This window comes from Rhinoraja longicauda, chromosome 16 (genome assembly GCF_053455715.1).
Source record: "Rhinoraja longicauda isolate Sanriku21f chromosome 16, sRhiLon1.1, whole genome shotgun sequence".
In the NCBI taxonomy this organism is placed as follows: Eukaryota; Metazoa; Chordata; class Chondrichthyes; order Rajiformes; family Arhynchobatidae; genus Rhinoraja; species Rhinoraja longicauda.
In genome coordinates this window covers 43,977,414-44,121,592 of record NC_135968.1, presented here as the reverse complement: position 1 = coordinate 44,121,592, position 144,179 = coordinate 43,977,414, and the positions used below count along the sequence as shown (strand labels likewise).

Sequence of the window (144,179 nt, the reverse complement as noted above, 5' to 3'; positions counted from 1 at the left end):
AGACCTTCCTTCAGACTCTCTGAAGAAGGGTCTTGACCCAAAACGCCACCAATCCTTTTCTCCAGACATGCTGTCTGACCCGCTGAGTTGCTCCAGAATTATATGTCCATCTTCGAACTGCCTATGTTAACCGATTCAGAATGTGAAGCAATGTTGAAAAGCTGGCCTGAGTGGAGCAGAGTTCAACTGTTTGTAGATGTCTTTATAGATAAGTAGAGCAGTATCTGAACCCTGTTACATATTAATACAAATGCTAATTTCAGTGTTTCATTCGTTTTGTTAACCCTGAAACAGGAATGTTTAAATAATTTGTAGCATTTGGCCTTCATTAGATATAAACTGCTGAAATACAATTCATTTGTTTCCACAAAGGACCTATCTGTTCTCATTTCAGGGTTTATTTTATTCGAAACTGCGTGCAGCCACTCTAGAGACAATGATGATGTTCCTGCTTGTGAATGTATTCATTAGACAAATTTATTCCATTTTATTTACTGGATTTTATGGATCAGAATAGGGAATTTTGAGAAGCGGAGTTTTACTTCGGGGGGAAAAAATAGTCACCTTATTCTTTAAATATTGTGTACACTATTTGTATTCCAGTTGCGACCAGCCACAAGAAGGGGCTATATTTTGGAGAAAAAAATATATGAATGATATTTTACAAATGCTAGAGCATTTGACTCCAGAATATCTGTGGGTACAAAATTTAGATGAAATCTTTCAGACACCATTTTAATTTTGAATGCTCTAGGGTTGTGAATTTGTGGAATTCTCTGCCACAGAAGGCAGTGGAAGCCAATTCACTGGATAATTTAAAAGAAAGTTAGATAGAGCTCGAGGGGTTAGTGGAATCAAGGGATATGGGGAAGAAGGCAGGTACGGGTTACTGATTGTGAATGATCAGCCATGATCACAATGAATAATATCTCCACATAATTATGGTGCAACTTGTGAAAAATGCAAGTGTCACTGAAAATAATAATTAGGCTCGAAGGGCCAAATGGCCTCCTACTGCACCTATTTTCTATGTTTCTATGTTTTAGTGACAGATTGCTGTTTGTCCCTTAACAGGGATGAAGTGGAAGAAGATAATTTTGCGAACAGTGGGGGAAAGGAAAGATGGCAGGGAAATGATAAAAGTTAAACTACTGCGTGTTCAATAATGTTTTAGCCCTGTTTTTTTTAATTAAAAAGTCAAAAATGCAAAATTACGTTTTTACTTTATAAATTATTAATAGGGCATTATATCGAGATATACAGCATGGAAACGGATAATTTGGCCCATCTGGTTTATGCCAACAGTCAAACTCCCTTGACTGATAACATGTCATTTATCTTCACTATGAGAATCTAGGAACACGTATTGCCACCAGTGAGCACTTCGTATCGGTACTTTGCTTGTTGAGCACAAACCAAGAGTATTGTCATTGCAGTTGCTGGAAGAGGGAAGATTAGGGTAGAGTGAAATGCTGGGATTCCCAGTATCCGTTCCTGAGCGGAAAACAATGAAATGTTGATCGCACCCACTCCCACTTCTGCAGTCAATGCCATGTGGGCAGATGGGTTTCTTCATGAAGTCATTAACAATAGTATCCATCTGGATGGACTCCAAATTTGCTCTACAGAGAAATAATGACTGCTGTAGACTGAATGTTTATAGATCCAATAAACTGCACATCTTGCTATTTGTAACAGTGATTTAAATGTGCACACAGGTTAAAAAAACCATAATTGATTTGTAGGAGAAAGGCATCCTCTTGTAAACAAGTTATTTATAATGATTCACATCACATCATTGTTTTTTTCCATTCTCAGCAAAGTAACCCTGATATGTCCCCAATGCGTTGGTTTAATCAATTAGTAAATGTAATGCTCATTTTAGAAATATGGTTGCAAATGTATACAGGAAAATACAGAGTACATTTAATATAATGTACTAGCATATGCTGACATATAACATTTGCATATGACTCGTTTAATGGTCTTTATAATAGATTTATATTTTTCTCCATATACTGAATTATCAAAGCATTGCATGCATGTGCGTACACATACTTTCAACTTGATTTGAATAATATCTCCACATAATTATGGTGCAACTTGTGAAAAATGCAAGTGTCATTGAAAATAATAATCAGGGTTATTAAATATTTTTTCCTTTCCCACTGACCTTAATTTCTCAGAACATTAAATAGCAGCATTTATGTGTCGTATTCATTTGGGAAACCCACAAAGTCTGAAGAAGGGTCTCTACCCGAAACGTCACCCATTCCTTCTCTCCAGAGATGCTGCCTGTCCCGCTGAGTTACTCCAGCTTTTGTCTATTTGCTGATAGCTCCATCAGTTTTTTGTTATATTGATACTGATCCATTTTTTTCGGATACTTGTTTGGACAGTAGGTAATGGTTTCCCACCAAATATTTTTCCATTCCCTACTTTCTTTCCATAGACCCAGCTGAAATTGTGTCCTAAGGGAAGGCAAATGCACAGAATAAACAAGGCCGCAAATTGGACTTTGAGACTTTTGTTGATGATGATTTTGTTTGCATTAACTGCAGAGTGCTGCAGTTAAGGCCTGACCAACCTTCCCAAATTGAGATGGGAAACCCTCAGCCTCGAGTTTGAGTTGAGTTGAGCCAATTATGATGAAGCTATTTAGGGGAACACAAATATATATTTTTAAATAATATAATTATTTTGATGGAACGTTCTGTTAAAATGTACGCCAGAATGAATCTGAAAATGTGATGCACGATTGTAATCAACCAATATTATATTGTTAAATAAAAGAGAGAACATTAATTGTATAAATGTATTTGTTGGTCCATCTCAATTGGAAGAACAGCATTATTAAGTAAGGTTTTTGGATTTGGGAGAAAGTGATCTTCTGAGCACAGGCTTTTGTTTTGCTTCTTGCAGTGGAGTTGGCTATGATTATGGACCGGCTATATGGAGGAGTCTGCTATGCAGGCATTGATACAGATCCCGAGCTGAAGTATCCAAAAGGTGCTGGAAGAGTGGCTTTCTCCAATCAGCAGAGCTACATTGCTGCTATTAGTGCTCGCTTTGTTCAGCTGCAGCACGGGGACATTGACAAACGGGTGAGTGAAATGCTGCATGGTCGGCTGAATTGTCATCATCATTATGGACATGTTTATCTATCTGCTGCAATCAATATCAATGTGGGAGAGACCTCGAAGCAGAGATTTAAGGATGTCTAACCTTGCAGAAATATTGTAATTGTGCTCCACTCTCTGGAAGAACTGCTAATCTCCAACCTTGGAGCTCAAACTCTTTTGTGCTTGTCAGCAAACGTATAGTAATTCAGAAAATGCCGTATGTTATGAATGCCTGAACATGAACAGTGGTCCACTTAGCTCCCTGCTTCTTTGTAGCTGCTGAATAAAAAAAGACACGTCTGTGAACCAACTCTACATGCTTGTTACTCCACAGCATCCTTAATCATTTGGCTTGATGTTAATCTCAGACCTCAAACAAACAGTTGACTTAACATCAAGGTTTCAAGGTTAGTTTATTGTCACATGTACCAGTTAAGGTACAGTGAAATTTGAGTTACCGTACAGCCATACTAAGTGAAAAGCAACAAGACACACAGCCACATAAAAGTTAACATAAATATCCATCACAGTGGATTCCACATTCCTCACTGTGATGGAAGGCAATAAAGTTCAAGCTTCTTCCTCTTGTTCTCTCGCGGTCGGGGCAGTTAACCATCCGCAGTCGGGGCGATCAAAGGCGATCAAAGCAGCCAACGATCGAAGCCCCCGTCGGGGCGATCGAAACTCCCGCGTCGGAGTGGTTGAAACTCTCTCCGCGGCATGGAGCTCAGCTCGGGGTCAGCCTCTTCTTACCAGAGACCATGGGCTTCATGGTGTTAAAGTCTACAGGCACCGCGGTTGGAGCTTCGATCCCCGGCAAAGGGATCGCAAACTCCGCGATGTTAATGTCCCGCAGACTCCCGCAGCTTGGAGCGCTGGGTCGGTCTCCAGGAAAGACCGCCAACTCCATGATGTTAGGCTGCAGTGGGGACGGAGATACGATATGGAAAAAAAAAAAATTTGCAAATCCGTCGAGGTAAGAGATTGAAAATAAGTTTCCCCCAACCCCCACATAAAACAAACCAAGGAACACTAAAACATACCTTTTAACACATACTAAAAATAACAAAATGAAGAAAGGACAGACAGACTGTCGGCGAGGCAGCCACGCAGGTGGCGCCACCTGGTGTTTGTGCTTGCAGAAGAAAGTTCCAAATCTCTACCACTATGCAGGAAAAAAACCTGGATTTTACTCCTATAAGGCCCTTTGATTATTTTTGTGCAATGCTCCTTTGTCCTGGAATTTCTCAGTCAGTGGACAGAGTTTATTGCTGTCCAGCCGGTGAGATGCATTTATCATCTTGAAATCTTCAGTTAAATAATTGTTAACCCTAGTATATGTAATCTCTCCTCAAATTAATCATTAATCCTGGGAACCTAGCTCCATCGTAGCACATGAACAGAATTTACTGTAAAAAAAGATATAACACTGGTGCACAATATGCAAATATGAAGGCCTAGCTCTGGCAATGATAATTAGACAAGTTTGGAATTTGCCTCTTCTCAGATGCTACTCATAGATTGCATGCAATCTAATCCCCAGCTCAAGTTCACTGAAGAGTTTGAGGTTCCTTTACTTAGAGTCATGGAGTCTTAGTGTGGAAACAGGCCCCTCGGCCCAACTTGCCCACACCAGCCAACGTCCCATCTACACTAGTCCCACATGTCTGCATTTGGCCCATTTCTATCTATCCATGTACCTGTCTAAATGTTTCTTAAACATTGCGATTGTACCTGCCCCAACTACCTCCTCTGGCAGCTCCTCCAGACACCCACTACCCTTTGTGTGAAAAAGCTACCCTTCAGCTTCCTATTAAATCTTTCCCCCTCACCTTAAAACTATGTCCTCTGGTTCTCGATTCCCCTACTCTGGGCAAGAGTCTCTTTGCGCCCACCCGATCTATTCCTTTCATGATTTTGTACATCTCTATATGATCACCCCTCATTCTCCTGTGCTCCAAGGAATAATGTCCAAGCCTGCTCATCTTTTCCCTGTAGCTCAGGTCCTGGAGTCCTAGCAACATCCTCGTAAATCTTCTCTGCACCCTTTCCAGCTTGACAACATCTTATCCACAGTGCATTCAGAAAGTATTCAGACCCCTTCACGTTTTCCACATTTTGTTACGTTACAGCCTTATTTTAAAATTGATTAAATTCTTTTTTTTATCATCAATCTACATATAATACCCCAGAATAAAAAGGTGAAAACAGGTGTTTAGAAATTTTTGCAAAGTAATTAAAAAAAACCAACTGAAATATCACATTTACATAAGTATTCAGACCCTTAACTCAGTACTTTGTTGAGGCACTTTTGGCAGCGATTACAACCTCAAGTCTTCTTGGGTATGACGCTACAAGCTTGGCACACCTGTATTTGGATTATTTCTCCCATTCTTCTCTGCTGATCCTCTCAAGCTCTGTTAGGTTGGATGGGGAGCGTTGATGCACAGCTATTTTCAGGTCCCTCGAGATGTTCGATCGGGTTCAAGTCTGGGCTCTGGCTGGGCCACTCAAGGACATTCACATACTTGTCAGGAAGCCACTCCTGCGTTGTCTTGGCTGTGTGCTTAGGGTCATTGTCCCATTGGAAGTTGAACCTCTGCCCCAGTCTGAGGTCCAGAACGCTCTGGAGCAGGTTTTCAATCAAGGATCTCTCTGTACTTTGCTTGGTTCATCTTTTCCTCGATCCGGACTAGTCTCCCTGTTCCTGCTTCTGAAAAACATACCCACAGCATGATGCTGCCACCACCATGGAAAATAAACATTTTGAATTGATGAACTTTCACCTGGATTGAACTGCGTTAAGGATCCAACCACTTTTCAACAGGAGTTGGGGAAGGCAGTAAGAGGAATGTAGAAAATAGGTGCAGGTGTAGGCCATTCGGCCCTTCGAGCCAACACCGCCATTCAATATGATTATGGCTGATCATCCAAAATCAGTACCCCGTTCCTGCTTTCTCCCCATATCCCTTGATTCTGTTAGCCCCAAGAGCTACATCTAACTCTCTCTTGAAAACATCCAGTGAATTGGCCTTCACTGCCTTCCGTGGTAGAGAATTCCACAGATTCACAACTCTCTGGGTGAAAAAGCTTTTCCTCATCTCAGTCCCAAATGGCCTTATTCTTAAACTCTGGACCCTGGTTCTGGACTCCCGGAAGAAAGAGCAAAAAAGGAAGATGTGTAGGATGGTGGAAGGCAGGTGAGATTAGACGATGCAAAAAGTAATCAGATGAAGGCAGAATATAATGGCGATGGGCCATGTTTGCATGGGGCAAAATCTAGAGGTTATGTGCGGGGCAAGTTTTTACACAGATGGTGGTTGGTGCTTGCAACATACTGCCAGAGATGATGGTAGAGGCAGATACGATAGTGGTTTTAGTTGGGAACATGGATATGCAGGGAATGGAGGGGTATTGGTAATGTGCAGGCAGATGAGATTAGTTTAGCTTGGCATCATGTTTGACACACACGTCCTAGGCGGAAAGGCCTGTTCCTGTGCTGTACTGTTTCTATGTCCAATGACCAAATATAGTCTGGAGGTGATGTAATTGGAAGGAGCTGAATCATTATCTGAAATTGCTGTAGTTGAGCAACCTTGAATCCAGGAATAGAAACCAGCAGATGCTGGTTTACAAAATCCAGAAGTAAGTATCTAAATAAGACTAGCCACCTGGCCCCACGCTCTTCCTGTTTTCAACAAAACTCAATCTGACTAATCTGGTGGTAATTTGTGATATTTGTCCCAAATAAGCTGCTCACCAAATTGGTCACCAATCTCTCCCAGGGTCAGGCCAGCTCCATGTTAGAATATTTGCAAACACAAGCAATAATGTGTTGAATGATGAAGCATAGAAAATTTCTGACTTGGCTGGCCATTATGTTTATGACAATTAATAAGGACCAAATGATGTCTTCCAGTATTAAGGCCGTAGCCCAGCAGTTAGATAGAGCTCTAGGGGCTAGTGGAATCAAGGGAGATGGGGAGAAGGCAGGCACAGGTTACTGATTGTGGACGATCAGCCATGATCACAATGAATGGCGGTGCTGGCTCTAAGGGCCAAATGGCCTCCTCGTGCACCTATTTTCTATGTTTCTATGTCTCTGCTTTTCGACTACACATACAGTACTGTTTAAATGTGAACACATGGTTTCTGTTGCTTCAACACTTTTAGGCACTGAATCCAATCTCTGACTTTCTCTGGTTGAAAAAATGTTTCTTCATCAGCCCTCAGATTCTTCTGCCATTTACTCTTAATCCAGGGCCCCTGAATTTTGATCCAAATTCAGAATCTATTGGCCTGTCTTTCTTGCATGGGGACCTACAATCTTTTCCCCTGATTCCCATGTACAGGGTAATTTTAAAACTTGCCTGCCTTCTGATATTAGAGTGTAACGTTCAATGAAAAGGAACTGCAGATGCTGAATTTTACCAAAGATAGACAAAATGTTGGAGTAACTCAGCAGGTCAGGCAGCATGTCTGGAGAAAATGATTGACGTTTCGGGCTGGAAGGATCCCAACCTGAAATGTCACCTATACATTTCCTCACTCTGAGTTACTCCAGCATTCTGTGTCTATTTCTGATATTAGAGCTTTTTCTGTACTGCATACAGTTTCTCCACTTGGCATAGTTTTAATTACTCTGTGCATGAACACATTCCTCTTCGCAATAGTCCCAGTTTTACCCCCCATTTCATACCCATTTCTGTAATTGCACTTAATAATTTGACTCATGGCAGGAATTAACTTTTCCTATTTCAGCTGATACCGCACATTTCTCCAAGATTGTTTTTAATCAGACATCGAAGTTTTGCTGACCTTTCCTCGCAGCTTGCAACACATTGCATGATGGATCACTGTAGTGAGTCTTTCTGTGATGCTGCCCAATATTTCCCTTCAATTTCAATGTTCAGGGATGTAATATCTAAGCTGTGACCACTTCACCGGCCATTACATCATTTTGGTTAATGTCCTTAGATTTGATATGGAGTTATAGCTCAATATTTTATTTGCTTTACAGATCCTTGTTCTCGGATCCCTAATTAGTTCAGCAAACGTTGTTTATAAAAATATCTAAACTTTTGCGTGAAGAATTCTAAAGTCAGTGCATCTTCATTTTGAAGATGAGAATGAGAGGCATTTTAATATCCATCTGATTATTGGAACAGACACATTAGCCAAACAATTCTAGTGCACCCAGGGAGGGTAAAAGCAGTCCTGGCACTTGATCATCGTCTGAACCTTGGATGGGGACATGGAGAGTGATTGGTATCTGAGCCTTGAGTAGGCAATTGGACACTGTGCTGGGATTGGGAGAGGAATCGGTCTCTGCTTTGGTTGGGTAGGATCAAAGTTGGGAAGAAGAATCAGGGCCAGTGTTGAATCACTGGGCTGGAAAGGAGAGATTCTCCTTGATCGTTGTGGTTGTTGTGGAGCGGGGGAAGAATTGGGACAGAATATTGGGGGATGCTGGTGAGAAGTGTCTGACCATGTTTGGAGGTAAATATCGGCAACAATTTGTCCTCGTCATAACGCACCATTCTCCTTATGACCAAAGAAGCACACCGGTTCTCAGAAGGCCAAGGAAATTCAGCAGGTCTCTCACATCTCTTACCAATTTCTACCGATGTCCAATCTGAATGCATTGCAACTTGGCAACTGCCATGCCCATGACCGCCAGAAATTGCAGAATGTTATGAATGTATCCCAGTCCATCATGCAAACCAGCTTCTTTCTCTCCCAGCCCCCCCCCTCCCCCCCATCCATCAAGTTAATCTATACTTCACATTGCCTTGGGTGAGCAGACAATATCATCAAGGACCATTGGTCATACTCTTTCCTGTTTGCAGAAGATAGATAGAAGATAAATGGACCTCATTTGCTAAGGGTGAATTCCTCATTTTCCAATGTACCTCATTGCAGCCCATGCTCTTTTCTTAATCTGCACTTCTCTTTAGACAAAATGCTGGAGTAACTCAGCAGGCCAGGCAGCATCTCAGGAGAGAAGGAATGGGTGACGTTTCGGGTCGAGACCCTTCTTTAGACTTGACCCGAAACGTCACCCATTCCTTCTCTCCTGAGATCCTGCCTGACCTGCTGAATTACTCCAGCATTTTGTGAATAAATACCTTCGATTTGACCAGCATCTGCAGTTATTTTCCTACATTCTCTTTAGACAATAGACAATCCTGAGGACAATCCAGGATTGTGTGTAAAGATATGGGATGGCAGAGAACAAATGAGTGGAGGTGTGGTGCTGGTGACTGAGGACTCCAATGAGGGTCTTGATGGATTAATGGGGTTGAGGAGTTGGGAGCAACATCAGTGGATGATGCACGAGGTATCAAGAATTATGTTTCATGATGGGGATCCAGATTCGGTGTGATTTTGAAAGACCATGTTGACCTGGGAATAGGGTTGCCAACTATCTCTCTCCTAAATACGGGACAAGGTGACATCACCCAGCCAGCGGCCACGTGCTCCCGCTCCACCAATGGCGGCCGCCCGGGCCGGGAGGCGGGCTGCTATGCAACCTCCGTTAGGCGAACACACTCGGCCCTGCTCCCCGAACGCACTCCGTTAGATTTTTTTTTTTTTAGATTTAGATGTAGAGATACACCGGGTCCGCGCCGCCCAGCGATCCCCGCACATTAACACTATCCTACACCCACTAGGGACAATTTTTACATTTGCCCAGCCAATTAACCTACAGACCTGTATGTCTTTGGAGTGTGGGAGGAAACCAAAGATCTCGGAGAAAACCCACGGAGGTCACGGGGAGAACGTACAAACTCCATACAGACGGCGCCCGTAGTCGGGATCGAACCTGGGTCTCCGGCGCTGCATTCGCTGTAAGGCAGCAACTCTACCGCTGCGCCACCGTGCCGTTAGCCTACACTGTCCCAGCCTACAGCGGCCCGCGGGCCTAATACGGGACAAGGGCGGTCCCGTACGGGACAAAAACCAATTTAGTCCAAAATATGGGATGTCCCGTCTATTATGGGATAGTTGGCAACCCTACCTGGGAATAGGTATTGATGGATAAACCTGAGGCATCTTGGCATTACCTACTGTTGTGCTCTGAAAGGTGCATTGTATGGAGAATGACGATATCTTGTGTGCTGCTCCTGTCAGCTAAAGGGTGACTCGTGCCTGGAACTATCTGGTCAAATTTTCAGTGTGACTGTAAACCACTGGAAATGGTCATTATCGTGTTTCACACCCTGGGCTGAGGAGTGCAGGGAAATTAATTTTCAATTGCATGGTGCTTCAAAAAGAGTCTGCATTATGTGATTGAATTTCAGGGCGCTCTGCGGTAAATTATGCAGTGAGTTGTACTGCAGCTAACAGTGCTGGGAATACAGAGAATTCCAGGTTGTTGTGCCTTTGTTTAAAAAAAAATCCTCTGGCCAGTTTATTAAATGTGACATCCCTTTGTTTCCATTTAATCCAAATATAAAACTAATCAAAGCCCATTTATTGAGAACGGTCATATGACTGCCTTTTGGTAGTTAATTAGGACATTCTGGAAGTATCAATCTAATTTTGTTTGTATGTTTGATCCTGATTAACAGCCCTTGTTCAGAGAAAACGGGTGAGGTGTTAAAGGCTGAGAGAGAACAGTCTGTTTGCTTTTTATGTATAGGTGGAGCAAGGCTTTCTATGTATAGGTGGAGCAAGGCTTTTGAGAAATTACTTCCATTTGAAATGAATTTATGATTAAAAAATAAATAGTCAGGACTCTGAATTCTTAACAATTGTTCCTGATGTGGATGTTCCAGCCAATTGCAACTAATTAATTTGCAGATTTGGAGCATCGTGCAGATTGTAGAAATGTGTGTGGCTTTGGAAATGCGGTTTCCAAATGGCTGCTTTCATTTTCAGAGCATCTGCTCTCTGTTCTTTGAAGAGCAGGACTCCATCGGTGGCTGTTGTGCAAACATCCCACAGCAGTCGGATTCCACAAATTGTTTTCTAGCTCTTGTTCTGCGATAAACGAGGGCAATATTTTAATGTCCACCGCTAAATAAATGTTAGTCACGCATATTCTTAAAAATGAACAAAGAGTTATTCTTTCTACACAATCGATAGTGCAAACATATCTTCAGGCATTGAATGTATGTGATATTCAAATGTATTTTATGGAATCCTTTGCAGTGATATACAAGAACATTTGATGTGTCTTTCCATTTATTCTGATATAATTAATAACTTGGTGGAATCTGTACAAGTCAAAATGGTTACTTTTTTGAACAATACTTGATATTAACATCTCTCTTAACAAATAGTATCTTGTAATCATTTGATTTCTGTGAAACATTTTTTTATTTTAACTCCTCGTTTGTTTAATTGTGTGTTATTCTTCTTATCTTTCAAAAAAACTTAAAGTATATCTCGAATGAATGGAAGTGTTAAGAGTTTAAGTGCGCTGCATAAAGTGTATCCCTGCAGATTAATATTGAACATTATTACTACGTCATTCAACATCACTCTGCTTAGAGGAATGCACAAATCCTGTGACTGATAAGCCTGTTAAAAAATGTAGGGGGTATAACTAAGGTACCAGATGGGTCTTTCACCCATTCACCTTAACTGCTCATCAGAGAAGGCATCTGGAGACTTGCTGTTCACATCTAATGTTTATTGAAAGCCATAAATGTACTGCATTTCAGTTGCTTTACATCTACCTCCCAAGCTGCAGTAACAGTTGAGCTAATCATTTTACGATGAACTATAAATATTGTATGACTGAAACAGTCTCGTTTGCCAAGTTGTCAAAGAGGAAATTGGAAAATGCAATTATGAACTATCATGGCTAAAATAACATAAACAAAATAATATTTAACAATGAAAAATGCTTTGGAGTTGAGCTGTTATTATAAACTGATGGTCAATACTCCTGTGGTGTGACCTTGCCAATGATTTCCACAGAAGCTCTTTCCCCATTTGATACATTTAATAAAGTATTCCATCAACAGGATAAACCTTGGCCTTTATAAAGCCATTGGACACTTTATGTAACAAGAGATGGAAATATGTCACCCTACTCCCAGATTATTTTCTATAGATAGATTGGTTGATCTCCTATTGTCTTCCCTGTTTGGTGGGCTGTTGCTTTCTCGTGATGATCAAATGGGCTGGATCAAATGATAAATTCCTGATAGCTAGCTTTTGCTGCTGCTCGCCCTAATGCCCGCTACAACATTTAATAAAAGAATGTCGGATTTTTTTTACTACAGCACAACTTTCCTAGACCAATCGCTATCCCTGGATTCCATTATTATCCCATCTCTGCCGGGCATCTGCTTGAGGATTAAGCCCCTCCCCCAACCTTCCTGCGTAGAAAATTCCACGGATTCACGGCCCTCTGGATGAGGAGATGTCTTCAGTACTGAATAGTTGACCTTACTTGAAGACTGTGATCCCTGACTTTGCACGCTACAGCCATAGGAGACATTATCTCTGCATCTCAAATTACACCATCATATCTTCATGCTTGTGTTCAAATCCTCTCACAGTAAAGGCCAACATATTATTTTCCTGTATGATTGTTTGCTTGCCTCCATGCTAACCTTCAGGATTAATATACAAAGGCTCCCAGATGCCTGTGAACAACTAAATCCTTTCCTGTATCACTGGGTGAAAAATACTTTACTTTTCCGGCTTTATTACAGAATGGATGACCTGGTCTCTCCAATTACATTTCCATGACCTCTCCCATTTCGGTAGCTTGTCCAAACCCCTGAAGCCTCTTTGCATGGCTACTTGATTTTGTATCTTCAGAAAACTGCATTTGTTTTTAGTTTTAGTTTTAGTTTTAGAGATACAGTGCGGAAACAGGCCCTTGAAGATGAAGACAAAACAATTTCTCTGCCATTCCCTTGTTCTCTAATATAATTTCTTCTGTCTCTGTCGGAAAGGGCCAACATTAGCTTTTGCTAATGTTATTGTGCCTCATGTCAAAATGCTAAATGACAAACTTTTAATTTGTGTTTTATAATAATTACTTTCCCACTTTTTTCTTTCCTTATTAATTTCTTGATTTGCTGAACTGAAAATTTTCCAACCATCACAGAGGTTGGTGGGTATATTGGAATGAGCTGCCAGAGGAGATAGTTTAGGCAGGTCCTATATCAACATTTAAATGGTATTTGAACAGGTACAAGGATGGCAAAGGGCAGGTGGGACTGAGTTTTAAAATGCATGTACTGTTCCCCTAAAATGTCATATCTATGGAAGTTGAGCCATCACTTTATTCTATTTTACTAATTAAAAGACACATCTTAATATTAATACAGTAATAGCAGTTATCTTTAACAAGCCATTCCAATTTTACTCAGAGGTTTCAAAGTTTCAAAGGTCTTTTATTGTCACGTGTACCAATTAAGGTACGAATTACCATACAGCCATACCAAAAAAAGCCTATACCCAAATAATTTGCAAATGGCAGCAGATTATTGGGCTGTGTCAGGTTGTTGCATGCCATTAAGCCAGCAGATAGTCACCCCAGCTGCTGAAGTTGCAGTCAATACAGTAGTGGGTGTCAACACTACCTTTGTATAGACCACTATCGTTTCTCAATTGCTTGGCTAAAATACAGGATCCTATCTAACATATCACCTCTCGCAATGTCAGCTGAATTTTATTTCAGTTTGATCCTTAAAATGGACTGATTTTGAAATTAGACCTATAATCATTTAATTAATTGCATTGCTTACATTCAAATAATTCAAATTTAACGGGCTAAATATCCAGATTGCAGGTGAGTGTGTGTTTTAATGGCTTGAGCCATTGAGTAATCTGTGATTTGAATGCAAAGCAATGGGTTATGGTAGAATACAAGCTGAGTATTTAGTAGTTCGCCCTCTGGGCATTAAGCACATTGGATCTTTGCATTACCTGGGTTTCTCTTTCGTGAAAAAAAAAACGTATTCTGTATGAAAGTTATGAGATGTAAAAATCTGAATTGGAATGCGCATCAAATGATTAGCATTCTTGTCATGAAAACTATAGAAACCCAATGAGGCATCCCTTATGCATTGATCAATTTAATATTTATTTGAGGTCATAATATAATTTGTAGTTGTGCTGCAAGTCTAAACATTTGTTTGCATTTTCCTGGTTTTGATAAACTTTCAACCTCAACTCTGGCATAACTGAAGGGACAACACACGAATCTCAGCGCTACAACACACGAATCTCAGCGCTACAACACACGAATCTCAGCGCTACAACACACGAATCTCAGCGCTACAGTTATCCTTGGTAATATTTGGAGGCCTGTTGCTAAGATTGGCTGAGCTGCTCTATGGAATAGTCAAGGAATAACTGGCCAGCGATGTGAAGTTGCATCTATTGTCTATTTCTCTTCTTTCAGCATGTCTGCCTTTTCATCTCATTGCCAGAGTAGACTAACAAAAATCATTAACGGCAATAGTGCAAATCTTTCCTGGGACAAATCAGTTTTCTATTTCATTAAACTCTGCCTGAACGAAGCCAGGACAGGAACTAACATAGATGGCAGAGTTTAACGTCTGTCTAACAAACAAGGGAGATTATTTTCCTTTGCCCCTGCTCAGCGTTGAGTCCAGAGTTGCCTGTTTGTTGCGTTAAAACAGAAAATGGCAGATGTGGCAAACAGTGCTCATTTAGATATCATGTGATGTGGCACAACATGGAACACGAGATTCAACAAAGAATTGGAGGAGGAGAAACTTCTTTTAATTATTGTACAAAGCCAAACTGATCTGTGAGGTTGTGGGGAAAATGTGTTGTCGTAAATATTCAAGGACCTGCACTTTTATTTTCTTATTGAAGATTCGAAATGTACATGGTTTCAGCCACGTGTAATATACTTTCCTTCAATTTGTTCAAGTTTCGACTTAGTAAGTGAAATAATTCTCTGTGTTCTTCCGGTCCAGGTGGAAGTCAAGCCATATGTCCTGGATGATCAGATGTGTGATGAATGCCAGGGCGCCCGTTGTGGAGGAAAGTTTGCTCCTTTCTTCTGTGCCAATGTTACCTGTTTGCAGTATTACTGTGAATACTGCTGGGCAAGCATACATTCACGTGCTGGCAGGGAATTTCACAAGCCTCTTGTGAAGGAGGGAGGCGATCGCCCACGTCACGTCCCATTCCGCTGGAGCTGAAGCGTCTTAAAGTCTACGAACACGTACTGCAGAGGAGAACGCTGCCTCAGGGCTGAGAGGCTTCTGGAAATTGGTGCATTCTTCCTCGGATAAAGAATGTTTGTTTTTTGTTTTGTTTTTGAAGTCACATTACTGAACTTGTCCAAGATTGTCTGGTATATAAAAAAAATAATTCAGAGTATCTGTACTGAATCTGCACTTTGGCTCTCAAACATTAGCTTGGTACTTTTTTTTGTTTTGTATTGAACTTTGCATTGTGATTTAGGAGTTGTAGCTGATATGACATCAGCCACTGCCAGATTGACGCTCACATAACTGTTTCCCATGACAGGAGCATGCACTTATTTTCAGAAACTTAGACTTGCCCCTAGAAGACTTACCAAAGGTAATACACTGTAGGTGGCATATGTAGCAATGCATTCTTCTCAAATATTCAACAATTATACATTTTGGATAATTTAGTATACTAGTTCCCCTCAAACAAGCCTTTTTTTGCTCTCCATTTTGACTTGCAAGAATAATACCTCATAAGCTCAATTTGATTTTGCTGGGGGTTTTTGGTTAGGTCTTTCTTAGTGTTATGTAAATGTATGCTGCAATAGCTTTTGCTGCTAAATAAATGGTATTGCAGATATCATAGTACTTTATCAGGCTAGGGTAATAAATAATTGTGGAGCATAATGCTGTCAGGAAAAAATGCAGTATAGCATGGAGAAAGCTCCAGAGGAAGGTCAGTAGTTTTGACTGCATGTTTACTTAACCAGGTTGCTGCATGCAATAAATTTTGTGTATCATGTCTGTTATATCTGCTGACAACCTGCCCACCAGTGCACAAATTAATAATGTAGGCCACAAAGAAAGAAATTGCGATATGAGAGAATTGGCTAATAACTGGAAGAAGGCATGCCTCAATGTAAATGCTTTTATGGAGTTTGAATCTGTGTCCATTAAAGCATAAAAGGATATCACAATTACTTATAGATGTAGGATATCTTGAAGTTATGTTGATGGTAGGTGAAGTACTCTGCGGTGATCACTTATAGTGCAATTTTTATATAGTAAGGTAATTATGTATAGTACTGTGATTTAAAAGTAACCGTTGTAATGTCTGACATAGAAGTAAGTGATGCTTCATAACCAGCGTATAAACAAAGTGAGCTCAGTTTAAAAAACAATCTGCTGCTTGCACCATTTACATAGCTTCAGACCTTGTCCAGAAAACCAAAGAGCTCATACACTACCAATATATTTGACAGACTGACAAATAGGCACATTAGGAAAGGAAACTAATGCTAAAGAATTGTCTGCACAAAAGTCAAAATGGAGATGTCTGCTTTCTGGTCCAGAATAAACTCCCCCAAACCCCTGAGTATATCCTGCAAAGCTTGAATTCTAATAAGATCTGCTAATTAGTGGACATTTTTTAGCATGTACAGTGGGGCTGCAGATTTCAACCAAACACAGGCTAAGTGTACTAATAGTGGGGCTTTGTACACAGTGACCAGCAGCGCTGGGGACAATCTGACTGGATATGACACCGCAGAGTAGATTTGATACTAATTGTTGAGTCATTTGTGTGTTGTGATGTCTGTTTGTGTCCAGTAAGTCTTTCTTTTCTTTTTTTAGTTTATTTTTTCAGTGTTTAGTTGCAAGTATTGGCATTCAAATTGATTTTTTTTTCAAAAAAGAAGAAATTACTTTTTTACTGGTAAATTGCTTATTATCCCTTTGGAGGTTAACTTCTGGGCTTTTTGTGATATTGCTTTCTTGCCCAGGTATGTTTTTCTATATGTTTTTTCATTATCTGTATAAGACATTTGTTATGCACTACTTTTTGTATCTGGACAGTTTTCAACAGTCAGCTGATTTTTTATTGCGTGCTTTCTGACTGACATGATCTTTTGCAATACCTCAATTTTGAAATATAGGAAAGAAATTGATATTTTCTAAGTAAGTTTATTCTAAAAATATATATTAATTTAATTCTGCAAGGAAATGATTTAACAGATGGGTAATTTTATTTTTTTCATGCTTATTTGCTTTTTTGGAAACTGAAGGAGCTAGAGCTTTATAACTTTAATATGGAGAATTGTAGTTAGCTACAGTACAAGACTTTAAAGAAAATCTACCTAAATGTGGAAAAGTGAACATTTATAAACCGTTTTCCCCTTCTTAATATAATTTAATGTATGAATTTGAAAGCTGGAATGTAAAGAAATAGTTTAAAAACAAGATGGCTTAGAATAGACACATTTCCATGGGTGCTGGAAGCTGTTAGAAGAAAGTGAAATAATAAAAAAAAAATCACTTAATTTGTATATTTATCATTAACCCTTTAAGTACGACTGACCAGAATTGTGAAAGAATTCTTCTGTTCGTGTTATTTTTGTACAAATATCTTTTTATGTTAAGTTATAACATGCCCCAATTTGTTTACTTGTTAATGAATATAAATGAGGTCCTTCATATTGAGAATGTTATTTCTAAGGTAATTGTAACTTGATTAAGAGCCCCTTGGTGCAACAGGCCCATATGGGGCCTTCTCTTGATATTGGAGACTTGAATTAGTCCATTTTGAAGGCTAACTTAACCTCAACTCTTTGTTGTAATGTGCAATACTGTTTGTAATGTTTGTAAAAAAAATCAAAAGCATAAATCTTTATTGAAGATTTATTTTCATTGCAAACTTTAGACATTGCGATTCACAAAATCATTTTTCTACTGTCAAATGTGTAACTTTTCTTCATGCTAGTATTTTTTCAATAGTAATGTAGCCTTTGTACTGATACAAATATTCATTGTTATTTTTAGAGAGATTTTTGCTAAAAGCAGAGGATTTAAACATATTTACATATTTTTCATTTTTATTTTAGTTATTTTTCTTTACAGACTGCTTTTCTCACCATAATAGTCATTTCTGGGAGAAACTTTCATATCTGGTCAATGTCCAATATTATTTTGTATTTTTACTTGGAATAAATTAATTTTATGATGCTAATTCTTTAAAGTTTTATTTTCAGTTTTGTTATTTTTTTGGAGCTGAAACATTTGTAATATTGTTACTAAAGTGTCTAGTTTTGAAATGCAAAGCTTCATGTATTAACTTGCTGAAGTGGTTTACAGTAGTGTGGTAATGACAAACGGCTGACAATGTAGAGTGATTGATGTAATTGAATGAATGGGCAATAAAACGATCAGAATGGATCAGACAAGATGTTGTGCTATTGTCGAAGGCGGCCGGGACAGGGATGGGGAGGGCGGACATTGATGGTAGAGTGCAAAACCTTAATTGTATGTGGGGAGTCTATCTGTCTTGCTGAGTGATAAGGCATGGATTTTTGAAGATGGGAATTGCCCTTTTATTTTGTGAAGGCTGGATTGTTTACAGCAATCACTTTTTGTACTGCTTTGTACATCTACTTGATCTTTCTTTCTGTTACTAACCAATTTTTTTCTCTCAGTCTCACTTAGTTGCTACAGTGTTGAAAATATGCCACCAAGTATTTATAAATGCAAGCGATTACTATATACCCCAACTGGGTAGCTAGCTGGAAATTGTAGGTAAATGTGAAAATTCTGCAAATTTTCTTTTGCACAAAATTCATAACTAATGCACCATTTTGGTATTGAGTACATTCATTTAATATTAAGGTGCTACTACTAAAAATATAATCTAGCCAAACTTTTCTGGATGTAGTTGTATTGGGGTATACAGTATAAGTATTTGTAACTTTGCTGTTAAATAATGGAAAACATTTTTAGAGTGTTCAAAGCTAGGATGTCTGTTTGTTTCTAAACAAACTACTAATTTTAAATGTATCTTTTACTGTTCTCCTAGATTGTTTAGCTAGTACTCTTTAACACAGCATATACATTTTGGCTTGGACTAATGCTTGTACGGAACTGCAGTACTGTGACTAAACATGGAGCTCAATCAATGCTGCTACTGCTTACCAATGCTTAAGTTTGTAGTTTGGACTTTAATTTTTCTGTACTAACAAGTAAACTTATTAAACTTAGTTGTATGAAGCAGTAACATTTGTCATGATTTTGCATGATCATTGACGAGTGTTGGAATGATCTGCAGCTGCTATTAAAACCACAGAAGCCGCTTGTAATCTTTTTGGGTGAAAGCACTTGAGTGCAAAACATCTTGGGTCCATGAACCTTGAACTTGCAAAGCAGCACCATCTGCAGGCAGTACTCATCTATTGAAATATTGGCAACTGATGAAGTTCTGCTGTGCCAAATGTCTGGAATTTACTCAGAACACCCAAATTTAACATTTTACCAGTTCAACAGATTAATAAACCATTTGACTAAGCACAAATGACAACATTCTAATTTCTAGTATGAATATATTGCTGGAGAAACTTTTGTTTTCACTTCCAGTTAATGCTGATGGTTTAATTGGCTCTACACAAATAATCATTCTTCCCTTATGGAAGATTTTTGTTCAAGTTCACCAACTCCCTAAAGACCATAAAATTGTGAATTTTGAACAAACTTCCACAATATCTAGTCCTTGAATGAAAGTAGATGTCTTGCTATCTTTATATACATTTCAATGTAGTTAAGAACGGTCATGTAGCAGTCACTCTAAGAATTCGCACAATGAAGTTTGTACATTAAGTAATGGAAGCTGATAATTGTTTTCTAAATGACACAGCAACTGTGTATTTCTGCTGTACTGTATTGTTAGAATTATGCCCAAAAGGCACTTGGTCTACTGAGCAATAAGGAGTAGAAAGCAAAGAAACTTCAGTATCCTCAGAGCACAATGCTTTTATTAATCAATCACTTTCAAACTGGAAGGGCACATTTAATCCATAATATGAATTAGTTAGAGGTAGTCTACTGGAGTGAAGTTGTGTTATAGAGACCATACACAGAATCTAATCGAAGCTTGTTGGATCAGATTACTTCCTTCACTTTGCTGCTTTCATTTCTTTGCCCCTACCTCAAATAAAACCATTTAACTGTGAGCATCGGTCCAAAATGCTTCCATCTGAGGCTGGCACTTTTGAGTAAGCAATTCCAACAGCAAGTGAAAAATACGAATGTTAAAAGTTGATTATGTCTGCGTGGTATTGAATAGCACAAATGTACTTTGTCTGTACTGAACTGTACTGTACTTAGACATTCATAATAAAAGTCCAACTTAAGGACTTGAGCTGTGGTCATTTCCTTCAATCAATAACTCACTGTAAATCCCCTTTGCTATTTGAACAGTTGAACCTCTACTAAAGCATATTCAATGCAATTCAAGATGAATATTAAATTCCTAGTACCTGTTCCTTTCATAATTATTTTACTTTTTTCATCTTCTGTTTGTGAGCTTTGGTGATTGATAAATATGGTGCTGCAAAAGGTTTCTTCTACACGTGTGAAGTATCAAACAAACTGATAGTGCCGTAATTGGGAAATAACAGCTTAACAATATCAATGATAACAATGGCAAACTGCTCTACAGTAACTCCTGAACAACTGCGACAGCCCAAAATATTTATTGTTTAAAATAAAATACAATTTAATCTCATTCCTTCACAAAATTGTTTTTTAACTCATGCTCATGTTCCCAATTCTCCCACCACTGTATTTCTACTTTGTTTTTGAACTTCAACTCCCTCAATCTATTCTGTGATCAAATACCTGAGTGATGGACATGTCACCACTTAGAACACAATCACACTTGCACATTTGGGCTTCAATGTTGTACTACCATTTGAGGAACTTCTACTCACTAAATAATGACTTTGACATAAATTGGTAAGCAAACTACCCACACAATTTCAGAAATTTTCTAGATAACCTTGAAGATGAATAAAAGAGATGAAAGTGTGTGGCCTCAATAGCATAGGAATAGGCTCTCCTGCAAGGATCTGCAACCATGCAGCTGAATATGAATGCATGCATTCCTGCACGGCAACCTGCCAGCATGAAGGTAAGAGTGGTGAATATTGTACGTTTTCCAAAAGATTCCAGTTGCCCATAATTTTTGTTTTTAGTTGCATGTAAATTGAATTCTGTAACCGAGAAAGACATTTGTCATACAATGGAATCCTCCTGATAATCTTGGTGGCAGAAATCAGATCCGCTTTCACGAGGGCAAGCTCCCAGCGCAGATGAATCCCTGCATTGGTTCGGAAATTGACCTGTCTCTATAACTACCGCCCAGTAGCTCTAACATTGACCAGAACAAAGTGCTTTGAATGACTGGTAATGGCCCATATCAATAGACAATAGACAATAGGTGCAGGAGTAGGCCATTCAGCCCTTCGAGCCAGCACCGCCATTCAATGCGATCATGGCTGATCACTCTCAATCAGTACCCCGTTCCTGCCTTCTCCCCATACCCCCTCACTCCGCTATCCTTAAGAGCTCTATCCAGCTCTCTCTTGAAAGCATCCAACGAACTGGCCTCCACTGCCTTCTGAGGCAGAGAATTCCACACCTTCACCACTCTCTGACTGAAAAAGTTCTTCCTCATCTCCGTTCTAAATGGCCTACCCCTTATTCTTAAACTGTGGCCCCTTGTTCTGGACTCCCCCAACATTGGGAACATGTTTCCTGCCTCTAATGTGTCCAATCCCCTAATTATCTTATATGTTTCAATAAGATCCCCCCTCATCCTTCTAAATTCCAGTGTATACAAGCCCAATCGCTCCTGCCTTTCAACATACGACAGTCCGGCCATTCCGGGAATTAACCTAGTGAACCTACGCTACACGCCCTCCATAGCAAGAATATCCTTCCTCAAATTTGGAGACCAAAACTGCACACAGTACCCCAGGTGCGGTCTCACCAGGGCCCGGTACAACTGTAGAAGGACCTCTTTGCTCCTATACTCAACTCCTCTTGTTATGAAGGCCAACATTCCATTGGCTTTCTTCACTGCCTGCTGTACCTGCATGCTTCCTTTCATTGACTGATGCACTAGGACACCCAGATCTCGTTGAACTCCCCCTCCTCCTAACTTGACACCATTCAGATAATAATCTGCCTTTCTATTCTTACTTCCAAAGTGAATAACCTCACACTTATCTACATTAAACTGCATCTGCCATGTATCCGCCCACTCACACAACCTGTCCAAGTCACCCTGCAGCCTTATTGCATCTTCCTCACAATTCACACTACCCCCCAGCTTAGTATCATCTTGATACAGGCAGGCAGTCCAGATCTCTTGCAAGATGGGTCCAGGGTTTAGCTTTGGATCAGTTTGACAATAACACAGTAATATCAAATGATCTTATTCTGGGACATTGACATCTGCAACTGGCTGCTGGAGATTCTGACCGCCAGACCTCAATCAGTTAGAATTGGTGAAAACATTTCCTCCACCCTGACATTGCTCCTTCTCAGGAGTGTGTGCTTAGTCCCCTGCACACCCATGACTTTGTGGCCAAGTGTAGCACCAACTTGATCTTTAAAATTTCCATTACCACCACTGAAGGCTGCATCAACAATGATGAGAAAGAATAGAGATTGGGACTCATGCCATAGTGTCAGCACAATAAACTAGCCCTTAATTGTCAGCAAGACAGAAGAGCTTGTTGTTGACCTAAAGTAGTGATGGAGTGAATGCAACCATGTCCTTGTCAATGAAGCTGCGGTGGAGATGATCAATAGTTTTAAGTTCTCAGGCATCCATGTTACAAGCAACCGAACCTGGTCCCATTACTCTGATCATGATGGCACATTTATTTTCTTAGACAGCTGAGAAGATTTTGCATGTCCACAAGGATTCTCTTGAACTACCTCAAATTTTCTAGATAACCTTGATGAATGAAAGAGTGTGGCATTTTGACACAATGCATGCCAGCCTGGTATGGCAACGTTTCTGTTCTTGACTGCCTGAATCTGAATCATGATGAACACAGCCAGTCCTTCGCAGGCTTGTCACTTTCTTTCATCTTGTCCATGTTGCATCAGGAATGTTAGAGGCATCGCCAAGGACAGTTACCCTATTTGCTTTTTCTCTCTTCTACCTTTTGGGAGGAGATACAGCACCTTGAAAGCCTGGTTATATAGATTTAAGGGCAACTTCTTCGTCACTGCTGTCAGACACCTGAACCAATCCTCTTTCTCACCCCCCCGTCATGGAGCCACTGCCACATACTCTAACCTTTAACTCTATTCCCGTCAGTTATTGTTATTGCCCTTTGGCATTGTTTTACTCAACTCTGATTTTGCAATACAATCTGCTCTTTTGCACTCATCATTGTAGTCAGTATCTCTACTGTGTCAATAGACAATAGGTGCAGGAGTAGGCCATTCAGCCCTTCGAGCCAGCACCGCCATTCAATGCAATCATGGCTGATCACTCAATCAGTACCCCGTTCCTGCCTTCTCCCCATACCCCCTCACTCCGCTATCCTTAAGAGCTCTATCCAGCTCTCTCTTGAAAGCATCCAACGAACTGGCCTCCACTGCCTTCTGAGGCAGAGAATTCCACACCTTCACCACTCTCTGACTGAAAAAGTTCTTCCTCATCTCCGTTCTAAATGGCCTACTGTATGTACGCTGAAGTTTATGCTGCAATCTTCACATGAGCAGGAATTTTATTGCACATGTATATTACACAAAAATCTAATTTATTCTTACATTTGCTTGGTTATTAAATTTTTGCATTTTAGTACTTTCGTTGCACTACTTCAGACCGCGTTACAATCTGCACAGTTCTGCTGTTCTGCATTGTTTTATTTTTCATCATCATGTATACTGTTTGCAGACAAGGAATTTCATAGCATCCTTATATAAATGACAAAATAATTCTTCATAAGATCCTCTTGATGCTCAGTGCTTCTCTCAACGAAGTTGTCCAATCTTATATTTCCAATGTTTTTATTTTGCATTTCCAGCATTTGCTTTATTTTGGTTTTCTACCTTAAGACAGGGTCATAATATTCCTCAATTAATGATCAGTTATATCAAGTTTATTTTTCCTCACAGCCCAACTCAAAGCAATAAAATGTCAATTTTACTTCCCCCTCGACTCCATCCAAGGACCCCAACAGTCTTTTCAGGTGAGGCAGAGGCTCTTGCACCTCCTCCAACCTCATCTATTGTATCCACAGTTCCAGGTGTCAACTCCTGTATATCTGCGAGACCAAACACAGGCTCGGCGATGGTTTCACTGAACACCTCCGTTCAGTCCGCCTTAACCTACCTGATCTCCCGATTGCTCAGCAATTTAACTCCCATTCCCAATCTGACTTTTCTGTCCTGGGCCGCCTCCATTGTCAGAGGTAGGCCCAGTGCAAATTGGAGGAACAGCACCTCATACTTCGCTTGGGTTTCTTACACCCCAGCGGTATGAACCTTGACTTCTCCAACTTCAAGTAGCCCTTGCTTTTCCTCTCTCTCTCCATCCCCTACCCCGTTCTCCCACCAGTCTTACTGTCTCCGACTACATTTTATCTCTGTACCACTCACTCCCGACGTCAGTCTGAAGAAGGGTCTCGACCTGAAACATCAACCATTCCTTCTCTCCACAGATACTGCTTGACATGCTGAGTTACTCCAGCATTTTGTGTCTACCTTCATCTGCAGTTCTTTCCTACTCAATAAATGTAAATGATTTATTTACTAAAGAGTGATCAGCACATGGAAAATTCACAGTATTAATTTTTTCAACTGAATTTTATTTTGATCAAATTTCAGAAATTTTATTTCAACTCAAGTACAAAGTTATTTCTATTGAACACCTACAATTATCATTGCTCTGCAAGTAAACTGAAAGCCATCACTAATAGGCAGCAAAAAAAAATAAAAATCAGTCAATTTCCACTATGGAAAAAGTGGAGGTGGTTTATATTTTAAATCAAATTCTGGTTCTGCACTGGTGTACAGCAATTTACTGTATTGTACTATGTCACATAATGGCATATTTCCTTAACTATACGAAAAAGTTTTCCTTAAGAACAATATTTCTGTTTCCTAAGACATTTAAAGTGTTACTTCAAGTATATCTGCACTGAATAAATGTCTAATGTAAAACTGTAAAACTGTGCAAACTAAGCTGGGGTAACTATCTGCTCTACCGATTCTGAACCTCTGGTTTCCAAAATATCCATCTTATGCTTGCTCTTTTCAACTTTGCCTGTATTTACACAGTACTCGACAGTTAATTGTCTCCAAAACGTGCTGAATATCAGCAGAAAAATCTTGTGACATGCTCGTGACTTAGCTGCAATTATCCAAGTAATTTTATTTTAGTGAATGCATGAAATTATCCAAATTATATTCTGTGTCATATTGTTGTTGATCCCAAAGGTCTCCAAGGTTTTCCAAGATTGCCTTCACAGATGACTTTGCTGCAGAACCAGATCCCATATTTTCATGGCCATCCTTAAAATGGAAAAAATGTAATCAGAAATTGAAGCATTTTGCAAAATAAAAAATTGCACATGAACTCTAACATAAACAATGACCTGTGAGTAACCCAGACCTATAATTAGGTTGCAATAGGCCATAGTTCAACCTCTGAAAAGGATAATGTAGTGTTACTTAAAAGTTTGTGACTCCAAATCGTTAGTTCCCAAAAGAACTTGAGATGGTGAGACTGTAAGCGAAAATGGTGACTGAAATTGTTTTCTGTAATACATCTTGGCAAGAGCAGAAGCATGTGCCACAAACAGTGCGATTTTGACACTTAATTACCTGCTAGCATTCATTAAGAACGCCAGCCTCCAGTCAGGTAGCTAGTATGTGCGTTATCCCCTCTCTCAGCAGCGAGCAGCTGACTACGAATATTTTTGTCACTAAAATATTTCTACATAAAAATCCACCATCTTTTGTAATTCACTGAATACCAAAAAGGACTTTTGAAACATTACCTGCTGGAAATTCTCTTGCCGACAACATTTATTCACTGGGAAACAGGTTCAAATTGTTATAAGTTTATAAACCTCCTCAGTCTCCCCTCAGCCTCCAATGCTCCAGCGAAAAGAATCCAAGTTTGTCTGATCTCTTCTTGCAGCTAAGATCTGTTAATCCAAGGAGCATTCTGGATTATCTCTTTACACCCTTCTTCACTGCCTGCAACTCCACCAACTTTTGTGTTGTCTGCACAGTTACTGACAAACCCATCCACATTTCCATTCAAGTTATTCACATGTGTCCCAAACAGAGGTCCCAGCACTGAACTGCAGAACACCACTGATCATGGATCTCCAGCCAGAATAACACCTTTCTACTCTCTGAAGAAGGGTCTCAATCCGAAACGTCACCCATTCTATCCAGAGATGCTGCCTGTCCCATTGAGTCATTTTGAGTCAATCTTCGATGTAAACCAGCATCTGCAGTTCCTTCCTACATACAACACCTTTCTACTGTCTTCTATGGGTAAACCAATTCTGAATCACTGTGGATCCCAGGCATTTTCTGGATCAGTCTATCATGAAAGACATGGTCAGATATCCATATTAACACCATTCACTGCCCCGCCCTCATCTCTCACCTCTTCAAAATAAAACGCAAACCAAGTTCATAAAAAGGCACGCTGACTCTTCCTAATAAGCCAAATCTCTTCCATGTGCAATAACCCAGTACCTAAAGATTCTCTACAATAGCTTCCCTACTATGATGCAAGTTTCATTGGCCTAATATTTCCTGGATTATCCCCATTTCCTCTCCCAAAAAAACACAGCACTGGGCACTCACCGGTCCTCTGACATCTCACCGGTGTCTAGACAGGATACAAAGATCATTGCCACAGCCCCAGCAACATTTTCTCTTGCCCGTCATAAATCTGGGATAGTTTGCATCAAGCTCTGGGCAATTATCCATCATAATCCAGAGAACCACCAACACCTTCTTGTTCTCAAATTGCCCTTGCACATTAGTATCTCCGACTCCATCCTCTATGAATACCAATGTGAAATATTCAGTCTGAAGAAGGGTCTCAATGCGAAACGTCACCCGTTCCTTCTCTCCCAAGATGCTGCCTGACCTGCTGAGTTACTCCAGCATTGTGAAATATTTGTTCAGTAGTTCAGTACTTTGCCTATATTCTCAGACTTCACTCCTTTATCCTTGAGTGGTCCTGTACTCTTCCTAGTTCTCCTATTTTTAATTGGGATTCTCCTTAATCTTATTTGCAAAGACATTTCTTGGCACCTTTTGGCCCTTCTAATTCCCAGCTCAAGTTCTTGTCTGCTTCCTTTACATTCCTCATCAGATTTCATCTTCCACAACCTTACATATGCTTCCGTTATCTTTCTGACCAAAAAATTCTTCCACTTTTCTTATTGACCTATTATGAATTCGGATAAAAAGTACAAGCAAAAAACAGACTTTTAAATAAGAGTGCCTCATTACAGTAGCATCTATTCAGTGCTGTTTTCATCCAATAAAAAGGCCAAAGAAATGGATTTAGTTCTGATCACTGGCTACACAAAAAACCCCTTTCATGTGCTTTATGTACTTCCACTGGATCAAATCAGATCAAAACAATGACTCCATGTAGATTCAAACCATTTTAAAAAATGAACTCAGTGGGGCATGTCATGTTTTACAAACTTGATTTGAATTTTTTTTGAAGAGGTGTTGAAGGTTATAGATGAGGGCAGGTCAATGGACATTCCCAGAAAAAACAAGCGTTAAGGCTCAATTCCCCCCTTCCCTTTTTCATTCAACCTGCAGCTAGTACACCATTTTGAAAAAATACATCACTGCAAGAATATTTCTCATCTTTGTCGTGACAAGCAGCTCCAATGCAAGGATCTTTAGTGATGTCATGAATGGGAATATTATGGATAAGAGTTGGCTCACAGCTTCAACATGCATGGTCAAGAGAGAGTTAGATTTAGCTCTTAGGGTTAAAGGAATCAAGGGATAAGGAGAAAAAGCAGGAACAGGGTACTGATTTTCGATGATCAGCCATGATGGCTCGAAGGGCCGAATGGCCTACTCCTGCACTTATTTTTCTTTGTTTCTATGTCACTGTTGCACAGAACACAATTAAGTGAATAAATCACTTAACAAAACATAAAGATTTAATGCTTGTTGCATTTGAATTCACTGAGCACACAAACACCCAAGAAAGGTGGCATTAACTAGTATGTGGGTAACTTAGTGTTCAACGGTTCATAGGATCTAAAAAAAACCCAGGCCATTTTGGGGAGGAAATTCACACTCTCAACAGTATTACTTGTTAGGATTAAGTACAAGCAAACTGTCGGCTAATATGAAGTTACAACGTGCATATCTGGAGCTGCTTCAAATGCATAACATATCTGAAGCACTGTAATGGATGCATACAGCAACTTGATTTAACATACAGTAAAATTCATTTTGATGTCAATTACAATTTTTAAATAATCGGGGACAATTGAACAATATATTTTGTACAGGTTCTGGTTCCCCTTTGCTATTATAGTCGGGGACAATTATTAATTGTGACAAAAACATATGTTTGAAGAAAGTAATTTTCTACTTTACCTTATCAAGAGTGAATAAATCCAGAAGCTGATCTGTTCCCATACTCTGTAAATTTGCATTCTCTTGACTGATAATGGTATTTGCAATACTCATTTTAAACTTCTGTAATCCCATGATTTTTTCTTCTAAGGTTCCTCTTGTTACTAATCGGTAAATATTAACAACACGTTTCTGGGGAGATCAAGAAAAATGTTTAAATAGTCAAATCAAGGACTTTTCATCATAGACTGGAATGCACCAGGTTGGCAGTCTGAAATGTTCATTTTTATTTGTTCTACCCCTTTATTTTCCCAGCTCAACCCGTCTATTCAAAACCACTGTTTTGCAGATGTTGAATTTCTGTCCTTATGCTTGCATTGTCTCATGTACATCACAAATTAAATCAACCTTTTTCATTTGTGTACTTTACAAGTCTTCTAGTGGTACATAACTTGACTTATTTCTTTCCTCCATCCCTTTGTTTTAACATTGGTCATTTGAAATATCTTTAAATATTGAAGAGACTGCATCTGAAATATTAACATGCCTCTTTACTCTTCACACATCCTGAATGACTTGAATATTTTGTTTAAAGACAATTTAAAAAAAATTACTTTATAAATCTGTCAAAACAAGTCAAAGTCAACACATTCAAATGAAAATGCAAGGCACAAAGAAAATAATTTAAGGAGCTTTAAGGTGAGCGAGGCAAATGTTATAAGGAGGTATGGAGACAGATACGACAATGGTGCTTGAGAGGCATTCAGACAGCACGAGGATAGGCAAGAAATGGAGGGATATGGATCATGTGCAGGCAGTTGCGATTAGTTTATCTTGGCATTATGTTTAGCATGAACATTGTGGGCAGTAGGGCCCGTTCCTGTGCTGTACTATACTTTTCTATGTTCTATGCAAATCAACGAAATGGAAATAGGCCATATTAATCTTTGTGCCGAAAGATTATAATCTGAAGCCAGGTCAACATAGGCCTGAAAACCGATTACTATGTTGGCTTTCCAACATAAAATATTGGTTCTGGAGTTAAGAACTTTAAAATATATGATAAATTGCAAAAAATGTGTGCACTTTAGTGATAGTTGACAATAGACCATAGACTATACATGCAGGAGTAGGCCATTCGGCCCTTCGAGCCAGCACTGCCACTCAATGTGATCATGGCTGATCATTCACAATCAGTACCTTGTTCCTGCCTTCTCCCCATACCCCCTGACTCCGCAATCTTTAAGAGCTCTATCTAGCTCTCTCTTGAAAGCATCCAGAGAATTGGCCCCCATTGCCTTCTGAGGCAGAGAATTCCACAGATTCACAACTCTCTGACTGAAAAAGTTTTTCCTCATCTCCGTTCTAAATGGTCTACCCCTTATTGTTAAACTGTGGCCCCTTGTTCTGGACTCCCCCAACATTGGGAACATGTTTCCTGCCTCTAACGTGTCCAATCCCTTAACAGTCTTAATAGTCTTCAATAAGATCCCCTCTCATCCGTCTAAATTCCAGTGTATACAAGCAAACCTAGTCGCTCCAGTCTTTCAACATACGACAGTCCCGCCATTCTGGGAATTAACCTAGTAAACCTACGCTGCACGCCCTCAATAGCAAGAATATCCTTCCTCAAATTTGGAGACCAAAACTGCACACAGTACTCTAGGTGCGGTCTCACTAGGGCCCTGTACAACTGCAGAAGAACCTCTTTGCTCCTATACTCAACTCCTCTTGTTATGAAGGCCATCTTTATGTTACCTGCCCCACCAGAGGGGAGAGGACACTTACTTAATCACTGCTACACTTCAATCAATATCGCTCTGTTCCTCGGGCAGCTCTGGGTCTCTCTGATCATTGTTTAGTTCACCTTATTCCGACCTACAGGCAGAATCTAAAATCTGCTAAACCTGTGGTCAGAACAACGAAAAGGTGGACAAGCGAGGGCAATGAAAAACTACAGTCCTGCTTTGACTGCACTGATTGAAATGTGTTCAGGGAAGCAACCACAAGCCTCGATGAGTACACAGACACTGTGACATCCTGTCAGCTTTTGCGAGGACAGTTGCATTCCCACGATGACCGGATCTGGTTCAACAAGCCCTGGTTCACAGCAGAACTCAGACAGCTCCGCCAGTCAAACGATGAGGCGTACAGGAGCGGGGATACAGACCTCTACAGGCAGGCCAAGTACAAGCTGAGAAGAGGAATCAGAGCTGCAAAGGGAAGGTACTCTGAGAGGCAAGTTCTCAGCTAATGACTCTTCAGTTTGGAAGGGCTTGCAAGAAATCACCAGCTACAAGAGGAAAACCCCACACTCCTTGGACAATCATCAGCTGACCAACGACCTGAACGAGTTTTACTGCAGGTTCGAGAAACAGAAACATAAACCTAGGACCCCCCCCCCAGTCAACCTAGGCCTGCACTTCATCCTCCTGCACCTAGACCGCAAGGAGACCTATGCCAGGATTCTGTTTGTGGACTTTAGCTTTGCGTTTAACACCATTGTGCCAGAGCTACTACACTCCAAACTCTCCCAGTTGTCTGTGCCTGACCCCCTCTGTCAGTGGATCATCAACTTCCTGACGGACAGGAAGCAGCATGTGAGGCTGGGAAAGCACATCTCGGACCCGCAGACCCTCAGCATAGGAGCACCGCAAGGCTGCGTACTCTCCCCTCTCCTTTACTCTCTCTACACCAACGACTGTACCTCCACAGACTCCTCTGTCAAGCTCCTCAAGTTTGCGGATGACACAACCCTGATTGGACTGATCCAGGATGGGGAGGAATCTGCCTACAGAGGGGAAGTGACACAGCTGGCGTCCTGGTGCCATCGCAACAACCTGGAGCTCAATGGTCCTAAGACAGTGGAACTAATTGTAGACTTTCGAAGAGATCCCCCTCCCCTCCCCCCACTCACTATCAACAACACCATAGTCACATCTGTGGAGTCATTTAAGTTCCTTGGAACCATCATCTCCAGGAACCTTAAATGGGGGGCCACCATCGACTTCACTGTCAAAAAGGCCCAACAGAGGATGTACTTCCTGCGGCAACTGAAGAAACACAATCTGCCACGGGCAATGATGGTCCAATTTTATACTGCTATCATTGAGTCCGTCCTCACCTTCTCCATCATGGTCTGGTTTGGCTCAGCCACCAAGCACGACATCCGGAGGTTGCAACGGATCGTTCGCACAGCTGAGAAGGTTGTTGGCTGCAACCTTCCCCCCCATTGACGAACTGTACACTGCAAGGGCCAGGAAGCGAGCGGGCAAGATCATATCTGACCCCTCTCACCCTGGCCACAAACTCTTTGAAGCACTTCCCTCTGGAAGGCGACTCCGGACTGTCAAAGCCGCCACAGCCAGACATAAAAACAGCTTTTTTCCACGAGTGGTAGTTCTACTCAATAACTAAAGTTTGTAGTCTCTTTTTTGTTCTGGTTTATTTTCACCCACATGTTTAGACCGTAATGGTGTATCCTTATTGTTTTGATGTGTTTATGCTTTATTCCTAATTGTTAACTGTATGTTTGTGTTGTCATTTGTGAGCGGAGCACCAAGGCACATTCCTTGTATATGCATACTTTGCCAATAAACTTATTCATTCATTCATTCCATTGGCTTTCTTCACTGCCTGCTGTACCTGCATGCTTCCATTCAGTGACTGATGCACTAGGACACCCAGATCTCTTTCTATGTCCCCTTTTCCTAACCTGACACCATTCAGATAATAATCTACCTTCCTATTCTGACCACCAAAGTGGATAACCTCACATTTATCCACATTAAACTGCATCTGCCATGCTTCTGCCCGCTCACACAACCTGTCCAAGTCACCCTGCAACCTCATAGCATCTTCCTCACAGTTCACACTGCCACCCAGCTTTGTATCATCTGCAAATTTGCTGATGTTACTTTTAATCCCTTCATCCAAGTCATTAATGTATATTGTAAATAGCTGTGGTCCCAGCACCGAGCCTTGCGGTACCCCACTAGTGACTGTCTACCATTCTGAAATGGACCCATTAATCACTACTCTTTGCTTTCTGTCTGCCAACCAATTTTCTATCCATGTCAGTACCCTACCCCCAATACCATGTGCTCTAATTTTGCCCACTAATCTCCTATGTGGGACCTTGTCGAAGGCTTTCTGAAAGTCAAGGTACACTACATCCACCGGCTCTCCCCTGTCCATTTTCCGAGTTACATCCTCAAAAAATTCCAGAAGATTCGTAAATCCATGCTGACTCAGAACGATCCTGTTACTGCTATCCAAATGCTCCGCAATTTCGTCTTTTATAATTGACTCCAGCATCTTCCCCACCACCGATGTCAGACTAATTTCTATAAATCTTCTCTATAATTTCTTGTTTTCTCTCTCCGTCCTTTCTAAAAAAGTGGGCTCCTTCCTATAAAAGTTGACTTTATACTGAGGAAGGAATTGTGATTAATTTTCATCAGAATTACTGTGTTCTGATGTACATCTTTGAATTGAGTTGGAATGTAGCCTTGACAGATAGCACAAGATTTAATATAGCCCAAAGCAGTTTTTAGTTGGTTAATTTTTTTAAAACTGAACCTTTAGTATTGTCTTGCAAAAAACTTGAGTATGTTCTTCAAATTCCTCTTGCAACTAACTTTCATGACATCAATAGAACTTCGATCTACAACAGCCTAGACTCTACCACAGCATAGTAAGATATTGATGTCAGTGCTTTCCCATTTAAAGATTAGAAGGCAAATTACAAAGCAATGCAAACAGACCAATCAATAAAACATAATACAGAACGTTGGTGCACATGCTTAAAAAATATTTTTTAAATGTGGAAGAAACTATTTTGAATTACTGAAATGTGGTGAAATCTACAAGCTAATATGTGGAGCACCATGATGTGATTCTCTCAGTTAATATTTCACACAACAGACGATAAGCAGCTAATGCAAGTGACATCATGTAATATTGGGTACTTCATTTAGGTTTAATTATGAAGAATTTTGATGACAATTAGTTAATCAACTTTGGAATGCAAATGATCTTTACTTCCAATTTAAAAAAAATAAGGTGTAGTCATTACATGACATCTTAATAAGTTTCCATAAAGTTCATCCATACTGATCAATGCTTATGTTCTATTTAGCATTTTAGTGAACAGCTCTAATCATCAGATTTGGAAGGATAGTAAATTCATAGATTGACTTGACCCCTTGTGGTTAATATATTCAGATAGAAATAAACTCTGGAGTAACAAAAGCAGATGTTTTACCTCTAATTTTATACAATTTAAAGTAATTCAGGACTTTAACCAAAAATGCTGCATGAATCACTCCTATCTTGAGATCACCTCAATTCTTCCAGTTTCAACCAACACAGTTCAAGTACATATGTACATGCACAGACACACACTATATATGTCTGTAAACTGTGAAAATGTGTCCAGCTACAGCTTGATCAAATATAACAGGATAAAGTCAATCTAGCTAATCACTAGCTTGGTCTAAACTCATTCAATAATCAGTGATGGATGATCAGTGATGGATGATCAGTGATGGATGATCAGTGATGGATTGTAAATTGAGAGTCTGTTAATTGATGACTGCAAAATTTCTTGATCTGTGGCAAATTATATTTATGCCATAAGTGCCAAGCAATGGCAATGCCAATGTCTGCAAGCATATTTCATTCAGTAATGTCATCACTACCAAATCACCACCTGGGATTACAACAAATTTGAAAGTAACTACATAAACCACATAATATCTCCCTCCATCAGGGATATTACAGTGGACACGCAGCTTGGAGAGCGATTCTCACTTGCTGGCACCGCAAAACCTGTAATTTACAAGATTCATGTCTTCACTGCAATGGAATGCATTCCACTTGTCTGAGATGTCAACCTCAACGAATCTCAAGAAGATACAGACCAGGATAACGAAACCAGATTGATTGGTACCGCCCCAATCCTTCACCTCATTCATCCCTAAAGCACCAATGAACATCTATAAAATTCAGCATAGTGTCACTGATGTTTTCTCAACCTAGGACAAGGAGAACTGGAATACCTTCAGCAATAGGTTTCTCTCCTAGTCACATGCCTTCCTGATGCTAGCATTGGACCAGTTTAATGCAGTGGCTTACCACCACTTTCTAAATTCACATTTACATGACACGGCTGGCCTTATAAACAATATCTACAATCCTTCGAGTAAAAAAACTAAACTTCATTCTGCTCCATTAGCAAAATACAAATTGGGGAAAGTGAGAGATATCTATATAAAATAAAAGTTAATAGTAAACAACTTTGATGACTGAAGATGTTTTGGATATTAATCCAGCCAACACGCCCAGCTGGCTTGCTATTTCTGTTATGATCCATCTCTGAATATCAGCTTGGAAATGCAAAGTTTGCCAGACAGAACATTCTCCTCAGGATTAGTTGCCTTCAATTTAGGATGGTTTTTGAGCCCTTGTTAATCTAATGGGCCTGTAGTTTGCCAAAATCACACGTTATGCTTGCAGACCAAATTTCATTCGTTCATCAATTTTACCATAAGAATTTCCTTCATAACCTCAGAAAATGTACTTTGCATCCAGGTTTTAAAGGAATATATTCTTTAAGGCTCCACTGCCTTGGCTTCAAAATAGTCTGAGACACTAGATGGATTGGACAGCAAATTACAAAATGATTCAGTAGCAACTCTAGTGAAAACTTCAATAAAATATTACTGTTTTCAAAAATTGCAGTTCATCTGTTAATTATTTTCTACTCATTTGATGGGTTAAAATAGCCAATGTAAATTGCCCCTTATGTGGATTAATCAGGGGTGATGTACCGTGCCCTCCATAACATTTGGGACAAAGACCCATCATTTATTTATTTGCCTCTGTACTCCACAATTTGAGATTTGTAATAAAAAAAATCACATGTGGTTAAAGCGCACATTGTCAGATTTTATTAAAGGGTATTTTTATACATTTTGGTTTCACCATGTAGAAATTACAGCTGTGTTTATACATAGTCCCCGCATTTCAGGGCACCATAATGTTTGGGACACATGGCTTTACAGGTGTTTATAATTGTTCAGGTGTGTTTAAATGCCACCTTTATTACTGTTTATCAACATGAGGACCAAAGTTGTGCCAATGAAGGTCAAAGAAGCTATTATGAGACTGAGAAACAAGAATAAAACTGTTGGAGATCAGCCAAACCTTAGGCGTACCAAAATCAACTGTTTGGAACATCATTAAGAAGAAAGAGAGCACTGGTGAGCTTACTAATCGCAAAGGGACTGGCAGGCCAAGGAAGACCTCCACAGGTGATGACAGAAGAATTCTCTTTAAAATAAAGAAGAATCCCCAAACACCTGTCCGACAGATCAGAAACATTCTTCAGGAGTCAGGTGTGGATTTGTCAATGACCACTGTCCGCAGAAGACTTCATGAACAGAAATACAGAGGCTACACTGCAAGATGCAAACCACTGGTTAGCTGTAAAAATAGGATGGCCAGGTTACAGTTTGCCAAGAAGTACTTAAAAGAACAACCACAGTTCTGGAAAAAGGTCGTGGACAGATGAGAGGAAGCTTAACTTATTTCAGAATGATGGCAAGAACAAAGTATGGAAGAGAGAATGAACTGCCCAAGATCCAAACCATACCACCTTATCTGTGAAACACGGTGGTGGGGGTGTTATGGTCTGGGCATGGCTGCTGGCTCACTTGTCTTCATTGATGATACAACTGCTGATGATAGTAGCACAATGAATTCTGAAGTGTATAGATACACCCTATTTCAAGTTCAAACAAATGCCTCAAAACTCGTTGGCCGGTGGTTCATTCAACAGCAAGACAATGAACCCAAACATACGGCTAAAGGAGTTTTTCAAAGCTAAAAAATGATCAATTCTTGAGTGGTCGTCAATCACCCGATCTGAACCCAATTGAGCATGCCTTTTATATGCTGAAGAGAAAACCTAATGGGACTAGCCCCCAAAACAAGCATAAGCTAAAGATGGCTGCAATACAGGCCTGGCAGAGCATCACCAGAGAAGAGACCCAGCTACTGGTGATGTCCATAAATCGCAGACTTCAAGCAAAGGATGCATGCAAAGGATATGCAACAAAATACTAAACATGATTATTTTCATTTACATGACATTGCTGTGTCCCAAACATTATGGTGCCCTGAAATGGGGGGACTATGTATAAACACTGCTGTAATTTCTAAATGATGAAACCAAAATGTATAAAAATGGCCTTTATTAAAATCTGCATTAAGATCAGATCCCTGGGAGTGAATGCATTACGTGCACTTAAATGTTGCCAATATTTGCATTATTCTGTTTAGACTTGAAAATGGCATTAGCCATAAAAAAGAGAACAGCCAATGTGTTAAGTAGATAACTGTTTGAAGCTACCAGAGACTCAATGAGGCCTACTGTACATTGTAAGATCCTTCCATTGTGTCTAATCATGGAACCGAACTAAAGGATTAAGTTTAGATTATAATCCCACACACACACATTTGTCAAGCCCGCTTGAACTTAAGTCAGAAGGTGGGTATCCTGTAATTAATAATTTACCTCCTGACATTCCTAAGCTTTTTGACCAAGTATTTGTTGTAAGGTATTTGTATTTGTTGTAAAGTATTTGTTATAATGGAAAACTCTCTACTCAACTGGATTAATACTGTTCCTTTCTGAAGGTTCACAACACCCAGGAGAAAACAGTTGATTCACTGGTATTGCATTCACACCTCAATGTTTGCTTCCTCAGCTGGGACACCATGGCTAAATACATAGCGGGTGCAAAATGCTCACCAAATATAAACATATCATCTGAGGCACAAGAATAATGGATGAATGGAATTATTACAATCTGCAATTTTCCCTTCAGTTACAGGCTTTTTTGACTAGTAAGTATAACGCTTTGCTACATTGTTATTCAATACAATACTGGAAATCTTTACATTCCTTCAGAAAGGATCCATCACAGGACTGCACAAATTCAAGGTAGATCACTCCAATTCTTATAAGAACAATAAAATCTGGCAATTCAGGCAAAGAAAATATAAATATTTCAATCAACTAGGACAGGTTATAAATCAATCATTAATTTCCTTTAAAACAAAATGGTTCTGAGTATCAATTATCTATCCTCAACTTGGAGATGAAAATTGATACTCAATCCTTAAAACTCCAGTGAACGTTAATGGATGGGATTGGGCGTGTTATATTTTTCTTCAAAACATATTGTTACTGTACTTTAAGTAACAGGAGAACCATCAAAGTAAGAACTGCAAAGTTTCAAGCGACGATTGAGTATTGAAAATAATCTGAAAACATTCGAAGTTTTAGATAAAAGGTAACCATTTTCAAATAGATTTGAAAGTGCTTTACCTGTCCAATACGATGAGCTCGATCCATTGCTTGCAGATCTCGCATTGGATTCCAGTCGTGCTCAACAAACACCACCGTATCTGCTCCAGTGAGGTTAAGTCCAAGGCCACCCACATGAGTGGTTAGCAGCAAGACATCTATTGATGGATCATTATTAAACCTAACAAAATGCAAATACAGAAATGCTAAAATGAAGATATAATTTAACATAGTTTTATGTGGAAACAAGGAAAGATACAAAATGCTGAAGTAACTCATTGGTTCAGGCAGCATCCCTGTTTAAAAGTCTAAACTACCTTGTGCTAATTCATCATAGTCATTTCCTTTAATTCAGACAAATGTTGGAACAGGTCGTGAGCAGGTGCTGCCATTCACATTTGCACATACTAATGTTTTTTTGAGGAAAGATACACAATAGGGGAGTAACTCAGCGGGTCAGGCAGTATCCCTGACCATGGATAGGTGACCCCTCTGAACTGCTATGGGAGTTGAAGTTCAGCAGACACAGAGCTCCTTCATACTCACTTCCCCTCCCCCACCCAACAGGAGACAGAGGCTAAGTATGGAAATATTCACCAAATATTCTTCCTTTGTTGAAACTATTTAAGTCATGTTCATGGCTAAAATCTTCTAAGGACCAAGTGACAAAGTCTTTAGATCAATGTTGTTTCCTGCAGGGCCTATGGCTCTTGATCACTAAGCTCGGACAGACTGTCAGTGCATGCATGACTTGTTATGTATCTTGCGTACCTTGCCACAATGGAATGTCGTTGGCCTGCAGGAACACTGCCATCCAACCTTAAGTAAGTGATACTTGGCATCTGAGGTTTGAGCAAGTCATGTTCTACAATGTCCAACATACTCTTCAGTTGGCAAAAAATGAGAACTCTGTGTTGTGCTACAACAGATTCGGTGCCATTTTCTGAGGCTGCACTGTTACCAAGTCCACAATCAAGCAGCAGCTAGAGGAAACAAAAAAGACAATTAAACAAAAGTTAACTAATTCAGGACCAGAATCTTCAATCTTTATTATTTTACATTAATTTCACATGGGGAATAAAATCTTGTGGTTCTGGTTATTAGTTAGTTTTCTAAATAGGATTATATTGCAGCATGCATCTTAAAAATAACTGGTAAAATTGCGGCTACTTTGAGAGAAGTATCCAACTAATTAATGAAAATAATAACATTTATAACACCCAACACCAATTTCACATCTAAATTGGATGCGAGATGGAGAGATGGCAGGCACTTGTACTGAAGATGAAAACAAAGAAATATGGAAAGTAATCAAATTTTCCAAGTTACTGCACCAAATCTAAGTAAATATTTTATAATCAAGAAGACTACGTGTTTTTTCTCCTCTTAAAAAATAATTCAGCCTATAATTGCTGTTAACATCTGTTTCTCAACAGAAAAATGTATCACTGTACATAGAACACAGAACAGTCCGCACAGAATATGGCCCTTCGGCTCATGCCGAACGTGATGCCAGATTAATCTATGCAGCTCTACCTGCACTGGGTCCACATCCCTCCATATCCATATATATGCCTATCTAAAAGTCTCTTCAATGCCAATATTCTCAGTTCATCAACCCTCTCCTTCATGTCTAAACCTTCCCTCACCCCTCAGCAATCCAATCTGCCAATGGAAGGGACGTCTAGTGTGCAGCCTATTGCTATATAACTTTTAGAACCATATCATATCATATCATATCATATATATACAGCCGGAAACAGGCCTTTTCGGCCCACCAAGTCCGTGCCGCCCAGCGATCCCCGCACATTAACACTATCCTACACCCACTAGGGACAATTTTTACATTTACCCAGCCAATTAACCTACATACCTGTACGTCTTTGGAGTGTGGGAGGAAACCGAAGATCTCGGAGAAAACCCACGCAGGTCACGGGGAGAACGTACAAACTCCTTACAGTGCAGCACCCGTAGTCAGGATCGAACCTGAGTCTCCGGCGCTGCATTCGCTGTAAAGCAGCAACTCTACCACTGTGCTACCGTGCCGCCCCATCTGCACATTCTCTAGTTTTATCAACAAATACTACTAAAATATTTACCATTGCTAATGTAATGCAACTTAATTCAAATTATCTAGACAAAAATCTCCAAGAGCAATGAAATAAACACAAAGAAATTATACTAAATTTCAAAGAGTACCTGCTTTAAGGCAGAAAGCTTTGGCGCATGCTGGATATCATGCAGAAATGAATTCTGAGCAGCAAGCTGCTCTATAATATGCTGGAATTCTGGATGTTGTGGCGTCAGTACCAGTGCAGGATGATTGCAAAGCTTCCTCAAATACTGCAGCGCCTAGAAATAAAAGGAATAAAGTCAAAATTTTTCATGCATGTTTGTCTTCAGCAGCTGGACAATATTTTCCCTTCAGCAAAAGATATGCCCTTTGCTTATAAGGTGATACAATATTGTGGTCAGTTTCTAAATTGTAAAATATATTGAGTTTAAATGGGTGATTTTAAACATTATAATTTTATAAATTATATAACATTATATTTTTACAGTATCACTTACTTCACAAATCTCTCCACTCAGCCTCTAATCTTTACATGCATTATCTCTTGAACAATTTATGTTTACTGCCCAATTCTCACCTATCATTCATAGACGTTTTTGCCCCTCTTCTCAGGAATTCCTATACCACTGGATCGGGATATGTGCCGTTCCATTTTGAATTGTGTAGTTGTTTTAAATATATATAATACAAGATCAAAGAAAATCATGAATGATGGGGAATGAAAGCAATGGAGTATGAACTAATGGTGGGATAAGAAGGATGGTCAGAAACAAGAGACGAATGAGATGAGATTGTGTATTAAAGAAGATGCTAGAGAAATGAAACGTCAACTAAATAATAATCAACTTGAATTATAGTCAGTTTCAAAAGTCAGATTAAGTTTGGGAGGTAGGGCTGGACGGGAGGAGTGGTAAACTTTGTCTTTTCTAATCCCATTTGATTTGGCAAAAAAAAAAATCAAATACAAGCAAAGCCTGTTTTGTATATAATTGGACAGAGAGAAAAGGGGTCAGAAAATTATATAACGAACACTAAGGACAGCATGTGTATCTGAGAAAATGAAATGCCTCTTGATTATAACAATGTCTAACCTCAATCATTCTGAGTGTGGCATTTTATCATCTCACTTCACCTTATCTTTAGCAAACTGATTTTCTCCTAGCCATACGTCCATTAATCACTTCCCTCATTGTGTTATTTTTCTTCTATAATTTCCATCAGTGATTCAGTAATCCAGAAATGTTTTTTTTAATTGGCAAAACTTTAAGTAAACCAGTTAGCTTTCTTTGAGAACACGAGCAAATTGCTATTAAACACAAACGGCACCAAGAGCTTGACAGAATCTCAGAAAAAAATATATTTACCTGGAATACATGCCCAGTAGCTTTCAGTTTAGGTTTCTCGTTTTCTTCTGTGTGTGCATTTGTAGATATTGTTTCTTCAACATCACACTTAGCACGTGATTTGGCAAAATCTTCATATAGTTGGACCTACAAATAAAAACATTCGTTCTATATTTTAAGAAACATAATAAGGAACAAAGTATAATTTATGAATCAATTCCTGCCGATTTGAACACTACCATTTAGAATAAATAAATATTTAAAAAATAATTTTATACTATATTTTTGATTAAAAATCTTGTATTTCTATAGTTCAATGCTGTTTATTTGGTTAAAGTGATTAATATTAAAATTGCCAAAGTCAAAAAATTAGAGCTTAGAAATTGTGCAAAACTTAATAACTGCATGGATGTCAAATGCCAAATTCATACAGCAATCATAAAACAGGCCACTGACGCTGTGTATAAACGTCAGCGTACGAGGATGGTTTGGGCAGAGGTAGGAGAGGGGAGGCTGGAAAGAGGATGGAGGAGAGATACTAACCTCTCATGTGATCATATCTCAACCAGATGAGCACATCTGCCTCTCGAGGTCAGTATAATCCAGTCTCAATTAATTTGAATTTAATGTTTTATTAATGCAATTGTCTTTCCTTTGTCTTCCACGAAGTAAATGTTTAATATTTACTAGTCACAATACACTAAATTTCTTAGTGAGTCCAAACCACAAAGCAGCAGCCATGTGGAAGACCAGCCTCTGGTCAGTGGGCAGGTACAGTTAGGCCCCTTTCAAATAATTCCAGTTGTCTAGTTTTGCTTTGCAAGAAAATTAATGCGTGCGACAGAAAATCAAAGCATGTGACAGAATTGTGTGCACCAAAATGTGTTGCAACTTCATTTGTACATTCCTGTTAGCCTCCATGCATGTGCAACCAATAGAAGACCCAGAAGTTTTTTTTTTTTGCGAATACACTTCCATTCTAATTATATAGACACCTTTAGTAATTACATTTCTGTTAATTACAATCATATAGCACACAGAAATCACTGCATTATATTATTTTAGACACTAATTTTGTTGTAGCTTTCTTCGCGATACATGCGATATTACAACATACCTGTAAAGTACTGAGATTACAGTAATAGTCTTGAATTATCTTGGGTGGAAGATCCTGAAGGACATCTTCCTTCATTCTGCGTAGCAGGAAAGGAAGTACTTGTCGATGCAATGCCTCCATTGCAAGAACACCTATGCCGCAATGGACAATGTTTATTTTGAATTCTTACTACAACTAATATATGAAACGAAAATTACAAATTAAAACTTCTTTACACTGACTTAAGATATTTTAGTATCAAACCTTTAATTCTTAATTATATAATTATCTTGTAGGAAAGAACTGCAGATGCTGGTTTAAATCGGTAGACACAAAATGTTGGAACAACTCAGCGGGACAGGCAGCATCTTTGGAGAGAAGGAATGGGTGACATTTCGGGTCGAGACCCTTCTTCAGACTGATGTCAGGGGAGGGGGCAGGACAGAGATAGAATTTAGTCGGAGACAGTAAGACTGGTGGGAGAACTGGGAAGGGGGAGGGGGAGGGGATGGAGAGAGAGGGAAAGCAAGGGCTATTTGAAGTTAGAGAAGTCAATGTTCATACCACTGGGGTGTAAGCTATCCAAACGAAATATGAGGTGCTGTTTCTCCAATTTGCACTCTGACAATGGAGAAAGGTCAGATTGGGAATGGGAGAGGAGTTAAAGTGTTGAGCAATCCAGAGATCAGGTAGGTTACGGTGGACTGAGCGGAGGTGTTCAGTGAAACGATCGCGAGCCTGCGTTTGGTCTCGCCGATGTACAGAAGCTGACACCTGGAACAGCGGATACAGTAGATGAGGTTGGAGGAGGTGCAAGTGAACCTCTGCCTCACCTGAAAAGATTGGATGGAGTCGAGGGGGGAGGTAAAGGGACAGGTGTTGTATTATTATCTTACAGCTCTATCAAGATGAAAGTAAAAGAATGAAGAGGTATCAACCAAAACAGCCATACCCAACATACAAGTTTTAAAATAAACCACCTTCTCCTTTAAAGTTTCCTTAGGAAAGCATACTGACTGAGCTGAATATTTAGTACTGCTACACCACTGATTTTCCGGCAACCGATGTTCCGGTACCTTCTTTAATCCAGACAAAATCACGGTACCGAAATGATTCTTCCCAGTTGCTGTATCCAAGAGCACTCCCGTCTTCTGCATATCTTTATTTTTCCACTCACTCATCGAGTTGCCGCTCCAATTCTCTCAGTACATTGTGATATGCAGGACGAACGCTTTGCACTCATCTTTACTACTGCCTTGCAGCGCCAGAGACCCGGGTCTCTGACTATACGGAGTTTGTACTTTCTCCCTGTGACCTGTGTGGGGTTTCTCCCGGATCTCCTGTTTGCTCCCACACTCCAAAGACGTACAGGTTTGTAGGCTAATTAGCTTGGTATGATTGTAAATTGTCTCTATTGTGTGTAGGATAGCATCAGTGTGTGGGCGTGGCTAGTCGGCACGGACTCAATGGGCTGAAGGGCCTGTTTCCGCGCTGTATCTCTAAACTAAACTATTATGTGACCTCTGTTGGTCTGGCAAAACGGATAATCCGTCAAGGCTCTGGAACCAAGGGTGCCAGAAAATCGATGGTGTGCCTGTATATATGTAACCGCTTAGTTTAGTTTAGAGATAGAGTGTGGAAACGGGCCCTTTCGGCCCATTGGGTCCGCGCCGCCCAGCGATCCCGGCATATTAACACTATCCTACACCCACTAGGGACAATTTTTACATTTACCAAACCAATTAACCTACAAACCTGTACGTCTTTGGAGTGTGGGAGGAAACCGAGGATCTCGGAGAAAACCCACGCAGGTCACGGGGAGAACGTACAGACAGCACCCGTAGTCGGGATGGAACCCGGGTCTCCGGCGCTGCATTCGCTGTAAGGCAGCCGCCCAGACGATTACTATCAAAGCACTTAGGAAAATAAAATAAAGCTCAAAAATCTTCACTGCAATTTCAATGTATATATCCATATCAGGCAGTGATGTACCCATGAAACCTGATCTCATAACGTGCATTCTCCCAATCATTTGTCCAACTCAAACTCTTTTCCCTTTTCCACACAATATCAAGAACCCAAACATAATCAAAAACTTTGCTTTCATCATTCCTTGAAGAAAGCTCCTGACCTCTTGAGAGAAAATAAATTTTATATCTCCTCCATCGTAAGTAGACAACTGTTTTTAAGCTATGCGCCTTAACTCTGGATTCTTCCACAAGAGGAAACATCATTTGCACATTCACCCTCCCAAGATTCTCAAGATCTTGTATGTTCATATATGATTTTAGAGTGCGATGGTAAAGCAGTGGTTACATTACGACATTGTTAATCTATCAACCAGATTAACAATTCAGTGACCAAAGATCAAATCTACCATGGCTGATAAGGATTTAATTTCATTCAATTTTTGTTTTATTTGGAACAGGAACTGGTCAACTAAACCTATTGGAGTGTTTTAACCAAGTAGGCAGGAAATATGCCATTTTTTCTTGGTCAGGCCTTTCTGGTCCTTGGTCTAGCACTGTTCTGACTGATTGATTCTTGCAAACTACAAAGTCGTTCAGTTGTACAGTTACCATTAATACAAGCAGAAATAAAATTAAACTGGGGGAACATACTGGCATTAACCTGCACATCAAATTCAGACACAGCAAAGTCACTTCCAGATCCAGATCAACACTGCAAAGATCTATCACAAACGTTTCGGATTGATGTTGAAAATGAAAGACCTGCACCACAGACTGGTCAAGCTTTCCTTAGTACCTAATCAGATGTACAGCACTTTGGTCAACGTGGGTTGTTTTTAAATGTGCTATACAAATAAAATTGACTTGACACTCATACCCTAAGACAATGTCAGATTCAAAATATTATCTTACCTGCTTCCTGCTCCTTTGAAGAACTCTTAGCATCTCTGCTAGCTAATATTGGCTTTCCATAACGTGCTGCAAACTGTCGCTCAGTACCCAAAAACCCTGGCATCAGGAAGTCAAACAATGACCAGAGTTCCAAGACATTGTTCTGCATTGATACAAAATGAAACTCAAATTGAATATCCTAAATGTTTATGAGAACTTCCACAGATCAAACTGTTGCAGTCTTTACTTCCAATACATCTAATGATTTGAGATTAATTAACATACCAAATGACAAAGACAATATGTTATCTATTGATCAGTATTTTTAAAATGAAATTATAAAGTACAAATGTATCTGAAGTCAATGCGCTATGGACAAAGAGATTAAAATTGAAGTTTTTAAATTTGATTGCACCTTAAAAGCTGGATAAAAGGACATCTGCAATGGCACCCATCATCAAAATTAATTTTTATTAGAGCAACTACTTGCTTTCTTTTCTTTTAGCTTTGTTTTAATCTGAATCTTTTCATATACTAAAACAATAGCTTATTATTTGGGTTATTATGAATAACCCACGGCTTTTTCCATTTAAAACCCTTTCTCACCAGTTTAGCATGAAAACAGGTTCATGGATAACTTGCAGCATTTCAATAGTTGGTCAATAAATAAAATCCAATTGATTTTTGCTGTCTTCTCTAATTTTTATATTTTCAATGTAACTTTAAAAAGCCCTGTCTCCTTAATTACATTAACCACAAGGATGGCTTTGTACTTTTTAACCATTCAAGAGAATCTTTCCCATTTACATTGTCTACAGTAAATCCTCGCTATTACAGACGTCTTTATGATGGATTTCAATCATAGTGGACTGTCCCTTCAAGATCACAGGCTGCTAGTTGCACTGCGGAAGCTATTGAAATTGACAAGCAATGTGCCCCACCTAATATTTGTCAAATGCAAACCTGAGAGTAAAGGTCCGTGTAACTAGAAAAGATATTTAGTGTGGGATGTACAGTTCTGCACAAGCTTTTAATTAACAATGACTTCTAATAATGACTGGAGCATTGTCCCCAAATCAGACCTCCCAACATTTGATTTTACAAATTCATAATTTATGTCCAAAATTCAGAATTTTACAATAAATTCATAATATGGCGTGTAATGCAACTTTTCAGCCAAAAAAGGCATGCACACCAAATTCGCATACACATTGCGCTACATTCATGTATGAAAAACGACTATTATTTCCAACAGTCTGTAGTTCTTAGACCACATATACACAATGTCAGGCCTATCATGAGCATATTCTGCTATTTATAGAAAGGTTACTGAACAGAGATACTTTTTGCAACACAAAGAAATAAAATGTTTTGTTTTGTTTTTTCTACTTTGCTTTTTCCTTGCACATCCCAGTTCTCTTGGTATTGAATAAAACAACGGTCATAAAATGTATGACTAAGTTATGAAGAAAGAGTTGATATATGCGACTCAGCTAAGCATACGGAAGTACTTGAAGTAAATTCGCATATTAATTGATAATCAGCCCAAAAAGGTGGCAATTGGCTTTTATGCTGTGTTTTATATTTTAACCCCGTCTTAATTAATTAATATAGTTATATAATCTTGCACTTAAATTTAATATTTACTCATTACAGTTCCACCACTGATTTTCTGGCACTCTTGGTTCCAGAGCTTTGCTGGTTTATCCAGCAGGCCAATGAAGTCGGCTATGGGGATAGATGTGTTGGCTCCAGCTGGGCTGGAGTTCCAGAGTCCCGGCCGCAGTTTGCAAATTCAACCCACCAATCGGCCATGGAAGTCCCACTGAGGTCGAGATTGGCTATCTTACCCAGCCTCGGTGCCACATTTTCGGGGAAACTTCCAGGGCGGGGGGATTTCTCGCGGAACCCCTAGTAATTGACAAATTGCAATTACCGACTGTTTTGCGGAAAAATGTGAGGCAAAATCGGAATGGCGGAAATGAAATAAGAAAGCGGAAACTTTCCGCCAAATTCGGAAGGGTTGGGAGGGGTGTCAAATGTTCAATGTGATTCATTATTGTGTGTTTATGTACTAATATTTGTTAAACCCTATACAGTCCTCAAAACATTCGCTGTCAGATTTTTTCAAATCTTACACAGTCATTCTAGGCAAAAAATTATTTTCAGCATATAAAATAATGCACAATATCTCTGTCTGTTGAAGAAATAACTCCAGAAAACATCTAAGGTAGACACAAAATGCTGGTAACTCGGCTGGTCAGGCAGCATCTCTGGTGAGAAGGAATGGGTGACCTTTCGGGTCGAGACCCTTCTTCAGACCCTTTCGATCAGCCTGAAGAAGGGTATCGACCCGGAACGTCACCCATTCCTTCTCTCCAGAAATGCTGCCAGACCCACTGAGTTACTCCAGCATTTTGTGTCTACCTTTGATTTAAACCAGCATCTGCAGTTTTCTTCCCCCCCCCCCCCCCCTTATATACTTCTACTTTATTCTACCAGACCAGTGCGCATTGCATTTGCAACTTCCATTGTGTGGCTCCAATGACAAATTCCTTCATAATTTCAATCATCTACTTGACATTTTCTTTTTTTCAATGGACTGTGCCATGATTTGGCCAAGATCTGTATCACTGAAAAGATAAATACCTGTATTGGTGTCCCAGAAAGTATCAACCTGTAGCTTGCAGTTAGCTGTTTAACTGCCTTTGAAAGTTTTGTCTTACCATTCTTGATTACGTGCCCTTCATCAAGAATGCAATAGTTCCACTTAATATTTCTGAAAGCAAAAGAAAAGCTCAAATGTTTCATGCAAAACGATCATGCCCCCGAGAATATAAATAATAAAAAATAGATCTAAATTATTAATGAACATAAAACGCATTCAAATAGTCAACAGAATAGAACATCTGTTATTTTAAGACCAAGTACCAATGTATACCTACTTGAAAAAATCAATGTCATTTCGAACAACATCATACGACGCCACAACAAGGTTGTGTTTTTTCACAAGGTGCTGTAACCTGAAAACCAATGCAAAATAAAAACACTACAGGTTAAAATGCCTCAAATTTTAAATGCATAATTGTGATTAATAGCACAAAGCAGCTGATATGTGATGCATGCCACAAAAATGATTAAATAGATTAATAACTACTGTATCCGTGAATCTCAGAGGTCATGGCATGATTTACCTAGCCCGCTCAGTGGGAGGTCCTGTATAGTGCAATGGATGCAATGTTTCTTTAGAACAGAACTTTCCTACTTCGTCTATCCAATGGCCTGTTAACGTTGGAGGACACACTACCAATGAAGGTAGAGGTGAATGATCTTCTGCCTGAGTTTTTGTATACTCCTGAGCCCTGTGGAAACATGGAAGTTGGCTGTTGTTCTGCTAGTTTTCCATTTTTAACAATATATTTAAAAAAATAATTTCCTTCAACTTACCTGAGGTAATGATCTCCTGCAAGAATGCAAATTGATTGCAGTGTCTTTCCCAGGCCCATATCATCACACAAAATACCATGAAGCTTATATTTGTTCAGAAATGCCAACCAGTTTACACCATCCTTAAATAATAACATGCATAAGAGAATGTTAATTAAAATATAACTTTTCTTTCTGACATACCAATAGAGGTCAACATCAGCTAAAATAAGTTCACAAACCAGAATCTTACAGATGGCATTAAATTGCCTCCAGAAATATTATTACAATAACTGCTTAAAATGCCACTAAAACCCTTCCTTTCAAGAGCTATCAAGGTTGTGTTTTTTCACAAGGTGCTGTAACCTGAAAACATGGTGTGTAAGAAGGAACTGCAGATGCTGGTTTAAACCGAAGATAGACACAAAATACACGCGTTTCTTACCTGCTGATATTTCCTGAGCTCTGCTTTGATAGAAACAGGAATTTTGTAATTTTCCAACTTTGTGCCATCTAATAATTGTTCCAAAAAATGTCGCTCTCTGGCTTTTTGTTTAATCAATTCATCTGACATATTTGGTGGATCCGGAATGCCAGCCTGTAAAATTAAATGTAATTTAGAATTTGTAAAACATATTCCATTGTGGAACTAAAATTACAAATCTATCATTCCTTTAGTTACATGGGAAAGGATTGGGAAACTGAACAATGTGATGGATTAAATACTGAATTCACTCCAGGACCTATCAGTAAATTAAACAACAAAAAACAAATACATAAATAAATAGAGTGGAAGACTAAGTGTTTGTTGGCAGAAACAATCCTACATAGGTGTGGTTTAGTGGTAGTAGACTTTCCTTTGAGTTTGAAGTCAGCTGCATTTAATCTTCAGTGTAGTCCAGAGGATATGCTGCACCTCCTCATAGGCCATTAGCTCTCGACTGGTTTGTGTGACTTTGCTGTTCACAAACTGTTTTTCACACTTACATTAAACTTCAAACTGAATTTCTCTGATGTTGTACTTTTCATTATTTCTCCACCAGCCTCTTCAGAACACGAGGCAAAGTTTTGCAAATGTTGTAAAGAACTGATATTTTCAGGAAGTGATTTACAGAACAAACTGGGTGGCCAAATTAATAACTATGTCCTTGTATTTCAAAAGTTATTAAAGCATATGTTTTTCAGCATTTTCTTCCTATTTGTTCAATTAAACAAAAAAAAAGTATAAATGATCTGAAACTTGCCCGGCAACCACTGCTTTCCAATGAAAAGAACAGAATTGCTGAACCTATGTTATATCTGGTCTAACACATGTACAGCAGGCAGGAAAGTAACTGCAGATGCTGGTACAAATTGAAGGTATCACAAAATGCTGGAGTAACTCAGCAGGTCAGGCAGTATCTCAGGAGAGAAAGAATGGGTGAAGTTTCTGGTCGAGACCCTTCTTCAGACTGATGTCAGGGGGGCGGGACAAAGAAAGGATATAGGTGGAGACAGGAAGACAGTGGGAGAACTGGGAAAGGGGAGGGGAAGAGAGGGACAGAGGAACTATCTAAAGTTGGAGAAGTCAATGTTCATACCACTGGGCTGCAAGCTGCCCAAGCGAAATACGAGGTGCTGTTCCTCCAATTTCCGGTGGGCCTCACTATGGCACTGGAGGAGGCCCATGACAGAAAGGTCAGTGGGAGGGGGCACATTTATCAACAAATGCTGCGTGTCTGCAGAAGTTGGCACTCTATGCAAACTTAAACTTTATAGCTGTGAGGAAGTTTGGGACTTTTACATTTCTGCAAACTTAAACTTCTTCGCAACGAGAGGTAAAAGTTATCAGTCTCCCATGCAATTTTTGTTTGGGTGGAAACCAGACCAACATTCAACAATACTCAAATTAAAATTATGCCACCCTTTGACACATTAACTATCGGTGCATCTATGTTTAGGGTATGATATCAAGCATACAAACGACGTAAAACTCAATTTTAGTAAACAGAGAGGATAAGGGAATTTAGGAGGATTTGGACTGATGAAATTAGCAGGCAGATAAAAGCAGACAAATGGGAAGACTGTATATTAGCAAGAAGATCGAGAAGAAATATGAGCTTAATAGTAAAACCTTAATGAGACCAGAGACAAAATGATCTTGGAGTGTATTTACATACATATTTTAAGACAACAGCAAAAGAAGATGAAAAAATATGCGATTATTGTTTTATTTCTTCTGACAAAGGGATAGAGTTTAAAAATAAACCTTTATAAAGCACCAATTTGACTTCAGGGAAGTAAAAGTGACTGCCTTTCACATCAGACAGAATTTGTGCAAGTATGGCATAAAGAAACCCATGCCAAACTGGAGTCAATGAAAATCAGGGGAATGAAAACCAACACAAAGACTGGTTTGGGTGATTGGAGGTCAATTATCTCAACCACAGGACTTCTCCGCAGGAGTTCCCCAACGATGTGCCCAAGGCCCAACCACCTTAAGCTGCTTCATCACTGAACTTTATTCAATCGAAAGGTCAGAAGAAGAGGTGCATAACGTTCAACGCCTTTCATGAGGTAACAAAGCAGACCATGTCCAAATGCAACATGACCTGGACAATATCCAGGTCTGAGCTGATAAGTGGCAAGCAACAATCACTCCGCACAAGTACCAAGCAATGACAATATCCAACAACAAAAATTGCAGCCATCACCACCTGAAACTCAATGGCATAATCATCACTGAATCTCCCAATATCAATATCCTGGGGGTTAACACTTGCCTGAAACTGCACTGGTGTAGCCATATACACAATATGGTTACAAGAACAGGTCAGAAGTTAGGAATCTGCAGCATGTAACTCATCTCCTAACTCCCCAAAGCCAGTCCACCATCTACAAGACTCAAATCAGGAGTATACAAGACATTGCAGCCCACCTTATCCAAACTATTCACTGATGCACCACCTACATACAGTAGCTACAATTTGTACCATCTACAGGAAGCACTGCCGCAACTCACTAAGACTTCTTAGACAGCAACTTCTAAAACCAATCGTTACTAGCTACAAGGATAAGGGCAGAAAAAGCGTGGGACCACCAGGAGGTTGTCCACCAAGCCACACATCATCCTGACTTGGAAATATATCACCATCTCTTGTGTCAAAATCCTGGAACTCCCTCCCAAACAGCATTGCGAGAATCCCAACACTTCAAAAACTGGAGCGGTTCAAAGGGCAGTTCGCCACAACCTTTTCAAGGGTAATTACAAATGGGAAATTAAATTCTGGCTTAGCCAGCAAAGCCCACAACCCTAGAATGACTAAAAAGTTGGAATATTTCATTTATTTTGGGGTATCATGCTTGATAAAATGGAAGAGAATTATTTCAAAAAAAAAGCAGAAAGTGCAGGTGCTACTCTTCAGATCTGACAGCATTGTGGAGAAACAATGGTTTAGGGAGATGATCTTTCATCAAATCTTAAAGAGCAAAGAAACAAGTGTATTTTAAGTTGTAGAAAGAAGAACAAGAAAACAAAAATAAAAAATCTGCAAAATAGTTTCTGCCATTTAAGAGAGGGTGATGGATGTTTGTTAATCATTGCTGATATGATAAAGAGTGCAGAAAAGGAGATGAATGAAGGCAGTAAACAGAAAAACGTAATGGGACAGAGAGATGTAGAACACAGCAATTGCCAGAAACCTGAAATAAAATGAACGCATGAAATACTCACAGAAAGAGTAAAAGGGCAAATCTTACAAATGATCAAATGTTAGAACTAATCAATCTGACAGTGTTGAACATCGAAGAAACTGCATCTCAAGCAGTGAATGCAATGATAAAATTGAAATAAACACAAATTAATTCTGCTTTGTCTGAGAGTATTTGGCTCAATTGATAGTGGGAAGGGAAGAGGTAAAAGAGCAGGTATAATAAAATATATATATACAAGGTACAATAAAAGAGTAGGTATTACATCTCTCTTTGGTATAAACCAGCAGTCTCCAAACTATGGCCCACGGGCCACATCCGGCCCACCACGAGATTTTATCCAGCCCGCAGCAAGCTCTTAGGGGGCGGGGACTGGAGGCAGAAGCTGCCGGTGAAGGTTCACCGGAGAGCGGATCGCCACCGAACCAGAGACGGGACAAGGCGAGAGATCGCAGCACCCCCTCGCAAACAACAAACCCAAGGGAACTTCCCTCCTCGCCACCACCGCCGCTCAACCTGGGGAGAGAGAGCGGGGGGGGGGGGGGGGGGGGGGAGAGTCAGGGTAGAGGGAACAGTGGATGAGAGTGGGGTGAGAGGGAGGGTGTCAGCGGTGGCTACTCCCTCCCTCCCTCCCTCTCTCCCAGAGCCAGCGAGATCTGTGCCACTCCTCCACTCTCTCTCCGGCCCCGTCTCCCTCGAATGCAGCAAAATATGAACAAACACGTGAAACTTCCCTCCTCGCCGCCGCCGCTCACCCCGGGGATGCGGGGCTTCTGAACAACAACTACACTTGTGTTTGTTCTTATTTTGCTGTGTTAGAGAGAGACGGAGCTGGGGAAGAGTGGAGGAGTGGCGCAGATCTCGCTGGCTCTGGGAGAGAGAGAGAGAGGGGAGAGGGAGGGAGGGAGGGAGGGAGAGAGAGAGGGAGGGAGCAGCCCCCGCAAGTGGCGGCGCTCCTTCATGGTGCAGGAGCTCTGACACCCTCCCCCTCCCCGCGCTCCCGCTCTCACCCGCTGCTCCCTCTACCCTGACTCCCTCTACCCCAACTCTCTCCCCCCCCACTCTCTCTCTCTCTCTCCTCTCTCTCCCCCCCAGTGATGGTCACTGTATTTTTTCTGTTTTATAAATAATTGTATACCTATGGTATATATATATTCCAATATTTCAAGCTCTTAAAAAATTGAGTTTTATTTGTTACCATATAAACCTAATGTAACTAACCTAATCTAACCTAACTTAGTTTAACCTTTCCTAATCTAATTGAAAGTAACCTAGTCTAAACTTTGAGTTCATTAAATTTATAAAACTCATACTTCTTTATTTTTTCCTACGGCTTGTAATGGATTTATTTGAATGATTGAATGAATGGAGTGCTTCAGCATTGTGCCGAGATCCAAGACGTTGGGAGCTGGATCCCCCTTACAAGAAATTGAGAAATCATAAGGATGTTGATGATTTAATTATAAATGTTTTGTTAATGAAGTGGATAGCTTAGATTTAAAATGATCAGTTAAAGAACCAGACCAACACGATTTACAAAGGTATACTGCAAGACATGATCCGAAACACATTGCCTTCAAGTGCAGTTGATGTCATCTCAATGAAAGCTCAAAAAAAATCCCAGGGAAAATTCACGGAGGGGGAAAAAAAAGATATTGGGGGAAAAGCAGTCAAATGTGAAAACATTTTTTGACAAGAACGAGGAGAGACAAAATGGATTTAAATGGTACAATTTTAAAGCAGTGCACCGTTAAGTTCATTTTGCTTTGCCTGCTTAATTGGAAAGTTCCATTAAAAACTTTGAGTGGACAAATGTTCTTCTATATTTTCTTTTTATTCTAAAATCACAGATTCTAGGACTATACAAATAAAACACTGATTATGCTAAATAATCCAACTAATTTTATTCTTTATATCCCGATGTTTTTAGTTAGTTCAGTTTATTGACACGTGTAGTGAGGTACAGTGAATATGTTGTTTGCCAACATAGCTTCACAATTCTGTTTTCATAATTCAAGTTTTCTCACCGTAAACTCAACACATTCATGACAATCATCAAGTATCGCACAAGTCAGTAAACTGCAACGTTCAATTAAATTACTTTGAATTTAAAAGCAATTTCATTTGAGTCTCTAAATTAGATGGTTTAAGTTCATTAAATTTGACTGGATAGTCAGAGCACAAGGGAACACAGGATTTTCTATATCCAGTACAGCACAGAGTTGAATAGACAGCTACCAAAATATAACTTTTCAAAACTTACCTCGAGTGGCATTAATCTAATCAATGTTGCAAAGCACTGTGTGGCCATAAATCGTACACTATCCATTTGGTCACTCATTCTGCCCAGTACGGGGACTACCAACAGAACAATGTATGGGATGATATCTACATCCAGTTGCTCCATTATACCTGTATATTGTCGTTAAGGAACTATTTTTGCCATTACTCTCATTGTTAGCATTTTTGAAAGGAAATGAAAAAACACAAGATAACAAATTCTGTATTGCTCTTCATATATATTAATCATTTCATTGCAATTCTAACACCTCGAGTTAAAGAAACTTCCAAAAACAAGTCACTTTTATTTTATACCCAAATTATGAAATGTGGAGAATATCCAATTGAAACTTTGCAGGATTTCTTGAGTGTAAGTGTCAAAGGTTTTACTGGATTTGATGTCTATTCAACCAATCAGGAAACTTTTTATTTCCGTTTAGTGCTACGTACACATCAAGATTAGTAGGTACAAGAGTTGGCATCGTCAGTTAGTTCCATGGCGAGAATAGGGGAAGTCTACTTTTCAATATGTCTTAACAGCAGAATAGTTACATTGAATACACTAACATGTACGTCCATTTAACATTCTAGTCTTTTCAAAGTTTCCGACTGAGAAGAGCAAGCATTGTGGAAAAGATGCCTCCTTGGAGAAACAAAAAAAAAGTAATAATAGGTTTGATATATATCGAAGAAAACCTGTTATCGAGCTTAAAGTGAGAAGAGGCTAAAATTACAAATCATCCCACTTTATGGACTATAATTCAACACTTCTATGCCTGTTTCACTGATGTTTGGTCAAATATTCTTGGAGATACCAGGTACTGCAGATGCTGGACTTTTGAGTAAAACACAAGAAAATCTGGAGTAATTCAGTGGGTCAGGCAGCATTTGTGAAAGGAATAGGAAAGCACCATTTTGGACCTTTCTTCAGATTTTGTAGAAGGGGAAGAAAAGCTGGAATAGAGGTGGGAGCTGGACAAAGCATGGAAATTGTTTGGTGTAAACAGAGTGGGGTGGGTTGATTGGCACATAGGAGGACAAAGGCTAGAGATGAAAAGGAGAATAGAGCGTCAGATGAGGAAAGGAGCGAAATGCAAAGCCAGAGGGAGGGATGTAGGGGTGAGGGAGGCAGAGGAAACAGAATGGGGAGGGAGGAGTGATATAAAATAGGAGAATTCAATGTTCATACTGTTTAGCAGTAAGCTACCTAAGGGGAATACGAGGTGCTGTTCCTCCATTTTGCACATGGCCTCACTCTGGCAATGGAGGAGGCCTGGGAAGGAAAGGTCGGTATGGGAATGAGAGTTTAAATAATTAGCAACCAAGAGATCCAGCAGGCCTTGGCGGACCGAGTGCAGCGTTCGCCTGTCTCCACGTGGTCTCACTAATGTAAAGGAGGCCACATCAGGAGCATCAAATGCAGTAGATGAGTTTTGATGAGGTGCATGTGAACCTCTATCTCATCTGAAAATGATAGAGGTGGTGTCGGGTCAGGTGTTAGGATCTCCTGCAGTTGCAGGGGAAAGTACCGTCGGGAGGAGCAGTTCGAGTGGGAAGGGATGAGTAAACCAAGGAGTTGCGGAGGGAGTGTTCTCTGAAATGTAGTCGGAGACAGTACGACTGGTGGGAGAACTGGGAAGGGGAGGGGATGGAGAGAGACGGAGAGCAACGGCTACTTGAATTAGAGAAGTAAATGTTCATACCGCTGGGGTGTAAGCTACCCAAGCAAAATATGAGATGCTGTTCCTCCAATTTGCGCTGGGCCTCACTCTGACAATGGAGGAGGCCCAGGACAGAAAGGTCAGATTGGGAATGGTAGGGGGAGTTAAAAGTGCTGAGCAACCGGGAGATCAGGTAAGTTTAGACAGACTGAGCGGAGGTGATCAGCGAAACAATTGTCGAGCCTGCACTTGGTCTCGCTGATATACAGGAGTTGACACCTGGAACAGCGGATACAGTAGATGAGGTTCGAGGAGGTGCAAGTGAACCCCTGCCATACCTGAAAAGACTGTTGGGGTCTTTGAACGGAGTCGAGGGGGGAGGTAAAGGGACATGTGTTGCATCTCCTGCGGTTGTGGGGGAAAGTACCTGGGGAGGGGGTGGTTTGGGTAGGAAGGGACGAGTTGACCAGGGAGTTGCAGAGGGAACGGTCTCTGCGGAAAGCAGAAAGGGGTGGAGATGGGAAGGTGTGGCCAGTAGTGGGATCCCGTTGGAGATGGCGAAAATGGAGGATTATATGCTGTATGCGACGGCTGATGGGGTGGAAGGTGAGGACAAAGGGGACTCTGTCCTTGTTAGGAATGGGGGAGGAGCAACAGCGGAGCTGCAGGATATCGAGACCCTAGTGAGAGTTTCAACTATAATGGGAGAGGGAAACCCCCATTCCCTAAAGAATGAGGACATCTCCGATGATAGAGAGGCTGGTGGGTAAAAAGGCGAAGACCAGGGGAACTCTATCCTTGTTCTGTTTCGAGGGGAGTGTGCGCAGAACTGCACAGCAGTGGAGAAACAGGCGAGGGATCCATTTCACAACATCCTCATTCTTCATTAAACATGGTTTCCCTCCTGCTGTTGATGAATTGGAGGAATGTAAATTGAGAATTTTTAAACTGGAGGCCCTAACAGGAACAAGATAGGATGAACCCACCAATGGATTTAAATATTAATGTTATTTAAAATTCTCAGAGGTTTTCCATTGTACCATTCAAACCTACAGGCAAAGCCATTGGAGCAAAAATATTCTTATCGACCCGAAACGTCACCCATTCCTTCTTTCCAGAGATGCTTCCTGACCCGCTGAGTTACTCCAGCATTTTGTGTCTACGATTGTTTCTATGATTGTTTAACAGTGCAAAAACAGATTTCAATTAGCTTTATTTAAATCTCATAATTGTTTTTTGTTTATCACTAGGCAACCCTATTGCTGTTAGGACATTTTGATGACTGATTCACATGGTGCAACATCATTAATGTGGTTCAGCATTGTATATACTATTCTAAACAAGTAACTACATGTGGCTTTGAGAAAAATACAGTTAGTGAAATTGCAAGTCAGCAAATTAAAAAACAAAACCATTTTCTTGTGGAGGCTGAATAATCAACACACAAAAGACACATAATTAGATCCAAATCTGAATATTAAGGATACAGGCTAAAGCTTCAATTGCTCCCTCTTGCTTTGTGTTATTATCAATGGCTCCTAACCAAGGAAGAACTTTCTCCAGAAAAATGCTCATCGTTTCCATTGTAGCTATTTTGCTCATCACACCCACACATCTAGCAGCCATATGTCTGACTGCAGTATATGGATGCCGCAAACAAGTGCAAAGACGTGGAAGATGCTGCAATAGCTGAAAAAAAGAAAACTTTAAATTAGTTTTCAATATTGTACATTTAAATTATAAAGTTTAAAAACATTTAAAAAGTAAATGCATTGTGCATTAAAATTATAGATAGGATCATCAAATTGAAAGTGTACTTATTTAGTGAACTTCCAGTTGCTAACCAACCTTTCAGTTCTGGGCTTCCTCTGTTGCCAGAGTGAGGAAACATGCAAACTGGAGGAACATCACCTCATCTTCTGCTCAGGTAGTTTACAACCTAATAAGCATGAATATTGAATTCTCCAATTTTCTGTAATTAACCTACAAACCTTCCCATATTAGACAATGGACAATAGGTGCAGGAGTAGGCCATTCAGCCCTTCGAGCCAGCACCGCCATTCAATGCGATCATGGCTGATCACTCTCCATCAGTACCCCGTTCCTGCCTTCTCCCCATACCTCCTCACTCCGCTATCCTTAAGAGCTCTATCCAGCTCTCTCTTGAAAGCATCCAACGAACTGGCCTCCACTGCCTTCTGAGGCAGAGAATTCCACACCTTCACCACTCTCTGACTGAAAAAGTTCTTCCTCATCTCTGTTCTAAATGGCCTACCCCTTATTCTTAAACTGTGGCCCCTTGTTCTGGACTCCCCCAACATTGGGAACATGTTTCCTGCCTCTAATGTGTCCAATCCCCTAATTATCTTATATGTTTCAATAAGATCCCCCCTCATCCTTCTAAATTCCAGTGTATACAAGCCCAATCGCTCCAGCCTTTCAACATACGACAGTCCCGCCATTCCGGGAATTAACCTAGTGAACCTACGCTGCACGCCCTCCATAGCAAGAATTCTTCGTGTAGATGTCTTCGTACCCCCTCCTTTTCCCCTCCTCTGTTCCCTGTGCCCCACCTTGATTCGCATGAATTTCTCCCCTTCCACCTATATTCCTTCATCCAGCCTGTTTGCATATCATTTATCCTTAATTCACACATATTTGTCATTTCATCTCTGATCTTTCTCCAACCATCTGCCAATCAAACCCACTCCTCACCTGTACCCACCCATCACTTGGCAGGCTTTGTCCCGCCCCCACCTCTCTTCTAGCTTTCTTCCCCCCACCCCACCACAAAGTCTGAAGAAGGGTCCTGACCCAAAACACCACCTATTCATGTTCTCCACTCCAACAACATTTTTTTTTCATAAAAGTGTAGTGTTGAATATTTCGAGCTTCGGTTAATAAAAGTTGGCTGTAAGTACATTAAATCATTTTGTTTCAGTACGAGTAATGTTTACCAAACCTGTGCATGGATGTCAGAGCCCATTGCTGCTGCTGTAATTTCCAGCACTTGTAATGAGTTAACTAATTCCTGGGCTGCAACATCTCCCTTTTCAAGTACCACATTTCCATCTGTAAAAACATACAAGCCATTTTCAATATATGAAACAGAAATGGATTTTTTTTTTTTTACTGTAATGGTATAAATAAAAACTACATACTGAAATTCTGGACATCTACATGAGTGCTCAGTAGTCCAACCATAGAGTCCCAGAGATAAGGTAGAGTTGTAGCCATTTCTGCACCAAAATGCTTTCCAATTGTGGTGAGTGCATACTCAGCCCCTCTTCTCTGAATTAAGTTTGACTTCTGGGTCTGTAACAAAGGTAAATGTTGTACCTCAGTTCTGTATTCAAAAGTCAGTTTTCAAAGTGGTATTTAAATTCTGAAATAACAGAACAAGCAGCAACCCAGATTGCGTTGTTCCTCTTCAATCCAGGCATAGCGATAGAGCTACAGCCTTACAGCACCAGAGACACGTGTTCGATCCTGACTACGGGTGCTTGTCTGTACGGAGTTTGTTCGTTTTACCCGTGACCTGCTGGGTTTTCTCCAAGATTTTCAGATTCCTCCCACACTCCAAAGACGTACAGGTTTGTAGGTTAATTGGCTTGGTATAAATCTAAAAATTGTCCGTTGTGTGTGTAGGATAGTGTTAGTGTTCGGGGATCGCTGATCGTTGTGGACTCGGTGAGCCGAAGGGCCTGCTTCCACACTGCATTTTTAAACTAAACTAATAATATGTTCATTGTTACAGATTAAATAAATGAATCGATTAAACCAGAAACTTTCCTGCTCCACAAGGCTCACAAGTTGCTCAATATATTAACACATTGCAGGGCCAGTTTTCCACACATTCAACGTCCATAGTGAAACCCCAAACCACTAACCTATTAAAGGAAACTGCTCTCAATGATGTAGATCATCTAGATTCAAGGATGGAAGAACAAAGGCACCACAGTGGCACAGCTGCTGCCTCACAGTGCCAGGGACCCGGGTTTGATCCTGATCTCAGATGCTGACTGTTCCGAGTTTGTATGTTCTCCCTATGGCCAAATGGGTTTCCTCTGCGTGCTCCCACATCCCAAAGCGTGTGGGTTTGTGGGTTAATTGGCCTCTGTAAATTGCCCCATATATGTGGAAGATGAGATTTATAATATGTATGGATGAGAGTGAGATATCATCAAACTAGTGTGAACAGGTTAGCGTGGACTCAATGGGCCGAAGGGTCTGTTTCCATCTTGTATCTCGAAACAAAGATGCATTAATAATCCAATTTTTATTCATTCACACAAGTATCTGGCAAAGAATAATTATTTGCCCTGTTAGCATGTAATCAACCAATAAATATACAGTTGACTAGTTTAAACTGTATTACGTTTAATTTGTAATTAGTTATTTACCTCATCATGTTCACTCAGACTAATCCCTGCACTCCCTTGAGGAACGTCTGCAGATGAGCCCTTGAGAGCTTTAGGCGTTGGCCCTCGTCTACTAGTCAAAGCAAATGCAGCTTGCTGATGCCTGTACAGTGTGATGATTCCCCTGGTTTTATTTACAGCATGATGCATTCCTTCTTTTTCTGAATTTGGTCCTGAATTTGATGAAAAAGTTAAAGCGATAAATACATATTTTTAACTGAGATTTTAAACACAGAATGACTAAATCTAAATGATCAGCACAAACACTATAAAATCCTCCAGGGGGATTATAAACCAATGAAATTGATTTTTAAGCAAAGGTATCACAAAATGCTGGAGTAACTCAGCGGGTCAGGCGGCATTCCTGGAGAGAAGGAATGGGTGACGTTTCGGGTCGAGACCCTTCTTCAGATTCTCCACTCCCCTGACTCACTCTAACCTCTCCCCTCCTGAACGTACACCCCTCCACTCACTCTGCAACAATTTAAAAATTAATAATAAAAAATATCTCCTCTCTTGATTTTTAAGCATGTATTTTAAACATTTTATATTATTGAAAAGTATACAGGTACTCCTCAGCTTCCGATGGGGTTCCGTTCTGAGAAACCCATCGGAAACCGAAAGTATTGAAAGTCGAAATATATTGAAAATGCGCGATCACGAGTCCGGAAACGAGCGGCAGTTTGCTGTGGATCCATGCCTTTGCACCATCGCAAAGGCGAACTATCGCAAGTTGAACCATCATAACCTGGGGAGTACCTGTATATTAGGCACAGTGCATATTTATCAAGAGCGCTCTTATCAGAATGACTAATGCAGAAGAACAATTTTTTAAAAATAGTCACAAAATTATACAAAATGTATCTTTGTCACCCACAGTTACAAGGATAGATAGGACAATGAGTTAGGAAATGTCAAAATATATAATGCTAAATGTTTACATTTAATTAATTCAACCTGTACACATTAACACAATTCCTCTCAAGTACTATTACCTTTAGAGTTATCCACACTGTTAGATGTGGGGACTGGAGACGTTGCTGAAGGGGTAACCGTGGCGTCCACACACACAGAGTTGCAAAGATTTTTCACAATTTTGGAATTGGGACAAGGACATCTTGCTGTACATTGTTGGAGCAATTTAGCAATGCAAGAAGCCGCATAATTCTGCACCAGTATATTTTCCTCTTTTTTCACTCCTTCCATTAATGGTTTTATGATGGGATTCAGTTTTTCTGGAAGCTGCTGCAAGTTAATAACTGCACAAGCAGAAAACAGGTGGACCCTAACATGGAGAGTTTGCCATTCTTGATTAGTCTCTGTCACCGTCATCTGGACCTGCTGCCGCTTGCTATCCAACTGCTGGATAATGCCAGGATTCACACCGTAGGATGCCGTCACTTCATTGAAAACTGTTGTGATCTTTAATTAAAACATAGAATTAAGTACATTCATTTATATTTTGCATTAGATATAATGAGGTGAACATCAGAAAATTGGTTCTTGACCAAATTTGTAAATCCTTCGTTTACTGACCTAGCATTTAAATATTTTCTTTTGATTATTCTTAATACAATGGAAGCCAGGCCTGATTAAATACTTTAAAATAAATACAGTAAACTCTCATTATAACAGGCCATGGGGGGCTGGGGAGGGGAAGAATGGTGTCCGTTATTGTCGACTGTCCTCTTTAACGGAGTGTGGCATTATGTAGGTGAAACAAACAACTGCAGATAATGGATACACTAAGTGCTGAAGTAACTCAGCGGGTTAGGCATCATCTTCGGAGAACATGGAGAGGTGATGTCAGGACGCTTCTTCAGAATGATTCAGTCTGTTGAGTTATTTCAGCACATCTTAAAACTAGGTGCCAATGTCACTGGTCTGCACCAGCGAGCTCTACCCCATCAGCTACCCTTCCGTCAGGCCGATGCAGCCGCCGGTGTGACCCAGCAGCCCCCAGCATCACCTCCCCCACCCCGCACACAAGACACACCTCCCCCCCTGCCTACCACCACCCTGCCCGTTCCCCGCTCTGACCCCCACCCCCCCTGCAGCTGCCGGCACCCTCCAAGGTGGAGTATGTCGGCGACTTTGGGGGAGAAGGTGGCAAAGGCAATGGAGGGGGCGGGGGGGGGTATGGGTGGGGGGGGAAGGAGACAAAGCAACAGGCTGACCGGAGGAAGTGGCAGTGGCGAGAGCCCTATGGTGACCAAGCGCGTTCCACTAGTGACAGCAGCCCGAAGAAAGCACCTTCTGGAGGAGCTACAATGTGAGCCACAACAGCTGCACTAAGGATGAAGAAGGGCTCTCTGATGCACCATGTGAATGTGGGTGGCATCTGTAGCCAGGGATGCCATGCGACCCGGGATGGTGTCCGCAGGTCCGTCCGCTACAACCAAAATCTGATATAAAGTGGTCCAATGAGGGTTTACTGTATTACTAAACTTCAAAGTACTAAAATGCAATTTTCTTTCTCTGCCAGTACCAATTTAGGTTTTATTAAATGAGGAATTCTTGTTGGTTAAGCAAGCAGCGTGTGATCTTTCAATATACATGGAGCCTCTACTATGATCACTTGAGAACAAGTGAAAAAAAATCATGGCCGCCTAACAATTCCAAGTACATTAAATAAAACTTGCAACTTTCCATCAAATTATTAAATGTGAAGTCAGATTTTAAAGTTATACAGAAATTACTTCAAGAATTTAAAAACATGGAAAACAAAAAAATCACACTGGTGTGCGGGTCACAAATGTCCTTTGAAAAGTGGCATTTTAAGACACAAATTAATGTATATCTGCTAACAACTATCATGCTCGGAATTTGTTAAATTTAATTTTGCTGGTTCAATGGTGTATTCCTCGAAAATTATCTTTTTCTGTATCGTCTGCAGATCTTCTCATTGTTGCTTTTTTGTTTAAACAAATTTACTTACCAGTTCATTTGCCTGGTCTATGGTAAATACGCTGTTGTTCCCACTGCTCCCTACATCACAGTTGGCTTCAACTAACAATGCAATCAGTTGCTTACACTCGTTCTGCATTCGTGTAAACGGAATAGCTATCTCATCGTAATAAAGATGTTCTGACAATATCGCCATCAATCGTGGCTGAACAGCACTGGATACCACCACACAATCCTGGAATGAAATCAAGACTAAGATTCAGTCAATGTCATAAAGTTACAACTACTCACAAAAAGCCCAACGTGCAAAAACTTTGAATATTGTATGAATAATCAATCCTTGGTGGTTTAAAAGTCACATTAACATGTATCCAGGTTCCTCTGTAAGCCAAAAAGGCAAATGTTCTCAATGAAATGTGCGTCTTACAAATTCTGCAATTTTTCTTGATATGGTGCGTTTTTTTAACTTTAATAAAGAGATACAAACTAAAGCTTCTGTTACACAAAGAAGCACTGTTGGTTAAAAACCAATGCAGTCACAGTGGGAGACCACAGTGAAACATCTAAACAAAAAATCATGTAAAGTTGGAGAAAATACAATGAAAATGAGCCAAAAATAATAATACTTCAAGCATATTATCTTAACCATATACAATCCAAACAAATTTCCAGCAATACAACAACTTTAACAATTTGCTCAAGGATACTTAGATAGTTTGGTTAAATGCTTAACAGTGCATTGTACCAGAAATCATTGAAGATGTATGCTTAAAATCCAACGATGTTTTAAATTGGTCATGCACACAGAAATTAAAACAATTTAAAAAATATTAATAGTCCAGATAAACTCCATACCTTCCTGAGGGTAGCCCATTCTGAAATAACTAATGAAACAGCAATTCTCTGCAAAGCAGACTTAGAATTTAAATGGAACAGTAAAAGATGAGCTAAAGACTCAGCTGGTTTTACTTCTTGATTGATGGAGTTGACACTTGGCTCACACATGGAACAACACAGTGCTCCTAGCAACCTTTAAACAAGGAAATATGTGTTAAAGGTGTGAAACAAACAAATGTACAACTGTTCAACTTAGGTTGAATTATTACATGTTCAGAGGAATCCTTGCTTCAGAAATACTCTGGCTTTCTTTGCCAAAAATAATCATCACATTGTTAACTTAATGAAGGCAAATAATTATCCAAAGGTAAAAAACCCAACACAAAACTGTTGTAACAAAAGTACAGACAGAAAGGTGGTATGCATAGGTTAGCAAAATATTCTTCACTGTTTAAGCATTAGTACTTGCTTTCCTATTGTAACTCCTAAACAGATTAGGATTAAAATCAAAACCTTTCCAATCCCAATGCCTAGCACTCGGGATACATTTGAGGAATGAGAGTGTGCATGGAATTAGTATTAATTGGGGTATTGTACTATGAAATAGACAAAAATATATTACCTACGGCATTAATTTGCTGTAAACAATCACACAAATCCCTTCCCACCATGCTGCTGTACTTGGCTATGCCATTCATCCCACTGCTATTGTCCCAGGAATTTGGCACAAATCCCTCCTTCCACCAATGAAGCACCCCTTGACTAACTGTGGAGAGGAAGCCTGTGAGGGCTGATTTTAGGCAGGCCTGTCTGTGGGGAGAGGAGCAGCTGCTCAGCACTGACAAGTATGACTCAGGGTTTCATCTTGCAAGGAACCGTTGAGCATGTGCTACACATGTCGATGGATCCAAGAGATTCTGTAACCCATCAATGTTCAGTGAAGTACCAGTGCAAATTGATTTTTTTTTTTTTTAAAGGAGAAGTTGAGTATTGTGGAACTTGTCTATCTCTGCAAAATTTTAGCAAATCAACACAACTATGAAATGACTATTTCTATCGAGGCAAAAGCTACAATGTTTCCTAAGAATGTTCCTATCCTTTGTTGAGCTGGAATGGTGGCTTTTTATAACCGTGCTATGCAACCTTGCTTTCCTTCAAAACTTTGATTCCTAATATCTTTACTTTAAAAAAAAATATCCGAAGACACAATTATTAGTTTCGGAAACATTATGTGATCTTCAATACAAATGGATTTTAACATTTTAACCGTTATCTTACTTGGCTGCCTTTAGGCGTGTTCGAGTTACGACATAATCTCTGGTAGCTTGGTCTTCATTAATGGTGTCTGAACCAGCAATGTATTCTTGTCTCACTTCTTTTGTTGGTGCTTGCCCTTGCCGATGCTTACTGCAAGATTTTTCCTACATCAAAATAAGAATGTTTACACACAGCTGGTAGGACATAGAAACACAGAAAATAAGTGCAGGAGGAGGCCATTTGGCCCTTCGAGCCAGCACCATTCATTGTGATCATGGCTGATCATCCACAATCAACTTGCATCAAACCTCTTATTCCAAATTTTTAAATTACAAATATACTCCTACCCAGGAAACCAGGCAAAACTATGAATCAAACTGAAGGGACTTTCTAGTTCAGTAACAAGTATTAATTTACTTGCAAACATAGTTAAATCCAGTTATATTTGAATCGCAAGGAGATAGGACATTGATTATGATGTCATTTTTGAAGGCTGTTTAAGTGGTAAAGAAACCATATGGTCTGCTTGCCTTCACTGGTCAGGGCATCGAACATAAAAGTCAGTAATTCATGATGCAGCTTTACAGGACTTTGTTCAGGCCATTTTTGGAATATTGCATGCAGTTCTGGTCACCCCATTACAGGAAGAATGTGGAGGCTTTGGAAAGGGTGCACAGGAAGTTTACCAGAATGATGGCTGAATTAGGGGGTATTAGCTACAAGGAGCAGTTGGACAGACTTAAGATTATTTTCTCTGGAAATCCAGATGTTGAGGGGAGACCTGATGGTGTACAGGTGATGTATGGGGTAATTTGTTTTTAAGACAGAGGGTGAAAAATAGTATGAACGCACTGCCGTAGTTGGTGGTGGGGGCAAATACGATGATAGCATTTAAGAAACATTTAGCAAGGTACATGAATATGTGCAGAATGGAGGGATATGGAATATATGCAGGTAGATAAGAGTTGGTCTTGGCAACATGTTCAGCACAGACATTGTGGACCATAGGTCTTGTTCAGGTGCTGTACTGTTCTATGTTCTAGTGAAATCATTACTTTAAAATCTTTACATTATTTAATAATAAACATCACTGCAAAAATCTTATTTTAATTACAGAGTTTCCCTACCAATTTCTCGTAAAAAGGCAGTTGTACTTTCCCCAACCCCTGCATCTCCATCCTCCACCCTGGTCACCCCTCACCATTCAGAGGTGGTTCTTCATTTGAGACTCTCCTGCAAGGCTGAAGCCAACTTGTTTTCACACCAACTCTGCGAATTTTGATGTGGCCAATGTGAGATCATCAAACCCTGTCACAGATGGGAAAAGTGGTACTCGACAGAATGGGTAGGTAGTTTGGGAAGTAGAGAGTTCATTCCTTTGTTATCATTAGGGTTGTGCACGCTTCAACCAGAGATTCTGGCTAAATGTATCGAGAGTCCAATCTCTGCAAACATTAGGCCAACACTTGTTTGCCATAGACCACGGTGTTTGAGATCTTGATCCTTGAACATTTTTTTTCCCCTCAGATGATCAAAGATTGTACGTGCATTGGAAGTGGTGTTGAATGTTATCACCAATGACTGCCTTCAAAGGGGTAACTCAAGAGAAATGAAATTGCTCCATGTTTTCACAGAGTCTTGTCATGGACCTTAATTGCTGGGGACAGTGTTGTGCAGAAGATCTTTGTTTTGCAGTTTGGTGCACAAATCTTATTCTTCAGAAAAGTAAACAATTACATGCCTCCGCTTCCAAGTGTGCACACATGCATTGCAGTGAAAGCACCTTCAAAATTAAAAAAAATCAAGATCAACAAATATCAAGAAAAATTACCTTTGATTTAGCTTTAATCTCTAGCAGCATATTTGAATCAAGTGGCAAATGTGAAGGTTGCATCATTAAACATAACCAAACTCCCATCCAAGGGCAAGCAGCAGCAACCACATACTGAAGGGGGGCTTTATTCAACAACTCCAACCATACCTTAAACAGGAAGAAAGAAATGCACTAAGTTGATGCGTGAAATATACGGTTACTAATTCACATAAAAAATTTAAAAAGGACAATCATACACTGGAGAGTATGCACGGAAAAGTTATCAATATTTGCAAGGTCTGTACATTTTTGGGGACTTGTATAATTAGGAAGTAGATATTTATATTATCTAAAGGATTAAAAACTCAAGGTCACTGATTCAAATTAATTGGTCAGAAGACTGGAGAGATGGGAAAATTCTTTGCACCTGAATTATGACTAGAACATTTTACCCGAATGGATAGTGGAGGTAGAACCCCAAATCACATTTTAAAAGCACTTTTACATGAACTTGAAGAAAAATGGATATATTGGCCTGAATCGTTTCTCTGTGTTGTAATCATTCTGCAAACATTTGAACTGAAAATGAATGATTCTGGATCTTATATAAGGATTTGATTGCAAATGACCTGCAATCGGTTTCCTCCCACACTCCAAAGACGTACAGGTATGTAGGTTAATTGGCTGGGAAAATGTAAAAATTGTCCCTAGTGGGTGTAGGATAGTGTTAATGTACGGGGATCACTGGGCGGCACGGACTTGGTGGGCCGAAAAGGCCTGTTTCCGGCTGTATATATATGATATGATATGATATGAATATCAATGCAAATGCCTCCCACTGCCATAAACATGCAATAGGATGGGCACATTTTACACAATTTGATTAGTTTAAGGTTCAAGTTGAATTTGGTCCTCATATGTCAAATCCCTAAATTTAAACAAAATCACTATTTGAAATAAGCGGTTGTCAAAAACAGCACAAGTATGTCACCTAATTAATTACGCACTAAATGGTCAATTGACTCTACAATTAAGAAAAACAGGTTTGAAATAAATTAATTCAATGTAAAAGATTCACTAACGGGAGTTCTGGTGACAATTAATTTAATGAAATAATATTTAAATAATTATTTTGCATTGTGATACCATTAAATAAAAGAAAAAGTTACCTTTTGAATAAGTTCCAAAATTTCTTGATTGCTTTCCAAAATACATGATTGATATATGTGTCTTAACACATCTTGCAGGATTGGAGTTAACCACATTACACAGCTCTGGAAACAAAAAATTACAAAATGTTCTGTACAGGAAGTCCCCAAGATATGACAGGGCTCCGATCCCGAGAAATGTTTCTGAATTGGAAATGAACAAAACCAGCAGTTGGAAGAGGATTTACAGAATTAGCCGTGCTGGGAGAGTGAGCAGGCATGGAAGTACGGACCTCAGCCAGCCTCGATGATTCAGAGAGCCAGTAATCTGCTCAGCACTCCCAGCTCTACTCAGCTCCACTCAGCCCGATTGGGAGAAGGCATTCATTTGCCCGTCCCAACCCAGCAGAAAATGTATGCAGTCCTGCAGCAGCTGGCCAATTCATCTCTATCGCTGGTCTCTCAAACACTCATCTGCATGCATGGTTTCTGTGTTACAGAAACCCTACTCTACAAGTAGGGTTTCTGTAACACAGGGAGGACCTGGAAATATTTCCATACTATTGTCACACTGAAAATGTTAACAAAAAATGCAGATCGGGTGATCAGTTACACAATTTAGATTTGAAGATAATATACTTACTTGATCTTGTGTAGACAGAAGGGTGAATAAAGTTTCCAAAGCTGCTCTCCGAACAGAAGAAATAGTATGACGTAAAAATGGCCAGACACGAGGGACCAAAACTGTGAGCGATTGCTGAATACTGTTAATTATAAAATTGTAGGTTTATACAAGAGAAAAAATAAAATGTGCATAATATTCCATGAAACATTTATTGTCTCACTAAGACTTAAAATATATACAACATTAAGAACATAATTATAATTTTGCCAAGGAATCATAGAATGTTATTGCATGGAGACAACCTCTTTAGCTCAGTACATGCTGGCTCAGATCAATTCTAGCTCCTAGTTTAACAATTCCATTCTGCAGTTCTTTTCCTAAAGTCCTGCAAATTATTCTCTCAAATGCCCATCCAATTCTATTATGGAGGCACTAACCGATTCCTTTTCCACCACCCTGCAAGACAGTGATTTTCAGAGCATGACAACTCTCCTAGTAGAAAAAAGTACTTGTGCCAAAAATTTTAAACCTATACCCAGTGGTCCTTGAACCACCTGTTAATGGGAACAGCTTCCCCCTATCTAATACCAGTATCAAATAGTTCATCAAACATCTCTCAACCATCTTTATTCAAATAGAACAATCTCCTCATTCAAACAATAGAATGACATTTTTCATCCCTGGAACATTTCTTCTGCATCCTCTCTCGGATCTTTATATCCACCCTTGTGTGCACATTGCACCCCGAACTAGATGCAATACCCCAGTAATGGACCATTTACTATTTTCTAGTTTCAACAAAATTTTTCCGCTTTTTTGCTCCATGCCTCTACTTCTGAATGGCTGGAACACATATCCTTTGCTGACAAGTGTTCTTCACGTGCTCTTCCAACCTGCAAGAATTTATGCGTATGTGCGCCCAGGGTCCTGTGTCCCTTTAGAACAGTGGCATTTAGTCTATATTGGCCCTCATTCTTTAAAGGAATTTTTTAAACAATTGTGAACATTTGTTGCAGAATTCGCATTTTAGGACTATATAAAATAATCCTAAATGCTTTACAACCTGTATTTGATATTCTACTGAGTTGCAGTACAACTTGGAGAGATTTGGACCTCATTTTACAATATGGCCTATGGCAGTTCCTCAACTTGGCCTCCAAGGATCTTTGCCATAAGAAAAAAGGCTATTCCATATTCTTTAATGTAAATATATTTTATTATATTTAATAAATATATATAAATTTATTAAAAATATTTCCATGCTTAATATAGCCAGTTACTTTCAGAATCTCCTCAGAACCAAATACTCACATCCCTCCCATCTTAATTCACAATTTTTTTCAATATCGTCTCTACTCAGAGGTTCAGATTAGTTTGTCATATACAACAGTGTGTAATAAACTCCTTATTCACATGAAGCTCAGAGTAAACAGTATACCTATGGTAATGATAAATACAAGAGTGCAAAACCGTAGAATGTTGCAGGAATTTAGTGCAAAAATTCTTATCAATAGTGCAAAAACTATTTAAAGCACTACAACGGAATAACCAACTAAGGTGGATTTAAGGGTAAGGGTAGATGGCAGTGTCTCCGGGTATGGGTGTGTGAAAGAGGTGATTGGTTCAGAAGTCTGATAGCAGTGGGGACAAAGCTTATTGCTGAAATTCATGTCCAGTCAGAAATTGCTTCTCAAGCTCCTAATCAGGAGGTAAATAGGCATTTGAAAAAAACCCCCATTAAATCAAGCTAAAAAATAACCAGCACTATTGGATCAAGAAGGGTCTCGACCCGAAACGTCACCCATTCCTTCTCTCCCGAGATGCTGCCTGACCTGCTGAGTTACTCCAGCATTTTGTGAATAAATCGATTTGTACCCGCATCTGCAGTTATTTTCTTATAATATTGGATCAAGTATGTGGTCCTGAAATGTGGAGCAACCACAACTGGCTAATTATGTCCTGTAAAAATTATTTGGTCAGTACCAAATAAATTGCAATTAGTAGTAGGTATTAAATGAGGAAGAACAAATAAATCAAAGTTAGGAGTAAAATAAATTTTAGATAGCACACCTAACAATTTTCACATGATAGTTCAAAATTGTACCAACAAAGCCATTAAGATCTCTTCAGCAATTACCTATACTGTTGGATTTGACGATAAGTCAATAGCGATGCGAGCAGGGTCATGATGCTATTTGTAGAAGCTGTAAGATCATCCAAATCTAGAAGAGCATCCCATAGAGTATTGACAATAAATGGCACCTAGAAATACAAGAACAAAAGAATGAGCAAAGGAAATACGCAACTCAATGTTACCAAAGGATGGTGGGGGGGGGGGGGGAAGGGAAAATTGCATTACAAATTTACACATCGGGAAGTTTAACGAATTGCACATTTCTTTATACATGACTAGGCAACATGCACTTCGCCAATTCAAAAAGCACATGGTGCAATTGTGATAACGTTACTCAAGGTAATGTTACCAACACTTGAATTTCATGACAGAAGGTACAACTGGGAAGAGAGAGCTTCTGATGTTCACGACAAACATACTGACAGTGATAGAAAAACCCACTCTGATCAAAATGTGGTTACTTAGATGGGAAATCTATTATCTCACAATCAGAAATTTGAACCTTTTTCCTCTTACTTGACGAATACGTTTTAAAAGGGATAAAGAAGAAACAGTTTCTGACGCTCATCAGTCCTCTCCAACATATTTTCCAAATATAATCAGTGGTATTTATTAAAAGACAAACATTTGATTGAATTAACTGTCCCTGGAACAGAATATGAACCAATGCAATTTCAAAGCTGCACCTCACTAGGTGAAAATAAAATTATCCATGAATGATAGCAACTATTAAAATATTTGATTCTATGAGTGTGGGGAAATTGTTAAGACTTGTGGAAAGGAGGCAGAAAAAAAAAGACCAAAATGTTTTAAAAAAAAGTTAGCTCTATTGTCTCCAAGTAACCTTCTCAGAAGCAAAAACTGTCCAACTCGTGTAGTTGTGCAGTGGGACAAGAGATGATAAACGGCAAGGGTCTCTGCAAAGACCACCTCAATATTTAAAAACACCCAATTTCTTCCAAAGTAAGCTTTAATCTATAGTATCAAACAATCTATTGCATAATTCACAGAATTCACTTAAGGATTCAATGGTTCTTTATTGTCACCTCTGCACTACACAGTGAAATTCTTGCACCATCATATTTTGGCACGATTCACAAAAGAAAGAGTCCAAAGTCCAAATGGTGGATGTACTGGAGGTACTCCAGGTAAGCCCCAGGCTGGTGCAGGGCCTCCTCCGCTTCTCTCAACCAGCTCGGTCCGCCAACGGACGTCCCTCTCCTCACCCGACTACCACTGTATCCTGGGAGCGCCTCCTGCAGCTGAGCCTGAAGGTTCTGGAGGCAATACCCTGGTCTCTCTCCTACTGGCATACTCTCCTCGTCCGTCGCTGCCAGCGCCCCCTCCTCCTCGGCTCTCCGGTTTTTGGTGCTTAGCTTTGTGGTTCCCGAGCTCCCCCCGAAGGCAGCGGCCCACTGGGTCCGTCCTTGCTCTCAGTGGCTGCCGGGACCTTCCTTGCACTTGGCCACTGTCAGGTCCGTCCTTGTTCTCGGCGGCCTGCTGGGCTGTCTTAGGTGGCCGCCTGGTCCATTCTTGTAGGGCTCCTCACCGCATCCTGGGAGTTTTCTGTGAGGCCCATGTAATGTAAGGTAGGTGAATCTGAGTTCAGTAGTGGCATTCTGTATCCAAGTTGGAAGATTACAGGTTTCGGCCTCATTTAAAAAAGCCAGTATGCAGAACACTTTATACTTGTAACAGTTGAAAATAGAGAGCAGCTTGCACTTCCACACCACTATATTTAACCAGTCCTCTTTAAAACAGACTATGCAATTAACTAATTGCATATCCAAGTAAAAAAGTCTTTACAACCAAAAAAATAAAAAGCAGATTTTTCTGGATACAAAGGAGGAATGAATGGCTTGAGGTGCCATGAGGCAAAGAAAATGATGCCAGATTTGGTGTAACATATCAGATCTACAATGCCATACTTAGGATTTTAACCATTACTTGGAGGATGACATTTTGCAGCACTTGTCAGGCATCTTATAAACATAACACAAAAAGTAAGGAAATTTGTGTTTGGTAGATTATTTCTTTGTTGTAACAATGCTTCTTGGCAATAAATCTTATACCGTTGGAAAGCCTGTTTATTTCCCTTTTAAATGGTGCCACATTTGTAAGGAACATGCATTTGCGGGATGAGCAGCAGAGCTGAGTATATGGGTTGCGCCCATGAAAAATTTGCCAAATCTTCTCTGCCAATGCCAACAGCTTATTCTGCTGTTGCTATTGACTCTTGTTTTGAGCTTCTGGTACCCCCAGGTGCTGACAATCAGGTGCCTGATTGGCACCTGATTGGCAGCATCTGAGCATGGGCCCTGCTACAGTGGTCAGTAGGTGTCTGCTCCAAGAATCGGCATGCCACGTTTGACTGATCTGGATAGGGCCCGTGCGATAGGGCAACTTCAAGCTGGTGTTCCGCAAAACCAAGTTGCGGCATTATTTGGAGTGAGCCCTAGTACCATCTCCAAAGTGAAGGCCAAGTTCCATATAACGGGGGATGTCAGAGACAGGCCGCGAAGTGGGCGTCCCAAGAAGACGACACCCGAAGAAGACCGTTTCCTCACCCTGTCAGCACTTAGGAACCGTAGGCTGTCTTCTACAGATTTGCAGTCAAGGTTTGCAGGACGATATGGCCGACGGCTCTCTGCCCAGACAATTTGGAACAGACTGCACGCAGCCGATCTCCGGTCTCATAGGGCTGCCAGGAGGCCTGCCATGACTGCCTTTCACCGTCAGGCCCGTTTGCGCTGGTGTCGGCAACACGCGCACTGGAACCTGAACATGTGGAGGAACGTTATGTTCAGCGATGAGTCCAGATTCCGCCTACGGCAGTTGGATCATAGGGTCAAAGTGTGGAGAAGACGCGGAGAACGCTATGCTGATTGCTGCACCGATAGAGTAACATCTTTTGGTGGAGGCAGTGTGATGGTGTGGGGCGGCATCTCCCTCACTGGAAAAACGAGGCTTGTCATCATTGGAGGCAATCTCAATGCAGAGAGATATCGAGATGAGATTCTGCAACCAGTGGCAATCCCATATCTCCACAGTCTGGGACCGAACTCTATCCTCCAAGATGACAATGCTCGCCCCCACAGAGCAGGGTTTCTCAGAGACTACCTCCAGAATTTGGGAGTGGAGAGGATGGAATGGCCTGCCAGCAGTCCTGACCTCAACCCCATTGAACACTTGTGGGATCAGCTTGGGCGTGCTGTTCGTGCCAGAGTGACCAACACAACCACGTTGGCTGACTTGCGACAAATGCTGGTTGAAGAATGGGATGCCATCCTACAACAGTGTGTGACCAGGCTGGTGACCAGCATGAGGAGGAGGTGCCAGGCTGTTGTGGCTGTGTATGGTTCTTCCACACGCTACTGAGGCTCCTGTTTATTAAATGAATAAATTGTTAAATTGCCAATATGTCTTGTTTCTTCAGACTTCAATCATCCAATCCACCAAACAACACCGAACAAGAGTCAATGGCAGAATAAGCTGTTTGGCATTGGCAGAGAAGATTTGGCAGATTTTTCATGGGCGCAACCCACATACTCAGCTCTGCTGCTCATCCCACAAATGCATGTTCCTTACAAATGTGGCACCATTTAAAAGGGAAATAAACAGGCTTTCCAACTGTATAATATTTATTGCCAAGAAGCATTGTTACAACAAAGAAATAATCTACCAAACACAAATTTCCTTACTTTTTGTGCTATGTTTAGTTGGTTTGTGGAAGTACTTGTCTACCACACTTCTGGAGTTTCGGATTTTACATTTCAAAATCAAATTCTACAATAATTACGAATTTAGTACAGCACATAATTTAGCCTTTCCTAGCAAATAAATCTTCTAGTATTATATAATAATTTGAAACAAAGATAAGCGGTTGCTGAAGGGAAAGGGTAATCATGCCAGTAAAGCAGATGATATTTGGTCCCATTTTAACATCCAGCATTCTATTCTTATTTTGAACTATAATTCCTTTCTTGGTATTAGTTGTAGAAAAATAGAAATTGTAATTTGGGGAGCAGATAAGTAGCTCTTCTCTGCAATCATTATCTTCTTTGCTAGTTCCCTATGATTGAGGCTACTCTGACAATCAACACCATTTTACAGCTCTATCCATATCCAAGTTTCGGGGCAGGTACTGTGAAGGAAGTCAGGAGGTTGCAGAGAACTTGGCCATGTTGGGACCATAGGCAAAGTGGCGGCAAATGGAATACAGCACAGCCAAGTGTACGGTCATGTACTTTGGTAGAAGGAATAAAGGCATAAACTACTTTCAAAATGAGGAGAGGATTCAGAAATCGGAGGTGCAAAGGGACTTGGGAGAGCTGGTACAGGATTCCCAAAAGGTTAATTTGCAGATTGAGTCAGCAGTAACAAATGAAAATGCACTGTTAGCATTCATTTCGAAGGGACTAGACTATAAAAGCAAGCATGCAATGCTGAAACGTAATTAGTAACTGGCAAGGCCAAGTTTGTAATATTGTGAGGAGTTGTGGCCCCATATCTGATAAAGAATGTGCTGGCTTTGGAGAGGATCCAGAGGAGGTATGAGATTTGTAAGAGACCCTGCCTCAAAAGGCCAGCTAACCTTATCCAAGACCCCCACCACCCTAGTCATGCTTGCATTTTGCTCCTACCCTCTGGAGGAAGGTATAGGCGTCTGAAAACAGTAACCTCCTGGTTCAAGAACAGTTTCTTCCCAACAACCATCAAGCATTAGAACACTGCAAAACGCAAACTAAATTATGAACAATGGCTACTAAGGAATTTGGGCTTTTTGTACTAGTAATGGTGTATTAATAAATAAAAACAGATTCAATAAATTAATATGTTGTCAATGAGTATTATGCTTACAGGCCTGTAATGCTGCTGCAAGTATGAATTTCATTGTTCTGTTGACAGTACATATGACAATTAAACACTTGTCTCATGAAATTCTATCGTATTGTGGTCATTCTTTCCAAAAATCCTCTCGACAATAAGATTACCAATCAACCACCTCCGACCGCACAAAATGAGATTGAAAATAGTATATTCCCTTGTTAGAAAGCATCTTCAACAAATTTCAAGAATCCATCTTCTATTTTATTAAAGCACATTTGATTTATCCAGTCTATGTGTGGTCTAAAGTCTCCTAGAATAATATTATCCCAATAAGTGATTTTAATAATTTCCTAATTTTTGAACACACCCAACATAACTACTATTTGGTGGCCTATAAGTAATTCTGCCCACTGCTATTTAGCTCATTCCAATTTGGCATCATGATCTTTTATGCTAAAATCATTTCCTATCTCTGCTCTAATCTCCACCATTTTTAATGGTGCTACACCATCACTTTTAGCTTTTTGAAAGAAAATTAGTCTTTCTGAAAGAAAATTACCCTGGAATATCCAGTTCTCACTTTGGTCACCATGCAATTACCTTTTCATAATGCTAATGTGATCATATTGTTTACTTCTATGAGTCATTAATTTAGCACAAAGATACATCATCCAAAATTTTATTATTTTAATGTTTTTCTGTGATTGAACCCCTGATTGTTGCTTGATTTGTTTTTACTGCCCATTTACTTCACTTATTATTTTTCCAATTTCCCTTCTTGCTTTATATTTCTCCATCCTGAGAGAATGGAACAATTTTCTTTGGAGAAGGTTGAAGGAGTGTACAAAATGGCGGGCCTGGATTGAATGGAATTGATACCTTTGGTGAAGAGTCAATGACCACAAGCTATAACTATAAAATAAGAGAATTAAGAAATGACAGAAGGAAATATTTCAATTTTAAACAGAGCATGGTGGTTGGAATCTGAAATGCCCTGTCTGAAGCTGTGGTGGGGGTTGGATCTGTTGTGGTCTTCAAGAGAGGATTGGTTAAATGCAAGCTTGAAAGAAAAAAATACAAGGCCACAAATGCTGGCAGGTGGAAATAAAGTTGCTCAGGTAGAGAACTGCTGCAGACCTTGTGTCGTAACAATTCTATGATTTGCAAGATATCCATGGCTCTTTGCTCTATGAAGGTTGAACAGGTAGAAACATTCGGTTTTCAGAAGAGAAACAGAAGGGTGGGGTGAGCAGGAAGGGTTATAGCTACCTAAAATTGGAGAAATCAATGTTCAGACCGTTGGGTTGTAAGTTACCCAAGCTGTTCCTCCTATTTGCATGTGAGCTCACTCTGGCAATGGGAAGAGGAGTTAAATTAGTTAGCAATCAGGAGATCCAAAGTCCTAGGCAGAGCGAGCACCAGTGTTCGCCAAAACGATCATTAAGTGTACGCATGGTCTCACCAATGTATAGGAGGCATTGCATGGAGTAGATGAGGTGCATGTGAACCTCTGTCTCACTTGAAATGAGTGCTGGAGTTGCTGGATGGAGGTGAGGGAGGAGATGCAGGACTAGGTGTTACATCTCCTGTAGTTGCTCGGGAAGGTATCTTGGGAAGGGGTGGTTAGGTGGAAAGGGATGATTGAAGCAAGGAGTTGTGGATAGTGCGATCTCTGTGAAAGTTAGAAATGCGTGGGGGTGGGAAGATGTGACTGGTGGTGGGATCACATTTGAGGTGACAGAAATGTTGTAGGATGATGTGTTGGATGCGGAGGCTGGTGGGGTGAAAGGTGAGAATCAGGGAAACTCGAGGGTGACAAGTGGCTGGAACACATTACCGGGGGGCTAAAGCAGATACGTTTGTGGCATTTAGAAGACCAATGGATAGGCAAAATGGATATGCAGGGAATGGAGGGATATGGGTTAAGTTCAGGTAGATGTGATGGACTTGGCATCAAGTTCGGCACAGACATTGAGGGTTGAAGAACCTGTTTGGTGCTGTACTGTTCTATGTTCTATCCTTGTTTGTCTGGGGGGGAGGGGGAGCAAGAGCAGAATTACAGGACACAAAGGAGATGCGGGTCAGCAACCCATCTATAACAGCTGGGGGGAAAAAACAGGTTTATTAAATAAAAGAGTCAAGAGTGTTTTATTGTCATATATGTACCTAAACGGTACAATGAAATTCTTACTTGCAGCAGCACAATGGGTTTGTACAGGCAGTATGCAATAGATAATATAATAAACAAACATAAAAAAAGTTCAATTATAAAAAAAACAATTTGTGCAAAAAACAAAGCCCAAAGTCCCTAATTGAATCAAGGCATCAAGGTTTGTAGTTTAGTTTGTAGCGTTCAATACCTTGATGGTTGTTGGGAAGCTGTTGTTCCTGAACCTTAGCATTACAGCTTTCAGGCTCCTGTACCTTCGGCCCGATGGTAGGGGTGAAATGAGATTGTGGCCAGGGCGGTGTGGGTCCCTGATGTTGCTGACTGTTGATCCCTTCTATGGTGGGGTGGTCAGTAACCGTGATGGACTGGGCAGTGTTCAGCACTTTTTGGTAATCTTCGTTTTGGGGTGTTTGAGTAGCTGAATCTGGTCATGATACTACCAGTCAGTATGCCCTCTACCACACACCTGTAGAAATTCAAGCGAGTATTTGACAACATACTGAACCTTCTCAATTTTCTAAGCAAGAAGAGGTGTTGATTGCATCATAAAGTGATGTTACATTCCTTGATAGGCACTCTGAGGAACTTGAAGTTCAAGACTACACCACCAACCTGTCACTGAAGCCAGGTTTTTAGATTCCCGGCCTTTCTCTTCTAAAGTCAATAGTCAGTTCCTTGGTTTTACTGACATTGAGATCAAGGTTATTCTGGCACCATTCGGACAATCGATCTCCCTCGTATACTCTGACTCATCGTCATCTATAATTTGTCCGACAGCTGTGGTGTCGTCAGCGAATTTGAAGATTGAGTTGAAACGGTGTCTGGCTACACAGCCATGAGGTGCCTCTCTGCTGTTGGTTATCGAGGTGGATGCTTGCTTGTACCCATTGTGTTCTGTTGATGAGGAAGTTGGGGATGCAGTTGCAAAGGGATGAGCAGAGACTCAGTTCCCCAAGCTCGGGGATGATGGTGTCAAACGCCAAGCTGTAGGCTATGAAAACCAGCTTTGACGTATGTGTTTTATTGTTCAAGCGGTCTAGTGCAGAGTGAAGAGCCAGCAAGAGGGCCAGCCAGCATCTATTATAGCAGAAGAAAAATTGTAGCGTGTCCAGATTCTTGCCGAGTGAGGAGTTGATGCGTGCCATAATTAACCACTAAAAACCACTTCATCACCATGGACGGTAGTCATTGAGTCATTGGGACCCGGTAGTCTCGGGCACCAGTGTTATTATGTCCTTTTAAAGCAGATGAAAACCTCCAACCTCAGCAATGGGCGGTTGACGATGTCGGCAAAAACTTGAGCCATTGGTTTTGTGTAGGTTTTGAGAATGCGACCAGCTACACCTTCAGGTCCAGACACTTTCTGAGGATTCACTCTCCTGAAGGATCTTCTGATGTCAGCTGCTATGAATGAGATTGCAACACCACTATGGGGGGGGGGGGGCCGAGAAGGAACACCAGCATTCCTTCGAGCGAGGACATCTCAGCTGTCCTAGAATGGAAAGCCTCACCTTGGGAACAGATGTGGCGGAGACTGAGAAATCAGGAGAAACTTGAACAGTTGCTTTATACAAAACTGAGGCGCTACAGTGCCACCATTGGCAGCAGGATGGAATTGCAAAATAAATCAACAGAAGTAGTTTTCATTACAAGAAACAAGAAAATGATAGAAGGGTGACCAAAACTGGACACTGAAAGCAAGTGATTTATGTTATTGCACGTTCAAATGCACTTGTATTTAGTCTGAGTTTTAATGGATCTACTCCATGGCAAGATTAAACTACTCTCATCATTTCATGATGGACAGGAAGTACAGTTTATGTTTCTGAAGTAACAGTCGATGAAGAGTAGAGAAACCAAAAACATGACCTCTGTTCCAAGTAGATTTGAACGAATTACCCTCTATAGCAATTGATGCCATAGAGTCTTCAGATTTTAGTAGATTAAAGGCTACTGTATTCGGAAGCATCGATGGCAATCAGCTTTATTATAGATCTTCACAATCAAAGTTTGCACTTAATTATTCAACATTCTTAAAAAGATGCTCAAGACTTGTAGCTCCTCCATGTCAATTTATAACCTAAAGTCGATCTGAACACTTTCAGGAGTCCCTCAGTTTCACCTTGCTTCTAACAAGAACTAAGAGTGATGGGGGCCTGGACTGCATTGCCAGGGGTAGTGACGGAGGCAGATAGTGATGCTTTAGAGGCTTGTAGATGGAAGTCCAAGGAAATAGACTTTGTGCGGGTAGATGAGATCGGTTTAATTTGGCATCATACTCAGCACAAACATAGTGGGCCAAAGGGCCCGTTCCCGTGCTTTACTGCTCTGTATTCTGTTCTAAATGCAATCCTTGGCATGTTTCTATTTTAATATACATTTTACACACAATATATTATGGACTAACCTCAGATGCCTGAAGATGTACAAGATTTTCCACAACTGGTACAAGTGCTGCTGCTGCTACTGCACGAACATCATCATCCAAGTCCTGCAGGCCATCAATTATGGTAGGAAGGACTTTTGGCAGTAACGTATCAATTAAGTCCTGAAGCAAATAACAAAAAAAATGTTATTACTACACAAGCCAAAATTTCTAAATTGCTTCTACAAATGTATTGGAATAAGTTACTGTAACTTACTTGCCGTATTGCTAAAGCATATTTTATTCCCAGAAGTCCACCGTGTCTCACTTCCCACTGTTCTTGTGCAAGCAATTTCAATAAAACAACCACGGTTCCATGCACACCCCTCTCATTCATGTACTTCAACACAACTCCAAGAGTTTGAGCACAGGTTTCCCGCACTGGTGCCACAACCTTTAAGGCAAAATATTCATCAAATCCTACATGTGGTGGACATTTTTTTGTCATCCCACTTACATCCATTTTATCCATCACCAATACAGAGAGAAATGATCAAGTCTAAGTACATGACCAGGAAGATAACTATTATTGCTCCTGATTCCTTCACATGATATTCTTGATCAGAAAGGGAATGGATCCCTTTTACAACCCGTTTTCCAATGTTTTCTTTCAAACTCATTCATAAACCTGAAGGAGATGAATGCATCATTCTCAAGGTTAGCATTTATTTCCCTGAACCAAATGGCATGCTGGAAAAAGTCAGAAGGCACTTAAGAATTAGCTTTATAGCCTTTATCGCTAGGGGTTAGCCACCCCAAGCAAGATAAGACATTCTTTCCCTGAATGACAGTCGTGGACCAAACGAATTTAAAGATATTCTGGTAGCTTCATGGTTACTACTACTTCGATAGTAGCTATTATTCTAGATTTAAGGAATGAAAATTAAAATTTGAGCTATTATTCAATATGCTCTATGGTCCAGAAATATTGTCTTCAGAAACTTTTCACTCCCACCCCAACATAATTCTGAAGAAAGATCCCGATCCAAAATGTAACCTATACATGTTCTCCAGAGATGCTGCCTAAAGTGCTGAGCTACTCCAGCGGTGTCTTTTTTTGTAAACCAGTTCCTTGTTTCTAAATGGGAATGTGTGTCTATAAATTTAAAACTTGCCAGTGGAAAAGTTTTAATTATCTGGATAGTCACAATATTTCGAAGAAAATATTTTTCTGAAGGCAATATTTCTGGACCATAGAACATACACTGTATTGGATAATGGCTTTTAATCAGATCTAATCAATAGCTGCTTCAGCCATTTCTTGAAATATTAGAGGCCACAGTACTCAAGCTTTATAGAACAGCAATGAAATATAATTATAGCTATCAATTATTACGACATATATTCCTTCCTTGTCTTCTGAAATTATACACCACCTACTTCATCAGATACAAAATCTCCAAATCTGTCCAAAGCAAACACACAAAGCAGACGAATAGCCAAGTCCTCCAGCCACTCCTGGTGCTGTGCTTCGCTCTGAAAAATGTTAAAAAACAGTTTCATAGATTAGCAAGACTGCTACATTCTGTTTTTGTTAGCTTGTTTTGTGGACCTAGAGTCCTGAACGTGGAGGTGCCTATGTATTCAAAATAGCTCTTTTACTATAATTATATACTATATAATTGTACAATAATTTGGATTTATCCTCCAAAATTTCCAAATATGTCAAAATAAAGAAAAAGGTTGTTTGGTTATTTAGCTCAAGTCCTGGGTTTGATACTAGGACAGCCTCTAACAGCCTGACAGTCTCTGACAACAGTCTGTTCGAACTTCTACCATCTGGCAGACGATATAAGGCCTTCTACGCCCGCACCTCCAGACTCAGGAACAGCTTCATCCCCAGGGCCATAGCTGCTATGAACCGGTCATGCTGAGCTCCGGCACATCGCACAGTGAACCGGCACAGATCTACTTGCACTTTATTCTGTTTTAAAACTGTTCTAATTTGTTTCATTGGGTTGTTTAAATTAATACTGACTAGCTAATTAATTTATTGCAATGACAATAAACAATAAAGACAATAAAGATATATTGTATTGTATTGTATTGTTCAACCACTTGTAGAGATTTAATTATGCACAAATTTTTATCACCTTAAAACATTAGTGACCCAGTCAGGTTTATGTGACATTCTACAATCTTTGAAGTTACATTTACACAAAGCAGTACTTTATTTTAAAATAAATATTCCAAATGTTAAATTTATAAATACATTTTTCAAACTGCCAAAGTAGAATTTGTTCACCTGTCCTTTGGACTCACAAGCTGGTAACATGGCAATTGCATTATCATATCAAACATTTTTAATAAGTTACTACCCACAGCCCACCAGTAGAGAGGCAGAAAGATGGTGAAAGAGCAATATAAGTAAACAATATGGATGCACAGATCTAAAAACGCAGGTTTATTATAATGAACTCAGGGGGTGTGTAGGTTTGTATGACTGGGATGCTGTAGTCATTATGCAAACCTGGCTGAGAGGGATAGGACTGGCAGCTTTACGTTCATGAGTGCAGGTGCTACAGGAGAGATAGAGGTGTGCATAAAATAGGAGCAAGTGCTGCCTTGTTAAGGAGAATGTGCAAAATTAGAGCACATGGTAATGGAGGTAGGGTATTGACATGAATGGAGAACTGGTTGGCAGACAGGAAGCAAAGAGTAGGAATTAACGGGTCCTTTTCAGAATGGCAGGCAGTGACGAGTGATGTGCTGCAAGGCACAGTGCTGGGACCCCAGGTATTTACAATACATATTACCGATTTAGACGATGGAATTAAATGTGACATATCCAAGTTTGCGGATGACACAAAGCTGGGTGGCAGTGTGAGCTGCGAGGAGGATGCTATGAGGCTGCAGGGTGACTTGGATAGGTTGGGTGAGTGGGCAGATGCATGGCAGATGCAGTAGAATGTGGATAAATGTGAGGTTATCCACTTTGGTGGCAAGAACAAGGAGGCAAATTATTATCTGAATGGTCAGATTAGGAAAAGGGGAGGTGCAATGAGACCGTGTCCTTGTACCTGTACATCAGTCACTGAAAATAAGCATGCAGGTACAGCAGGCAGTGAAGAAAGTGAATGGCATGTTGGCCTTCATTGTGAGAGGATTTGAGTATAGGAGCAAGGAGGTCCTACTGCAGTTGTGCAGGGCCCTGGTGAGATCGCACCTGGAGTATTGTGTGCGATCTTTGTCTCCTAATTTGAGGAAGGACATTCTTGCTTTTGAGGGGTGTACAGCGTAGGTTCACCAGGTAGATTCCCGAGATGTCGGGACTGACATATGATGAAAGAATGGGTCGACTGGACTCATATTCACTGGAATTTAGAAGGATGAGAGGAGATCTAATAGAAACATCTAAAATTCTTAAAGGATTGGACAGGCTAGATGCAAAAAAAATGTTCCCGATGTTGGGCGAGTCCAGAACCACGGGTCACAGTTGAAGAATAAGGGGTAGGCCATTTAGGACTGAGATGGGGAAAAACGTTTTCACCCAGAGTTGTGAATCTGTGGAATTCTCTGCCACGGAAGGCAGCGGAGGTCAATTCACTGGATGTTTTCAAGAGGGAGTTAGATTTGGCTCTTCGGGCTAAAGGAATCAAGGGATTATGGGGGAAAAAGCAGGAATGGGGGTACTGATTTTAGATGATCAGCCATGATCATATTGTTCGAAGGGCTGAATGGCCTACTCCTGCACCTATTTCTTTTCCTAAGTTTCTATTGTCATGGCAGTAGTCTGAGATGTCATTATTGATAGTTTACCCAGTAAGTATGAGAGGGCAGAACTAAAAATTAAAAATGGCATGATCACCTTGAAGGGTGTGTATAATAGGCCCCTTGACTAGTCAGTGGGAATTGGAGGAGCAAATATGCCAAGAAATTGCAGGCAGCTATAAGGCTAATAAGGTAGTCATAGTGGGAGATTTTAACTTTCCCAATACAGACTGCGACTATCATTGTGCCAAGGCCCTGGACGGCGAGGAATTTGAGAAATGCGTTCGCCAAAGTTTCCCCAGCCAATACGTACAGGTATGTAGGTTAATTGGCTGGGTAAATGTAAAAATTGTCCCTAGTGGGTGTAGGATAGTGTTAATGTACGGGGATCACTGGGCGGCACGGACTTGGAGGGCCGAAAAGGCCTGTTTCCGGCTGTGTATATATATATGATAATATGTACAAGGCCCTACATGAGAGAGAGCAGAGCTGGATCTATTTTTAGGAAATTGGGATAGACAAGTGACAGGTGTTGATGGACAAAACGTTTGGGACCAGCAATCACTGTTCTATTAGCTCTGAGATAGTTTTGGAAAGAGACATGGCGGGCCCACGAGTTAAAATTCTGAATTGGGGCAAGGCCTTCTTTGATGATATTAGACAGGAACTTGCTCAAGTTGATTGGAATAGGTTGTTTGCCGACAAAGGAACGTCCGATAAGTGGGATGTTTTAAAATGTGTAGTGTCAAGAGTTCAGGAATTGCATGTTCCTGTTCGAGTGAAGGGCAAAGTAGGTGGAAAAAGGAAACTCGGATCGCGCGTGAAACTGGGGCTCCGGTCAGGAAAAAGGAGGCATAGGACAGATATAAGAAGTTGGGATCAAGTGTATCCCTGGAGGAGATTTGGAAACTGAGGAGCGCACTTAAGAAGGAAATCAGAAGGGCAAAAAGGGGGCAGGAGATAGCACTGGCAGATAATACTAAGTGAAATTCCAAGAGATTCTATAAGTACATTAAGTGAAAGAGGGTGACTAGAAAGAGAATGGGGCCCCTTCGAAACCAATACGGTCATCTCGGTGTGGAGCCGTAGGAAACGGGCAAGGTCCTTAATGAGTATTTCTCATCTGTGTTTACTGTGGAGAGAGATGTGAAGACTGAGGAACCGGGAAAGTTAATTGAAGTGCCTTGAGGACAGTTAATATTAGAGTCAAGGAGGTGCTGAATGTCTTAAGGCACATAAAGGTGGATAAATCCTCCAGGCTAGGTCAGATTTATCCGAGGACACTGTGGGAAGCTAGAGAGGAAACTGCAGGCTGAGATGTACAAATCATCATTAGATACGGGAAAGGTGCTGGAAGATTGAAGGGTGACTAATGTTGTGGTTCTATTACAGAAGGACTGGTAACTGTACATCAGTAAGCCTAATGTCTGTGGTAGACATGATACTCGAGAAGTATTTGAAGGGATAAGATATATTAGGGATAGTCAGCACAGTTTTGTATATGGGAGATCAGGTACATGGATAGGATAGGTTTAGAAAATGTGAGCCAAAAACAGGCTGCTAGTTGGGACAAGTTCGATGGGGCATCAAGTTGGGCTGAAGGGCATGTTCCCACGCTGTATGACTATGACAAGTAAGGGAAATTATAATTTAACAGATCTTCACAATCCTGTGAGGAAAACATTCGCTGATATTTTTTATTACAATGCAGAAGAATTTACAGCATTGAAATTAAGTACCAATAATAAACTACCAACATTAGGTGACTTTAGCACAATCTAAGGGTATTGTTTAGTTTAGTTTAGAGATACAGCATAGACAGGCCCTTCAGCCCACCAAGGCCCAGTTCACATTTGTTCTATACTATCCTACTTTATTATCTACTCCCTCCACACTTGGGGCAATTTAAGGAGGCCAATTAATCTACAAACCTACATGTCTTTGGGAGTAGACCGGAGTACTCAGAGGAGCCACACAGGGAGCACTGGAGGTTAGGTTTGAACCCAGGTCTGACACTGTGAGGCAACACCTTTACCAGCTGGGCCACCCTTGTGATTCATATGTTACAAAAGATAATGGTCACGTTAGGCTCAGCTGTACCAATTGAAGATAAGTGAATTTTCAGTTACATAATGCCCTTTAATTCCATTGTATTACTCATGGAATGAAGTCATTGTTAAAAAGATGAATAATAAAAGCAATTTGTACAAAGCACACTTCAACGCCAATGAAATGATGAGTTATCAGTTTTGATGGTGCTTTGGTTTTATTTAAATGTTAGGCTCAATTAACAATCTTACTTTTCTTAAAGTATTATCATGATCATTTACACTGACCTGAAATGCAGAAGAGGTCTTAGTGAGCACATGACACAAGGTATTTAATAGATTATAATTTTGAAATCATGGCCCAAAAAATTAAAGTTAACAAACGTCAAAAATCACTTACCTCTTCTAAAGTGCTGTCTCCAATTTTACCCCCACTTTTGCCATGTGCCTTCAATATCTCTCTCAGCCCGGTTCCTGCACCGTGACGAACCTGATAGAAAAAACAAATAAACCTGGATGTAACATGATTAAATTATTTTTTAATTCATGGTACATATTTAACGTTATTGGAATACATTACTTACAAGTTTCTAACATTATTAGTAGCATTTAAACACAAAGTTCTGTGATCTCTGGAACTCAATGTGAATGATTCCAAAGTAAGAAAAGGTGAAGGCTTCGGCTTTTTAAAATTCTCTTGGACATCGTTTTAGCTCCCACATGCCATTAAGTTTTGACCCAAAATCAGTGAAATACGACAAAATGGAGCTGGGTATTTGCACTCTAAAGTTGAAATAGAGTCCACTGAAAAGACAAAGTAAAGACTAAACTTGAATATATTCAGAAATTATTCATTCCATTATTTTTGCCTGACATATGCCTATTACAGATATGAAACTATTGATATTATACAAATATTATACAGATATTATACAATAGACAATAGGTGCAGGAGTAGGCCATTCGGCCCTTCGAGCCAGCACCGCCATTCAATGTGATCATGGCTGATCATCCTCAATCAGTACCCCGTTCCTGCCTTCTCCCCATACCCCCTGACTCCGCTATCCTTAAGAGCTCTATCTAGCTCTCTCTTGAATGCATTCAGAGAATTGGCCTCCACTGCCTTCTGAGGCAGAGAATTCCAGATTCACAACTCTCTGACTGAAAAAGTTTTTCCTCATCTCCATTCTAAATGGCCTACCCTTTATTCTTAAACTGTGGCCCCTGGTTCTGGACTCCCCCAACATTGGGAACATGTTTCCTGCCTCTAACGTGTCCAACCCCTTAATAATCTTATATGTTTCGATAAGACCCCCTCTCATCCTTCTAAATTCCAGTGTATACAAGCCTAGTCGCTCCAGTCTTTCAACATATGACAATCCCTCCATTCCGGGAATTAACCTAGTAAACCCACGCTGCACCCCCTCAATAGCAAGAATATCCTTCCTCAAATTTGGAGACCAAAACTGCACACAGTACTCCAGGTGCGGTCTCACTAGGGACCTGTACAACTGCAGAATGACCTCTTTGCTCCTATACTCAACTCCTCTTGTTATGAAGGCCAACATTCCATTGGCTTTGTTGACTGCCTGCTGTACCTGCATGCTTCCTTTCAGTGGCTAATGCATTAGGACACCCAGATCTCGTTGTACGTTCCCTTTTCCTAACTTGACACCATTCAGATAATACTCTGCCTTCCTATTCTTACCACCAAAGTGGATAACCTCACACCCATCCACATTAAACTGCATCTGCCATGCATCCGCCTACTCACACAATCTGTCCAAGTCACCGTGCAACCTCATAGCATCTTCCTCACAGTTCACACTACCACCCAGCTTTGTATCATCTGCAAATTTGCTAATGGTACTTTTAATCCCTTTATTATCCAAGTCATTAATGTATATTGTAAACAGCTGCGGTCCCAGCACCGAGCCTTGCGGTACCCCACTAGTTACTGCCTGCCATTCTGAAAGGGACCCATTTATCCCCACTCTTTGCTTTCTGTCTGTCAGCCAATTTTCTATCCATGTCAGTACCCTACCTCCAATACCATATGCTCTAATTTTCCCCACTAATCTCCTATGTGGAACCTTGTCGAAGGCTTTCTGAAAGTCGAGGTACACCACATCCACCGGCTCTCCCCTGTCAATTTTCCTAGTTACGTCCTCAAAGAATTCCAGAAGATTAGTCAAGCATGATTTCCCCTTCGTAAATCCATGCTGACTCGGAACAATCCTGTTCCTACTATCCAAATGCTCCGCAATTTCGTCTTTTATAATTGACTCCAGCATCTTCCCCACCACTGATGTCAGACTAACTGGTCTATAATTTCCCGTTTTCTCTCTCCCTTCTTTCTTAAAAAGTGGGACAATAGACAATAGGTGCAGGAGTAGGCCATTCAGCCCTTCGAGCCAGCACCGCCATTCAATGCGATCATGGCTGATCACTCTCAATCAGTACCCCGTTCCTGCCTTCTCCCCATACCCCCTCACTCCGCTATCCCTAAGAGCTCTATCCAGCTCTCTCTTGAAAGCATCCAACGAACTGGCCTCCACTGCCTTCTGAGGCAGAGAATTCCACACCTTCACCACTCTCTGACTGAAAAAGTTCTTCCTCATCTCCGTTCTAAATGGCCTACCCCTTATTCTTAAACCGTGGCCCCTTGTTCTGGACTCCCCCAACATTGGGAACATGTTTCCTGCCTCTAATGTGTCCAATCCCCTAATTATCTTATATGTTTCAATAAGATCCCCCCTCATCCTTCTAAATTCCAATGTATACAAGCCCAATCGCTCCAGCCTTTCAACATACGACAGTCCCGCCATTCCGGGAATTAACCTAGTGAACCTACGCTGCACGCCCGCCATAGCAAGAATATCCTTCCTCAAATTTGGAGACCAAAACTGCACACAGTACTCCAGGTGCGGTCTCACCAGGGCCCGGTACAACTGTAGAAGGACCTCTTTGCTCCTATACTCAACTCCTCTTGTTACGAAGGCCAACATTCCATTGGCTTTCTTCACTGCCTGCTGTACCTGCATGCTTCCTTTCATTGACTGATGCACTAGGGCACCCAGATCTCGTTGAACTCCCCCTCCTCCTAACTTGACACCATTCAGATAATAATCTGCCTTTCTATTCTTACTTCCAAAGTGAATAACCTCACACTTATCTACATTAAACTGCATCTGCCATGTATCCGCCCACTCACACAACCTGTCCAAGTCACCCTGCAGCCTTATTGCATCTTCCTCACAATTCACACTACCCCCCAGCTTAGTATCATCTGCAAATTTGCTAATGGTACTTTTAATCCCTTCGTCTAAGTCATTAATGTATATCGTAAATAGCTGGGGTCCCAGCACCGAACCTTGCGGTACCCCACTGGTCACTGCCTCCCATTCCGAAAGGGACCCATTTATCCCCACTCTTTGCTTTCTGTCTGTCAACCAATTTTCTATCCATGTCAGTACCCTACCCCCAATACCATGTGCCCTAATTTTGCCCACTAATCTCCTATGTGGGACCTTGTCGAAGGCTTTCTGAAAGTCGAGGTACACCACATCCACTGACTCTTCCCTGTCAATTTTCCTAGTTACATCCTCAAAAAATTCCAGTAGATTTGTCAAGCATGATTTCCCCTTCGTAAATCCATGCTGACTCGGAATGATCCTGTTACTGCTATCCAAATGCTCAGCAATTTCGTCTTTTATAATTGACTCCAGCATCTTCCCCACCACTGATGTCAGACTAACTGGTCTATAATTACCCGTTTTCTCTCTCCCTCCTTTCTTAAAAAGTGGGATAACATTTGCTATCCTCCAATCCACAAGAACTGATCCTGAATCTATAGAACATTGAAAAATGATCTCCAATGCTTCCACTATTTCTAGAGCCACCTCCTTAAGTACCCTGGGATGCAGACCATCAGGCCCTGGGGATTTATCAGCCTTCAGTCCCATCAGTCTACCCAAAACCATTTCCTGCCTAATGTGGATTTCCTTCAGTTCCTCCATCACCCTAGGTTCTCCGGCCCCTAGAACATTTGGGAGATTGTGTGTATCTTCCTCAGTGAAGACAGATCCAAAGTAACAGTTTAACTCGTCTGCCATTTCTTTGTTCCCCATAATAAATTCCCCTGCTTCTGTCTTCAAGGGACCCACATTTGCCTTGACTATTTTTTTCCTCTTCACGTACCTAAAAAAACTTTTGCTATCCTCCTTTATATTATTGGCTAGTTTACCCTCGTACCTCATCTTTTCTCCCCGTATTGCCTTTTTAGTTAACTTTTGTTGCTCTTTAAAAGAGTCCCAATCCTCTGTCTTCCCACTCTTCTTTGCTATGTTATACTTCCTCTCCTTAATTTTTATGCTGTCCCTGACTTCCCTCGTCAGCCACAGGTGTCTCTTACTCCCCTTAGAGTCTTTCCACCTCTTTGGAATAAATTGATCCTGCAACCTCTGCATTATTCCCAGGAATACCTGCCATTGCTGTTCTACCATCTTCCCTGCTAGGGCCTCCTTCCAGTCAATTTTGGCCAGCTCCTGCCTCATGCCTCTGTAATCCCCTTTGCTATAGTGTAATACCGACACTTCCGATTTTCCCTTCTGCCTTTCCATTTGCAGAGTAAAACTTATCATGTTGTGATCACTGCCTCCTAATGGCTCTTTTACCTCTAGTCCCCTTATCAGATCAGGATCATTACACAACACTAAATCCAGACAACATTAGCTACCCTCCAATCCACAGGAACTGAATCTATAAAACATTGGAAAATGATCACCAATGCGTTCACAATTTCTAGCGCCACCACCTTTAGCACTCCTTTAGCAGACCATCAGGCCCTGGGGATTTATCAGCCTTCAGTCCCATCAGTTTACCCAACATCATTTCCTGCCTAATGTGGATTTCCTTCAGTTCCTCCGTCACCCTAGGATCTCTTGCCACTAGAACATATCATATCATATCATATCTATACAGCCGGAAACAGGCCTTTTCGGCCCTCCAAGTCCGTGCCGCCCAGCGATCCCCGTACATTAACACTATCCTACACCCACTAGGGACAATTTTTACATTTACCCAGCCAATTAACCTACATACCTGTACGTCTTTGGAGTGTGGGAGGAAACCGAAGATCTCAGAGAAAACCCACGCAGGTCACGGGGAGAACGTACAAACTCCTTACAGTGCAGCACCCGTAGTCAGGATCGAACCTGAGTCTCCAGCGCTGCATTCGCTGTAAAGCAGCAACTCTACCGCTGCGCTACCGTACCGTGGGAGATTGCTTGTATCTTCCTTAGTGAAGACAGATCCAAAGTACCAGTTCAACTCGTCTGCCATTTCCTTGTTCCCCATAATAAATTCCCCTGCTTCTGTCTTCAAGGGACCCACATTTGCCTTGACTATTTTTTTCCTCTTTACATACCTAAAAAAGCTTTTACTATCCTCCTTTATGCTATTGGCTAGTTTACCCTCGTACCTCATCTTTTCTCCCCGTATTGCCTTCTTAGTCATCTCCTGTTGCTCCTTAAAAGAGTCCCAATCCTCTGGCTTCCCACTCTTCTTTGCTTTGTTGTACTTCTTCTCTTTTATTTTTATGCTGTCCATGACTTTCCTTGTCAGCCACGGGTGCCTCTTACTCCCCTTAGAATCTTTCCTCCTCTTTGGGATAAATTGATCCTGAAACTTCTGCATTATTCCCAGGAATACCTGCCATTGCTGTTCCACCGTCTTCCCTGCTAGGGCCTCCTTCCAGTCAATTTTGGCCAGTTCCTGCCTCATGCCTCTGTAATCCCCTTTGCTATACTGTAATACTGACACTTCCGATTTTCCCTTCTCCCTCTCAATTTGTAGAGTAAAACTTATCATATTGTGGTCACTGCCTCCTAATGGCTCTTTTACCTCGAGTCCCCTTATCAGATCAGGTTCATTACACAACACTAAATCCAGAATTGCCTTCTCCCTAGTAGGCTCCAGTTCAAGCTGTTCTAAGAATCCATCTCGGAGGCACTCCACAAACTCTTTCCTGGGGTCCAGTACCAACCTGATTTTCCCAGTCTACCTGCATGTTGAAATCTCCCATAACCACCGTAGCATTACATTTGCGACATGCCAATTTTAGCTCCTGTTTCAACTTGCACCCTATGTCGAGGCTACTGTTTGGGGGCCTATAGATACCTCCCATTAGGGTCTTTTTACCCTTTCAATTCCTCATTTCTATCCATACTGATTCTACATCTCCTGAGTCTATCTCACCCCTTGCAAGGGAGTGAATATCATTCCTCACCAACAGAGCGACCCCACCCCCTCTGCCCACCCGTCTGTCTTTTCTATATGTTGTGTACCCCTGAATATTCAGTTCCCAGCCCTGGTCCTCTTGTAGCCATGTCTCAGTGATTCCCACAAAATCATACTTGCCAATGTCTAACTGAGCCTCAAGCTCATCCACTTTATTTTTTATACTTCGCGCATTTAAATTTCGGTATTCATCTCCCCTCTCACACCGGTCACAATTGACCCTGACCGTACTCTCTTATCCCTTCTAGGACTTCCCTTCCCATTTATTCGAGAGTCCTTTGCATTTTCTCCTGTATTCGGTTCCCCTTTAACTCCATCTTCATATTCCCAATTTGTCAACCCCTCCCCCCCAACTACTTAGTTTAAAGCCACACGTGTAGCACTAGCAAACCTGCCTGCCAGAATGTTGGTCCCCCTGCTGTTAAGGTTCAACCCGTCCCTCTTGTACAGGTCACCCCTACCGCAGAAGATATTCCAGTTGTCTAGAAATCTAAATCCCTGCTCCCTGCACCAGCCCCTCAGCCCCAATAATTTCACAAATTGCAAAATTTTAAATTGTATTTGAATCGAATTTGGCTTTAAAATTACATTTTACATTCTTGCATCCAGTTAGAAAATCCTACTTTTAATGTAGATCAAAGCAATATACCACACCAACATGTTTGCGATAAATTACTGAAATTAGTGAAACATGACAGAAAAGTGAGCAAGAACTTCCAATTTTATGAGGTATAAAATGCAAATCTGGACCTAAAAATCATGCAATCGTGCATAATTTCACGCATTAAGACCCATTCGACATTAATTTCTAAACATGATGATCAAGTAACTTAACAGATCACATTAATATTAGCTATATAAACTGGGGCATTAGCATTTGAACTGACATTGCACAAACAATCCCAATATCTCAGGAGGTACACAATTACGTAAACAGTATTTTTCCCAACCCATTTTTGGCTAGTGCACCTGCTTCATGGGAATTTATTACTTGTACTTCTGGTGAGATTACTTCACATAGCCAATTAATGGAAACAGTAACCCCGGTTTTGTTGGCCAAATTAGAATGACAGTTCAAAGAATATTATGCCGATAAAGTAGTGCAGCATTTAACTGCGAGTACATCCACAAAACACATAACAAGGATCATCTTACCTCCCATGATGGGTTGAAAAGATCATTACAAAGTTCTTCGCAAAAGCTTTCCAATGGCCATTCGTTTGACTGAGTGGAAACATTGTTTGTTAGTACATCACAAATGTCTATCATAACTGGTTAATCATTAAATTAATATAATTTGTGAAATATATTAACGTATTACTTAAGCACATTCAGTGAATAAGGGGTTTTAAATTCTTTTTTTCTAGTCTTATGAATCAGAAATCTCAAATTTGAGAAATTTATCCTCTGTTCAATTGCAGATCATTTAATTCTAAACATGAAATATCTTTATCTCACCTCATCGAACAATGAGGAATTATCAAGAATGTTATCAATCAACACTTTTGATTCAGTTGCTGCCTGTTCAATAACAACATTTGCAAGTTTTCTGCGTTTTTCTTCTGGCTCCACATCAACATTATCATTGCTGTAAAATAAAGATTGGCAAAGCTATTTTAGTTGCATCATCTCATTAGGTATTTAACACTGACTTTGTATGTAATTTTGCTAAAAAGTTAAAATAAACAAATTTTCAGCAGTGCAAAATCATTTTGTACTACTGCTGCCCAGATATTTTGCATAGGAATAGTATTTTATAAGTTTGCCTGAAAGATATGTTGTATTCATGAAACATTTTTTTGTTCTATTATAGATGCTGAAATATTAAGTCAATATTTTTCGTCTTCATAAATGCATAAATGAGACTAACTGAATAATCCCTGATAAAAATATGTAATAGAACTTCCATAATTGTTCATGAAAATTTCCCAAATATAATTTTGAATGGCTACAAAATATAAACAGGGATCAGCAGCACATATTAAATAGGCACTATTGATGTTTTGTGTCTTTTCAGTTTAAACCAGCATCTGCAGTTCCTTCTTACACTATAGATGGTAAGTTGGTTCCAAAATGTTCTCCATATACATTAATTATCATGCGGAGGAAGTAAAGTACAAGAAGAAGATGCATGTTGTGTTTTAATGTAGTGTGAAACTGCCTGTCCCTTTAATGGAATCAGGGGCAAGATTTAATAGGAATTGAGTGAAGGGCAACCAGAGTTGTTGGTATATGGAATGAGTTGCCAGAGGAAAATGCTGGAGTAACTCAGTGGGACAGGCAGCATCTCTGGAGAGAAGAAATGGGTGATATTTTGGGTCGAGACCCGTCTTCAGACTAGTCAGGGGAAAGAGAAATGAGAGATATAGAGAGTGATGCAAAGAGATATATTGAACAAATGAATGAAAGGTATGCAAAAAAGTAACGATGATAAAGGAAACAGGCCATTGTTAGCTGTTTGCTAGGTGAGAACAGACACCTGGTGCGAATTGGGTGGGGGAGGGATGGAGAGAGAGGGAGTGCAGGGGTTACTTGAAGTTAGGGAAATCAATATTCATAGCACTGGGTTGTAAGCTGCCCAAGCAAGATACGAGATATTGTTCCTCCAATTTGCGAATAGCCTCACTCTGACAATGCAGGAGGCCTTGGACAGAAAGGTCAGTGTGGGAGTGGGAAGGGGAATTAATGCGTTTGGCAACCGGGAGGTCAGGTAGGTGTAGGCGGACTGAGCTCTGGTGTCCAGCCAGAGGAAGTAGTTGAGGCAGGTACTGTAAAAGACACTTGATACCAGATATAACTCTGCCCACTTGCAGGACATTCAATACACAATAATTGCTCATTTAGATCATTCCTAAACATGTTATACTTCAGGGTTTTCTCCCAATCTATCACATTTGAATCACATCCAAAACTGACTCGTTCTTCCTCATATTACAGAAATATGTTTGTTCACTGTACTTGCAAAATAGTGAAAACTATAAAATAAATTATACTGCTTGGCTGAACTACTGCTCCATTTTTGTTTACAAGTTTAACAGTAAATTATAAACCCTTTTCAAATTGGTCTTCTCCAAATATCCCTCCTCATATAAGGCAGTTTATAATGGCTCAATAACAACCTTTCAGTCACTCTTGTATAAATCCTGACAGTGAGTGTTGGTAGTCCATTGATTGTTTGGGTGCTGGAAAAATGTCATCAACAACTGTAAACCTCACTTCTCACAATTAGATACATACATACACTAGCTGGAAACATTAGATTTATTTTTTAGATTTAGAGATAGAGATTTAGAGATATAGAGATGCATTACAAAAACCATAAGTGAATTTTGGCTCTCACTGATTTGGTATGTTTGGCTAATGTCAGAATAATTGCTAACATTAGCTGACCTAAGTGTAGATTAAATTAAACCCATAGGAATCTGCATTATTGATATCATTGTGACCTTATCAATTGAACCACAGATATCCTAGGCTAGGTTCCACCCATTTCTAAATTAATGTGCAAATCCCAGTTAACAAAATCTCCCATTAGTTTTTCCCCATTTACTGAGTAATTTGAATTCCCTTCCAAAAATACTTTAAGTTACCGCATGCTAGATATATCATAAGCTGCCGTTTTTTAAAATAGTTTCAGAAGTTGTGGGTAAAAAAATTAATATCTAAATTAGAGTTTGAAAATACATTGTCTGTTTAAGTGTGTTCTGATAAGTACTGTGCTTGGTTCAAACAACATATTTAACAATAGTAAACAAGAAATTGGTAACAAGGAACATATTCAGATAAGTGTGAAGTGTATTTTTGGAAGTCAAACCCAGGCAGGACCTTCACAGTGAACATTAGGGCCCTGGTGTACATAGTTCCCTGAAAATGGTTCTAGTTTCTATATTGAATGAATAAGTGTAGCTAAAACATAATTCTACAATGGAATCTCATCAGTACAAAATATTACAAAGTTAAACCCCAAAGCCATTACACTGGTTGAAATAACTGTCCATGGCTTTGTCGTCAACTATTAAGGTTATTCAGCACAATTTAAAACAGAAGCAAACTTGCCCATACCATTTTTCATTGTTTGCATTTCCTTCTATGGTATCTCTGGATCGTTGTTTAGCGAACAGCTTAGCCATCCTCTTTGCTTTATTTTTCTGTCTGCTGCTCATTCCTGGTTGAAATTCAGCTTCAATCAGATCAGCAGCTTGAACAAGCTGCCAAAGAGGAGAAAACATGTTAACTATCATGATAGTTATCTTCATAAAGTACAGTGCTTGAAAACAAAGCACCCTAAATAATTGGTCATTACCGTGTTTAGAGTTATTTCACATAGCCTATAAAGTCTATTATCATATCATATCATATATATACAGCCGGAAACAGGCCTTTTCGGCCCACCAAGTCCGTGCCGCCCAGCGATCCCCGTACAGTAACACTATCCTACACCCACTAGGGACAATTTTTACATTTACCCAGCCAATTAACCTACATACCTGTACGTCTTTGGAGTGTGGGAGGAAACGGAAGATCTCGGAGAAAACCCACGCAGGTCACGGGGAGAACGTACAAACTCCTTACAGTGCAGCACCCGTAGTCAGGATCGAACCCGAGTCTCCGGCGCTGCATTCGCTGTAAAGCAGCAACTCTACCGCTGGGCTACCGTGATGTTTAAATCTTAAACAATGTGTAACCAATTTCACAATGAGAGCAATAGTTAAGTTGGCTTGGTAGTGCTTGAGCGAAAGAGAATAAACATCAATTGGGTATCTTGCTTCAAGATGACCATGCAGCTACAATAAGCCACATCTGTAGACATTTCTGCATGGAGATCGGGTATGAATATACATCTCTTGCTAAGCATGTCAGAATAGAATGACAAGCCCTCCCAATCCACTTGCAAAATGTAATTATGATTGAACAGTCATTCCATTAATTCATATTTACATGATTTGATAATTTCTAAAATATAATACTACTCCAGAAAAAAGAAACAGCACAAAAGACATTGAAAGTAGTTGACTCTTTACATTTGTTCAGCATTAGAAGCTTCTAGCAATAGGCACTGCTTTGATTTTGTACTCAAGTGCCCTTTCAAAAGTTTACTTCATCAATAGATTCTGGAACAGCAACTCTATTTAAAAAAAAAAAATGTTTCAATTCCACCTTGGATTAATTGAACATTTTCCTGATTCATCCAAATTAATTCCCTGTTGCAGTAAAGGTACCTATGAATGTGAAATAGTAGAAAACAACTAATCTGCAAAAATCAGATCTGTACAAAATAACGTTTTAGAAAACTAGCAATTACTGTTTATGATCAAGATATCAAATTACTGTTGGGCCAAAAGTATTTTTAGTTGAAGCAGAATAAGATTTGAACAGATCACAGATCAAGGTAGTTAGAAATGTTAGTAAGCATGGTTTTGAAAAATGGAAAAGGATACAAATGGAAGTGCCTATCATCAAGAATGAACTTAGTAACTGGATGTTTGTGTACATTCACAATTAGATTCACCATCATGTTTGGTGAAGGTTCCGGGAAGAAACAAGTCTACAAACACAAATGTGTAGGAAAGAACTGCAGATGCTGGTTTAAATCGAAGGTAGACATAAAATTGCAGATGCTGGTTTTATGTCTACCTACAAACACCAGTGCTTTGGTGGCAACACGTGTCATTCGCAGCAGCCTAGTGGATTTATGGGTAGCTACCAAACCAATCTTAACCTGCCAGAACACTCAAACTGCACAATTGTTGATTAAGATTATTGTTGGAAAATAATGTTGAAAAGACTACAGGTGTTCTCAAATTCCTTAAAATTCAACGATGTTAATTTCTACCTATCGCTAAACTAATTACAAAAATTACTTTGGGCAAATGTCCCTTTGTCAAATCTATAATTAAATGAACAATTCAAGACACAGAAGGAGAACTTGGGCCCTGCTTTGAGGACATTTATAAAACCTTTTCCTATCATGCGATGGTCGGATGGAGTACAGGAAAGAGATAGTTTAGTAACATGATTTAAAGACAACAGCCGCTCCCTTAACGAAGGAACTAGCCAGCAAGTTCAGGAAGCTGCATGGCGTAAATGATCCAGTCTGCTATGATGCTGGAGCGGAAGTGGCCAAGAGTTTCAACTTCCCAGGCATAAACATTACCAGCAATGTGTCCTGGTCCAATCACATCGCCAAGGCCAAGAAAGCAAAACAACCACGATGCATCCTCGGAACACAAAGGAAATTCAATAATGTATTTCCAATGACTCTTACAACTTCTACAGATGCCACCACTGAAAGCATGCTGTCGGGAAGCATCACAGCTGTGTCCAAGAACGCAAATATTTGCACAGAACTGTGAGTACAGTCCAGTCTACACACAAGCCAACATAGACGTCCCACCCTCTCCCCTCCCACCAATTGACTCCATCTACAGTGCCCTCCATAATGTTTGGGACAAAGACCCATCATTTATTTATTTGCCTCTGTATTTATTTATTTTCATATTTCAGATACAGGGCGGAAACAGGCCTTTTCGGCCCACCAAGTCCGCACCGCCCAGCGATCCCCGCACATTAACACTATCCTACACACACTAGGGACAATTTTTACATTTACCCAGTCAATTAACCTACATACCTGTACGTCTTTGGAGTGTGGGAGGAAACCGAAGATCTCGGAGAAAACCCACGCAGGTCACGGGGAGAACGTACAAACTCATTACAGTACAGCACCCGTAGTAAGGATCGAACCCGAGTCTCCGGCGCTGCATTCGCTGTAAGGCAGCAACTCTACCGTTGCGCCACCGTGCCGCCACTGTACTCCATAATTTGAGATTTGTAATAGAAAAAATAGGTTAAAATGCACATTGTCAGATTTTAATAAAGGCCATTTTTATACATTTTGGTTTCACCATGTAGAAATTACAGCAGTGTTTATACATAATCCCATTTCAGGGCACCATGATGTTTGGGACACAGCAATGTCATGTAAATGAAAGTATTTTGTTGCATATCCATTGCATGCAATGACTGCTTGAAATCTGCGATTCATGGACATCACCAGTTGCTGGGTGTCTTTTCTGGTGATGCTCTGCCAGGCCTGTATTGCAGCCATCTTTACCTTATGCTTGTTTTGCTTCAGTTTTCTCTTCAGCATATAAAAGGCATGCTCAATTGGGTTCAGATCGGGTGATTGACTTGGCCACTCAAGAATTGACCATTTTTTAGCTTTGAAAAACTCCTTTGTTGCTTCAGCAGTATGTTTGGGATCACTGTCTTGCTGTAGAATGAACCACCGGCCAATGAGTTTTGAGGCATTTGTTTGAACTTGAGCAGATTGGATGGGTCTATGCACTTCTGAATTCATTATGCTACTACCATCAGCAGTTTTATCATCAATGAAGATGTGAGCTAGCTAAGGGGGTCAATTTATGGACTAGTTGCAACAATGAATTAAAAGAGTGTAGTAATATGTGTAAATTCAAGAAAATGTTCAAAAATATTATATTTGTAAGATACAAAATATGTGATCAGCACTGACAAATGAATTGACTATATTTGTGTTTCTTTCTATGTTTTGGTTATCTGCTTCTGACTTATGTTGTGTTTTTTAAAATTATATTTTGCTAAGTATTATGGGTAGGTACAATAAGCTTTGGCTTCTGCCTACACCTTTTTTTTTCGGTCAGAAAATATAATGTGTGATTATATTGCTTTATTTTTGTACAATGATTTCGCATTATTTAACTTCCACAACTGTATGGTCAATCTGTTGTATTGTATTGACCGGAAAATAAATAAATTTAAAAAAAAAGTGAGCTAGTACCTTCAGCAGCCATACATTCCCAGGCCATAACACCACCACCACCATGTTTCACAGATGAGGTGGTATGCTTTGGATCTTCGGCAGTTCCTTCTCTCCTCCATACTTTGCTCTTGCCATCACTCTGATGTAAGTTAATCTTCATCTCATTTGTCCACAAGACCTTTTTACAGAACTGTGGTTGAGCTTTTAAGTACTTCTTGGCAAACTGTAATCTGGCCATCCTATTTTTGCAGCTAATCAGTGGTTTGCATCTTGCAGTATAGCCTCTGTATTTCTGTTCATGAAGTCTTCTGCGGACAGTGGTCATTGACAAATCCACACCAATCTCCTGAAGTGTGTTTCTGATCAGTCGGAGAGGTGTTTGGGGATTTGCTTTATTATAGAGAGAATTCTTCTGTCATCAGCTGTGGAGGTCTTCCTTGGCCTGCCAGTCCCTTTGCGATTAGTAAGCTCACCAGTGCTTATCAATTTTAGTAAGCTTATCAATTTTGGTAAGCTGATGTCTCTAACAGTTTTATTCTTGTTTCTCAGTCTCATAACGGCTTCTTTGACTTTCATTGGTGCAACTTTGGTCCTCATGTTGATAAACAGCAATAAAAGTTTCCAAAGACTGGTGGAAAGACAAGGTGCTGAGAGCTCTCTTGTACCTGCATTAAGGAGGCAATTATTACCCACCTGAACAATTACAAACACTGTGAAGCCATGTGTCCCAAACATTATCGTGCCCTGAAATTCAGGGACTATGTATAAACACAGCTATAATTTCTACACGGTGAAACCAAAATGTATAAAAATGGTCTTTAATGAAATCTGACAATGTGCACTTTAACCACATGTGATTTTTTCTATTACAAATCTCAAATTGTGGAGTACCGAGGCAAATAAATAAATGATGGGTCTTTGTCCCAAACATTATGGAGGGCACTGTACATATCGTGCGGCAGCTAACATAGTCAATGACACTTTATATCACAGTCATTTCCTCTTCTCCCCTCCCCTGTCAGGCAGAAGATAGAAAATTTTGAAAGACCAAAGCTATCATCTTCACTCCATAATCAAAGTCCAGCCACTGATTCCAGATAGTTTGCATCTTAGAGCCATATTTGACTCCCAGACGAGCCTTGAGCCTGTAATCAGCACCATCAACAAAAGTAACAAATTGCACCTCCTTAATACCTACTAACCCTGCATCCACCTCACACAGCATAACAATTTAAGACACCTCAACCACTCTTTTAACAACTCCAGACTAACTTTTCCTAATTTTTCATCCACACATTAAACCACAAAAACCTGCAGGAAAAAAACTGCAGATGCTGGTTTAAATCGAAGGTAGACACAAAATGCTGGAGTAACTCAGCATCATGGGAAAGAAGGAATGGTCTTGACCCGAAACGTCACCTATTCCTTCTCTCCCGAGATCTGCCTGACCCGCTGAGTTACTCCAGCATTTTGTGTCTACTGAAAAACCAGCATTAAATCCTGTTCATCGGCACCCCCTTGGTTGCTGACCCACAGTGGATCCTGCTTAAGCAATGCTACGCCTAAAAAGTTCTTGCTCTTTTCAATCCCTGCCATAACTTCACCCTCTCTTCATTTTGGGCCTGCAATGATCCACAAAATTGATTCCAACATTGGCAACTGAGCCTCGGGCTTCAATGCCCGAAATGCTAGTATTCCCTGCATGAACTGTTCTGCCTTTAAAAACTCTGGTGGAGCTTTTAATTCAGGATAAAAGAAACCACGGCAAACTTGGTTGATAAAAATGCAGTTTACAAGTGCTATTTAAATACATGTTGTTGTTATACATTTTAAATACATATTGTCGTTATCCATTTTTAATTAGTGCATTAAACCCCAAAACTTTAAATCCATGTCAGCATTGCAGAATACTACTTTACGATGTTGGTCTTTATGTTTCTGGGTTCCAGGTTTAAATCTAGGGTACAGAATAAGTAATTTTTCCACTACTTATTATGAAATTATGCAAAGTCAATTTGAAAACCTCAGTTCAGTTCAAAACAACGTTGGGTTGCATTTCACTGAATTGGGCCTGCCACCTAAAACCTATGTTCCCAGTCTTCTCATACCTACATTAACTTTGGAAGATTGACACAAACAGCATCTCTGGAGAGAAGGAGTGGGTGATGTTTCAGATCGACATCAGGGGGAGGGAGGGAGATAGATAGGTAAGAAAGTGTGAAGCTATGAAAACAGGGCAAATGGGGTGGAGATCAAGGAAAATGTAGAATAGATCACTGTTAGCTGGGAGAAGGTAACAACAAAGCAAACAGAGATAAAATATAGTCGGAGACAGTAAGACTGGTCGGAGAACTGGGACGGGATGGAGAGAGAGGGAAAGCAAGGGTTACTTGAAGTTAAAGACATTGTTCACACTGCTGAGGTGTAAGCTGCCCAAGCGAAATACGAGGTGCTGTTCCTCCAATTTGCTCTGGGCCTCACTGACAATGGAGGGGGCCCAGGACAGAAAGGTCAGTGTGGGAATGGGAGGGGGAGTTAAAGTGTCCAGCAACTGGGGGATCAGGTAGGTTCCGGCAGACTGAGCGGAGGTGTTCAGCAAAACGATTGCCGAGCCTGTGCTTGGTCTCATCGATATACCGGACGGAATCCACAACTGGAACAGCGGATACAGTAGATGAGGTGCAAGTGAAACTCTGTTTCTGTGAAAGTGAAATAGGAGTTGCAAGTGAAACTCTGCCTCACCTGAAAAGACTGTCAGGGTCCTTGGACGGAGTTGAGGGGGGGGGGGGAGGTATAGGGACAGGTGTTGCATCTCCTGTGGCTGCTGGGGAGGGGGTGGTTTGGGTGGGAAGGGACAAGTTGACCAGGGAGTTATGGAGGGAACTGTCTCTGCGGAAAGTGGAATGGGGTGGTGATGGGAAGATGTGACTAGTGCAGGGATCCCTTTGGAGGTGGCAAAAATGTTGGAGGATTATGTGCTGTATGCAACGACTGATGGGGTGGAAGGTGAGGACGAGGGGGGCTCTGCCCCTGTTACGGCTGGGGGGAGAGGGAGCAAGAGCGGAGTGAGGGCCTCATTTATGATGGAAGAGGGGAACGCCCGTTCCCTAAAGAATGAGAACATCTCTGATGTCCTGGTGTAGAACACCTCATCTTGGGCGTAGATCCGGAGTAGATGGAGGAATTGGGTGTAGGGTTTAGAATCTTCAGGGGAAGCAGGGTGGGAAGAAGTATAGTCTAGATAGTTGTGGGTTTCTAATAGATGTCACTTGATAAGTCTGTTTCCAGTGATGGAGACGGTGAGATCGAGAAACGGTAGGGAGATGGTCCAAGTGAATTTGAGTGCAGGATAGAAATTAGTAGTAAAGTTAATGAAATCAGTGAGTTTTGCATGGGTGCAGGTGGTAGCACCGATGCAGTCGTCAATGTAGTGGAGGCAGAGTTCGGGGAAAGGGCCAGTGTACGCCTGGAACAGGGATTGTTCGACGCACCCTACAAAGAGGCAGGCATAACTGGGGCCCACACGAGTGCCCATAGCTACCCCTTGGATTTGGAGGAAGTGGGATGAGTCAAAAGAGAACTTGATAAGGGAAAGGACGGAGGAGAATGTTGGTAGGGGAAATGGGAAATTGGCTGGTTCTGAGGTCGAGGAAGAAACGGAGGGCTTTAAGATCTTCCTGGTGGGGAATGGAGGTGTAGAGTGACTGGACATCCATAGTAAAGATGAGGGAGTGGGGGCCCGGAAAACGGAAGTCACTGAAGAGACGAAGGGCATGGGAGGTGTCTTGGACATAGGTAGGGAGGGATTGGACCAGGGGGGATAGGATGGAGTCGAGGTATGTGGAAATTAATTTAGTGGGACATGAACAAGCAGAAACAATGGGTCATCACTGGGTGGTGAGGACTCCTTCCTATAGAAAAAGGCATGGAGGCGGGGGGGCGACGGAAGAAAAGCTCTATGTTGCGGCGGACTCAGATCCCGTTGAGGTGAGGGTGGAGGGGAACAAAAGTGAGCTTTGGAACTTTGGAAGCGCTGACTTGCTACCCCCAAGTCCCCTGGGCTCCAGTAGTTTGGCCCGAGTAGCTGAAGGGTCTCCAGTGGCAGACAACAAGATCCCATCTGAAGCTTATGTCCTGATGAGCCGCCTAATAAACAAATGTTGCAACTTTGGTAATGTTTTTGCATGTCTCTGAAAATTAATCATTATTATTAGATAATATGATTATAGAAATTAGAAAGCATATTAAAACAGAATTACATTATACCAAATCAACATAATTAACTTTCCCCTTTAAATGGAAAGCAAAAAATTGCACATTCTCCAAATCTGAAAAACAAAATTAACACTGGCCATATTCACCAGGCAGATGACTCCTTGTCAGCATTTGGGTGAAAATTAGCAGTGGCATGCTTTTAGATGCAAAGGACCGGTAGGGAGAAGAACAAACAAAGCAAAGGCCTGTGAGGCAATGTAGACCAAAATAAGGGGTTGACAAAAAAAAGATTGACAGAGAATTACTGCAGTTTTTTTAAACACTTTGCCATCTTTTCTTGGCCAACCATTTTCTTTCATCCACTTTCCATGCATCCTGTAATCATCCCAATCAGACATTAATTTTGCTCTCTGCCACTCCTTCCTCTCTTCTACAATTTAAAACATCTCTTTTCTAATGATTTTCTAATTCTGACAAAGGGTCATCATTCAAAAGCATGATCCTTTTCATGACATACAAGTATTTCCACCATTTTCTGTTTTCATACTAGTTTCTCCTTTGCTTGGTATCTACAATCCTCAAATCCAATGAAATCAAAGGAGTCTTGGATCCTCTGTCAAATAGTAACGAATCTCAGCACGATAGATCTATCAATGCATTCGATACCACTCAAGAGATGTAATGGGAGAAAAAAGCTGTTTTAAATTTACAAGTTTGGTATTTCCACATTTGCCAGTAAACTTTCAGATGCCTTTCATAATATACACACACACGGTCAGAGCAAGACTTGTTGGCAAGCTCCATGGAAATTATCAGGTGCTTGTTTAATTTGACACAAAAAAAAAAGAAAATACCTATCTTGGGTATTGACATAATACTCAAACGTTTAGAATGAAGACTGTTAAACTGCATTAGAAAATAATTATTACCTTTTAATCATTTCCTTTTCTCAAGGACATAAGTAATGGGAGTAGGGGCCAGCTGGGTGTTCTAGCCCACGAGATTCAAAAACAATCACATCCAATTTTAATCTCCTCTCTTTTCCTGCCAGTTTAACATACACCTCAACTCCCCAAAATTTTAGCCATGAATCTACTTCAGACTGGCACACATTCAATGACTCAGCCTGCATTAGTAAATTAGTAAATTCAAAATATTTACAAACCTCAGAAAATAAATTTCCCCTTAAATCAGTCTTAGAAAGGTGATCTCATTCTGAAATAATATTCAGAGTTCTTAATTTTCCATAAGGGAAAATATCCTCCCAACCTGTCAAGCCCTCTCAAAGTCTGGTGTTTCAGTAAGATTACTGCCCACGTTTTTCTGAATGCCAATGAATAAAGGCCTAATCTTCCGATGTTCCTCCAACCCTGGATTTATCCTCTCCAAACTGTCTTCAATGCTAAGAAATCCCTCATTAAATATGGATACATGTAGGAAGACGTCTCTTCTTTTGCGTTTCATCCATTGCAATAAATGCTAGCCTTCGAGCTGTAGATCCCACTAATTTGGTAACATCATTAGTCAGTCTGTACAAACTCCAAATCACAACCCTGAAGCTTTGTTCCATTTTAATAGTTGCACTATGAAAAACATTGGTACAAACATGCAGAGTTTAAGCAACAAGAAGCACAAAAGCCAAACCCACTGCATGATTCCTTGAAGTCAAACAACCCGAGGTTCTACCTACAGGCTGTTGCAGTACTGTTGGAGTTGGAGAGGGATTATAAATGAGATCTTCATCATTAAATAGCTCTTCCGTGTTCATTCCTAGAGCCGCTCCCATATCAAGGCCCAATTTCTTTTGTAACAACTTTCTCTGGTGAGCTATTCTTTCCTTGTGATCAATTTCACCTGGAACAAAGCACAAAAAGGAATTAATTAGTAGGGTTGATTAACAACTGCAGGGGGAGAATATAAATCCCAGGCCTGATGTACTGCAACAGCAAGGGACTAATGTGATTTTCACACTTGCAATAATGTAAAATAGTGTCTATAAAAATGCCAAAACACTAAGAATATGAACGACACCACAAGAGATCAGATATAAGAGATGTTTATTTGAATTGTTCGAGGCATTGGACTAGTCACTCAGATGCAGTCTTAACCAGCCAGATGCAGTGCTGCAAGAAGTCAATGGTCTGCAGGTCATATGCTGCATCTTGCAAACTGTACTTCAAGACACTGCAATTCACAGATCACCCAGATTCACAGTATTTTATAGATTACAGACTGTCAGCATTTTAACCACGATGGCCACATCACTCAAACTGTGGAGAACATTCACACAAAGCTCTTGTCCTATTGCCCTAGTTAGCGCATAACACAGTGCAAGCATGATTGCACAGCACTAAGGCTGCAAACATAAGGCAGCAAACATAAGGCAGCAAACATAAAAATGGCAACCTCATACCTAACCCTCCTAAACCTATACTGATCAATTAGCAAGCTGTAGATTGTACAAGCATTTTACCACTGTTCCTTGCCCTTCAGCACAAGTGCATTTTCATGTCAGATACAAGAACAGCATTCTGATTCGGCAATGCAGGAAGGCAACAATATGAACAACAGCAAAATACAGCTTTGCATCAATCCTACCCTATTCCCGATGGCAGTGTTCTGGTCCCTCATCACTGGCAGCACTCTCAGCTACAGTCCCGATCCTAACTCTGGTTGCACTTCAAATATCTGGCTCTGGCTGCATGCCCGACTCTGGATCTCAGGCTCACATACAGGAATAATAAGTGAGCCAGATGTTGGACCATCAGGATTTCCAAACAATCATTAGAGTTTTAATGTACTGCCATGAATAGATACATCTGTAGCAAGTGTAATCATAATCGCCCGGTGGCTCAGCACTTCAACTCCCCCTCCCACTCCCACTCTGACCTTTCTGTCATGGGCCTCCTCCGGTGTCAGTGCAAATTGGAGGAACAGCACTGCATATTTTGCTTGGGCGGCTTACAGTCCAGCGGTATGAACATTGACCTCTAACTTTAGATAGCTCCTCTGTCCCTCTCTTCCCCTCCCCAGTTCTGCCACTGTCTTCCTGTCTCCACCTATATCCTTCCTTTGTCCCGCCCCCTGACATCAGTCTGAAGAAAGGTCTCAACCCAAAACATCACCCATTCCTTCTCTCCAGAGATGCTGCCTGACCCACTGAATTACTCCAGCATTTTGTGATACCCATAATCATAATCGTAATTTATTAGAAGTATGTTTTGCAACATATGAGGAATTTGGTTTGCCACACAGTCATACCAAAAAAGCAATAAGACACACAACTACATAAAAATATGACATAAGCATGCACCACAGCGGCTCCTCCACATTCCCCACTGTGATGGAAGGCAATAAAGTCCTATCTTCTTTCCTCCTTTCCTCCCGCGGTCAGGGGAGTCGACGCATCCGCAGCCAGCAATTGAGCTCCCACGTCGGGGCGGTCTAAGCTCCGGCATCGGGGCGGTCAAACTCCTGCGGATTGGAGTTCCCAAAGTTGTTTGCTGACCAGAGACCGTGAGCTCTGTGACGTTAAAGTCTGCAGCTCCTGCAGGTTGGAGCATCAAAGGCCGCCCGCTCCGAGATGTTAGAGGTCCACAGGCTCCACGGTTTTGGAGCTCTAGAAGTCCTAGCAAGAGGCCGCTAACTCCACGATGTTTGGCCGCAGTGCGGACGGAGATATGACACGGGGAAAGTTGCATCGCCATCGAGAAAAGAGATAAGAAATGCCTCCCCCCCCCCCACACACATAATACAAAACTAAAGATAAACTAAAGATACATTTTACAACAAACTAAAAGCACAAAGAAGGAAAAAGACAAAGACAATCAAAAGTAGGTTTTTGTCTAGTATCTTATCTTTTTCTACCCACTGAAATCCCAGGTTGGATGCCCTCATCAGTAGTTTTTCTACTAAGCCAATTTTGATAATGGCCATGTACGTTCTCCACCCATACTTCTTCCACAAGGTGTCCAACATAGAGCAATATTGATTATTCATAAGCAAGCAACTGCTGATAATTAGCAGCCAGGTTACTCTGCCTGTATTTGACCAGATGCTTGAAGACTTCATCTGATCTGCAACAAGATTTAGGATTCCCAGGGTCCTAATTGCTGACATGATTGCATAGAACTGTGCTTCCAACACTGGTCTATGTATCCCTGACCCATTGCTTGCACAGGATGTAAAAAAATGGAACAGACTATAATACTTGCTGAAAAATAGACAATAGACAGGAGGAGGCCATTCGGCCCTTCGAGCCAGCACCGCCATTCAATGTGATCATGGCTGATCATTCTCAATCAGTACCCCATTCCTGCCTTCTCCCCATACCCCCTGACTCCGCTATCCTTAAGAGCTCTATCTAGCTCTCTCTTGAATGCATTCAGAGAATTGGCCTCCACAGCCTTCTGAGGCAGAGAATTCCACAGATTCACAACTCTCTGACTGAAAAAGTTTTTCCTCATCTCAGTTCTAAATGGGTTATCTGTGATAGATTATCCAAAGCAGCACTGGACTATTCTCTGGAAAAGCTCTGCCAATTTAGACACATCTCAACACGACAGCAAGGATCACTTTGGGCAAGAGTCTGAAGAAGGACCTTGACCTGAAACATCACCCATTCAGCTTTTCGTGTCTATTTTCTGTGCTTTCAACATGCCTGAATCCATCCAATGGCAAATTTCATGCTGGGTGGAACATCCAGTTTTATTTATTTTTACTCCTTGTCATAGCATTTTTCTACAACTGGAAACATATGGGATATCAATTCAACTACCCCGTTTCTACTCAATTCATTGAAGGCATTATCAATAGTGCTGACAAGCTAAGGTAAGCATGTCTTAATAACTTATGTCCAGTAGTTCTGAATCAGAATCAGAATTACCTTTATTTGTCATCCAAAAAAACAATTCTTTTGGACGAGATTTCGTCACCCACAGTCCAACAATAAGAGCAATAAAATAAGCAATTACATAACCACAACCAACACAAAGCAAAAAAAGAAGAAACATCCATCACAGTGAGTCTCCTCCAGTCCCCTCCTCACTGTGATGGAAGGCCAGAATGTCATTTCTCTTCCCCTGCCGTCTTCTCCTGCGGTCAGGCTGTTGAAGTTGCCAGACTGCGCCGGACGGTGAAAGGTCCGCAGCGGGCCGACCCAAGCCTCGCGATCCGGTGCGGGCAAAGACGCTTCCGCTGCTGCTGCACGTCGTGGAGGTCGTGGCTCCCGACATTGAAGCCCCCGCCGAGCAGAGAAAAATCCCACGGCCTATTTCAGGCCGGGCGGTGAAATGTCCGCGGCGGGCCGACACAAGCCCCGCGATCCGGGGCGGGCGAACACGCTGCCGGAGCTCCCGATGTCGGCATCCACGCGGCCCGAGCCGAAGCCTCCGAAGGCGAGTCGCAGCCGCTCCCGCAGCCTCTGAAGACAGCCGGCTCCGCTGATGGCGAGTCCGGTCCGCGGGCTCTGCGAACCAGAGCCCAGGTGGTCCCGGGTGGAGGCCGCCAGCTCCAGGAGTATGGCCGATGGTAGGCCGCAGCAGGAACGGAGACACCACCCATAAAAAAAAGGTCGCGTCTCCGTTCGGAAGGGACAAATTTACAATTTTACAGTTCCCCCCCACCACCACACATATAGTACACAACCACAAAAAACACGACATCACATCTACAATTAAGACAAAACAAACAACAACAAAAACACAAAGACAAACAGACCGCAGCTAAGCTGCAGCTGCGAGGGCAGCGCCGCCATTTTGTCATCGTGACAAAATCGTGTCATCATCATGAGTGCTTCAAGAGGCTGGTCATTAACTCCTCGCTCCCAGAGAGCCTTGCTCCACTGCAGTTCGCCTACTATTGCAACAGGACTATGGTGGACGCCATCTACCTGGCCCTACATATATCCCTGGAACATCTAGATAACAAGGACATGTACTATGTCAGACTCCTATTTATTGACTATAGCTCTCCTTCTACACTGTAATCCAAAACAAATTCCTCAATCTAGCTCTCAGCACTACATCTGTAACTGGATCCTTGACTTCTTGCCCATAAATCACAATCGGGGAGAACAGGTAACAAAACAGTCTCTGAAAATTCTCAACACAGTGCCCCACAATAATGTATTCTTAAACTCTTACTTGTACTCCCCATGCACTGTTCTACTCCCATTTAACTGTTTGCAGATGACACTACTGTAGTGGGCTGGATCTTGAAAAGTGGCAAGACGGAGTACAAGAAGGAGATAGAGAGATATGTCAAGACAAGTGTGTAAGAAAGAACCGCAGATGCTGGTTTTAATCGAAGGTACACATAAAATTCTGGTGTAACTCAGCAGGACAGGCAGCATCTCTGGAAAGAAGAAATGGGTGACTTTTCGGGTCGAGACGTCTGAAGAAGGGTCTCAACCCAAAACGTCACCCATTCCTTCTCTCGAAAGATGCTTGCCTGTCCCACTGAGTTACTCCAGCATTTTGTGTCAAGACAACAACTTCTCCATCAATGATGACAACGAAGGAGCTAGTTATTGACTTCAGGAAACAAGGGATGTAATCACCATCTTTAGTGCGAAGGTAGAGATGGTGGAGAATTTTGATTTTCAAGGCGTAAATATCACCAACAATTTGTCTGGGACCAACTGCATTGAAACAAAAAGTACACCAATGCCTCTACTTCCTCAGAACACCATGGAAATTATGCTCGTCTGCAACGACTCTTACGAACTTCTTCGGATGAACTGTCGAAAACATCGTAATGGTATGCATTACAGCTTGGTTTGCAACAGCTCTGTCCAAGACCGCAATAAATTGCAGTGAATTGTGCATCTGGCCCATTACATGCATTCACTCCCCCCCCCCCCCCCCCCCCGATCGACTCCATCTACATTTCATGCTGCCTCAGGAAAGCAGCCAATATAATCAAGAATGACATCTTGAGATGCTGCCTGGCCCACTGAGTTACTCCAGCATTTTGTGTCTACCTTTGATTTAAACCAGCATCTACAGTTCTTTCCTACACATAATCAAGGATGATTTTCATCCCGAATTTCCATCCTCTTATTGTGGCCTTCACAATTTTTTTAAATTCTGCAATTTCTCTATGTGCAATACTGTAAACACTACAATGCTATATTCTGCACTCTGGTGTTTTTCTCATTGTATAAACTGTTGTAATTGAAGTTACAAGGAACTGCGGGTCTAAATTTACAATTTGTAAATGGCTTGCTTGTAAATTGTAATTGCGCTTGGCTTGATTGTGTACTCATGTACAGTGAGAGTTGACTCGTAGCCAAGCATAATTTTCACTATATCTCGATACACGTGAAAATAATAAATCAATATTAATGCTCAGCACCATTCGAGTGAGTTTGGGGTTTAATTACATCTAAATTTATTGCAGGCATGACCCACGAGTGGATAAGAGAACAATATTCAAGACTAGATGGTATCCACGATAAAAATTGAAAACACATGGCAGGCACCATTTGAGAATTAAAAATTGAAGTTGATGACAGTCCGTTCTAAGTACCTTTCTCCACACATACTGCTTTATCAGATTAGCAATGTCAACATTTTGCTTTTGCATGCTTTGGTTATTGAATGTCAGTCTCAGTTCAGCTTGGGTCAGGATTATGACCACAAACAATTTCTGCTGCTTCATCAATGATCCTTCTTCTATCGTAAGATTAGAAGTAGGGATATTTGCTGCTGATTGCAATATGCAGTTCTACTCAAAACATCCCAGTAGAGAACAGTGCATATGTACATGCACCAGTTAACAATCAGGTTTTGTTGGAAAGTGGCAAGAAACACACAAGTAGAGGCAATGGCCACCAAATAAAAGTTAAGAAATAAGAGTTACTCTGCAACTCCTTGGTTCACTCATCCCTTCCCACCCAATCTGCCCCTTCCCCAGGTCCATTTCCCTGCAACCACAGGAGATGTACCACCTGCCCCTATACTTCCTTCCTCACCTCTACCAAGAGACCACAGCAGTCCTTCCAGGTGAGACGGAGATTCATGTGCGTCCTCTCTAATCTCATCAACTGCATCTGCTGCTGCTGATGTGGCCTCCTGTACATCAGTGAGACCAAGGATAGACTTGGCGATTGTTTCGCTGATCCACCAAGGCCTAGTTGATCTTACAGTTCATAACTTCATAAGAAATAGCAGCAGAATGAGGCCATTCAGCCCATCAAGCCTGCTTTGCCATTTGATCATGGCTGATCTATTTGTTCCCCCCCTCAACAACATTCTCCTGCCTTCTCCCTGTAACCTTTGCTACCCTTACTAATCAATGACTTATCAATCTCAGTTTTTAAAATATACAATGACTGCCTCTACCACCATCAATGGCAACAAATTTCAGTTTCGCCACCCTCTGGCTAAAGAAATTCATCCTTATCTCCATTCTAAAGGTACATCCTTTTATTCTGAGGCTATGGCCTCTGGTCCTAGACTTTCCCATTACTGGAAACATCCTCTCCACATTCACTCTATCTAGGCCTTTCATTTTTCATAGGTTTCAGTGAGATTCCCTCTCATCCTTCTAAACTCCAGCGAGTACAGGCCCAGAACCATCAAACGCTCCTCATACATTAAGCCAATCATCACCGGGATCATTCTCATGAACCTCCTTTGGACGCTTGCCAATGCCAGCACATACCTACTCAGATATGGGACCCCAAACTGCTCACGATATTCCAAATGTGGTCTGATCAGCATCTTAGAATACCTCAGCACTACATCTTTGCTTTTATATTCTAGTCCCCTCGAAGTGAATGTTACCATTGCATTTGCCTTCCTTACTACCAACTCAATTTTCAAATTAACCTTTTGGGAATCCTCATTTAGAATCCTCCCCATTTAGGAAATAGTGGCAGCATGACTGTCCAGGTCGCTATGCTTTATTCAATTTGCCATTTCTTTGCCCACTCTCCAAACCTGTCCAAGTCCTTCTGCAGACTCCCTGCTTCCTCTACACAACCTCCCACCAATCTTCGTATCATCCACAAATCTGGCCACAAAACCTTAAATTCCATCAAAATCATTAACATATAATGTGAAAAGTAGCAGACCCAACACTGATCCCTTACAGAACATCAGAAAAGGCCCCCATTATTCCCACTCTTTGCCTTCTGCCAGTTAGCCGATCTTCTATCTTTGCTGATATCTTCCCTCTAATACCATGGTCTCTCATCTTGTTGAGCAGCCACATGTGCACCATCGTTTCAAAGGCCTTTTGAAAATCTAGGTGAACAACATCCACTGCCTCTCCGTTGTCTACCTGTATTTACTTCCTCAAAGAATTCTAACAGATTTGTCCAGCAACATCTCCCCTTCACAAAACCATGCTGACTTCGGCCTAGTTTATCATGTGCTCCTAGGTACTCGGAAACCTCATCTGTAACAACGAACACTAAAATCTTACCAACCACTGAGGTCAGACTAACTGCCCTATCATTTCCTTTCTTTTGCCTCACTAACTCCTTAAACAGTGGAGGTAGACACAAAATGCAGGAGTAACTCAGCGGGTCAGGCAGCATGTCAAGAGAGAAGTAATGGGTGATGTTTCGGGTCGAGACCCTTCTTCAGACAGATGTCAGGGGAGGGGGCGGGACAAAGATAGGATGTAGTAGGAGACAGGAAGACAGTGGGAGAACTGGGAAGGTGTAGGGGGACGAGAGGAACTATCTGAAGTTGGACAAGTCAATGTTCATACCGCTGGGATGTAAACTGCCCAAGCAAAATATGAGATGCTGTTCCTCCAATTTGCGCTGGGCCTCATTATGACAATGGAGGAGGCCCATGACAGAAAGGTCAGACTGGGAGTGGGAGGGGGGGGTTGAAGTGCTCAGCTACCGGGAGATCAGGTTGGTTAAGGCGGGTTGAGCGAAGCTGTTGTGTGAAACGATCGCCGAGCCTGCGTTTGGTCTCCCTGATGTAGAGAAGTTGACATCTGGAACAGCAAATACAATAGATGAGGTTGGAGGAGGTGCAGGTGAACCTCTGCCTCACCTGGAAAGACTGTTTGGGTCCTTGGATGGAGTCGAGGGGGGAGGTAAAGGAACAGGTGTTGCATCTCCTGAGGTTGCAGGGGAAAGTACCTGGGGAGGGGGTGGTTTGGGTGGGAAGGGAGAGTGGACCAGGGAGTTACGGAGGGAAATCTCTGCGGAAAGCAGAAAGGGGTGGAGATGGGAAGATGAAACACCTCATCCTGGACGCAGATGCAGTGTAGACGGACGAATTGAGAGTAGGGGATAGTTTTTACAGGAAACAGGGTGGGAAGAATTGTAGTCAAGATAGCTGTGGGAGTCAGGGGTGATACATTGCAATTTTCCAGTTCTCTGGTACCATTCTTGACTCTAGTTATTCTTGAAAGATCATTACTAATGTCTCCAAAATTTCCAGAGCTACTTCTTTCAGAACCTTGGGATGAAGGTGACTTATCCACCTTCAGATTTTCAGATTCCCATGCAGCTTCTCTTTAGTAATAGTGACTACACTCACTTCTGACTCCTGCAGTGATTGCTAATGGCTGCTAACCATATTAACTCCTCTTCCCATTCCCATGCAGTCCTTTCTGTCCTGGGCCTCTTCCATTGCTGCAGTGAGGCCACATGCAAACTGGAGAACAGCACCTCATATTCTGTTTGGGTAGCTTATAACCCAACAGTCTGAACATTCAGTTCCCCAATTTTCAGTAACTACCAATCCCCCTATTTCTATCCCCCTATTCCCCACCCCTCCTTCCATTCCCCTGGCTTCAAAATTTGCAACACTTCAACCCTTTTGTCTCACACCTTCTGCCTTTTCATATCTGGCCTTTGCCTAACCTTCCACCTATCAAAAAATACGCTCACTTGAATCGCCCCATTACTTGCCAGGCTTTGTCCTGCCCCTCCTCTCCTTCAGGTCTCTCTCCCACCCCACCACAATCAGTTCCTAGAAGAGGCCCAACCCGAAACGTCACACATCAATGTTCTGCAGAGATGTTGCCTGACTCGTCTAGTTATTCCAGTACTTTGTATCCATTAACTAGAAATTTACTTAACTAATTACTAAATACAATGGGTCCAACAGCAGATCAGATGCCAAGCAAATAGTAAATTTGTTTGTTAAGTGACCTGTCACAAACCAGTGTGTACAGATACTTCCTATTTGCATAGACGATTTATAGTTACAACATTCACCCAGCCTACTCAGAATCCTGTTCTTACCACTTTAAACATTGACTTTCACCAACAGTTCACCTTGGTGCAACACAACCCAAAACCATGACATTCACCACCTAAAAGAAAACAGTGAAGTTCCCATACAGCCATCTCGAAGTTGCACATCATTATGACTGGGAGATAGCAATTTCTCCACATTATATGTTTAACAATATGGTCTCTTTCCGAATAACATTTAGGTATCACAAGCATTGCACATGGATAGTGAGCGAGTGGCTCATCTGCATCGCTTCAAGGAATGAACAATAGATGCTAACTATGTTCGTGTTTCATGAACAAATAATAAAAATGGCCACGTCGTTTGAACAAAGCAGCATGTTGTAAGAATAGAGTAAGAACGACACTGGTATTGGTAGGAATGTGCAATAAATTTCAGATCAATGACTACACAACTCAAATAAAACAGAATTTTTAATTACCAAAAATGATCGAGTAATGTACCTGATTTTTCTTGTTGGATTTCAAACTCGGCACCAGCAGAGCCAAGCAGAGATGCTCCATGTTTCAAAAGACGTGATATGTCAAATCTATCAAAGCTCAAACGATCCAAAGACGTGTCATCCGTTGGATTTTCTGACGCCAGCTCTAAAATTAAATTGAATAGTGATTAGTCATAATTTCCAAAATTCATTCTGGATTTGAACATGTTGACTTTGGAAGGAAAATCTTGCAATCTCATCTAGTCATACAACATCTGTCAGTTCTTCATTTAACAATTTGCTTTTCTAGCAATTAGTCGTAGACTTAGAGCACAATTGGATGCAAACTAAACCCAGATAAGAATGGGCCTTGATGAGCCACAAAGATCAGCTTAGAAACATAGAAAATAGGTGCAGGAGTAGGCCATTCGGCCCTTCGAGCCTGCACCGCCATTCAATATGATCATGGCTGATCATCCAGCTCAGTAACCTGTACCTGCCTTCTCTCCATACCCCCTGATCCCTTTAGCCACAAGGGCCACATCTAACTCCCTCTTAAATGTAGCCAATGAACTGGCCTCAACTACCTTCTGTGGCAGAGAATTCCACAGACTCACCACTCTCTGTGTGAAGAAATGTTTTCTCATCTCGGTCCTAAAAGACTTCCCCCTTATCCTTAAGCTGTGACCCCTGGTTCTGGACTCCCCCAACATCGGGAACAATCTTCCCGCATCTAGCCTCTCCAACCCCTTAAGAATTTTATATGTTTCTATAAGATCCCCCCTCAGTCTTCTAAATTCCAGCGAGTACAAGCCTAGTCTATCCAGTCTTTCTTCATATGAAAGTCCCGCCATCCCAGGGATCAATCTGGTGAACCTTCTCTGTACTCCCTCTAAGGCAAGAACGTCTTTCCTCAGATTAGGAGACCAAAACTGCACACAATACTCCAGGTGCGGTCTCACCAATGCCCTGTACAACTGCAGTAGAACCTCCCTGCTCCTAAACTCAAATCCTCTTGCTATGAATGCCAACATACCATTCGCTTTCTTCACTGCCTGCTGCACCTGTACGCTTGCTTTCAATGACTGGTGCACCATGATACCCAGGTCACGTTGCATCTCCCCTTCTCCTAATCGGTCACCATTCAGGTAATACTCTGCTTTCCTGTTCTTGCCGCCAAAGTGGATAACCTCACATTTATCCACATTATATTGCATCTGCCATGCATTTGCCCACTCGCCTAATCTATCCAAGTCACTCTGCAGTCTCCTAGCATCCTCCTCGCAGCTAACACTGCCACCCAGCTTCGTGTCATCCGCAAACTTAGAGATGTTGCATTCAATTCCCTCGTCCAAATCATTAATATACACTGTAAATAACTGGGGTCCCAGCATTGAGCCTTGCGGTACCCCACTAGTCACTACCTGCCATTCCGAAAAGGACCAGTTTATTCCTACTCTTTGCTTCCTGTCCGCCAACCAATTTTCTATCCACCTCAACACTGAACCCTCAATACCGTGTGCTTTAAGTTTGTACACCAATCTCCTATGTGGGACCTTGTCGAAGGCCTTCTGAAAGTCCAGATACAACACATCGACTGGTTCTCCCTTATCCACTCTACTAGTTACATCCTCGAAAAATTCTATAAGATTCGTCAGACATGATTTGCCTTTTGTAAATCCATGCTGACTTTGTCCGATGATTTCACCACTCTCCAAATGTGATGCTATCACATCTTTAATAACTGACTCTAGCATTTTCCCCACTACCGATGTTAGGCTAACTGGTCTATAATTCCCCGTTTTCTCTCTCCCTCCCTTTTTAAAAAGTGGGGTTACATTAGCTACCCTCCAGTCCTCAGGAACAACTCCAGAATCTAAAGAGTTTTGAAAAATTATCACTAATGCATCCACTATTTCTGAGGCTACTTCCTTAAGCACTCTGGGATGCAGCCTATCTGGCCCTGGGGATTTATCTGCCTTTAATCCATTTAATTTACCTAACACCACTTCCCGATTAACTTGGATTTCGCTCAGTTCCTCCATCTCATTAGACCCCCGGTCCCCCGCTATTTCCGGCAGACTGTTTATGTCTTCCTTAGTGAAGACAGAACCAAAGTATTTGTTCAATTGGTCTGCCATCTCCTTGTTCCCTATGATCAATTCACCTGTTTCCGACTGCAAGGGACCTATATTTGTCTTAACTAATCTTTTTCTCTTCACATATCTATAAAAGCTTTTGCAAGTCAGTTTTTATGTTCCTTGCCAGTTTTCCCTCATAATCTATTTTCCCTTTCCTAATTAAGCCCTTTGTCCTCCTCTGCTGGACTCTGAATTTCTCCCAGTCCTCTGGTATGCTACTTTTTTTGGCTAATCTGTATGCTTCATCTTTTGTTTTAATACTATCCTTGATTTTCCTTGTTAGCCACGGATGCACTACCTTTCCTGGTTTGTTCTTTTGCCGGACTGCTTGCAGGATTGCCAAAACAAATTTATGCAAAACAAGCTTTATTCATTCATTTTCTGTGATGTGTATACTGTGCAAAGGGGAAGGGAATGATCACAGAGTGGATGAAGTATCATTCAAGCAGGTCTTGATGTGAATGATGCCAACCCTCATCCTTAACTTGTGCAATGAAAGCTTTGGAGTGTCAAGAGGAGAGTCTCTCATTACAAGGTATCCAGCCTCCGGTCTGCTGTCTCACCCATAGTATTTGTGTGGTTCACTGGAACCTCTCATCATTGTGACCTCTAGAATGTTGACAGTTCATAACTAAATGCAGCAGCATTACAGACCCTCAATCTGATCCATGAGTTGAGCTGTATTTGTGGCATGTTTTTTTTGCTGTTTTGCATTTTGTTACTTCTTCATCAAATAGGCACAGAATATACTTTATCCTGTTCCCAGTTTTCTGCACTCTTGCACTCGGGTTGATCTCCTAGCTTGACTGCCACAGCAAAGCAATGTAATGCCAGGTCTTGAAGTTACAGTTTGGGAGGGAATTGCACTTCTGCTGTCCAAGGCATTTTCCACATGTCGATTTTGATCTGCCTGATATGCTCTGAGTCTATCCTGTTCAGTCCAATGAAAGTGCCTGTCAGACAACATGATGGAGAGTGTCCTTCATATGAAAACAAGATTCATCTCCGCAAGAACGTTTAAGTGGTCCATCCTACCAATGTTGTCAACGGCAGGTGCCAGATCAACAGGTAGACTGCTGAAGAGAGGCTCGTATAGGTTTCATTCATATGTTGGTTGGTTCACTGCCAGCCACAGGACTGGTTTGATAGCAATGTCCTTAAGGACTTGCCTGGCATGCCATCAAGCTATCTTTGGAAATGAAAAATTATGTCCCACATTCAGTGACCTCGCTAGTTTTAGTGTTTCGTTCGAGTGCTATTCAAAAGAGAAGTATCAAATCATCACCTGAGTGCCATCAGTTGGTGGTACTCCTTACCCATGCCTTGGGGCACTAAAGCTTCTTTAAAGTTTTAGTTTATCATTGTCATGTGTATTGGGGTACAGTGAAATGCTTTTGTTTGGGTGCTATCCGGTCAAAGACAAGACTATCCATGAATACAAATCAAGCTGTCCACAGTGCACAAAGGATAAAAGGTACAACATTTAGTGCAAGGTTTAACATTGAAGCCCAATAAAGATAGTTCACAGGTCTATAATGAGGCAGATGGGAGGTCAGAACAGCACTCTAGTTGATGTGAGGAACAGAGACACTCCTCCGTACCCATGTACCTGCAAGCTCCCCTCTCCAGTGAATCTGACCTGCTAGGATAAGATACGACTGACATTGTAATGAAGGAATAGTAAGTTGTGTGGAAATAATGGTTTTGTGTGCCAAACTATGTCAAGCTACTGTTTGATTAATCCGTGAAATTCTTCACCAGAATGGAGACTAGTTCCCCAATGTTTGGGAGGAGGGCTGTTCTGGGAACAACTTTGCCATGCTAGAGTTTGATGCCTTAGTTGACGAGGAATGATTTTACCTATTTGTTGTGAAATAAGAACATTAGAAAACTAGAAAGACTGATGATGAACTGCAGTGCAAAAGAATATATAAAGGTAAGCAAAACATGGCATGTTAGAGGACAAGATCACGATGCGATAAGGTTAACACAAGCTTATACCATATCAAAAAGGAATATGTACAACCTGAAAAGGAAGCAGAATTGTTATTTCAATCACATAGGGCCACGAAGACTGACCAAACATCTTAAATTCCCGTGCTGTTACTCGTACACATCAGGTCTCTCAGTCAGTCAGCTGTAATGAAGAATTTAGTTCAGTTTAGATAGTGTGGAAACAGGCCCTTTGGCTTCATTACACTTGTAGACAGGATCATCCCGGGTCTCTGGAGCTGCAAGGCAGCAATTCTACCGCTGCACCACCGCGCTGCACCTGAATTGTATAATTCTAAGCGCTATTTGCCAATCACCTGTTTAATAAGAAAAATGTTAAACAAAAATACACTAGATAAAGTTCATGAAGAATATTTTGAAAATATTACTTATAATTGCATTATTAACTTGTTCAATTCTTTTAATTCAAAAGAAATGGGTGATAGGAATTGTGCACATAAAGCCAATACCTTGCTTTAGCTTTGGAGTAGGAATCCATTCAGTTGCATTCTTCACAATAGCTTCCACTGCTTGGCCAGCTGCAATGCGAGTGTCCCAATTAGGACTGCGTAAAAATGTTAACACCTAGGTTTTGTTTAGAAAAACAGAAAATTCAAATTTATACATGCTTGCAAAATATAGCTAACCCTAAAACAAGTTTGATTTCATTAACCAAATAGATAAATTAATTCATTGAGAGTTTATAAGAAACAAAAAGAGAATCAACATTAATACTTATTATGTACACTTCAGAGCACATAAAGTGCTGATAGCCAAATAAATATTTCCAAATCAGTCAAGGAAACACCAGAACCAGCTGGCACATGAAACTCACAAATATGAAAATAATTAGAAGGGTCTCGATCCGAAACATCACCCATTCCCTCTCTCCCAGATGCTGCCTGACCTGCTGAGTTACTCCAGCATTTTGTGATACCTTCAATTTGTACCAGCATCTGCAGTTATTTTCCTACACTAGTTCATTTTCTTCAGTGACAGCAAGCAAAGAATAAATATCGACAGGACACCCAAGAAGACTCCGCTGTTTGCAATAACAGCACATGATCATATTCATGCAAGGATAGATAAAGCTGTAGTTTTAACACTCATCCAAAAGACTGCAGCAAAATATCAGTTTAGATTTTGAGCTTAAATCTTTGGAGTGGGACTTTAACAACGAACCTTTCACATTGGAGGCAAGTGACCCACTAAGCCAAATCAACAACCAAGTATTGAGCCCACCCAAGTCTCTGATGTACAACATGACAACTAGGTGGCCACATACAGCCCATAGAGATGACTTTAAAAAAAATCACAACTAAATAGATTGTGGAAACAAAGTATTGCAATTCCAATTGCCTGCACCATTTACGAACAAAAAAGTTTGCACATTCCTATGCTATACAGTCTTTTTTAATAGCTACTGTAAGCTTTTAAATGATTCAATATTTAGCAAACAGAAGTAATTGATGCACTCTATAGTTTTGTATTCAAGTTCTTACTCATTGCATGTGATGAAGATCATTGAGGAGGGCAAGTTTTGTTCTGCAATTTCTCAAATTTCAGAAATACATTAAAGAAATGCTTCACTCAATTTAAGCCAATTATGACTCTCGTGCTGATATGTTAAATGTTACCAAATGCAATAAAAATTGACGATTTCCAAACTTCATGACTTTAATGAAAAGTCCCAATTCCAATGTATTAGAAGTTTGCAGTTTATTTTCAGTTTGAACTGCTCAGGTTTTACTGGAAAACTGCAATGTTTTGTTGTTCCTGTCAATAATAGTTATATTTGGAATAGCCTATTTATCGACAAGAGCTCTGCTTTCAACACCATAATCCCATCCAAACTCTGGAAACTAGGGAAAAGTAAGTTTGCTTGCCTTAATGACTATTTTCCCGTGGATATGACATCCAACATCAAGAAGTGCTTTGTGAGATTGTTGATGGCGCATATTAACTTCAATCTCCTAGCCAACCTTGATCCACTGCAGTTTGTTTACTGTCACAACAAATCCTCAACAGACACCAGCTACCTGACCCTACACTCATCACTGGAACACATGGACAACAAGGACTCCTACCTTAGACTCCCATTTATCAACTCTAGCTTTCCCTTCTACAACACAATCACATTCAAACTTATCTCCAAACTCCTGGACCGAGGAATCAGCTCCCCCCTCTGCCACTGGATCCTTGACATTCTGACCCACAGACCTCAGTGAGGATAGGTGACAACACCTCCTCCACAATAACTCTCAACACCAGTCCCCAACAAGGATGCGTACTCAGTTCCCTACTGTACCCCCTTTACAGTCACACCTGCACAGCCAAATTCGGCTCCAATTTCATCCACAAATTTGTGGGACACCACTGTGGTGGGCGATATTACAAACAATGATGAGACTGACTACAAGGAGATAGAGCACTTAGTGATGCGGTGTCAGGACAATAACCTCACTCTCAATGTCACCAAAATAAAGGAGCTACTTATCGACTTCAGGAAGCATGGTGAAGGACAAGCAGCAATCAGCATCAATGTTGTGGATGTGGAAATGGTTGAGAGTTAAGTCCCTTGAAGATGACATTACCAATGATCTGTTGTGGACCAACCGCATTGTTGCGACAACCGACGAGGTACAACACCACTACTGCTCAAAAAGACCGAGGAAATTTAGCATGCGTCCAGTGACTTTTACAAACTACTATAGATGCACCCTAGAAACCATATTTTCAGATTTCATCACAGTGTGGCTTGGGAACAACTCTGCCCAAGACCACAAGAACTTGCAGAGTTGGAGATGCAGCCCAGTCCATCACACAGCCCAGACATCCCACTATTGACTCCATATACACATCACATTACCTCAGAAAAGCAGCCAACATAATCAAAGCCTTGTCCCATCCTGGTCATTCCTTCTCCCTACTCCCATCCAGCACGAGGCACAGAAGCTTGAAAGCACGCACTGTCAGATGCAGGAACAGCTTCTTTCCCTATTATCAAGCTTCTGAATGGTCCTGTCATAAACTAGGGTACCGTTCCATTCACCCCTATCACATTGAGGACATTGGACTTTATCGATTGAACTGATGTGCTACCATGTTGATATCTATATTCTGTACTCCGTATCTTTCCCATTGCTATTAATTGTATCTATATATAGTGTACAATATTAGTATATAATACAATAATAAAACTCATATACTGAAATTTACATTTGCTAATATTTTGGCATTTATTTTATCTCTCTAATATAGGTACAACTTGCAAGTGATTGTGGTAACTGATAAAAACACACACTAAGTCAGATAGTATTTTTAAGGAAACAGAAAATGCTGTCTTAATGTAGGTTAAGATAAAGAGCCACCAATGAATATGATGGGTGAAATGAAAGCGAGCGAGTGTGTGAGGGCAGGATAAAGGAATAATTAATAGTTGAGGTTGCCATCATGGCTAATCATTTCTGGACACAATGGAATTGTATTAGAGCCACATATCAGCCGAAGCAGGGCAGCAGATTTCATTTCCCACAATGGAACGTCCCTAGATTTCCAATCCAGGTTTCGCCACAACCAGTCTAATGCAATCAATACACAACTACAGTCCGTTAGGCAGAGAAAAGAATTTTTATTTTATTTTCAAAAATGCAATATGTACCTTTAAGTATGCTTTTAAAAACAAGTAGTCAGTCCTATCACCAAACAATGAAGCAAATAACTTGTTAAAAGCTTACAAAGATTATTTTTTAAGGTTACTTGACCATCCCTGCATTTTATAGCAAAGGAATTTCAAAATGAGTAGAAATTGTTAAAATAATTGTAGCTTCTATATTTCAGACTTGATAATGGATGCGTATGGCAAAAGGAATGTCTGTATAGTTGTGCTTTGGTGCAACAAGAAAATCTATGAGTAGGAAAATAACTGCAGATGCTGGTACAAAATGCTGGAGTAACTCAGCGGGTCAGGCAGCATCTCTGGAGAGAAGGAATGGGTGACGTTTCGGGTCGAGACCCTTCTTCAGACTGATGTCGGGGGGCAGGGACAAAGAAAGGATATAGGTGAAGACAGGAAGACAGTGGGAGAATTGGGAAAGGGGAAGGGAAGAGAGGGACAGAGGAGCTATCGAAAGTTAGAGAAGTCAATGTTCATACCGCTGGGCTGTAAGCTACCCAAGCAAAGTATGAGATGCTGTTCCTCCAATTTGCGGTGGGCCTCACTATGACACTGGCAGTGGGAGTTGAAGTACTCAGCCACCGGGAAGATCAGGTTGGTTAAGGCAGACTGAGCGAAGGTGTTGAGCAAAACGATCGCCGAGCCTGGTTGGGAAGGGACGAGAGCAGAGCTGCGGGATATAGAGGAGACCCTGGTGAGAGCCTCATCTATAATGGAAGATGGGAACCCTCGTTTCCTAAAGAATGAGGACATCTCTGATGCCCGAGTATGAAACACCTCATCCTGGACGCAGATGCAGTGTAGACGGAGGAATTGGGAGTAGGGGATAGTTTTTACGGGAAACAGGGTGGGAAGAAGTGTAGTCAACAAAGACTCTAGATGCGTTTGGTCTTGCCGATGTAGAGAAGTTGACATCTGGAACAGCAGATACAATAGATGAGGTTGGAGGAGGTGCAGGTGAACCTCTGCCTCACCTGGAAAGACTGTTTGGGTCCTTGGATGGAGTCGAGGGGGGGGGGGGGTAAAGGGACAGGTGTTGCATCTCATGCGGTTGCAGGGGAACGTACCTGGGGAGGGGGTGCTTTGGTTCAGAAGGGACAAAGGACAAAGCAGCAAGGGGTGGAGATGGGAAGATGTGGTCAGTAGTGGGATCCCGTTGGAGGTGACGGAAATGTTAGAGACCCTTCCCTCTGTAACTCCCTGGTCCACTCGTCCCTTCCCACCCTAACCACCCCCTCCCCAGGAGACCGCAGGAGATTCATCACCTGTCCCTTTACCTCTCCCCTCTCTAACTTGGGATAGTTCGCCTGTCCCTCTTTTTCACTTCCCCCTTCCCAGTTCTCCCACTGTCTTCCTGTCTCCTACTACATCCTATCTTTACCCCACCCCCTTCCCTGACATTAGTCTGAAGGAGCTCAACCCGAAACATCACCCATTCCTTCTCTCCTGAGATGCTGCCTGAGTTACTCCAGCATTTTGTGTCTACCTTTGATTTGAACCAGCATCTGCAGTTATTTTCCTACATTGATTATTATGGTTGTTGCAAAGCTTTTGTCTTGTGTCATCTGGGAAATTGGTCTCACGAGATTAGAACACATTGCACAGGTGATGTGATTCTCAAATGGAAAAGTAGTTGAGCAGAGGAAATAAAAGTGTTGTACATGATAATTGATCAATATGTGAAGAAATAACTAGTAGATATCATTGTGGTCATTACTGGTCTAGCTGCATTTTCCACACCTAGTTGGATATGAGGCGTAATGAGTCACACATCAGGGACGGACAATTACATAGAAACATAGAAAATAGGTGCAGGAGGAGGCCATTTGTCCCTTTGAGTCAGCACTGCCATTCATTGTGATCATGGCTGATCGTCTACAATCAGGAACCTGTGCCTGCCTTCTCCCCATATCCCTTGATTCCACTAGCCCCTAGAGCTCTATCTAACTCTCTTTTAAATTCATCCAGTGAATTGGCCTCCACTGCCTTCTGTGGCACAGAATTCCACAAATTCACAACGCTCTGGGTGAAAAAGTTTCTTCTCACCTCAGTTTTAAATGGCCTCCCCTTTATTCTTAGACTGTGTCCCCTGGTTTTGGACATACACAAATACCGCCATGCCAATTCTTACACATACACCACCAAGCCAATTACTCAAACTAGCACTAATTTAGTTCCTTCGTAATAATTTGAGTTGCTGATGAGGTCTTGACTGAGACTATCTTTAGTTAATCTTGTTCCAAAAATTTGGAATCTGGTGGTTTTGAGTGGAGTGATAATTTTTCAATGTTGAAAGAAGTAGTCTATGTCAATACTCCATGGTATTCTAATGAATTTGAAAATGAAAGTATCAATCATCAACCAATTCACTGCAAGGCTCTGTTCTTTCTAAGTATTTTCATGTAAATATATTTGGAGAACCAGCTTAGCGGATAAAGTCTCTGCGGAAAGCAGAAAGGGGTGGAGATGGGAAGATGTGGCCAGTAGTGGGATCCCGTTGGAGGTGACGGAAATGTTGGAGCATAATTTGTTGAATATGACGGCTGATGGGGTGGAAGGTGAGGACAAGGGGGACTCTATCCTTGTTACGAATGGGGAGAGGGGGAGCAAGAGCAGAGCTGCGGGATATAGAGGAGACCCTAGTGAAAGCCTCATCTATAATGGAAGAGGGTAAGCTTCGTTTCCTAAAGAATGAGGACATCTCTGATGCCCGAGTATGAAACACCTCATCCTGGACGCAGATGCAGCGTAGACGGATGAATTGGGAGTAGGGGATAGAGTTTTTACAGGAAACAGGGTGGGAAGAAGTGTAGTCAACAAAGACTCTAGATGGAGATTGGCTGGTTCTACGGTTGAAAATCGAGAAGAAAATCTTTGAAATCAGTTACATGGGCACATATTGTAGCAGGTCTAGAGCTGGGCTTGATAATCCTCAATGAATATCCCACCATGAGCGTTTGACTGCCTGCCTTCTACCTTGTTTGAAGGTACCCTTCCTCTGTGCAACGAAAACAGCCAAGAATAATGGAATCAGGTGAAGAGAAACATTTCCCTTCCACACATATTTAGTATTCCAGTGATCCGTGCCTTATGTGTTTTTTGGGGTGTAACCAATAAATAAAGTCCTCTCATCTGTAAAGTGCACATTTTCATTGGAACACACTGTTCTACACTTCATTAATGTGATTTCTATTCTGAACTTCTTTTAGCCAAAAAATAATTTGCAGGCATTGAAACAAAAAATATCCAATATCAGATCATGTTCAATTAATGAAAAGCAAAGAGCTTGGACAGGAATTTAAGGCATACATTGAGCTTCTACATACTTTTTAAAAAGCATATACACAGAGCAAGAGAGGTAATTTCCCAAAACAAAGTTAAGAATATCATGTAAAAAGTTTATATTAATGTTTTCGCAGTACAGGTAATTTCAAGATTAAGAGACATCCCTTGGGTAATGCCGTTTTTGAATTCCTCCTTCCCATTTTCCTCCCCATTTGTACCTCCTATTTTCTGCTCCATTCATTCCACTGACAGAAATATAAAAAAGTAACTTTTTTGACACGTAATATCATTGCAGTTGTGGGCCATGTGTCCCAAGGGCAATAAAATGCAAAATAATCATTGCTGGTAATTTTGAGACAAGTCAAATTGCTGATGTAAAAGAGTGTTGATTTTATTTTGCTAAAATAAAATAAAAACCCTTTTCAATCTCTAGGCCCAAGAATTAAAAGTGAAAAAAAAACCTGACATAAAGGAAAAAGGAAAATTGACATAAAAGCTGCTTGGTCTTCAAGAATCCAGTTCTGGAGCCCTGAAGCTGCTAAACGAACTACTCATCCTGAACACCAGGTTAAAGATTGACAAAGCCACTTCCGACAAACGTCAAAGACAACAGATTATACAAGAGTAAAAAGGACTAATTTTGTTATCAAGAAATTGAACGAACAACAATTGTTAAATACATGATGTAGAATAAATTTGAGATGGTCAACAAATATTCTTCTATTTAGATATCTATACAATAATTAAATTTCTCTTTGAAGTTCTAATTCAAGGGAGCTAAATTTTACTAATTTTTATCCTCCATAAGATTCAAAACACATCTTTTCCAAATAAAGTAAGATTCATTTTAATATAATTTGCAGCAACTGTGGAAAGATGTTCTCGCCTCAACTCTCTAATGTTATCACAACTGTACAGAATAAAATACAAAATAAATCTTGGGGACAGTTCAGTGCAGCCTTGAACAAGCATTGCATTGTTACAGGGAAATTAAACAAAGGCCTGGTCCAGCTACTCAGATGGGCATAAAGATCCCATCGAAGAAAGATTATTTAATTATTTAATTCAAAACTTTTCATATACTGTAATTACACTCAAAATTACATTTCCTGGTCATTTATGTCATTCTTGGAACCCTCCTATTCATAGGTTTGCTAGCTGGCATATTTGTTCACCATATCCCAAGGAATATTTAAGTGACGGCAAAACACTTATAGCGTCTCAGTTCATGAAAGCATTTAAATTCAAGTTTTTCTTTCTCTTTGTCTACCTTCCCCTTCTCTTCATTCTCATTTTAAAAAAAAATAACCATCGTCTCTCCTCTTCTGAAGGAAGACTTACCAAATTTAAATTCAGTTAGCTAGTTTCCCCAATACTGCCACACCCCTCAGAGTTCAGCATACTCCAATTCTCCTAGGCTTATATATTTTTTAAAGTGTTATTTGGCTACAAAGCAAACCAATAACTTTTAAAAAGACCTTTATTTTTGAAAAATTTGCAGGGAAAAAAAATTGCAAGACAGAACCTCCTTAGCCCCCAATACACTTTTCCCCCAATCTTTTATTACGTGTGTTTTCTTAGGAACTCAATTATCGTGTTATAGCAGTTCTGTACCTGTACTGCTTGACCTGCTGAGTGTTTCCAGCATTTTCTGTTTTTATCCCATAACTGTGCGTGATGATCATTAAGTACCTTGGGCATGGTCAGCCACCCATGAATGCACAAAAAAAAAAGATTGAGAAACATTGAGAAACAAAAGGAAAAAAAGGTTTGAGACTGTAGGGGAAACGGGACCATTGGACAGCAACTTTTTAATCTTCACATTTATTTGCAAGAGTAGAATTTTATAAACTCCTATCTGTTGCAAGTGATGTATGATGATCATTTTCTCACATCGTGGAAAGAATCAACCCAAAAATCTTTTTCTCCCTGTTGTTATTATTAAAGCATGGTCTAGGATCAAGATAAGTATACAGTTTTTATATGGTATTAGGATGTCTATTTTCATGGGAAAATAATGACTCTAACAGACACTAAATCAAGTTGAAGTTCATGTTCTGAGGGGCCTTATATATAGAAGGATGGATATATATGGGTGGATATAGAAAAGATGTTTCCTCTTGTAGGCGAGTCTAGAACAAAGGGTCAAGGTTTAAATAGAAGAAATAACTCATTTAAGATCAATTCGGTTATTTTTATTTTCTCTGGGAGCTTTGCAAGCCATTGTAATTTTCTTTCTCAATGGATGGCTGAAGCAAAGTCATTGAATATTTTAAAAGCAGTGAGATGTATTCCATTTTTTTTTAGAGGTGAAAGGTTATCAGTGTAGTCAGGAATACAGGCTTTAGATTGCAGTTAGGTGAGCCATGATTTTATCAAATAGGGAAAAAGATTTGAGGTACAACAGTAAATTCTAATATTCAATAATTTCACAAAATATGGAATCATACATATTTAACTTCCATCAGATTCATTGATTAATGTCATACATTACAGAAACTAGCCCTTCAATAATATCTACAGCCCCATTATCGATCTTAGTGATGCACGGCTGGTCAGACACAGAATCAGAACAAAACCCTACTTGGGAGTGTACGAAAAGCTCCCAAATAGTCGACGGAAATCAGAAGAACATATGCTAGGAGATTGCAGGAAGCTGCAAGGCATATAGGATTGTCATTTGCAGGGGATTTTAATGTTCCCAATATAGACTTGTACAGCCATAGTGCCAAGTGTTTAGAGGGGGTGGAATTTGTCAAATGTGTTCAGGAGTCATTTAGCAACATGTAAAGAGCCCAACAAAAGAGAGGGCAAAGCATGACCTGCTTTTAGGGAATTGGGCAGGGTAAGTGATTAAAGTGTCAGTGGGCAAGCCTTTTGGAAACAGTTCTATTACCTTTAAAATTATTATATACAAGGACAGAGCTAGTTTACACGTTAAAGTTCTGAATTGGTGCAGGCCCAACTTTAACGGTCCTCTACAGGAACTTGCTAAAGTTGATTGGAGCAGGTCGTTTGTGGGCAAAGGAACGTCCAGAAAGAGGGCTGCTTTTCAAAGACTGATATTGATAAATCCTGTTAGAGTGAAGGGCAAAGTTGTTGGGAGTAAGGAAGCCTTGATGAGAGAAATTGCTCTTATCAGGAAAAAGGAAGCATGGGCCAGATATAGACAGCTGCCATCACATGTATCCCAAGGGGTGTTAAAGAACAGGAACATATTTAAGGAAATCAGAAGGGCAAAAAGGAGGTAGGAGGTTGATCTTGGAGATAAAATTAGTATGTACTTTAAGCAAAACAGAGCAACTAGGGAGAGTAGGGTCCATCAGAAAACAAAGTGGTCATCTATGTCTGGAATCGCAGGTGATGGACAAAGCTCCTCGGTGCGATTTTTCCTGTTTTTACAGTGGAGAAAAACATGAAAGCCAGGGAACTTGGACCAGTTAATGGAGATGTCTCGAGGATAGTCTGTATCCCAGTCGAGGAGGTGCTGGATGCCTTAAGGCGCATGAACATTGATAAATATGCCAGGCCCGATCAAATATATTAGAGGATGCTGTGAGAAGGGGAAGAAGAAATTGTAAGATTTCTAGCCGAGATATACAAATCATCATTAGACACATACGAGGTGCCGAATGACTGGTATGTGGCTTATGCTGTGTCTATTCAAGGAAGGAAAAGCCTAGGAACAAGCCTCACATCTGCTCAGTCTGGAGGGTCTCGACCCGAAACATCACCCATTCCTTCTCACCAGAGATGCTGTTTGTCCCGCTGAGTTACTCCAGCATTTTGTGTTTACCAGCCTAACATCTGTGGTAGGCAAGAGTCGGAGGCTGAAGAGTGATCTCATAAAGGTATACAAAATCAGAGGGGGGTAGATGGGGTAAATGCTGAGCCTTTTACCCAGGGTAGATGGGGTAAACGCAGTGTCTTTCACCAAGGGTAGATAGGATAGATGCACAGTGCCTTTTACCCAGGGTAGATTGGGTAAATGCAGAGCCTTTTAACCAGGGTACAGAAGGTGGCGCAGCGGTAGTGTTGCTGCCTTACAGCGAATGCAGCGCCGGAGACTCAGGTTCGATCCTGACTACGGGCTCCGTCTGTATGGAGTTTGTACGTTCTCCCCGTGACCTGCGTGGGTTTTCTCTGAGATCTTCGGTTTCCTCCCACACACCAAAGACGTACAGGTATATAGGTTAATTGACTGGGCAAATGTTAAAAAATATTGTCCCTAGTGGGTGAAGGATAGTGTTAGTGTGTGGGGATCACTGGGCGGCACGGACCCGGTGGGCCGAAGGGCCTGTTTCTGCGCTGTATCTCTAAATCTAAAAGCAGAGTCTTTCACCCATGGTAGAATGGGTAAATGCAGAGTCTTTTACCCAGGGTACAGAGGGTAAATGCAGTGTCTTTCACCCAGGGTAGATAGGGTAAATGCAGAGTCTTTTACCCAAGTTAGGGCAATCAAGAACCAGAGGAGATAGAGTTGTGAGTGGAGTCAGATTTAATAGGAGCGCAAAGGACAACATTATTACTCAGAAGGTGGTGGGTATATGGAACGAGCTGCCAGAGGTGATGGTTCATACAGGCAATATACTAGCATTTGAAAAGACACTTGGATAGGAAAGGTTTAGAGTGATATGGGTCAAACGCTCGCAAATAGGACTCACATAAACAGGCCACCTCGGTCAGCATGGACAAGTTGGGCCAAAGGTCGTGTTTCTGTGCTGTATGACTATGACGAGCACCACCATCTGCATCCCATTATTGGCTTTGCGCAATTACCAATCCTTTTCAAATTTGTCACTTTTGAAAAATATTGGCTCAGAATTCGTTGTCAATGAATTGCAAAAAGGTTTTGTGGAAAGCCTGCAATGTGACAGGTATTTCCACTATTCTGATACATGCTCAACAGGATTCCTGGCATCCAGCAATATATTATCAAGCTGCAGAAGCAGCCAATCACATTAAAGAATCAGTAGAAGGGAAGCAGTTCCTGATTAACTCGTATCACATATAAAATTAGAACTTAAAACCTACAGAGTTAAAGTAGAAGCAGAAATAACAAATAAACTTAGAAAAAAGTCTCCATTAAAAAGAAATGAGACACTAAGCATATTTTCTAAGCAATTACACTTATTTTAGCCCTGATTTTTCCTCAGCAGTATTTAAAGTTTATTTTTTGGCATTGGTTTATTTGTGGTTTAAATTTTTTTAAACAAAAACATTTAATCTAGCAACAAAAAAAGACTAATGATCACAATAAAAAAAATAATGGTTAGAAATTCACATAGGATTCCAGCACATAAAATAAGCAAACTAATTCAAGCAGGATTCAATCACAAAAAAACATAGATTCACATCAGCTCAAACGATTTCATCTTGATTACATAGAAAGCGATGCAAATAACTCATCATGTGGTGACAAAGTAAATGACTGAACGACTGAATAGAATGACCTGCTGACCCACCCCTGGCTCCCACCGTCTCTCCGGCCGCTTGGAGCACCGGCTTCCGACCCCACTCCCAACACGCAAGATGCACCAGCAAGCCCCTGTCACCTGTTTTTGCTGTTAGCTGTGGCTTTTTCTGCTCCCCGCTCGACCACCGCTGCCTGCATATCTTGTCGCTCTCTCCAGTTGGCCTCTTCTCCCGTCCCCACCGACGCTGCTCCTTCTCTCCTGGAGTTGATGACACACTTCACTTTGGAAGCGATAGCAGGTGAGAGGGGAGGGAGCCCCACGGTGAGCTAGCACGTTCTGTGGTTGGCAGCGGCTTGAAGAAAGCGCATCCTGTGGGGGCTACAACAGCAGTGTGAACCGGTGAAGAAGGGATCGCTGGTGCAGACCAGCGACATCGCCGCATTGGTTTAAAGTGAAACAACTAAGTGCTGGAGCAACTGTCTGGGGAAGGATCCCGATGTCACCTATCCATGTTCTCCAGGGATCCTGACCCGCTGAATTACTCCAGCACTTTGTGTCCTTTTATCTATTAACCATCACCTGCAGCCAACTGCACTAATGGACACCACTCCCTCCGCTATGGTCCGTTATAACAAAGGTTTACTGTAAACAGACCAGAGTGGAGGGAGTGGTGTCCGTTATTGCCAATAATTGCATATGATGGTTAACAGACAAAAGGACACAAAGTGCTGGAGTAATTCAGTGGGTCAGGATCTCCAGAGAACATGGAGGGGTGACATCAGGATCTTTCCTCAGATTGATTCAGTCAACTCAGTTACTCCAGCACTTTGTTGTTTCACTTTAAAACTAGGCACCGATGCCGCTGGTCTGCACCAGAGATCCCTTCTTCAACGGTTCCCATGGCTATTGTTGTGGCTCACGTTGTAATCCCCGACAGGACAAGCTTTCTACAGGCCGCTGCCAATGACAGGTTGCGCTTGGACCCCGTGGAGCTCCCTCCCTTCTCACCTGCTCTCGCTTCCAAGGTGGTGTTTGTCGGCGACTCCAGGGGAGGAGGAGGAGATGGTCAGTGGGGGGAGGGGGGAGAAGCCAACTGGACTGCGACGGAGAAGCAGGCAGCAGTGTCAAGCGGATAAAGTCACCGCCAACAGCAAGAAACAGCAGCAGGTGAGAGGCTCACTGGTGTGAGTCGGTCGGAAGCCACAGTGGCCTGAGAAACATTGGGAGCCAGGGTTGCGTTGGCAAATTATTCCCATCTCAGTCAGATTTTATATTTATTTTTATGTTTCCGGCACTCCATGGTACTTTGGAGACACGGGAGGGGAGTCATTAGCGGGCTTGGGTGTATTGTTGTTTCATTATCATGTGACCTATGTTGGTCCAGAAAAATGGATAATCTAGAAAGGCTCTGGAACCGATGCAAAATCGACATTCAACTTGTACATTGAAACACAGAACTACAAAATCTGTGCCATTGAAAATATTTTATTTACCATTTCAGGCCGTCCCAGGATTAAGAATGCTCGACTTATGGACATCCCTTCACACCAGAGTTCCCATGATATTATTAATTTCAAAAGTCTGACATGCATACATATGTTTGTTCCATCAAAACTCAGAACTAGTTTCTTCTCTTTTTCTCACCCCCACCCCAACAAATTGTTTTGTTATCGGTCTTGCGTATGTTTGATGTCATTCATTACTATACTGTGGAGGCATAATTATTCACTCGAGTAATTTGTGTGCAATATTGAATTACAGACAATATTGAATTATGAACATCTATAAAAATGGAAACAGTTACCAGAGAATGGCCTGTACATAAGATTACCAACGATTACTAAATATTATAAAATTAGTTTTTGTAATGCATGTTTTCACTCGTCACAGGTCAGCCAAATATATATTTTTAAATCAATTGATTTTGATCTGTCCACTTACTCTGGATAACAGGTTATGCAGTTCATGTGGATGGAGCTTAACAACTTCACCCAATTGTTGAGCTGCTGCTTTTCTAGTTACTGGTGTGGTACCAGTATCAAGTAAAATGAAGAGACGATCAAGCCTATTGAAAAGAAAAATAGCTATTAATATTTTTGTTGCTACATTATGGTACATGAAAGTTATTTACTGCAAAACATTTGAACTATTTCTAACCGTAAACATTTTAATGCATTTAGATCACTTATTTTAAAAAGTGCAGGCATTGTATAAACTTTCTGTGGAAGTGTCAAAAGGTCAGATTTAATGGATCATGATTTGGCTAGCAATTTCCTTTGCCATCGTGGCAAGACTTAAAGTAGTCTCATAAACCCAAAGAACTGTAGCTAGACACTTCTAACCCCCTATACACCACAAAGCAATTGTAATGGCACAGAAAGTGTCAGGCAGCACGGTGGCACAGCGGTAGAGTTGCTGCCTTACCGCACATGCAGCACCAGAGACCCGGGTTCCATCCCAACTACGGGGTACTGTCTGCACGGAGTTTGTATGTTCTCCCTGCGACTGCTTGGGATTTCTCCGAGATCTTTGGTTTCCTCCCACATTCCAAAGACGTACAGGTTTGTCGGCTAATTGGCGTGGTATACGTGTGAAAATTGTCCTTAGTGTGTGTAGGATAGTGTTAATGTGCGGGGATCACTGGTCGGCATGGACTCGGTGGGCCGAAGGGCCTGTTTCCTTGCTGTATCTCTAAACTAAACTAAGAAAATGAGCACAATTAGGCACTTATGATTACCTGCAGTTTTTTCTTGAGGATACCTTTCAACTTCAATATGCGATTAGAGATTGCCGTTACAATTTCCAAGTATGGTTTGCCTGGCAGCAATTGGGACTTCAAGCCTAAAGCTAGCTCAAAATGTTAAGGCTCCAATGTCATTGCACTCAATTAAACATACCCTAAGAACTATTTTCGATGTAGACACTGAATCTAATCCATTTAATCATGTAATCCATACATTTTGTTACACAAGTTTACATACAATCACTATACCAAGCAGATGCGCTAGTCGTTTTAGAGACAAGCAACTTTATCCGCTACGCTGGTTCTCCAAATATATTTACATGAAAATACTTAGAAAGAACAGAGCCTTGCAGTGAATTGGTTGATGATTGATACTTTCATTTTCAAATTCATTAGAATACCATGGAGTATTGACATAGACTACTTCTTTCAACATTGAAAAATTTTCACTCCACTCAAAACCACCAGATTCCAAATTTTTGGAACAAGATTAATTAAGATAGTCTCAGTCAAGGCCTCATCAGCAACTCAAATTATTATGAAGGAACTAAATTAGTGCCAGTTTGAGTAATTGGCTTGGTGGTGTATGTGTAAGAATTGGCTTGGCGGTATTTGTGTATGTCCAAAACCAGGCGACACAGTCTAAGAATAAAGGGGAGGCCATTTAAAACTGAGGTGAGAAGAAACTTTTTCACCCAGAGAGTTGTGAATTTGTGGAATTCTCTGCCACAGAAGGCAGTGGAGACCAATTCACTGGATGAATTTAAAAGAGAGTTAGAGCTCTAGGGGCTAGTGGGATCAAGGGATATGGGGAGAAGGCAGGCACAGGTTCCTGATTGTAGATGATCAGCCATGATCACAATGAATGGCAGTGCTGGCTCAAAGGGCCAAATGGCCTCCTCCTGCACCTATTTTCTATGTAATTGTCCCTGATGTGTGACTCATTACGCCTCACATCCAACTAGGTGTGGAAAATGCAGCTGGACCAGTAATGACCACAATGATATCTACTAGTTATTTCTTCACAAATTGATCAATAATCATGTACAACACCTTTATTTCCTCTGCTTAACTACTTTTCCATTTGAGAATCACATCACCTGTGCAATGTGTTCTAATCTCGTGAGACCAATTTTCCCAGATGACACAAGACAAAAGCTTTGCAACAAACCATAATAATCAATGTAGGAAAATAACTGCAGATGCTGGTTCAAATCGAAGGTAGACACAAAATGCTGGAGTAACTCAGGCAGCATCTCAGGAGAGACGGAATGGGTTATGTTTCGGGTCGAGCTCCTTCTTCAGACTGATGTCAGGGAAGGGAGCGGGACAAAGATAGGATGTAGTAGGAGACAGGAAGACAGTGGGAGAACTGGGAAGGGGAAAGAAAGGGACACACGAACTATTGGAAGTTAGAGAGAGGAAAGGTAAAGGGACAGGTGATGAATCTCCTGCGGTTGCAGGTGAAAGTACCTGGGGAGGGGGTGGTTAGGGTGGAAAGGGACGAGTGGACCAGGGAGTTAGAGGGAACGGTCTCTAACATTTCCATCACCTCCAACAGGATCCCACTACTGACCACATCTTCCCATCTCCACCCCTTGCTGCTTTGTCCCTTCTGAACCAAACCACCCCCTCCCTGGGCACTTTCCCCTGCAACCGCAGGAGATGCAACACCTGTCCCTTTACCTCTCCCCTCGACTCCACCCAAGGACCCAAACAGTCTTTCCAGGTGAGGCAGAGGTTCACCTGCACCTCCTCCAACCTCATCTATTGTATCCGCTGTTCCAGATGTCAACTTCTCTACATCGGCAAGACCAAACGCAGGCTCGGCGATCGTTTCGCTCAACACCTTCGCTCAGCTCGCTTTAACTTAACCAACCTGATCTCCGGGTAGCTCAGCACTTCAACTCCCCCACCCAGTCTGACCTTTCTGTCATGGGCCTCCTCCATTGTCATAGTGAGGCCCAGCGGAAATTGGAGGAACAGAATCTCATATTTCCCTTGGGCAGTTTACATCCCAGTGGTATGAACATTGACTTCACTAACTTCCGAAAGTTCCTCTGTCCCTCTCTTTCCCCTCTCCCTTCCCAGTTCTCCCACTGTCTTCCTGTCTCCTACTACATCCTATCTTTGTCCCGCCCCCTCCCCTGACATCAGTCTGAAGAAGGGTCTCGACCCGAAACGTCACCCATTCCTTCTCTCCTGAGATGCTGCCTGACCTGCTGAGGTACTCCAGCATTTTGTGAATAAATACCTTCGATTTGTACCAGCATCTGCAGTTATTTTCTTACATAGAGAGTCTGTTATTCATTGCATCAGGTCATCATACAATAAGTGTCAGATTTATCAATAACAGATCACTGCTTTGAAATTTTACAAGGCAAAGTACAATGACAATCTTTTGCCAGTAGTTTCCAAGAATTTCCTAAAGATATCTGTTGGTGGCCTTGGTTTTTTGAACCATTGTTTTCGATTGAAGATGTTCAATTCATTTTCTTCTACATCTATATTATTGAAATCAAATTACAATTCAGCTTCACAATAAAAACAAACCAGAAAGAGACAACTTATTTCACCCCATTTAAGACCACCAGGTTTCCAAATTTTAGGACTAAATTACCAAAAGATCGGCTTAGTCAATGCAACAATCCATCACCAGCAGTTTGAATTATTGTGGAGGAGCTAAATAAGCACAATCTATGGGAACATTTTCTCAAATATAGAATAAGATTCCTTTTGCTACAAAGGTAACAAGAAACTAAAAGCATTTCCAGTTGTGTTTATAGTTCCAAATCACAGACACAACGTTGGACAAGACTTGTGATTGAGGTAATACTATACTCATCTAACTCTGAACCTGCAAAAAAGCAAAGCTTTTATTTTAAGTACAATACAGCTTTACATTCCATCATTTTGCCCTACTTTATTTTATACAGTGACAGAGGAGCTCAATTCATCCATAGGGTCCATGCAGCCTCAATAGAGCAAAGCATTTAGTACAATTTCCCTTCTCTTCAATTTCTAGTACCATGCAATTTACTACCTCACTGCGAGCTTCTTGTATGCTGCAACACAAGTAGATTGATAAAGGTGGCTAATGGTATTCTTCCCTTTGTTTGTCAGCACACTGAGTACATGCATCGGAGTCAAATTGCAGCGTTATAAAACTTTAGTTAGGCAGTATTGGCAATATCATGTGCAGTTCTAGACCACCCATCATGTGAAGGATGTGGAGAGTTTGGAGAGGGTGCAGAAGAGATACCCACCACCTTTGTGCAAAATAAAACCTGCCCCTCAGGTACCCTTTAAATCTTCCCGCTCTCATCCTAAACTTATGGCCTCTTATTTTGGACTTCCATACCGTGTGAAAAGGTGTTCCACAGTCTCATTTATGCCCCTCATGACTTTGATAAACTGCTCTCAGGTCACCCCTCAGTCTCCTTTGGTTTAGAAAAACCGTTGTAACTAACTCATGCCCTCCAGTCCAAGCAACATCCCTATGAATCTTTTCTGCCCCCTCTCTAGCGTAATCACACCCTTCTGGTAGAATGGCAAGTAGAACTGCACACAATACTTAAGGTGTGGTTCACCAATGCTCTGTACAATTTTAGCATGAAGTTGAAACTCTTGTACTCAAATCGCTCATCCGAAACTGAGAAACATGTAATTTGCCTTCTTCAAGGCAAAATTTGCCACTTTCAGCAAACTATGTACTTGTACCAAAAGGTCCCTGTTCTACAACTCCCTAGAGCACTGCCATTCACTCTGCATCACTTCACACTTGCTCTCACTGTTTACATTGATCCAGTCACATCCTTAGATAACCTCCTTGGCTGTCCAATATATCATCAATTTTGGTGTCATCCACAAACTTACTAATCATGCCACCGACATTCCTATCCAAATGACAAACAATAGTGAAGTCAGCACTGATCCCTGCAGCTCACCATTGATCACAGTCCTGTAATCCAAATAACAACTCTCCACTCCCATCAAGCCAATTTTGTATCCAATTGGCTAGCTCACCTGGATCTCATGTGTCCTAACCTGCAGGATCAGTCTACCAGTCTACTTTGTCAAGAAACCCATACTTGACATTTGCCTCCTTTTTACGCAATCAGTCTCGGTATCATTGGGATGTTGAAAGCACTCAAAACCCTGGAAGACACCCATCCAGTCAGATTGTACAACTTCTGCAGATAGCACCTGGGGTCAGGATTAAACTCAGGACTCTGAAGATCTGAACAACTGGCGAGCAGTAACTGGTGACAGAAACCAAATTATCATTTCAGGCTCTTGACTAGTTGGCTTATATTTTCTGCTCAAATTTGAGAGGGGCTTAAAATCATAATGTCAAATCAGCAAATAATATAGGCCAACATTTCAGTTAAGGTCTAAGCGAGTGCAGTACCTCAGCTCTAATATTTTTCAGGTGAGATGTTAATGCTAGTTTCCTCTTTCTCTGGTCAGGTGGCTAGAAGTGATCCCACCAGTTCTCTGTTCCAGTTAGTATTTAATCACTCAACAAACATCACCATAGCCAATTTTGATAACATACCAAATTATAGTTTGTGGGATTTTCTACTGTTATCACATTCAACCTCAAAATGGTGATAACTGTACAGAATGTATTCATTTGTGGGTTATATCATTTATTTACAATGCAAATAATATTGTAACGACTGAAATACTTCTCCCATAACTTGCACCAGCAACTGATAAATTCAGTCACACAATGACTTTGTGTTCCTTTTAGGAATAAGTATCCATCAAAGAATAAAGGTATTACAAAATGCTGGAGTAACTCAGCAGGTCAGGCAGCATCTCAGGAGGGAAGGAATGGGTGTCATTTCGGGTTGAGACCCTTCAAATATTTTTTGCACAACTTAAATGTAACTCCACTTGTAAAGGACAGGGATGGACTGGGTAGTACATTAAAAAATGAATTTTGTCTTGAGAGTTTTATTTGTACTTCTCAATCTTAAAATACCAACAGAAGAAAAACAGAAGAAAAACTTCCATATTAAACAGCTACTGTACATTGCTTAAAATTAACACATACAAATTGTGTCTCTTCCTAATTTAGTCTCTACTAAAGAAGAGACTTTAATAGTCTCTAAACTACTCTTTGATACAACTTAGAATATTACTTTTAAAAAGTTGAAATCAAAAATTGTTTAAAAAACTTAGAATTTTAAACCAGATCACAAGAATGAATAAAACATTTGGTCAGGAAGGAAGGGGTTATCATCAAAAGTTAAAATTTCTTGCCATATATAACACCCAAAGTGCTGAAAATATGAAAGAACAAAGTGGCATAAATATTCTGAATCTGGCAGTATCATCTGAAAAGAATGTTTCAACTCTGAAGAAGGGTCTCGACCCGAAACGTCACCCATTCCTTCTCTCCCGAGATGCTGCCTGACCTGCTGAGTTACTCCAGCATTTTGTGAATAAATCAATTTGTACCAGCATCTGCAATTATTTTCTTATACTATACATTAGCAGTCCAGTTTTTGTTTAAGATTAAAACAAGGTTTTATTTCCGGATTATACAGTTTTTAATTTTAACCTCTAGCTTTCACCCTAATACTTAAAGGCTTGGATAAAGTGGAGGTGGAGATGATGTTCCCACTAGGGGAGAGTCTAGAACTAGAGGTCATAGCCTCAGAATTAAAGGACATTCTTTTAAGGAGATGAGGAGAAATTTCTTTAGTCAGAGGGTGGTGAATCTGTGGAATTCTTTGCTACAGAAGGCTGTGGAGGCCAAGTCAGTGGATATTTTTAAGGCAGAGATGGATGGATTCTTGATTAGTACAGGTGTCAGAGGTTATGGGGAGAAGGCAGGAGAATAGGGTTAGGAGGGAGAAGTCAGCCATGGTTGAATGGCAGAGTAGACTTGATGGGCCGAATGGCCCAATTCAACTCCTATTCCTTATGACCTTAAATGCAATTTGCAAGTCAGACTGCACAGAGGGGAGTACAAAAGATTTATCCAAAATTGTTTGATCAAATTTAGATTAATGCATGACATATACAGGTATCAAACATAAGGTACTGAACAAAAGATTGGTGACATATTATTATGCTTGAATACAAATATTGTGATAAAGACTAAAGAGTTGAGTTCACTTAACACATCCAACTAATAATAAGCCTCAAGAAGGCCAAAAAGAATTGCAGAGGATGTCATGGTCAAACTCATGGTCAAATCATACTTCCTGCTACGGATGATGCATTCCCCGGACGCCACCTGATCTGTTGATTGCTTCCAACATTGTTTTTCTATTTTTTTTTAACTTTGAGGGCTGTGTTCCATTAAGGAAGTGATCAGATTATTCAATGTGTCAGTTACGTAGAAATTACAGGGGAAATGTGAGCTTTTAATACTTGAAAGACAACTTTTATTCTCAAGAGTTTGAACCAAGATGGGCCAAATATTTTTCCAATGCAATGCACAGGATAATTGTATTTTTTTTATAGCTTTTAAAGCAAGATCCTTCAATTTAAAAAATCCTGATGTTACAAATACAACTTTTGATTTATGTTGTACGAATGATCGAATGATCCGGTATTTATTCACAAAATGTTGGAGTAACTCAGCAGGTCAGGCAGCATCTCGGGAGAGAAGGAATGGGTGACGTTTCGAGTCGAGACCCTCCTTCAGACTCAAATCGAATTATCCGTAGGTGTCAATACGAATGAAAAGATGAACCGAAATCAATCTATTGTGGCAATCCAACACGAAAAGATTTCTACATACAACCAGTAATGTAAAACTCACTCCAAGTCAGTTACACCGTCAAAAAGAGTAACTTAGACTTCGCTGGTCCAACCATCATTCGTCATTATTTCTGGGATAGGCCTTGATGCCTATGTTAGTGTTTACAGCCACACTAAAAATGGGCACACAAAAAGTTTCGCAGTCATTCGCCAGCTTATTGCTGGAGTCATTCACAGGTTTAATGAGAGATTTATGATTTACAATTAGAAAGGGGACCCCCATGCTGCTCCAACCGTTCCCTTTTGCATGGACCGGATCAAAAAGGCCTTTTCCTTCCACACTCTTGTCATTTTACTTTAGTGAAGGCACTGAAAAAAAAAACACCAACCTCGAAACCGCCATGAAGAATGCGTATCACAAGATAAGTCGCCGTCTCTCTTTTGCCCAATATTGTCGGCTTTATTCCAGCATTTGGCGGCGGCCGGCGGCCCGGGCAGGCAGGGCAGGGCAAGGCAAGGCCCGTCCCAGCAGCAAAGCCGGGAGGCCACACGGCGAGTAATGTTCGGAGCCAGCAGACGGGCTTTAATTCATCGCCATCACGCAGGGGATCAAAACACTCGCAAACCCGCACAGCGCCGACCCGATCGCCTTGTGATCTTCGACTGATCGCTCGATAACATGCAGCCGCCGGCCGGTCAGCCGTCTGGACGCGGCGGGGAAATGGATGGCATAAAAATGTGAAGATAAACGAGTATTTTGCGAGCGGGGGAGCCGCGCTCAGCGCGTGGATTTATATGAGCAGCCATCTTGCATTTATTGTCATCCCCATGTGTCGCCACGCCTGATTGGCCGCGGCCGCCCGGGCCGCCCAATGGCAGCCGCGCTCTCTGCCACAGCCGCGTCTCTCGGTGCGGGTGGACAGGGCGCTCACCGCGGGGCTGGCACAGGCAGAGGAGCAGCAGCAGGTACCCGCTCACCGCGGGGCCGGCACTGGCACTGGCACTGGCCGGCAGACAGACAGAGGAGCGACAGCTACCCACTCACTGCGGGGCCGGCACGGGCACCGGCCGGCAGACAGAGAAGCGACAGCTACCCGCTCACTGCTCAGTGCGGGGCCGGCACTGGCACTGGCCGGCAGTCAGAGAAGCGACAGCTACCCGCTCACTGCTCAGTGCGGGGCCGGCGCTGGCACCGGCCGGCAGACAGAGGAGCGACAGCTACCCGCTCACTGCGGGGCCGGCACGGGCACCGGCCGGCAGACAGAGAAGCGACAGCTACCCGCTCACTGCTCAGTGCGGGGCCGGCACTGGCACTGGCCGGCAGACAGAGGAGCGACAGCTACCCGCTCACTGCTCAGTGCGGGGCCGGCAGAGGAGCAACAGGTACCCGCTCGGTGCGGCG

The 144,179-nt window shown here is 41.0% G+C and overlaps 2 protein-coding genes across 7 annotated transcripts in view; one reads left to right on the top strand and one right to left on the bottom strand.

Annotated features, from left to right (window-relative positions):
- The window catches only part of cpeb3 (cytoplasmic polyadenylation element binding protein 3), a 105,004-nt gene extending 84,593 nt beyond the window's left edge, over nt 1-20,411 (top strand). For all 5 annotated transcript variants that reach the window (XM_078413717.1, XM_078413712.1, XM_078413715.1 and 2 more), the window contains 2 exons: nt 2,923-3,104; nt 15,044-20,411. In XM_078413717.1, coding sequence (XP_078269843.1) covers nt 2,923-3,104; nt 15,044-15,271 — 410 coding nt within the window. In that variant the 3' untranslated portion in view covers nt 15,272-20,411. The remainder of the gene's footprint in view (nt 1-2,922; nt 3,105-15,043) is intronic.
- Nucleotides 20,412-24,887: 4,476 nt separating this feature from the next.
- Nucleotides 24,888-143,910, bottom strand: btaf1 (BTAF1 RNA polymerase II, B-TFIID transcription factor-associated). Of its 2 annotated transcripts, none has more exons than XM_078413707.1 (38): nt 143,167-143,910; nt 135,253-135,376; nt 121,404-121,518; nt 116,823-116,966; nt 106,794-106,999; nt 97,192-97,337; nt 94,588-94,717; nt 94,285-94,353; nt 87,230-87,319; nt 82,451-82,546; nt 81,288-81,464; nt 81,053-81,193; nt 71,649-71,773; nt 69,530-69,650; nt 68,908-69,012; nt 67,757-67,906; nt 65,947-66,089; nt 64,687-64,861; nt 63,863-64,066; nt 61,920-62,346; nt 60,907-61,097; nt 59,665-59,818; nt 59,466-59,575; nt 57,991-58,192; nt 54,826-54,974; nt 49,318-49,470; nt 48,894-49,015; nt 48,641-48,808; nt 48,392-48,469; nt 48,096-48,225; nt 45,468-45,609; nt 42,607-42,737; nt 41,511-41,636; nt 40,272-40,424; nt 38,844-39,055; nt 38,094-38,253; nt 28,718-28,888; nt 24,888-25,624 (listed from the first exon to the last, which is right to left on the bottom strand). In XM_078413707.1, the coding sequence occupies exons 1-38, from the start codon at nt 143,178-143,180 to the stop codon at nt 25,484-25,486; spliced, it is 5,595 nt and encodes a 1,864-aa protein (XP_078269833.1). In that variant the 5' UTR covers nt 143,181-143,910; the 3' UTR covers nt 24,888-25,483. The 2 variants fall into 2 exon arrangements, with proteins under 2 accessions (XP_078269833.1, XP_078269834.1); XM_078413708.1 differs by having other exon boundaries at nt 106,836-106,999.
- Between the last annotated feature and the right edge of the window lie 269 nt (nt 143,911-144,179).

What these genes read in the sequence shown, in the direction of transcription:
- btaf1 (XM_078413707.1), bottom strand. An exon ending in AATGACATTGATTTTTTCAA is followed by an intron (nt 48,226 to 48,391) that starts GTAGGTATACAT and finishes TTTTGCTTTCAG; the next exon opens with AAATATTAAGTGGAACTATT. An exon ending in AGCTTTCTGCCTTAAAGCAG is followed by an intron (nt 39,056 to 40,271) that starts GTACTCTTTGAA and finishes TGTTTCCTCTAG; the next exon opens with CTGCTGCTTGATTGTGGACT.